This window comes from Gossypium raimondii, chromosome 10 (genome assembly GCF_025698545.1).
Source record: "Gossypium raimondii isolate GPD5lz chromosome 10, ASM2569854v1, whole genome shotgun sequence".
NCBI classification, from domain to species: domain Eukaryota; kingdom Viridiplantae; phylum Streptophyta; class Magnoliopsida; order Malvales; family Malvaceae; genus Gossypium; species Gossypium raimondii.
In genome coordinates this window covers 34,418,768-34,533,163 of record NC_068574.1, presented here as the reverse complement: position 1 = coordinate 34,533,163, position 114,396 = coordinate 34,418,768, and the positions used below count along the sequence as shown (strand labels likewise).

Genomic DNA, 114,396 nt, shown 5'->3' with positions numbered 1-114,396 from the left:
CATCTTTACTCAATCATATGTATGAGTTGTAGTCGTTCAACCACTTCTTATTATTAAAACATGCCACACATACACTAAGGGTATTAAAAACATCAATCAAACCTACAAATGGGCCAAATTGTAAATTTTCCAAAACTATTACATAGCTATCGACACTATCTCAGGGGTATTGATATTTTTTTAAGTGGTATCGATACCACATGGAAAATCGATACCAAACTAGCATTCTGTTTCTCACCAAATACCAAAATGTCAAAAATTATCGGTACCTTTCGTAAGGTATCGATAAACTTACCACAGGTATCGATACTGGAGCTAAAGTATCGATACCAATTCCATAATCTATTTCCCTACACCTTTAAAAATGCAGTGGTACTATTTTAAAAAATCAAATATCGATACCTCCGCTCTAGACTACAAAATCTCAGCATACTCCAACATTAAAACCATTCAAACTTAATCCCAAATAACATGTTTCATTCACCTATTTAAAGAAACATGAAAATATCCTAAAAAAGTAGTCCAAATATCATATTCAAGTCCACATACTTCCAAAAATAAATAGCATGCAAACAACCTAAAAATTGACTTAGCAAAACTGATATAAAATCTACCACATTGCCTTAAACTCCCATATAAAAAATAACCATTAGCACCTACTATAACGACTAAAGATGGCTTGGATCAATCCCTTGAAGGCCACACAGCTCACACTAGGAATACTACTCTGCAAAGGTTAAATGGAGTGGGTGAGCTTAACAAGCTTAGTGAATACTCAGAACAACCACTACGTAAAAAAGTCATTATGCATCAACTAAACAAACATATCTCATATTCATAACATATTTAACTCTAATATCATATTTCACACATTTATCCACATTATCATTTAAACATATATCACAGCATAAATAAACCATATTTAGTCACATTCAATCATAACATAATATAGTTTGACTATTGAGGTTATGAAACATAATGTGGACTCTATCACCGCACATCGGATACACGGATCTCCAACACACCAATAATGATTTCTAGAGTCGTACATGTCCCATAAGTGTAACGTATAGCTAACACTTTTCAACACACCAAACACACATATCCCGATAAATGGAGCTTAGCTCACATTCCCTTATCTCTTTGAAAATTGTCCCTAGGCCTCAACGCCCCAAAATCACATCACAAAGGTGAGTACTCACAATGCTATGGCATGTCAACTATATCCAATGGTCTCATAATAACACAAGGCCAAAATATTCATATTATTATCACATATTTACATATCGATTTTTCGTACATATTCACTATATATTCGCATCATTAGAACATTATAAACACTTTCACATGGCATGAATAATATACCCACATATATACTGTCACATGGGATGAACAACACACCCTCATATTCACTTTCACATCAATCATCATAAGTTTATATCATATGTCATAGGAATCTCATATATGTTCATAATTTCACAAGCATACATATATCACATTTAATCATAGGCATGAGAACACTTACTCTTGGAATTTAGAGTAGGGGTTTAGGCTACCTCTAAATTCCCAATTACACAATGAATCACCTATGAGTAGCAATTCTAAAACACTCACCAAATATCAACTTTCGTCGAAAATCGAGAGCTTGAACTAGCTCCCCCTCTAACTCGTAGAAGGCTTTAATGAATTTGAGGCTTCACACATAACAATCGCACAATACATAGTCAAATGACAGCCAAGGACCCACTTATACTAACTAAGACACAAGCTTAAGCTACATTTTCATGTAACCATACCCTTTAGCATGATGAACTTAAAACGCAAATATCTCGATCTAAACTTAACCTTTTCCCCATGAAACAAGTTTCATTCATCCCCATATTCATCTACAACAAAACCTCAACCTTTAAACCACACAAAACTACACATTTCAAGGTACCGACATTTTTTGAGAAATTTTAGCCATATTAACGAAAATTCATTAAAACACGATAAATCATTAATGAAAATTCGAAGTAATTTTAGAAACCTTTTAATCAAGTTAAAATAAGTTGAAAAACACTTTTAAATCACATTTTGATCCACAATCTTGAATTCCACCTTTAATGACCCAATTTTTGAGTTTTAATTAAAACATGCAATTTCATAATTAAAAACTCAATTTTAAAGTCTAGATAAAATTAAGACTACTAGGAAAATGAATGGTTACCTTTTATGGAAGATTAAATGAGCTTTGATGCAAATTCAGAGAACCCACGATTGAAGATGACGACGATGAAATCTATGGAGTTTTTGAGTGTTTTTCTTGGAGATTTATGAAGGTAATTGACTTGGGAATGATAGAAAATAAAAGTATTATGGTTTGGGAATAAAAAATCAATTGAAAGATCAAGGGAATAGTTAGGGACGGCAATAGCAAACTTTGGAGAGCAACTATCATGAAATAAAATTGGGAATGAGGGTTTATTAGGTTCAATTACAAAAGTTGAAAAAATAGCAACATAAATGTTCACTATTTAGACTTTGTTGCAAATCAGTCATTTTTCTAGAATTAAGGCATTTAAAACTCATTTTCAGAAATTGACTCAATTCCCTAATAGCCATTGTCGAAAACATTATTGAATACCAACCTTATGAAATTCTGAGCACATATAGGCTAAAATTATTAAAATACCCTAAAAAATTCTAGGCCTTATTTTCGGGTGTTACACTTTGCATGAGATTGTCAGAGATTGAGATGATCAGTAAATTGTATGTATAAGAATTGTAATAGTGAATTTAAGTTATTTAAGTTATTGTTGTTGCTGGTTCGAAAAGGATGGATGAATCTAGAGCTTCGAACTATAGTAAGTGAGTACCAAGTGAGACTCTGTCCTGACTTTTGCATGTGCACTGTTCAAATAAAAACTTATTGAATTAAAAATGATATCTCTCATGATCGGTATAGGTAAGGAGTAAAATAAAAATGATTTACATCTTATAATGATATGTATGAAGTTCTGTTTGGAAAAGAATGTTAATGGTTAAGTATGCAGCTATAATTTGGGGTAGAAATGATATGATTCAATCAGAGATATGAATAAACCTGGTAAGTGAATGTAGTGTAAATGTCCCTCTGTGATGTCTCTGGTAGGGCATCTATATTGCTAACTAGATTGGCAGGTCATGATATGGAAATAGTGTAAAACCATGAGGTTAAGACCCATGGCATATTAATATGATTTGGAACACTCATGGTATAGCCTCCAATAAAATGAAGACTGGACTGGAAGGTCACGATACACAAATGTGTGCAAGACCATGTGGTTGAGACCCATGGCAAGAGATGTTTATATGTATGTTCATGGTGTAGCCTTCGATAATGTGTAAATCAAATTGGTAGATCACGATACATGAAACTATGTATAATTCCATTAAGGAGAAACCCATGGCACCCTCTGTGAAAGTTCGTCGGGACAATAAACACACGATTCTGTATGATGCCTTTATGGCGTTTTTTGTTCGGCACTTCTGGCGTGTTCTACCAAGTCTGTTTGATAAAATGTGTTTATCCATCCTTATGGTAAGTTCTGGATAAATCGTGATTGTTTTGTAATAAGTAGTGCTAAGATAAGGTTATGATATGTCTAAGGGTATTTTGGTTGAACTTGATATGTGAAGTAATCAAATAAGTTTTTAAGGAAGTTCTTGAAAAGAAGTTTGTATCTGTACGTTAAAAAGGTCTATCCACCATGATAATCTGTCAGAGTTGAAAATGGACGTATTTGTAGTTAATAAAGACATAACAAATTATTAATGTGAGTTCGTTTGTGTTATGTAATGGTTAAAGTTGAGTTATCTAGAATCTGCCATATATGAGATATTGTTATTCTAAGTATCTAGGGTCTTGAAGTAAAGTGGTGTGGAATTCATTTGAATGACCTGTATGGTACATTATTAGTGCGAGTTGTATAGTATCAAACCAGGGTATGACTTGAGTAGTAAATTGGTGGTATTCAAATCTAAGTAAGTATTCGCCAAGTGTGTATGTATACGCTAGGGATTAGTATTTATGAACAATAATTCTAAAATAAGTGTATATGTGAATAGATGATCTGTATAAGATGGGCTCTGAAGGTATATTCTTTTGAGTGGTTTTTTTTTTTTTTGTTAAGAGGTAGAAGAGATGAATGGAATGTTTGAAAGAATCCTAAGTTAGTCAATTAGAAAAGAATTGGTAAGTTAAGAGTAAGGTAGTTGGCATGAAAGTGTAAGCCGAAATTGCAATAGTATCTGCCCATCACGAAAAAAAGTGGTTCAGAAGGATAGTTAACGCACAGATGTTCTTCAAACATTATAAAGTATCCATAAAGATATTTTGTAATAAGACTCACTAAGTTCCCTTGAACTTACAATGTGTGTTACTGTTTTAAGTGCTATGGTAAGAGATATGCGCCAGGAGGGACGATACCATGAATACGCTAAGAAAGCGGCGGATTGGATTATTATGCATATAGTGGTAATGTGGCATACTGTAATATTACACCTCAGGAGTCAATCTTTAGTAAATGTTTTTGTTGTAATGTACTATATTCGGTCTGATGTAATATTTTCTTTCTAAATACCATCTTTTGTTTATTTAATATTGAGTCTTTATATGAAATAATAAGTGAAACGTTATAAGTAAGAAATGTTTGTCAACTATTCAAAATTTTGTTAAGGTAATAACACTCGAGATTCGGACGAATCAGGCTGGTTTTGAGGCATTATAGGGTTAGAGGAGTATGGTGTTACTTGAACCATTTATAGAGACAATTTAACTTAGAGGCCAAGTATGGGTTAATTAGTGGTCCCCTAACTCTAATCTTCATCGATCAATAGTAAATTGTAAAAAATACAAGGTTATCTTTGTTAGGCATCCATCAACACACTAAAAGTGCTTGTATGTGGTTCTTCCAAGCACAAAAAGCTATAAGAACTTATCTCATGTGTTGCTAATTGCATTTTGTTAAAGGCAAGCTTGGTCTGGGTCGTATTATTTGAGCTTTAAATTGATAATTCTTGACCTGGTATAACAAATAGATAGAAAAGTATACTATCTTGTTTCTTCTTGTTTAACTCTGCATTAATATATTTTTCTTTTATCTATCAAAATTTCAATTAAAATAAAAAATTATTGATTTTTTAAAAAGAAAAGATAATATATCATGCTTAAAAATGTGTTCATCACTAATTGGTAAATACAAATGTCCTACCAATCAATCCGGTTAATCATTATTTTCATCATGGAATAATTCAATGATTTAAGCTAACAAACAAAATATCAAAAAAAAAAAAGAAAGAGAGAGAGAAACATTAGTAATTCTAAAATTAAAAGAATAAGACTTAGTTTGAATAGGTGGTGAGTTAGTTTCAATGATATTGAAAATAGCATGACGGCAAGGCAAGCTTAGTTATAGTAGTAGTAAGATTAAGTATTATAGTGATGGGATTAAAATTAACGGCAAGGTATGCATTTAGATTCAAACGCGGCAATAGCATTGCGGTGATAATAGAAAATAACTATTAATGACATTAGATTAAAATATGTATTTAAATATAATAAAAATTAAAAAATTAAAATCATATTTATATTGATTAATCAAATATATTAAAATATATTAAAATATATATTGAGTAATAAATATATATATTAAAATTATATTTATGTTAAACAAAAATAAGAAAGATTAGTAAAATAAAGATTAGTAAAATAATATTTTTAAAAATATATTTTGCTGAATAATAATTAAAAGTTATTAAAATAATATTTATATTAATAATAAATTAATAATATAAATAATTAAAATGTTAATGAAGTTACAAATTAAAAAATATAATAAATAAAATACAAATAAAACGGGTACATTAAATCTTTTCTCTTCCACTAGGGTTTCAGTTAGCAAATTGCAGCTTCTCCCCCCAATTGATTTTTGGGGCTGCGGTGTGTTCAAAATTTCAAACGGAGTGCTATTCTTAAAGCGAAACACCAGTTGAAAGATTTTTCCTTCATTTTAAGGTAAAAGGTTCTACCACACGAGTTTAAGAAAACTGCCATATTACTTATGAAATTAATGTTAGATTGCTGAGGATAGTGATGAGTAATCAATTTAATCGGTCAATTTTTTTCGAAACCGATTTGAACACATTAAAATTGAATCGATTGATTTTCTTTAATAAAATCAATAAAATCAAACTTACATTAATTTGTTTAGTTTTTCAGTTAAACAACTCAAATTTTAAATAATTAAAATATAAAGATATTTATTATATTTTTTTAAAATAATTAAAAAGTAATATGATATAAAGTCCGTTTCTTTTAGTAAATTCGGTTTTGTGATTTAAAAATTAGAAAACAACTAATAAAACAATAACAGATGACAAATCTAAAAAAAAAATTGCTCCAGTACACTAAATCAAAACCAAAAAAATGGGTATCTTGGATGTACTGATTATTTTATTTGAGAGGGGCTATGAGAGTGTTATAATTCAATCAGATTATCTTGAGACGGTTGTGGCCATTTAGGAGAGGTCTTCAGAAATGTTTAATTCTACTTTGGTTAGAAAGTTGTCGCACTTCAAATATTGGAGCATTAAACACATATTTAGAGAAGAAAATTAAAAAGTTAATCATTTGGTCAAATTAACCCATCATAGTTAGATTGTCTAATTTTTGTAATTTACTTTTTTTTATACTAGTAAAAAAACCGAAAAAATGGATTATGTCAAATTTACCGATTTTTACGGTTAAAACTTACTTCTGCTCTTCCCGGATTCTACACTCATCCTATAATAACTATTAATTTACTCGGTTTTTGGTATTATTTTATTTGATTTCGTGGAAGCTTGGAAATTTGCCACTTCTATCGTTTTTAGTTTGTCCCAATTTGAATAAACTGAAGTAGAAGCTTTGGGCCACGAGTCCCATCTTTTAAACTTGTGTTTTTTTCTCTTTTCCTCTTTAGGAGCTTCGGGTCAAAGTGCCGTATAAATATCTTCGTGTTCTATTTTTATTATTAAAATAAATAGTTGTTAATTACACTTGTCATTTGCTATTAGGCTGTACTAATTAATCACTATTGCTTGAATCATCTCCATTTATAAATTCAAAAGACTAAAGTAAATCTCAATAGTTTAAATTTTATACATGAAAATATTTTAATTTAAAATCTTCATATTCATACTCGTATTTTTAGGAACTTTTAACATTTCTTTTACATTATTAATTAATTTTATATGTTTAAATATTATTGAAACTAAAAAAGTTGTTTCTAAAAATCTTTGCAATCTCTACCTAAGGGACTTTAATTTCATTAAAGGTCTTGATTTTATTATTATTTATACAAAATATTAACTTATAATCGTATTTGGAGATAAAAGAAAAAATTTAACACTTAGTCATTTGGATTAAAATGGAAAACAGGGAAAATAATAAAGAAACATGGCATGTGATTATTTTTTACTTAACTATATATAGCAGTCCAACCTGTCGACTTTTGAGACGCTGATTAAGAATAAAAGTGAAGTAAGTAATGAGATGGTGCCACACTATCATATTTGAAAGACCTAATCTATTTTAGCCGACAGATCCACCCTACTTTGCCAAACAAGAAAAAGGGGTTGCCCATCCACATACCGCTTAACTCCTTGTTATAATGCTAGAATTTTGTGATGTACTAAAGTTGATTAGTGCATATAATAATACTTAAACACTTAGATATTTTCCATAAAAAAACACTCCTAACACTTAGATATTTTTGGAGAACCCCGTACAACATCTTTCCTAAATCCCTAACTGAAGTGTTATTTTGAGGCATCATTATATCAAGCGCGTTGATCGGCCAAAATCTAAATTATGTTAAAATATAATATTATTATAATGAATACTTCAATTAAAATTTATGAAGTTGATACGGATAATAAAGGTTGAATGTTAAATTTATGTTTATGTCTTTACTTTTTTTAAATATATTTAATTGATACCTGAATTTTCTTTAACTAATTAACATTTGAATTTAAAATTTATTACACATATTAATCCAATTTATTAACATTATTAATTTTTTAAAGATAGCATGTAACTTGCCTGTGAATTTTTCCAAATACTTCGAACAAAAATATACTTCTACTAAACCTTAAAAATATGAGTTCTCTCTGTGAAAACACTGACTTTAAAAAATCCATTACTGAGGAGTTGATTCCTAAGAAAGTTTGATTCAGAGGAGGAGATGATGATACAAATAATAATATGTTGATTAACCCATCTCCAGAAAAGCCTATCTCATGGAGGGATATGCTCGTCGGCCAATCGTCAAAGGATACTTTCAATGATTCGGAAGGAAAAGATGATCTTGATATCTTGGATGGGGACATTCAGAAATTAATTGTGAATGGCGTGCCCTCTATTTCTTTCTCGGATAGGATTCACAAAATCCTTATTCAAGGTATGGAGAACACCGTGATTTTAAAAATTCTTAGTCGTAACATTGGTTTTTCATTTTTGCAGAATAAACTGTACAATCTGTGGAGACCATCAGTGCCTTTACATATGATGGATATAGAAAATGGTTACTTCTTGGTAAAATTTCAGAATAAGTTGGACTATGAAAGGGCACTTCCTCAAGGTCCTTGGATCATCTTTGGTCAATATTTGACGGTTCAAACTTGGACGTTAGCCTTTGACCCTACACAAGCTTACCCAAGTGTTGTGATGGCATGGATTAGATTTCTTGGTTTACCTGGCTATTTATACAATCATAAAATCATCACTGAGATAGGGGAAATGGTTGGAAAAGTGGTTAAATTGGATATTAACACGGATAGCAGGACTAGGGGGCGATTTGCTAGAATGGTTATTTACGTTGGCTTGTAAAAGCCGTTGGTGTCCTATATTTTGATTAATGGTCGTAAGCAGAATGTTGAATATGAATCTTTATCTACAATTTGTTTTCACTGTGGGAGATATGGGCATGTGGAAAACTCTTATCCTTTTAGAAATTCTGAAATCTCTAGTGAAAAGGAGAATGCCCCATCGAAAATGTCATCGGAGATTCAAACACGGCCAAGGCTGGCTCGGAGAAGGAAGACGAAAATTTTGGACCATGGATGATCGTTGAAAGGAAATCAAGGCAAAAAATTAGAGAAAATGTACAAATTTCCTTAGATAACTAATAGAATGAAAAAGAAGGATCTCAATTTAGAGTCCTTAATAATAAGGATATGCACAAAGAGGATTTTGAGGGATTTTTGTCGGATACTAGGCGTTATAAAGGAAAAGAATTTTTTCATGGCAATTTTATTGGGAAAGATTCTGCTACTCTTTATAACGGTCAAATAGAATGGAAAAAAAACAATAATTAAAACAATTTAAAGGAGGTACGCTTGATGGAGGATTGTGGCCCTATTATTAAAGAGAAATGTAGGCTAATTTCGGAGCCCAGCATGTCTATTAATAGTCTGAAGGAAAACTTATATAGCATTAAGAAGCCTGGGCTTTGGGGTCATACCAACTGGCCAGGCCTGGGGAGTTTTGGATCGTTCTGATTTGGACATGGCAGCCCAACACTTTCCTGTTGCTGCTGAAAGGGGCAATCGGTCTAATGCAGCAGTTGATTTGCAAACAGTCCTAGGTGATGGTATGGGTCTCTGATTCAAAGGTGAAGGCTCAATAAATCGGCCGGATTTGGAGGATACAAGGCGGGATAGAAGTGTAGTTTCACTGGATGTTGGAAACCTTGATCCGGTAGACACTCGGCGGTTGTCTTCAATGAAAGCACCCAAACCAAGAAAAATAACAATGTTCATTCCCTAAATAATTTTGGTTTTTCTCCGGTGATTTCCTCTGGTTCAGGTAAAGCTATTAAAAACAAAGGGAGAGGATATGCCAAAAAATAGGCCAAATTGCTTCATGGAAGCAATGCCCGCTTCAAAATCTCGGGAGCCCAGCAAATGCCCTTGAAGGAATTGATGGAGTATCTCGCCGAGAGCATTTCAGCTTTTGCAAATTCTAATCTTGAGGCTGAAATAAGTGTCGAAACTGGTGTGCAGAAAGAGGGAGTTTATGTCCCTGGGCAGTAAGGATTTTTCTTATAGTCATTATTTGTTTTGTTATTTTTTGATAATGTTTTTATCTTAAAATTAGGGGTTTTGTTTACTTTATTTTTATATTATATTTATCTTATTATAGCTTTAAATCTAAAATTTTTTTCATGGAATTGTCAAGAGTGTGCTAGCAGGAATTTTTTACGAGCCTTTTAGGAATACAATATGGAGCACAGGCCTGATATTGTTTGTTTGGTGGAACCGAGAGTGGGTGGTAAAAAGGCTAATCTTATTATTGAAAAACTGGGGTTTAATTATTCACATCGAGTTGAAGCCGTTGGTTTTTCAGGAGGTATATGGGTTGGATGGAAGGAGTTTATCCAAATCCGTATTGTTTGAAACCATCCGTAATTTATTTTCTTACGTGTTGATAATCTTATTCCTAATAATACTTTCTTTATTTCCTTTATTTATGACAGTCCAGATATGTCTAAACGAAAGCTTCTTTGAGAAGGCTTAAAACCTGCTAACCCTAACCTTTCTTTTTCTTGGTTAATTATGGGGGATTTTAATGCTATCTTATCTCCTACAGATAAAAAAAGTCCTATTTTCGTTGGTAAGCATTGCAATTTATTTGGTAATTTTGATGACTCTTGTGAGTTGCAGGATTTGGGGTTTAATGGACCTGCTTTCACTTGGCAAAGAGGTGGTACTTTTGTCAGACTTGTTCGGGCCTTAGTTAATGATGCTTGAGTGTCTGTTTTTCCACAGTACTTTGTCCATCATCTCACTTGTATTAAGTCTTATCATAGGCCCTTCTTACTATCTACTAGACCAGACCTTAACATACCTCAAGGCAGACCTTTCAGGTTTTTAGCGGGATGGACGAAGCATAGTGATTTCTCCAACCTTGTTAAAGAAAGGTGGAATTTTGCAGGTAATATGGTTGAATCTTTAAATAATGTTACCTTTTTTGCTAAAGATTGGAACAGGAATATTTATGGCTTTCTGGGTACTCGTAAGAGAAATCTTATGAGATCGCTCAACAATACTCAAAAAGCCTTGGAGCATTCTTCCTCTACGCATTTAATAGGAAAAGAATTAGAAATTCAGGATGAGTTGGAAAATGTTATTGACCATGAATATTTACTTTGGAGACAAAAGGCTCGCTGTGATTGGCTTCAATTGGGAGACCAGAATACAAATTTTTTTCATAGTTGTACGTTGAGGAGAAGGAAATTCAACCGTATCACAACCCTACGTATTGATAATGGGGAATGGTGTTCAGATCATGACATCCTACAAGCTAAGGCGATGGATTTCTTTGAAGGACTTTATGGAGAGGCTCCCCCTATATTGAGGGATATTCCAAATGTTGGTTTCCCTAGCTTTAATTATTTAGAGATAACTTTTTTGGAGGCTACTATCACTAATGAGGAGATTAAAAGGGCATTTTTTAACATGGCTCCTTTGAAAGCTCCTGGAAGTGATGGTTTCCATGCTCATTTTTTTCAAAGTCAGTGGGATATCCTTGGGAATGATGTATGCCAGTGGGTTAAAGATGTTTTTGCTGGACGTCTGATTGAGCCAGAATTGAACAATACGTTGATTGTTTATGTTCTATTCTCTATAAGTTGGTGATGAAAGTAATTGCAAATCGGTTCAAGGTGATCTTTCCTAAGCTTATCTCCTAATAACAACCTGGGTTCATAGTTGGGCGTAACATTTCTGATAACATTATTTTAGCTCAAGAAGTCAACCATTCTATGCGATGCAATTGGAAAGGAAGGAAGTGGATGGCTATTAAGTTAGATTTGGAGAAAGCCTACGACAGAGTTAGTTGGGAATTTATAAGTGCTTCTTTCAATGCGCTGGAATCCCTGTCTTCTTACAGAATGTAATCATGTCAGTTATTTCTTCCTCTTCTATGCAAATTCTATGGAATGGAGTGCCTACTCAAAAGTTCAAACCTAAGAGAGGAATTCGTCAAGGTTGTCCTTTATCACCTTATCTATTTGTGCTTTGCATGGAATGGTTAAGGCATTTTATTCGGAAAGAAATAGGATCTGAAAAATGGGCCCCAATTCATCTTTCTCGCATAGGTCCTTCAGTTTCTCATTTGTTCTTTGCAGATGACTTAGTGATCTTCTGTAAAGCTCAGCTTGACCAAGCTCGATTACTGGATAGCATCCTAACTCAGTTCTGTGAGATTTCGGGTCACCAAATCAGTGTTAGGAAAAGCAACATATTCTTTTCTAAAGATATTAAAGCTGATGTTCGTAATCAAATTAACCAGCTTTTTGGTTTTCAAGAAGTCTGAAATCTTGGCACCTATTTAAGTGTTCCTCTTTTGCAGGATAGGATTATCAAGAGTACTCTAAGCTTTATTGTGGATAAGGTGAGAAAGAAATTGCAGAGTTGGGATGCCAGGAAGTTATCTGTTGCAGGAAAAATCACTTTGGCTCAATCGATACTCCTTTCCATACCTAATTACTTCATGCAGTCCTTGATGATTCGGAAAGGTGTTAGTGCTGACATTGAAAGATTGTTTAGATAGTTTATTTCGGGCAGTACTGATGGGCATCCTAAAATGTCTTTAGTAGGTTGGAATTCCATTTGTCAACCGAGGGCTTGGGGAGGTCTTGGCTTCAGACATTTGGAAGATCAAAATTCATCTTTCCTTATGAAGATTCGCTTTAATCTAGTGTCTAAAAGTAATGCACTTTGGGTTCGTGTTCTTCGTGCCAAGTATGGTTGGAAAGATCAGTTCCTAGATTCTATTAGTAGAAGCCAATGTTCTCATTTATGAAGGGCACTCTCTAAGATATGGCCGCTTCTTAGAGAAAATATTGCATGGTATATTGGAGATAGTGCTAATGCTCGATGTTGGAAAGATCCTTGGATTTCAGGTATAGGCCCTTTAATCTCAAAAATTCCTTCTTTTGCTAACCTTGATTTGGATTGTTGTGCTAGGGAGATGGTCAATTCTAATGGTAGCTGAAAGTTGGACTTGTTTCATGTATGGGTGACTGAATATATAATCAATAGAATCATTAGCATTCCTCCTCCACACCCCAACTCTGGTTCGGATAGAGTTATATGGGCTCGGTCAGCGTCTGGTGTCTTCTCAGTTTGCAGTGTCTCTTGATCTTTGAAAGAGGATTCTTGGAATTCTCAGGAGGAATATTGGAAGATTGTTTGGAAATATCCGGGTCTTCAGAGAGTAAGAGCCTTTCTTTGGCTTGCTTTCAAACAAAGACTTCTTACAAATTCGGAACGAGCTAGACGGGGAATCAGTCATTGCAGCTCCTGTACTATATGTGGTCATGACCTTGAGGATTTGGCGCATGTTTTCAGAGATTGTCCTCCCGCGAAAGATGTGTAAAGGCTTGTGATTCTAGATCAATTAAAACAAAGGTTTTTCTCTGTCTCTTTTCAGGATTGGCTTACTTAACCTTTGTTTTCATGAAAGATTTCAGGATTGTGGTCTTATTTGGTCCTGCCGGTTTAGATTAGTCACTTGGCGTATATGGAAGAATAGGAACCTATTTATCTTCCAACACATATCATGGACAGCATCTGAAGTGGTAAAGGTCTCTAGTTGCTGGGGCCGTCACTACGACTCTCATGTTGGAGATCACATTAATAACAAGCAGGGATCTAATTTGACGGTCAATTCAGATGATACTTGGGTGTATTTATCCACTAATTGGGTTGTGGCCAAAGATTCTGGTTATGCTACAACAAGAGGCGTAGCTCGTGATTGGGATGGAAATTGGATAGTGGGATTTAATCGATTCTTAGGCGTGTGCTCTCCGTTTGAGGCTGAATTCTGGGGCATTCTAGATGGGATCCTGATTTTATTTAATAAGGGCTATAGACGAATCATTATTATGACAGATAATCTTGAAGTTGCCCAGATCTTGATTGATATGGATTTGGAAGACTCAAGGATTACTGTGCTTCAAAGAACTCATCACATCTTGCAATCAAAAGGAGAGTGGAGGATTAAGCATATCCAAGAAATCAGAATTTGGTAGCGGATTGTCTTGCTAAACTCCGTCTAAGTTGGAAATCAAGCTTACAAGTTATTGATGAGGCTATTTTAGATTTACTGCAAGTGGATAAAATGAATGATTGTTTTATGTAATTGATGTTTTTCATTTCACCAATATATATATATATATATATATATATATATATATATATATATATATATATATATATATATATATATTCTACTTCTTCCACCATTTGATGGTGAAATAAATATTTAAGTTCTAATTCAACGAATTTCTTTATCTTCTTTTGAAGAATTCATTAATCCATTTTTAAAACGGTAGTTACCTGCATGTGAGTAGGAAAATATCTCATTATGGCATCTTTTTACATTATCAATATCCTAACTGACAAAGGGAAAGAAATGTCTTACAATGTAGAAGAACTAAAATGAAAATTTTCTATTAAGCCTCTTTATTATATAAACTAATGACACCCATGTCACATGCATATGTGATCTCTTGTTTCTCAATTCCTCCATGTTTTTCCTGCTTATTGGCCGCTTCAGACTTTGGCTCCATTCATAACCTGAATTTAATTTCATTTCTATACTCTCTCTCTCTCTCTCTCTCTGTATATATATATATATATATATCTGCATTTCAGGCCCCGGTTTCGAAGGCTCTTTTCAGCACCCAGCAGAAAAGTTCAATTGCTTCAGGTTGATATAGAAAGAAAAAGGAAACTAAACCAGATCAAGTTTTTATTTTTCCCTGGTAAGGAAAGATGAATCCTTATGGAAGAGTTAAAGAAGAGTTTCCAGGAGCAAGCTCTTCATATCCAGCTGGTATGCCTTCTATGGTTACCGCTCAACCAATGAAAGGACTCCATGATGCAGGTCCTCCTCCTTTCCTCACAAAAACATATGATATTATTGATGATTCAAGCACCAATAACATCATCTCTTGGGGTAGAGCCAACAATAGTTTCATTGTATGGGATCCCCAGGCATTTTCCATGACTCTTTTGCCTAGATTCTTCAAGCACAACAATTTCTCAAGCTTCGTCAGGCAACTCAATACCTACGTAAGTAAATGCTATATCTATTTGCTCTTGGGTTAACCTTTCTATCCAGCTTACGATGTTCCTTTATTGCAAAATAAAATGAAATAAAATTGCTTTGATTAGTTTCTGAAACTGTACATGTTTCTTTAGATGTGACTTAAACCGTATTCATGAAAGAGCTAGATTGTTTATTTTATTTGTATATTTTTTCCCGAGTACTGACTTATCTGTTTGGATGGAGATTTAACTGGTACATTTTTTTTCCTTATTGTTTGATAAGGTTACTAGTTGTGGACATTTTTGTTTGATTACTAGTTAGGAAATGGAAAGTGCAGAAATCATATTATATAAACCATACATTTATTCCACTATATTATGATGCTTTAGCATCTGCAATCTGCCGCATTAGAATAATTATATTTTATGGAAGCTAGATTTGTCAGTTTAAAGTAAATAGATGTCGTGCTCTTTCCTTTTCTTCAGTTTTGGAATTGGTATTTGTCAATTAAGAATAAAGACTTGGTTGATGTAGGGGTTTAGAAAGGTTGATACAGATAGGTGGGAGTTTGGTAATGAAAAGTTTCATAGAGGGCAAAGGCATTTGCTTAAGAATATTAGGAGGAGAAAGACACATCAACCTCAGGCTTCACAGTCTGCTTTAGATCATTGTGTTGAAGTTGGGAGGTTTGGTCTTGATGGAGAGATTGATAGGTTAAGGCGTGACAAGCAGGTTTTAATGGTGGAACTGGTGAAACTTAGACAGCAACAGCAGAACACAAGAACTTGCCTGCTAACAGTGGAAGAAAGACTAAGAAAGACTGAGATGAAACAGCAGCAAATGATGAGTTTCTTGGCCAAAGCCATGCAGAATCCAAGCTTTGTTCAGCAACTAATCCAACAAAATGATAGAAGTAATGAACTTGAGGAAGCAATCACCAAGAAGAGACAGCGGCGGATCGATCAAAGGTCCATGGATGTCGAAACTAGTGAAATTTTAGGAGTCAAAATTGAATCTGAGGGCTACGGTGTTGCTGACTTTGAAGTTACTGAGCTAGATAAACTTGTTATGAACTTGCAGAGACTGACGGGGAGCCAAAACAATATAGAACTTGAGCATGTGGAAGAAAGCAAAGATCATGGAAGTAAAGGTAAAAGCCTTGATGAAGGGTTTTGGGATGATTTAATGGATGGTGATACTCATGATATTGATCAAGAAATATCAGTTTTAGATGTCGAAGAAGAAGATGAGCAATATGTAGATGTTTTAGTTGAGCAACTGCGTTATTTGGGTTCCAGTTCCAAGTAGATAAGATGCTAAGATCACTTGTGAGTTTCGTATCTAACTTTTGATGACTTAAAAACCAGATCCATAGCTACGATCTAACAGTTTCATTACTGGCTTCTTTATCAGGGCTCAAATGATGCCAAACCCAAGTAAAATTTTCTGGTTGGCTTGGCTTGTTGAATTTATCTTTCACATTGACAAAAAGAATGTAATGCTTATAGCTTGATTGAATTGAAGTAATAATGTTTTGACTGATCAAAACAATTACAGGGTTATTCTTGGTGTTCCTGTTGTGTTCTCCATTTATATCCCATTCTCTTTCCTTACGTATATTTTAGCCATTTTATGCAGTTGTTGGAACTTGGTAAGACCTTCATTGAGTATAACAACATTAATGATGTTAAGGTTTATTGCGCTTTTGAAATATATAATTTTGTATATTTTGTTTTAGTTTTGAGAAAAATAAATTAAGTATGAAAATATATTTTGAATGGATAAGTGGAGAAAAAACTTGAAGAAAAGCTAAGTTGTCATTAGTTAAGAACTCTACACATTTATATTTATCGATGGAAATCTTATCTAAATAATATCCTAATTATAATATTTTTGATCGTCTTGATGTATGGTACGAACAAAAGATGCTATTAGTAACTTTCAAGCTTAAATAAAAATTTTAGAAATAATGCTTTAAAATTTTAAAACCATTTAAAAATTTTTTGTCTATGATTGGAGGTGTCTGGGGTCAAGTGCGAGCTTTGGGGTGCTCAGAACGACCAAAGCAATGGAAGTGGCCTTGTCCTGAGGCTAGGTATCAGTACTTGTACCCAAGGTATCGATACCTAAGCTTGTTACTGTCGTAATTTAGTTACTATCCAGCTATGTTATGATAACAATAGGTTTGGTACCGGAATCTAGGTTCCCTAAGGCAAAAAATGGTTCCAAAAACACTTAAAACTATCCCCAACCAACACCATATGGTACCAATAAGTCTCAAATAATTTTGAACACATTAAAATGACTCTTAGACTCATATTCATTCATAAAAACATGTTCAACATTTTCAAGAAAAAAAAAACTATATCTTATCATTCATCGAATTAAAACCAAATCATACAAACTTGTTATTGAATGACACTCAACCTATGTACATGCCATGCTATAGGAGACAATAACTAAGTACTAATATATACTCTTCAACTTTGCAAAGGAGATGGAAACTTCCAAAACGGAGGTGACTTCACAAAATCCACAACGAATCTATGCGCAAGAAACAATGGCACATTAAGCATAAATGCTTAGCAAGCAATCAAAGAAGATACTCATCTTACCTTGAGGGCTCATAAGAGGTTATTTCACATTATAAATAAAATTATAATGAGCATAGTTCAAGTTCTCATATCATAAATTTCATGAATTCAAATTCCTTTTTAATTAGATTGATTTATAAAATTCATTCCTCACTTTTTTTAATTTCATAGCTTCATGGTTCAATATTATCTTATACTTAAAATTGCATTCAATAAAGTCATTTTTAACCCTTGGAATTCATTTCACAATTCATGTTTAAATCAATATTTTTCATATTTTATAATTTGATTCTTGTATAACATGCAACCCTTAATAAACACTTGTAAAAGAAGACTTGTGTACATGGTAATCATCCATAACACTTTAGGAAGCACATGAGTGTTGGCTCGAAGGCATCATACAACATCATTCCTAAAACACCTAAAGGCTTATGAGAGAAAACAATGCACCACACCATGATACGCCTAAATGCAAGGCTTGAAGGCAATATAAAGCACACATAAGTGCGACACCTCCTAAGAAAAAATAGAATTCCATATCTATTCCTTATTAGCATGTCAATCGTATCCTAAATACTTCTCTAATTTTACTATGGAAAGTTTAATTAGCAATTTGATTGGGACACATGTGGAACATGATCACAAGTTTGCTAAAGTCATAGATTTGCCTTAAGGCTCTAGACGAAGGAAATGAAACTTGGAGTTTGTCACAATCTGAAATGCAATAATCCAAGTTAGATCTAATAATCAAAAGGGCATAAACTAAGATAAGCAATTAAGATAGGAAAAAAATAAGGAAATCAAATCAAATTAAAAATCTTAAGAGAAAGTCCAATTCGGCTATGGAGTGACTTGTTCTTGATGAGTTCTAGTTGAATTAGGGCTACTAATATGAGAAAACAAAGAGTTAAGAACATATTTGAACAATAAAGCAAAGAACCGAAAGAAAACACAAGATAATCAGAAAAGAACATTTAGCCAATAAAGAATACATGAAAACTGTCCAAATATTTATATCGGGCTTTCATATTTTTTTAGAGGATTGTCCAAAGATAGCAAAAGAAAGAGAATAATATATGAGAAATGTTTCTTATGCTTCGGTAGTAGGAAGTCTCATGTATGCTATGTTATACACACATCCGGATATTTGTTTTGCAATAGGGTTGGTGAGTCGATAGTAGGCGAATCTTGGTCTAAGACACTGGCAAACAGTTAAGCATATACTTAAGTATTTACGAAGAATGAAGGAGTAACAACCCACCTAGTGAATTCTTGACTATTTAAGTGTCGATATAAAAGTAAGGCTTAAGGGTAAGTTTCAAGTACCCAATGTTAGGACTCGATTAAGTGTAAGGACTTTCATAATGCACCAGTGATGCCTTAGTCTGGCGGACTCTAAACAAAAATAAAGGAACCCATGGTTAACTCTAATGTGTACAACGTATAGGATATTATGAAAGAACAAAGTTTGTGACTAACTCTGAAGAAAGGTAAGTACAACAAATCAAGGAGTGTTGGTAAGAATACATATATGTGTAAGGCACATAGTATAAAGAAGTACTTTGGCGAAGTAGTGTTCACCCAAAAGCCTTTTTTGGCGTATAGAATGGATGGACTCTAACATGAAAACAAATAGATAAGGACTCCCTATCAAGTTACGACGATAAGTGAAATAGAAGTGGTAATACGAAAGGAATGGTTATAAGGTTTGAGTCCACGCCAATGATATATTACATCCAGTGACCAATGGGGTCCCATGGCAACTAAGTTGAGAGGAAAGGTGGTTATGAATTAACCGAACATAAACTAGAAAGGTTAAGGGCTAAAGGAGTAATCGAGTAAGTTCTTAGAGGTGGCAGATTTTGATAAGGCCACTCGGTTTAACAAGTTCCCATGGAGACTTAGGTTGAGTTAAATGGACACTTCGGTTGAGTTAAGAAGAATGTTATCTTCTCCACCCTTCTTCCTCTGAAATTATTTAAGATCTGAACTAAAGAAAGATAGAAACATTATTCTAAGCTGAGTTAGGACTCCTGGATATCTCTAGTGATTTTCTTCACTATAAGGTACATTTCGTGACTTTGTTTGTCAAGGAAACATAGATCTGTAAGTATGATTGAGGAAACATGGCTTTGAGAGATGTCTAGATTTAAAATGATGATAATGGTTACCTGAATGAGTTTTAACGAAGTGTTTCTATTCTACAAGGTAGAGGAGGTTGTAGCATTCTAATGAATAATGGATCTGAAGGATAAGCTGCTCTTTGAGGTCATCAGGTGAGTCCCTAAACTAGCTCATGCATGTATAAAATGCCTACTAAAAACTTTAATGATAAGTAACCAAATCGTGAAATAAAACTGGTGAAATAAGATATGATGACTTTGATGAGGAACATAAGATTTATGAACTTGCATGTATGGAAAACATGAAGTCTCGTGGTCAAAGTATGAAACATGAACCTTGAAGTTAAAGTATGCTTGTGTTTAGATAATGGAAATGTATTAATGTGTTTGAAAGGTCTGGATGTGTCTATCATGAGTAAGTTAAAATATGATGAAGTTCATGAAAGATGGGTCCAAGTATGAAGAGTTTGTGTTTGTTTCCAGATTCGTCAAAGGGGTCCGTTGGGACTAAAAACACGAATCTTTAAAAGGACAAGTCCATGGTCATGGCACTAAAGAAGACTATTTCGTGTAAGACTGTAATTGGTGGGTTGTGACATCATATAGGGAAAATTAAAAAAGGTTATTACCTAATGTGGGTCTCTGTGTGTCCTAGGACGATGAAGGAAAAACCTCACTAATTGTGAGTCTAGGAAAATCCCTATCACCTAAATCACTAGGAGAAGGAAAACCTTTGTGGTGAGTACCTAATATAAAGGATAGCCTTTGTGGAACAACTCTAGATAGGAAAGCCTTTGTGGCAAGTACTGGATATAAATGATAGTCTTTGTGGCCAGTACTGGATATAAAGAATAGCCTTTATGGCACAACTCTGGACAAGAAAGCCTTTGTGGCGAGTACTAAATGTAAAGGCCAACCTTTGTGGAAAAACTCTAGACAAGATAGCCTTTGTGGCAGCCTATGTTTAAGAATGCCTTTGTGGCGATCTCTGTCAAAGGAAAGCCTCTGTGGCTACCTTCGTAAAAGAAGCCTTCGTAGTGCAACCTAAGGGCAGGATGCCTTGGTGGCAACTCTGTAAAGGAAAGCCCTTGTGGTGAGTATAAAGGAAGCCTTTGCATCTATTTAAATGAGGGAATTCTTTCATGGCAAAATTTTAAATGAATGGCGTGTAAGGAATTAAAAAAGAATGGCATGAATGGTCCTTTAAAGGCAAAGTAAAGATAAGACTTTGAGTATAGTAAGTGTAAGAGATGACGTATGAGACAAGTAGAAAGAACTAAGCATCTAATAAACTCTTAAAGAAAGGCATTGTATGTAAATGAATTGGAAAACTCTGTGTAACAGCCCGTTTTTAGTGAAATCAGAATAGTGGTTTTGGGACCACAAATTCGACGTCAAAAAATTTATTTTATTATTATTTTATTTCCTACAGCATGATTGTAGTACCGTATAAAAATTTCGTTAAGAAATTTTACCGTTTACATGCTCAATTTGATAAATAGGACTAAATCGCATAAAGTGCAAATGTTGAGTTCTAGTAGCTAAAGATATTAAATAGCTATAGAACATTTTAAGTCCTTATATGGTAATTAGACCATAAATGGTGATGGTGGAAGTACATGGTTTGGTATAAGTGTAATTAGTGATGTTTTTAAAGGTTATTTAAGTGAATGGTAAATAATGATAAAAACTAATGAAATAAAATAAGCTATCATCTTTTACTCTTCATCATCAACCGAAATTAAAAGATAAAAGAAGCCATTGTTGAAGCTAGGGTTCGGCCATGCTTGTTTTGCTTGATTGGTAAGATATTTTGTCCCGTTTTTAATGATTTCTATGTTTTCAGGATCATTGTAGCTTAATCTAGCTAGCCCAGGGACTAATTTATGGAACTGTTAAACTATTAGGGTTTTTCCAGTAATGAAAGTGCATGATTTTTGATGATTCATGGAAGAAAATGATTATTTGTTGTTAGATAAACAACTTTTGTTAAGTGATTTTTGGTGAAATTGTTAAATAGGGATTAAATTAAAAAATGAAAAAGTTTACATGGTGAAATTGTAAAATAAATGAAATATAGCGCTTTCTAGGGACCTAAGATATTTGGCTATAGTGGTTTGTGGTGAAATTGCATAAATTTTCACTTTTATGAGCTAGGGACTAAATTGCAAGAAATTAAAAGTTAGAGGAAAAATGATAATTTTGCCAAAAATATGGTTTTGGATTAAATTAAATTAAATTAAATACATATTGAATTGAGTTAAATTTATCCGTATAGATCAAGAGAGACCTCGTAGGCTTTATATCGGGGCAAAGAGAAAGTCTTAGATTAATCACCTCTGTGTCTACGTATACTCGTCGAGCTAAGTTCGTGTAATTAAATTGTACATATACGTTTTCAAATGAAATATACTTGTGTTGTAAATTGCTATACATATACACTGGTTGCTTATCCAATGACATACGATGATTACCGAGCCCCGTTTGAACCTTAGGAATTCATAGGATACAAATGAAATGTCATTAGGGTTTACATGATTCGGGTGCTAGTCCTGAACGTCCTACCGATGGTTGAGGTCTAGCATGTGTTACGGATACTCCACAGCTCGCATGAGTAGTATAGTGTAGCTACGTTCCGACCCACAGCTCGTGTAAACATGCCCATATTCACAGCTTGTGTGAGTATTCTGATTTACAGCTCGTGTGAGCATACATGTACAGGATTTGACGGATTACAGTTATATGATTTATCACACTATGTGTGAGCTATCTTGGGTATCCAATGGTATTTTAAATGGTTCAATGGGCATTATTTTGACACGAAATGGTATGAGTTCGATATGAACTAAGACAGGGATCCATGTGAATTACATTGAACTGATGTTACATGATATTGAACATTGAAATGGATGGTATATGAATTTTTTACATGTATAAATGTTGTGTTCATCCATTATTAATTTGTTTATGATGCGTACTTATATGGCTAACATGTTTGGTGTACATGTTTAGGCTTTGGCCAAATGTGTTGGATTATGCCATGTTTATCTTACCTATTATATGATTAAATGGTAAGCCATGTTTTATGTTATATGAACTTACTAAGTTTATATGCATACTCTATGTTATTTTTCATATCTTATAGTGTATCGGAAGCTCGTTCGGGTTGGAAGCTTGTCGGAGCTGTATCACACTATCCATAAGGTCTTTTAGTACTTTCGGTTGTTTTGATTTTGGTTATAATGGCGTGTATAGGTATATTGGCAAATGTGAGCTTATGTGTTTTGGTTGTTGATATGGCCATTTTACTTGGCTTGTGTTTTGGCATTTTGTTATTGAAATGACATATTTTGGTATCTATATAAGTAGCCTTAAAATAGTTGATGTTTGGTTTAATATGTTTGAATGATGGAAGATGAAATGATAGTAATGAATATGCATATTATATATGTCATGTGCCTTGTTTGGAAATGTGGTGAATTGGTACTTTGTTGTGAATGGCATTTATGAATGTTGATGCTAGTAGTTGAATGACATGTTTAGTACCATTTAGTGTGTTTTTGTAAGTAAATTCAATGGTATGTATTGATGCAAATATGCATAGAAGTTGATTGTTTATTTTGGCCAAATTGAATACATGGTTGTACATGTTTTGTTGTAGTTATTTGAAGTGCCTATGAGCATATTGGTTGTATGTTATTATACCTTATGTATATAGCTTGATTATGCATGATTTTGGTGCCTTGTTATGGTTTGTATATATATGCAATTTTGGGTGTCAGTACATGCCAAGATGGGTGACAAAAATGGCTTGTAAAATGGCCAATTTTCGTTCACACAGGTAGAGACACGGGCGTGTGTCTCAGCCGTGTGTAAGACACGGCTAGGCGACACGGCCATGTGTCCCCTGTAGCTTCCAAAGAGTTGCAAGTTAAGCTATTACATGACCTAACACACGACCTGGCACACGAGTGTGTGAGGTTATTTCGAAGGGTACACGGACTAGCATAGGGGCGTGTGGCTTGGCCGTGTGAACCAAGTCAGTGAGTTACACGGGCACGGACATGGGCTAGGACACGGTTGTGTGTCCCTACTTTGAATGCCCACACGGCCTGGCCATACTGCCGTGTGACCCCTGCAGTGTTGAAAATTTTCACTATTTTCTAAAAAATTCTATGAGTTTCTGATTTAGTCCCGACTTGTTTCTAATATATTTTTAGGGCCTCAATGGCTCGTTTAAAGGAGAATATGTATGATTTGTATTGTTTTTTTTAATATGATTATTGTTATGATTTGAAATGTTTAAGAATTGTATTTGTTTGAAGGGAAATTTTCGGTAATGCTCTGTAACCTTATTTCAGCGAAGGATACGGGTTAGGGGTGTTACACTTTGCATAGTAACAAGAAATGAATAGTGAAGCTAGAGTGCGCCAGAATAGGTGGTGAATCCGAGATGTATGTTATAGGCATGTATAGATAGTACCCTTAAGTAAGAAAGATCAGGGCGAACTCTGTGTTAAGTAATGGGTGTAGTCTACCTCGCCCGAAAGTTGTGGAAAAATCAGTAAGTATGAAATGAGGTCTTAAGTCTATTAATAAGGTAAATTACATGGTTAAGGACAATGTAAAGATAAGAATTCAGAAGGGACATAGAAAGTGAAGAATATGTAGTATTCTCAAAGGAAAGAAACGATCATTTGAGTTTGGACTTTGAACCTGAAACTTAATTGAGTGAAGGCTTAATGAATATGAAAGGAAGATAAGTCCTTAAAGGAATAGAAAGGAAGACAATGGTAAAAAATAGAAAGCAGTAGTTATAGTCTGTTAACTGCAATCTCAGTGAAGTAACCACCAGAAGGAATAAGGAAAAGTCACGGGACACATGAAGGCACGCTAAGCAATCATCACATTCTGATATGACGAAATAGGTATTTAAGGATTATCTCACTAAGTTCTTATGAACTTACTAATGTTATTTCCTGTTTTAGGTTATAAGGGAGTATGCGCTGAGGAACGATGCTAGGGCTATGCCAAAAAGAAAGTGGCGTGATGGGTTATTGTGCATACAGAGGAAGCTAAGCAGCATGCTTAAGTCTGAGCATAAGTTGTTTAAGTATCATTCACTGTATTTATAGTAGATTGAGAGATAAAATAGGGAATATTGAAATTTATTAATGTGAATTGTACATGTAAACCATACAATGTACACCCATAAGAGACTATTTTGTATTCATAGATAAAACTCGTACATGAACTAAAAGTTAAGTTACATCTGTAATAGGGTGTAATGTCTAACACTCGGATCCAGTAAATCAGATCGAGTGGTGGGCATTACAGAGGGGTTATATGCTTATGTATTCTGGAGGAGATCTCACTCCTATTGGTTATATCGATTCTTACTTCCAAATGTGTCGAGATTCGAGGAAATCAACATTGGTTTGTGTCTTTATCCTAAACGACAAGTCCATAGTATGGAAAAGTTTTGAGCAAGGTTGTACTGCCGACTCTACTATGGAGGTCGAATATGTGGCTGCTTCAAAAGAAACAAAAGAAGCAATATGGCTTTAGAAGTTCTTTACAGATCTTTAAGTCGTCCCTAGTAAGGAAAAAGCTATCACACTATATTGTGATAACAATGCGACAATAGCTAACACCAAGGAAACTAAAAGCCACAGGAGGACAAAACACATTGATAGAAAGTATCACATCATAAATGAGGTAGTAGCAAACTGAATAGTGGATGTAGTCAAGGTTGTATCAAAGGAAAACCTTGCTGACCCGTTTACCATGTAACACCTTATATCCGAATCGATCACTGGGTCCGGATACTAAGTGTCACAATTAACTCGAATTACTTAACTAAATTTCTAATCTGTGTTACTTCCAAACTTAGACAATACCAAATTATACGCTCGTTTTTCTTACCATTCAAATTTATTCAATCCCTTGAAAAACATCAAATTTCAAAATTTAAACTTCCAACATGGTCCATATCATACTAATAATAAGATCTTACAATCATCCTACCTTATTAAGCATGAATAATTATTTACAATAACTTGAAACTTAAGTCTTTATTACAAATTTACTCAATTAGTCCCCGAGGCATGGCCTCTAAGGGTGCCCCTCTAAATACATGAAACAACTACCACGCCCTTCACGAAATTCTGGCGATATTTGGCTTGGTCCCACCACATGATCCCCAAGTCATTCATTTACCCTGCATACAAGGCAGTAGATTTATAAGTTCAAATGAACTTAGTGAGATCTTGTACATCAAAATTCATAGAAAACTCTTAAATTTTAGGGAAAGTAGGATTTCATGTGCAGAATTAAAACTCCTTGTGTTTCGTAGGAGATTCCATAAATTCACTAGCGTAACCAATGCCTTGCTTTCTCTGAGCTAACCGTTGGTGAACATATCCACTTATCTAGCCATAAATATGCTCTTCCAAATAACAATTTCTTATGGGACTTGACTCAGTCCAGCTTCATCTCAGACTCCCATTTTACCTTTCTTTATTTAAATCCTTAAATATAACTATATATGTGTATATACAGATCGAGAACTACTATTGCTATTGGCAGAATTGCAATTACCTACACCACATCGGTGACTCCTGACCCTGATCCATTCATTCCACGCTGAACTAAACATAAGTTTACCACATTACCCCGATGATTAACTTCTTTTGACTTAGCCCTTGTATAGCCCTTCCGTAAAGAAGACCCAATGCGCCATCCTCATTTGCGGTCTTGAATACGAGATTTGTGTAACATCCCAATTCTGGCGGATTAAAGGTTATGGCATGTAGTTTTAAAATAGTTTGTGTAGTGAAGTAGTATCCGCCCAAGTACTTCTTTTGGCGTATAGGATAGGCGTTTTCCAAGCGATGTTTAAGTTAATTATGGTTCTATGTCATGTTAATTGGAATATGATTACAACTATAACACCCCTATCCCGTATCCGCCCCCGGATTAGGGTTACGAGGTATTACCAAACAAAAAATAGTTCATCACGATCATTTATTAAAATTCATACACGAAACTATAATGACTTCTTTACAATAGTTATCAAAATTCAAACAGCAACCATTCACTCATTCATATATGTCAAATTCATATATATATAGCACATAACCAATTAATTCAAACATGCCTTATTAATCATATCACGAATACGAACCATGCTTCAAATTCCATCAACTCAATATACTCCATTCAATCAAAATTTTTGAACCATATGTACATCACTTTTTGGTATTTGACTACCTAATTTAAACCAATCATATTTTATTCCATATATCAATCACATATATCACCTCATTCTTTAGTATACATCTATTTCAATGACTAATTAATATACGAACCATTTTATATACCTATGCACTTTCACATAACAAGTTAAAACAAATTATATTATACCATTTATTAGTTATCCAAATATTATTCATTAGCAAACATTAACAAATGGATAAATATAATCTTTATACATTACCAAATATCAAAATTTCATGCCTATCAAAATGAACCAAATACCATAGTCGAATAAAACTATGCATCATATATATATATGTATATCATAATTTATCTCACCTAATGATCAAAGCAATTTTCATCATTTACAAAACAACTTACAAGGCAATTTATACATCAAAACATAGGTTATTAACAAGTCACACCAAATATCCAAATTCACATGGCATAGCATAGTCATCACATAGCAAATACAAACATATACCAATATTAACATTTAACCGAACAACTAACCACATAAATATATCCAATTTGCGAATCGGAAGATAGATTATAGACATCATTTATTATTTATCAATGCACAAAATAAGCTAATTTAAATAGTCAAAGTACTTCCAACAATTACATAACATTTGAATACCTAAATCATATACTTTATTTACCATATAAAATCGTACCTAAATAACCGATGCTCAATCAATATATATATGTATTCATCATTTACCTCATTACTCAAACCAAAACATATAACCATGAAACATACTTCCCAAACTGAACTTTTACCATAACTGAATATATATACAAACATTAGCATCATTATCAAGCCATTTTCGCATGGCTACAAATATACAGATCAAAACGAACCATATCGAAACTAGCCTATACATGCCATAAGTCAAAAGTATAAACTTTTAAAATACCGAAATAGTGATTGATAGTGTGACGATGTTCCTGGATGATCCCCGAACTCGAGCTAGCTTTCAAAATCTATAAAACAATGAAAAGACACACAAAGTAAGCTTTGGAATCTTAGTAAGTCATAAGTAAATAAACTTATAACACATGAAGTAAATATAACCAACTCTTCAATGAAAAATCATGGCTAATCACATGTATAAATATCACATTCCTCATCCAACTCACTTGTTAATGATTCATAAGCATCACTTACCTTAACCTTTCAATTTTCATATAACATCATACATATCTGAATTGATTACTCATTCTCATAGTCATCCACTTCTCAATATTTCCTGTTGAACCGTTCGGAATTGATAAGGATACTCGGATAGTACATAAAGCTCGTACAATGCCATATCCTAGATATGGTCTTACATGTTATAATATTTCGATGCCACTGTCCCAGACAGGGTCTTACACTAAATCATATATGATGCAATGTCCCAGACATGGTCTTACATGAAATCACACCTCAGAGTCCTAATGTCACGACATACGTATCCTATACTATTCCTATTGTTCGTACGGGGCTTTCGGATGTCGTAATTCTGTTGATACTTTCTCGTATTCAAATATTCAGCAACCAAAGCAATTCAATAACGAATAAACATATATAAATCAATTTAAAGGTATTTATTTGCATATGAACTTACCTAGTATATATGATGAACAGATCGGATCGACTACTCGCCAACTTTCGATTTCCCCCGATCTAAATCTAATTTCTTTCTTTCTTGATCTACATGAATTCAAATTTAGCTCATTTAATCACCTATTCATTCAATTTCACTCAAAAATATCTATTTGGAAATTTTTGCACTTTAGCCCCTAAAGTTTCACATTTATTCAATTTAGTCTCTATTTCACAAAATCACAAATTACACAAAAGTTCAATACACCCATGCTTAGCTGAATTTATTAGAGGTCCCTAGCAGCGCAAAATTTGCATTTATTTCACATTTCAACCACTCAATTTACACATTTCTCAATTTAATCCTTAATAAGTATTTTTATAAAAAAATCACTTAGTAAAACATGATAATCTAACATCAAATATTTATTTTTCATCATCAAACAACAAAAACATCAAGCTATCATCAATGGCAACTCACAAATTCATCAACCAATCCAAAAATTAAGGCATGGGCTAGTTAGAATACGAAGCAACAATCACAAAAACATAGAAATCATTAAAATCGAGCTCAAAACATACCTTAATCAATAGCAACAATGGCCTTTCTTCTTTTGATTCTTCGTGAGAATGATGAGAAAATAAGCTTAAAAATTGTTTTTGTTTTATTTATTATACATTAATACATAGTTTACCATTTTACCATTGGTTATTAAATCATTTAATCATCAAGTATAAGGCCATTAATGTCCATTAATCTTATCAATGGCATAATAACACCATAAGGACATTTGGTTTAATAAACCATAGCAAATAGACACTCTTAACTTATAACATGCTACTTTTTCATTTTACGCGAGTTAGTCCTTTTCTCAAATTAAGCATCCGAACAATAAATTTATTTCACAAAAAAATCACACATATATAATCGCATGCTGTAAACATCAAAAATAATATTAAAATAATTTTACAACCTCGAATTTGTGCTTCCAAAACCATTGTTCCTATTTAGCTAAAATCGGGTTGTTACAACAACAAAGTAAAAAGGTAGTTATGGTATGAGTTCACGCCAGAAGTAAAGTGCGCTTATATGTCTGAAGTAATGTTCAAGTTACGATACAAGTTAATCTAGTTAGGAGCCAATCGGATTGAGTAATTGGGTATTTAAAACATTTGATTTTCATTTATTTCACCCTCAGATTTTGTAGGCCATTATGAAAGACAAACTCTAAATTTAGGTGACACATGTTAAGCTCTTATAAGTGAAATTTGACTATTTATATATGTGTATGAGCTTAGATTTAGACGGTTGTTCTTTTTCTTCCTTTTTCTAAATTACTACTATCTGGTTCTTTTTGGAACCAAACGCAACGCATTTCTTTCTTTTTTAAGCATGAAGTTGTAATTCTACATGTTAAACTCCAAAAGAGTAATCTGTAAAGAAAATACGAGTAGTAGAATGAATGTATGAGACTCTGCATGGTGGTTGTCAGTGTTTGAGATGTAAAGAATTGTTTTTGAGTGAGTCTTTGACGATGTTCCTATGTTCTATTAGTAGTGGTTGCTGCAGTTTCATGTTGGATGTTGAGTCTAGAGTTCAAGCTGCTGTACGTGAGTGTCAAGTAAGTTTTTATGCTGACTCTTGCATGTATACTGTTCATACCGAAGCATATCTGTAGGAAAATTGATCAAACTATGAATCTGAAATCTAGAAAATTATAGTATGAATAAGATATGTATGTGATTATATGAATGATTACTTTAGAATATTTGTGACATTATGAATGTCTGCTAAGGATAGTACATATAATTTGTATGGAATTTGATAAGTTCAAGTATGTGATGGGTGTTGTATGAGTACTTTGATGTTGAAGTTTGGCTAGATACATATGTTTGGAATGTATGCTATGATATGTGTGTTCTTTGGGGTGTATGTTGAGGAATTAAAGTGTTGGGCTTAGATTGTGTTAGTGCATGAAAAGTTTGTAAATGAATCTGTGTCTGATCACTGCAGGACAGAAAACATGAACTCTGATATTTAACTCTAAAGGAAAAGTCCATTGTCATGACAAACTCTTAAAAATGAACTAATGAATGGAGATTTCCCAATGTAGTACTCTATGTGTCCTAGGACGATGATGGGAAAAACCTCACGTAATGTGAGTTTAGGAAATCCATTGTAACACCCCATACCGCCTGGACGCCAAGCCGAATATCGACATGCCACACCACCGTCTCGCTACTTGTTCATCTAAAATGACATGTTATTTCTCATGCATATTTTTTTCCGATTAATAATACCATAGCTTTATCATTAACTATAAACCATACATTCACTTTTTGTTGATAAACCATGCCAAGAATTCATAAAATAACAGAACATAGGTATTAATCATGCATTAGGACCATTCTTCAAAATTTCCCAAAAATGTTATGTAGGTATCGATACAGCCTCTATGGTATCGATAGCACCAGAAAAATTGATACCAAACTAGCATTTTGTTTCTCGCCAAATTTTGAAACATCAAAAAATATCGGTGCCTTTTGTGAGGTATCGATACTCGAGAAAAGGTATCGATACCAAATTGGTATTTTGACTCTCTGTACTTTCAAAAATATAGGCGTATCGTTTTAAAAACCCTAACATATAAGAGCATTTAAATCATTCAAACTTAAAGTGGACTCTATCACCACTCATCAGATACACGGATCTCTATTACACCACACATAGACTCGTAGAGTCAATCATATCCCGTAAGCGAAGCATATAGCTAACACTCTCCAACACACCACACATGCATATCCCGATGAATAGAGCTTAGCTCACATTGTCTTATCTCTCCAACATTGTCATTAGGCCTCGGCGCCCTATATATCACAACACACATAGGTGAGTACTCACAATCCTATGGCATGCCAACTATATCCAACGGTCTCATTAAGTCACAACGCCAAAGTATCCATATTAATATTACATATTTACGTACTGATTTTCCGCACATATTCGTTGCATGTTCACATTATTAACACAATGTAATCTCTATAATAAGGCATAAGAACATACCCTCGTATTTACCGTCACATGACATGAATAATATACTCTCATATTCACTTCCACAACAGTCAACATAAACTCATAGCACATATCATAGCATCTCATATGTTTATGATTTTACAAATTCACAAACAAACATATCTCACATTTAATCATAGGTGTGAGAACACTTACACTAGGAATTTAGAGGAGGGGTTTAAGCTAGCTCTAAATTCCCAAATACATAACGAATCATCCACGAGCAGCGATTCTAAAACACTCATCGAAATATTCACTTTTGCTGAAAAACTGAAAGCTTAGACAAGTTTCCCTTTGCCCTTATATCTACTCATTGAAGGTCCTACCGACTTTGACACTTCAACAAGACAAGCCACACATATATCTAGTCAACAACCAGTCAATAACTCACCTAAAATAGCCACAAACACAAGCCTAGGCTACACTCTTTTCTAACCAAAACCTTTAGCACGACAAACTTAAAATTCGAATAACTGAGTCTACACTTAATCTTTTTGTATGAAATGAATTCCATTCATCTAGATATTCATCTACAACTAATTCTCAACCTTCAAACTACACAAAACTACATTTTTTAAGGTATCAAAATTCATTACAACAAAAATTCATTAAAACCCGAGAAATCCTTGACGAAACTTCAACGTTGCTTTAGAAAGCTTCTAATTAGATTAAAAATAATTGAAAAACACTTTAAAACCAAGTTTTTATCCACAAAATCAAAATTCACCATTAAAGACCCAATTTTCGGCTTTTACCTAAAACATGCATTTTAATGGCTAAAAATTTAATTTAAAGAATCGACTAACGTTTAAATCTAAGAGGAAAATGATTGATTGCCTTGAGTGCAAGAAAATCGAGCTTTGACTCAAACCTGGAAAAACACACATTTCGGAGAAGATGATGAAGATAGTGGAATTCTTGGGTGATTTTCTTAGTTTTAATGGAGTTTAAGGCTCAAAGGTGTTAGGATTCAAAGAGAATTAGGAATGAATATCAAAAGCAAGTGGGAGGGATATAGGAGAGCAAGAAACGACAAGCAAATGAGAAGAAAAACTTTCATGAAATAAAACTGGGAATGGGATGTTTATTAAGTTGATTTTGAAAAATTGGTTTAATTACTTCATAAAGACTCATAGCTTTGAACTTTTTACAAATCAGTCCCTTTTCTAAAATTAATGACAATGAAAACTCGTTTCCAAAAATTAACTTAACTTTATGAAAACCATTGTCAAAAACATTATCAAGTACCAACCTTACGAAATTCCAAGCTCATATAGGTTAAAATTCCTAAAATACCCCTAAAACTCCTAGGCCTCATTTTGGGGTGTGACAACTCTCCCTCACTAAAAGAATTTCGTCCTCAATATTACCTGAGCTAAACAAGTAAGGATATTGATGTCTCATTGCTTCCTCAGCTTCCCATGTAGCCTCTTTTGTTTTGTGATTGCACCACAAAACATTAACCAACAGAACTCTCTTATTTCACAAAACCTTCTTTTCACGAGCTAGAATGTCAACCGGTTCTTCCTCATAAGTAAGACCAATTCAGACCTCAATCTCTTCAATTGACACAACATGCAACGGATCTAAGCAATACTTCTATAGCATAGATACATGGAAAACATCATGAATTCTCTCAAGTTTTGGTAGTAACTTGAGTCGATAAGCTACTGGTTCAATCCTCTCAACAACTTCATAAGGCATACATTGGACTTTATTTACCCTTTCTTCCAAACCTTAAAACTTTTTTCCATGGGGAAACATTCAAAAACACCTTATCGCCAACTTGAAACTCGATATCTATGTAACACCCCTAACCCGTATCCGTCACCAGATTAGGGTTACAGAGCATTACCGTATAAATGGAACATCAAAACATACATTTCATATATCATTGAAAACATATTACAATACATTAATTCATATACATATCATCCCTTAATCGAGCCCTTGAGGCCCTAGAAACACCTTAGAAACAATTTGAGACCCAATCGAAAACATTTGGAAAGTTTAAGAAAAAGTTAGAAAAATTTCACTACAGGGGTCACTCGGCCATGTGCCTCACACGGCTGAGACACATGTCCGTGTCTCAAGCCATGTAACCTTCGAACTAGGGACACATGGTCGTGTCCCAAATCGTGTCCTCAACCGTGTAACTCTCTGAGTAGGATCACATGGCTGTGTCCTATGCCCGCGTTCCAGCCCGTGTAACTCTCGAAATAGCCCTACACACCCGTGTGCTAAGGTGTGTAACTAACTGACTTGCATGCAATAGAACCTAAAGGGGACACACAACCGTGTCGCCAGGCCATGTGTCACATATGATTGAGTCACACGCCCGTGTCCTAGGCTGTGTGGACATGAATTTACCCAAAATCAAGCCATTTTCAACACCAAATCATGCACAAACCTATAGGTCTTTTGTGCACCTAATCAAGACATCAAAACATTATTAAAACTCACATGAAAGGAAAATTTCAATAGTTCAAAATTAATCAACCAATATGACATACAAGGCACCTCAAATGCAAACATCCAAAACTTACCAAAACATGCATATGTTACCACTTACTATTCATCAACTACTAGTTCCAAGAACTTATTAAACATACAACATAAGGTAGCTCAAAAACACAAACCAGCAAATGATATTAATAAACCATTCTCATTCATTATCAAAAGTGACCAAAAGTACTTTCTAAAGCAAGCATTATACCTATTATGCATACATGACACTAAAACACAAACACATTTAGTTATTATTTACATATTCATCAAACACCACAAATTCAACTCTATAAGTTTATACATGACACTACCCTAGGAGATACAAAAACTACCAATATCGATGGATAGTGTGAGTGGAAGTTTTGATCTGTCCAAAATGTCAGTAGCGATGATCTACAAAAAAAAAATCCACAAGAACAAATAAGCTTATAGAGCTTAGTAAGAACATAATATATCATTTAATCTAACAATAATTGAATACGATTCATATATTATTCAATTTAGAGCTACCAGAGTCTAATTAGGGCACAAAAATAAATTCAGAGGTATCGAATTACAAAATGGGGCACATGTGTGCAATGCAAGGGTACTGAAGTACAAACAGAGGCACTTATCGCAATTCAGGGGTAACAAAGTACAAATAGGGGCACGTATGTGCAATTCAGGAATAATCTGGTAGCTCTGTTTACATATCAAAAACACTACGAACTTACCTCGACGACTAAGGCGTAAGAACGTAATCGACTAATCTAAGGCTTTAGTTTTTCCCTGACCTAGATCCGTACGTGGTCTATCTTGATCTAAATAGACAAATTTAATCCATTTAATATCCCTAGCATTCAATTTAGTCCACATTTCATATTTTGACTTTTCACAATTTACTCATTAAGCTCATAAATTGAAATTTAAACATTTTAATCCTCTTCTTAAGCTAGGCAAGTTCTCAAGGGACTTAAACCAATTCATACAAACCATCATTTCATAAATTTAATATGAACTTTAACCATTTTTACAACCAAGTCCCTAAATACAATTTCCATAAAAAATCACTTTACAAAACTTGTTTATTTATCAACAAGGACTCATAATCTACCATTAAACATTAAGAATCATACAAAAGAATTCATGGCATAACCCTCAATCTTTAACAATTTTACAAATTGATCCCCAGGCTAGCTAGATTAAGCTACAACGATCTCGAAAACATAAAAATCATTAAAAATGGGACTCAAAATCATACCATGCAAGTGAATTACCCTAGCCGAATTCAAAGTTTCCTCTCCCATGGTAATTTCGGTTGAAAAAAAAAAGGAAGATGACATCTTTTATTAGTTTAATTTTAACTTTAATTTACCCTTTAAAAACCATCAAAATTTCAATAAAAATTTTCCATGAATATCCACTAACTATTCAAATGGTCTAATTACCATCTAATTTCATTCACTTTAAAGTTTCATAACCATTTGACCCTTTTAATGAATAGAACTCTACTTTTGTATTTTTTATGATTTAGTCCTTTGCACTTAATTAATCATGCAAACATCAAAATTTCTTAACGAAATTTTAATACGACCTTAATAACATCCCATAGACATTAAAATAATAAATAATAATTTATTCGTCAGATTTGTTGTCCCAAAACCACTATTCTGATTTCACTAACAACGGGCTTTTACAATCTCGACACTTCAAATCCACATAAGATTTCTGCCTATCTGCTTATCTTCTGCTCCTTTCAACCTTTCACATATCAATTTTACTTTCTCTTTGGTCTCACAAACTAATTCTAGTCCAACAAAACACTTTTCCTCCAACTCTATCCAACATAAAGAAGTTCTACACTTCCTACCATACAACGCCTCAAAAGGTGCCATGCGAATACTCACTTGGAAACTATTATTGTAAGCAAACTCTGCAAAGGGTAGATATCGCTTCCAAATACCATTGAACTCAATAACATAGCTTCGCAACATATCTTCTAACACTTGAATTACCTTCTCTGATTGACCATCACTTTGGGGATGATAAGTCGTACTGAAAGTAAGCTTCAATCCCAAAGCCTCTTGCAAACATTTCCAAAACCTTGAGGTAAACCTCGGATCCCTATTAGAAATAATCGAAACTGGAACCACATAACGACGAAAAATCTCAATAATATACAACTTTTCTAACTTCTGTAATGAATAATTGGTACGCACTGCTAGGAAATGCATACTCTTCGAAAATCGATCAATTATAACCCAAACTTAATCCTTCTTCGAAGGAGTCAATGGCAAACATGAAACAAAATCCATAGTAATCCTTTCCCACTTCCATTCAGGAATCATAATAGATTGCAACAACCCTGAAGGAAATTGATGTTCAGCTTTCACCTTTTGACAAACCAAACATTAAGCCACAAAATTTGTAACGTCACGCTTCAACCCAGGCCACCAATAAATTTCATGAAGATCATGATACATCTTCCCACTACCTGGATGCATAACATAAGGGCTACTATGAACCTCAGTAAGGATCACTTGCCTTAATTCCACATCTTGCGACAGACACAATCTACCTCGAAAATTCAAGATACCATCGCCGTCTACATGGAAATCCCCTTTAATTCCTTGCTCAACCTGTCAAATCCTCTTTAGCAAATCCTTATCTAACGATTATTTTTCCTTAATCTGCTGTGAAAAAGTCAGCACACAAACCACCATCACTAGCTAAACTCAAGCGCGCAAACATAGCTCTCAACTCTGTTATCAACTTCCTACTCAAAGTGTCAGCAACAACATTCGCCTTACTAGGATGATACTCAATCACACAGTCATAGTCCTTCAATAGTTTAATCCAATGCCTTTGCCTTAAATGCAACTCCTTTTGGGAGAGGAGATACTTAAGGCTCTTATGATTAGTGTAGATTACACACTTCTCTCCATAAAGATAACGACGCCAAATCTTAAGTGCAAACACCACAGCTGCTAACTCCAAATCATGAGTAGGATAGTTCCGTTCATGCGTCTTCAATTGCCTTAAAGCATAAGCCACAACTGTACCTTCTTACATCAACACAAAATCGAGCCCTATATACGAAGTGTCACTATAAACCATAAATTTTTTTTCATGTTGCAGTTGAATAAACACATGTGCCTTCGTCAACACTGTCTTAAGCTTATCAAAACTCTTCTACCTTTCACCAGCCATTTGAACACCACACTATTTTGAAGTAGTTACGTTAAGGGTGCAGTAATGAGAGAAAATCCTTCAACGAATCTATGATAGTAACCAACTAAACCTAAGAAACTCTGAACTTCAAGAACAATCCTAGGCGGCTTCCACTCTACAATTACTTCAATCTTCTTAGGATCCACTCGAATCACTTCTGCTGAAAGCACATGTCCCAAAAATGTCACTTCCTTAAGCCAAAATTCACACTTAACTTCACATATAGTTTTTATCCCTCAAAATTTGCAAGACAACCCTTAGATGCTCGTCCTGATCCTCCTTAGAATGAGAGTACACCAAAATATCATCTACAAATACGACCACAAACTGATCCAAGTATGAATGAGATACTCAGTTCATAAAATCCATGAATGCAACAGGGGCATTAGTTAAACCAAACGACATCACCAAAAACTCATAATGCCCATATTAGGTCCTAAAAGTAATTTTCAACACATCAGGCTCCTTCACCTTTATTTGATAATACCCACCCAGATCTTAAATCAATCTTTGATAACACCGTTGCACCTCGAAATTGATCAAACAAGTTATCAATCCAAGGAAAAGGATACTTATTCTTAATAGTCAACTTATTAAACTGTCTATAGTCAATATAGATCTGCATCGTACTATCCTTTTTCTTAACAAATAAAATCGATGTACCCCACAGAGATACACTCAGTCGAATGGACCCTCTATCCAACTACTTTTGGAACTGAATCTTTAACTCATTGATCTCTTTTGGTGTCATGCAATAAGGTGCAATGGACATTGGTGTAGTACCAGGATAAAGCTCAATTCCAAACTCCACTTCTCTTTTCAGCGGCAAGCCAAGCAACTCTTTAGAAAACACGTCAAGAAATTTTCTAACGGTTTAAATATCCTTAACTCTCAACTCCTTACTAACCGAATTCATCACATAAGGTAAATAAGCTTTATAAACTTTACCCATCAACTTCTCAACCTTCATAGTCGAAACCACATTAGACATAAAACCCGGTCTTTTGCCAACAACAACAATTTCTAACCCATCACTATTTCTCAAGGTAATTTGCTTAGTCTTAAAATCTACCTTAGCCTTATGCTCAGTTAACCAGTCCATGCCCAAAATAACATCAAATCCATAAAATGGTAGTTTCATGAGATCAATAGAGAAAACGTGCCCTTGAATCAGAAGAGGACACCTACGGTAAACCTTATTCACAACAACACTATCTCTAAAAAAACTAACTGTAGTCATTCCCAAATCAATAGTCTCTACAGGAATCCCTAACTTACAAGCTAATTCACTCAGAATATATGAATGTGTAGAACCAGAATCAACCAAAGAAAATAATAGAAAATATTACAAAGTGAAACTACCTATAATAACATCAGTTGGATCTTATTCTTCAAGTTCCCTAACAGCATAAACTCGAGTTAGACCTCCAGACTCAACCTATGAGGCTATTGTATGAGCAAAATTCTGCTACCTAATCGGTCTCCCATTACCTCTACTGCGACCACAACCCCTAAAAGGCGCAGTGTAGTTGTCGAACTCTGAGTCTATGATACCTCAATTCTATTCGAACAGTCCCTAAGAAAATGTTCTTTCGAACCACACTTATAGCATCCATCTATCAACTTATGACACTCTCCAAGATGACTACGATCACAATGAGCATAAAGCAGCCATCTAGAACCACCAGTAGAACCGCCAGTGCTAGTTACAATATTACTCTATTGTTTAGACTGACTCGGTCGAGACCCACGTCTTGCACCCCTACCAGAGTTGTAATTATCATGCCCTCTTTTGGGCAGACGTTAACAAGCACCATTGGAAACCCTCTTACCAATTTCAGGCACTACAGAATGAGTTGGCTCAGCCAAAGTCTCATCCATAGCCTTGGCTTTTTCCACAAGATTATCAAAGAACTTTGTATTGTGGGCCACTAAATAAACCCGAATCTCTTAGTTAAACCCAAAACAGAACCTCTTAAAATGATCCTTCTCAATCAACACCATCTCAAGAGCATATTGACTAAGGCACACAAACTCTGCCTCATAGTCAACCACAAATAACCCATCTTGTACAAGATCTAAAAATTCCCGCTTACGAGCTTTCATATACTTCTTGCCCATAAACTTCTTCCTAAACACCTCAAAGAAATAATCCCAAGTTAAACAATCAATGGTTGTACCTCTCCTAACAGTATTCCATTGACGATGCGCCTCTCCATCAAGTAGGGACACAGTACAACCCAATTTCTCCTCTGAAAGATTAAATAGATTGGATTATTATCGGTTGATACATGCGAGTATTTGAAAGAATATTTCCAACACTCTAGAAGTAGAAGTTGCGATCTTTACAGTGAAAGGAAGAATAGTCTGGGTATCGCTCTCGAGTTCTGTAGACATGTAAAAACTCAGAATGATAGCTCAAAGTTTGGCTTTTGAAAGAAGCAGACTGTAGTAGTGAATCCCTAAGCAGTAGAATGGTCAATATTTTACCATGGCATTATTATGATATAAAAATAACACCTGAGTAATTCCAAACTTTGAGAATTGCCACAACATTTCATTTTCCCTAGCATATTTTCATTCATAATTGATTTTATTAATCCATTCATTAAGTCTCTTTATCAATTTGTTATCTATTTCTTTTGCACAGTTTAATTAGTAAATTTTATAAGTAATAGTGTAACCAATTATTTTAATCAATTTTGATCCTTGTGGAGACGATACTCACTCAACACTTTATTACTTTATTTGACATGTATACTTGCACATTCGCATTACACTTTCACACGCGACAAGTTTTTGGCGACGTTGCTGGGGATCGATAAAGTAATATTGGTGAAAATTTGGTATGTTATTACCTCTTTAATTTTGTTTGTTTAGCTTAATTTGTTATTTTAATTTTTTTTCAAGATTTTTATTGGTGCATGAGTAGAGATATTTCTATAATTGAATAGTATTCTTTTGATCCAAAGATTGAGAGAACCTTGAAAAGAAGGAGAAAAGAATTGCGAGAAATGGAAAGAATTAGAAATGATCAGGTTAAAGAAGAGCCATTACATCAGTAATAGATGATAAAGACAGACCCATTCGAGAACATGTAGTGCCGGTCTTGGATTATCTGAAGCCAGGAATTTTCAAGCCCCATATTCAAGCTCAAGATTTTGTGTTAAAGTCGGTGAAGTTTCAAATGTTACAAACTAGAGAGCGGTTTAGTGGCTTGCCTACTGCGGATCCACGGTTGCACTTAAGACTCTTTTTGGAAGTTTACAATTCATTCAAGTAGCACGGTGTTCCTGAAGATGCCCTAAGACTGAAGTTATTCCTTTATTCATTGCGACATTGTGTTAGAGCATGGTTAAATACATTGTCATCAGGTACGGTGGCATCTTGGAACGAACTTTGAAAGAGGTTTCTACTATGATATAATCCTTCAAACATGAATGCCAAATTGAGGAATGATATTATGTCCTTTTGGTAATCTGAGGATGAAACATTATATGAAGCATGGGAGCAATTCAAGGAGTTAATTAGAAAATGCCCAATGCATGGTTTTCAACAGTAGATGCAAATAGAAATGTTTTACAATGGATTGAATAGACATAAAAAGGATGGTGGTTGGAGCATCTGCCAATGGGACTTTGCTTGATAAATCATATAATGAGGCATATGAAATTCTGGAAAGGATAGCAAACAATGATTATCAATACCCTACTACAAGAGTAGAGACTGGCAGAAGAGTTACTGGAGTAATGAAACTTGATGCAATTACTTTCCTAACAGCTTAGGTATCATCTTTAACTAATATGATTAAAACACTGAAAATACTAGCTACAATGCAGGAAATGAAAGCAACTGAGTTGGCATGTGCTTATTGCGGAGAAGATCATGTTTTTGATGAATGCCCATCGAATCCAACCTCATTTTATTATATGAGAAATTTTAATGGCAAAAACAACCTATATTCCAACACATATAATTTGGGGTGGAAGCAACATCCTAATTTCAGTTGGAGTAATCAAGGGGTGATAAATTCCAACAATGTTATTCAATAGAATGTTACGAGCGCACTGCCTAGATACAATTAACCCATGCCCCAGTAAAATTCTTAACAAAATTCAGCTTCAAGTTCTTCATCTATGGAAGATCTATTGAAGGAAGACGTGTTGGTAAGTGTTGACAAATTTATTTTTCCCTCAAATTTTATTATTCTGGAATGTGAGGCTGATAAAGAGGTTCCAATCATACTTGGGAGACATTTTCTAGCAATTGGTAGAATATTAATTGATGTACAAAAAGGTGAATTAACTAGGAGAGTTAATGATCAACAGATAACCTTTAATGTTTTCGATGCTATGAAGTGTGTAGATACAAATGAAAAATGTCATGCTATTAAGATTGTTGACACAATAATTCAGGAAGAATTTGCAGAATTTTATCACAATAATTTTGATACTCATTTGATTTAATTGAAGCAGAAACGATTGAAAAGCTTAGTGAATTGATAGAAGCTAAGCAAATTGAGAATGGATCAATGAGAAGTTTTGAATAATTAAATTTATCGGACCTTTCTTTTAAACCTCCTCAACCATCCATAGAAGATCCTCCTACATTGGAATTAAAGTCTTTGTCAGTACATCTGAAGTATGCTTACTTGGGAGATAACAACAAATTGTCAGTAGTTATTTCTACAGCATTGACATTAGATTAAGAGGCTCAATTATTGAAAGTTTTAAAAAAATCTAAGAAGGCATTGGGGTGGACAATTGCAAATATCAAAAATACCATTCCAGCAACCTGCATGCACAAGATATTACTAGAGGATTGCCATGGCAAATCTATCGAGCAACAAAGAAAATTGAATCCCATTATGAAAGAAATTGTCAAAAAGGAGATTATCAAATGCCTGGATGCTGGAATTATATACCCAATTTCTAATAGTTCTTAGGTGAGCCCTGTTCAATATGTACCTAGAAAATAGGTTGTCATCGTGGTAAGCAATGATAACAATAAACTCATTCCTACTTTTACTATCACGGGATGGAGGGTTTGTATGGACTATCAGAAACTCAACAAAGTAACAAGGAATGACCATTTTCCACTGTCATTTATCGACTAGATTTTAGAAAGATTAGCAGGGAAAGCCTTTTATTGTTTTCTATATGGTTATTCGAGGTACAACCAGATTGCCATAGCTCCTACTGATCAAGAGAAAACCACATTCACATGTTCTTACGGAACTTTTGCATTACGATGAATGCCATTTGGATTATGCAATGCCCCTGCAACATTTCCGCGTTGCATAATGGCAATATTTTCAGACATAGTGGAGAAATTGTTAGAAGTTTTTATGGATGACTTCTCAGTGGTTGGCGATACTTTTGAAGATTGTTTAAAGAATTTGGAGTTAGTTCTTTATCAGTGTGAAGAAACCTACCTTGTTCTTAATTGGGAGAAATGTCACTTCATGGTCTGTGAATGCATTGTTCTAGGACATAAGATTTCACAACAAGGGAATGCCATCGAGAAAGTAAAAATTGAAGTTATTGAGAAATTGCCACCACCCTCTACAGTTAAAGATATTCACAGTTTTCTTGGCTATGCAGGATTTTATAGATGATTTATCAAAGATTTTTCGAAAATATCCAAACCCATGTGTACATTGTTAAAGCACAACTAATTTTTCAATTTTGATGAGTCATGCTTACAAGCATTTGAGGAATTGAAAAGGCGGCTAGTCACAGTACCAATAGTCATAACACCAAATTGGACATTACTTTTCGAACTTATGTGTGATGCTAGTGATTTTGCCATAGGAGCAGTACTTGGGCAAGGAAAGGATAAGGTATTTCATGCTATCTACTACGCAAGTCGTACATTGACAGATTCACAGCTAAATTACACCACCACTGAGAAGGAGCTATTGTGTTATTTGCCTTTGAAAAATTTAGAGCTTATTTAGTGGGCACCAAAGTTACGGTTTATACGAACCACTCTGATATTAAGTACTTGGTGACCAAGAAAGATGCCAAGCTTAGATTAATTCAATGGATACTACTATTGTAGGAATTTGATCTGGAAATTATAGATAGGAAAGGCACAAAAAATCAAGTGGTTGATCACTTGTCTCGAATTGAAGCAGGAAATGAAGACGATAATATTTAGTGCATTCAGGGTGATTTCCCAGATGAGCAACTGTTAGTTGCTATGGCATTACCATGGTATGTCGATGTCGTAAATTTTTTGGTTAGTGGTTTGCTGCCACCTGAGCTTACCAATCAAAGATGAAGGATATTTATCCATAATGCCAAGAAGTATTATTGGGATGAGCTATTTTTATTCAAACATTATGCAAACCAGATGATTTAGAGGTGTGTTCTAGATGGCGAGATTTAAAGTATTTTATATCATTGTCATTCAGCATCATATGGAGGACACTTCTGGGGCATGAGAACTACTGGAAAACTTCTCTGATATGATTTTTATTGGCCAACCATGTTTAAAGATGCTCATGAATTTTGCCAAGCTAGCGATCACTGTCAAAGAATTGGAAATCTATCGAGGAGGTATAAAATGCCATTGCAAACTATTTTAAAGCTGGAACTATTTGACGTATAGGGAATTGATTTCATAGGTCCATTCCTACCTTCTTGGGGCAATGTATACATACTTTTAGCTATTGATTATGTCTCCAAGTGGGTTGAGGTTGTTGCTTTACCAAAGAATGATGCCAAATCGGTACTGAAAATTCTACATAAGAATATTTTTACCAGGTTTGGTACCCCTCGTGCTCTAATTAGTGATGAAGGTTCACAATTTGACTGCAAATTAGTTGTTAATGCTCTGAACAAGTATAGAGTTAAGCATAAAATTTCCATGGCATATCATCCCCAGAAGAATGGACAGGCAGAAGTATCTAATAGAGAGATTAAACAAATTCTAGAGAATGTAGTCAATCCCAACCGCAAAGATTGATCATCAAAATTGGATGAAGCTTTGTGGGCATATTGCACTGCATTCAAGACAACCTTGGGGATGTCACCTTTCAAGCTTGTTTATGGGAAACCCTATTATTTTCCCGTTGAACTTGAACATTAGACATATTGGGCAATTAAGAAATTGAATATGGATTAGAGTGTTGTTGGTACTAACCGCCTATTAGAGTTGAATGAGATGGAAGAATTCAAAGCACAAGCTTATGGGAATGCCAAGCTATACAAAGAAAAGACCAAACGATGGCATGACAGCAAGATTTTGCCACGACAATTTGCACCTAGACAACAAGTCTTGTTATTTAATTCCAGGCTTAAATTGTTTCTTGGCAAATTAAAATCTCGTTGGTCTAGCCCATTTGAGATACTGCATGTCTATTGTCATGGATTTGTAGAAGTCAAAAACAGTAAGATTGGTTCTACTTTCAAATTCAATGACCAATTATTAAAGTATTACTTTAGAGCTCCTATAATTCATGATAAGATTCCATCACTTAGTTTATACAATAAGTTTACTTAACTATTATTTTCTTTTGCTGCAGGCACATTCTAGCCCAGGTTTGTAGAAATCAACCCATTTAATATATTAGTTAATTTTCATTTAATAAGTTTTCTATTATTTTTCTTTCTCTTACTTAACTTTTCTTTTTTTGTGTCAAGACACAATATCAGGTTAATCTTATCCCCCACGTCATTCTTATATTTTCTCTCACGTTTTACCCGTGCCGATTCACTTCTTTTCTAACTTCTTTTTTGTTTCATATTCTTGACCTTTCTCTATTTTTACTATATAAAACCGTAAAGGTCTCACCTTTTTCATTTTCCAGTCACTATTTTCTCTCAAATGGCTCGCCAAGCACCATCTTCTTCTACCTCTGTGCATATACGGACATTCTTTAGCAAAATCGTGACAGAAAATTTTATCCAAAATATATCAAATAGGCTATTTTGAATGGAAAAATGTTTCCTTTTCCAGGATGCCTCCTTTATGGGCTACTCTGAAACGATCTGTTCTGCTTTAGAGAAGCATGGGTAGTGAAAGAATTTTTTGCTCATCTCACCCCTCCTGATAATGCTTTTATATATGTGTATGGTGTCTCGATGATGTTCGATGAAGACTCAATCAATGTGCAATATTAGTTATTTGACAGCCTTGATAAACACTCCCAATTTTTCAAGACTATGACAACTGAAGGACTCAACCAAGTTCTGACAGATTTACGTGTAGAGGGAATAAAGTGGATAGTTTTTTTGAAATGATTGCTACACCATTGACCGTGTATCGTTTAAGCCTTACTGTAGGGTTTAGTATCATTTCCTTAAAACTCATTTCATCCCTTCTATTCACAACTCAACTATTTCAAAAGGACGACTATTATTACACTCTATTATGACTGGCAAAAATATCAATGTTAGAAACATCATCTTTATAGAAGTCTACGGCTACTCTCAAAAGAATGCCAGTACCTTAAATTTTTCGTCGCTCATCACGGTTCTTTGTCAGAGGGTGAAGGTTCCTATTCATGTGAATGAAGACACAATCCCCAACAAAGGAGCCATAAGAAAACAAATCACCCTAAGATTTATTGGGGAGGAAATGTCATGGCATCCAAGCTTTACATTTACATCGTTGCCACCTATGAGTACTAATGCTGCTCCATCAACATCTCACAGTAACTTTGAGCAAAAAGTGATTGATGCTCTTGAGATGTTGCAACAATAATTCTAAATGATGGAGAAACACCAACTAAGGCTAACCACTGATCTTGGCCGAGCTCAAGAAGAAATGACTCTATTTTGGGGATAAGTCCGAAGAAGGGATAAGACTATTAAGAAATCTCTTCAAAAGAACTTTACCTGACCTATGCCTACATTCTCTGTTTTTCCTAAAGAATTGTTGTTGGAGCTAGATGATGATGAAAATAGAGAAGAAGCTACTACGGAGAAGAAGACTACAGAAAAAGAAGGAGAAGAGGAGAAAACTGAATCTGTGCATATTGAATCTGATAAGGATGAAGCTGATGTGACTCAAACTGCTACACCTGCTGACACTACCACTACACCGAAATCCACTACACCTATGACCGAGCAAGAGTGTGCATTCATCGAATGATTGATGATTTCACGAAGTCCAATACTGATGATGAAGAATAGATGCCCATTAACTAGCTCAAAAGGAAGTGCTACAAGCGAGCTTTTAGGAAATCTATTCAAGATGATGCTGGTGAAGTGGAAAGGAATTAGTGCTACAAACGCGCTACCAAAAAATCAACCCAACCCAATTAGAGTAACCCTAATTCCTTTCGAGCTTTTGTTTTTGTTTTTATTTTTATTTTTATTTTTATTTTTATTTTTTTTCATTTTATAACATATGTTTCATGCATTTACATTTGGTTGCCATTGCATTTTTATAATTGGAAGTTGTTGTTTTTGTATTTTGAAATGTTTCATTGTTCATGAATTGAGGACAATGCATCCCTTAGGTTTGGGGGTGTGTTGTGTTGTAAATATAGTATGCAATAGATATATGTTTTAATAATCATGCATTTTGCCATTCATTTTTCCATTACATACAAATGCCAGATAACTGCTAGACTATACTGAGTATATTGTTATCGGTGATTTTTATGAGGATACTAACTCTTCGATTAATTTAGAAAATTGTGATAGTTGATTAAGCATGTTTAGCTTAGGATAGTTGTTTTAAAATTGATTCCTAAAAGTAGAATAACTTAAGTATCATTGCAATTAATCGTAGTAAAGTTCTTTTAATGCATTTAGAATTTCTTGAACCTAAATTCAATAATTTGGTTATGAATAATAAGGAATACCATGGCAATAGTTTTACACTCCAATGTTTGAAATTATTGAGTAGATTAGTAATGCTTTGTTTGATCCATCGTATTATTGATCAGAAAAATAAGTTCAAATAAGGGTGAGTAAAAATAATAATAATGATTTAGAGACACTCTACTATTGTTCTAGGCTGATTAGCTAAAGGTAGTTGTTTGCTCCATTCATATTTTTAGTTAAAGCTTTAGCTTCATGAGTGAACTACATTCAAATTGATGCATGATATACTACCTGGCAATCTAGTCTATGCTCCATTGAGATTGTCAAGAAAAGAAACCATGTGACAAGGTGAATTCCCTAGAAAAAATAATATTTGTACTTAAAATTTTGATATGACAGAATAAATGAGAATAAAGAAATTGAGTTTAGAGGATAGATAACCTAAATACATTAAGAGAGGTTTGTTATAGTTAGAATTGCATAATTATTTAGGAATTTTTATTTTTAGGAAATATTTTCTGCACTTCATTTGCTAAACAAGCCTATAAAAATTGAACCAATTTTTTCTTTTTAATAGAAGACTATTGAGAATAAGGGTATAGAATATACAACAAATGGTTTAACGGTATATATGGTAACTGTGTGTTTTGGAAAATTTATGCATTCATGCATACTCATACATATTTTGAAGCAATAATTCAGGTTTGGGGGTGTGATAACTCTTGAAAATAGTTATATTTCAAGCCTCTAGATTGAATTAATTATATATAATTAAGTAAATATGTTTTCATTTTTAGGATATTTGTAGAACATTACATAACAAAACTTGGATTGTGCTATAAATGTTATTATTTGTTACTTTTATTATTGGGGAAGAAGGTGTTGGTTGTGGTTGGCAGCAAGTGCAGGATGAAGAAGAGAAGAGAGAAAATAGTAGGAAAATAAAGGAAGTGAAATATTGCCATGGCAAATTGTTGGTTAGATTGCCAACAAGAATGCCATGTCAATTCCAGAAAGATGACACAACACTCAGTCCACGTCACTCTCAGGTAGCTGTACTTGTACCTGATAAACCACCTTAAAAAAGAGGAAGCAAAAAGGTATGTATTGAGAGGGAGGGACCTACCCTATAAAGGAGGAAAGAGAAAATAAAACAAAGAGGATTTTAGGTGTGAGAGAATTGGAGAACAGTTTTTCTCTCTGCATCAGATTCTCGTGGAAAATCTCAAAGAAAAGAGAGGAGAAGGTAACAACTTAAAAAAGAGAAAAGTCATAGACACAAGGAAGGGGAAGAGAAATCTGCCCTCAGTTTTGCATCAATTCTCATTATTAAAGTGAAAACTAGAGTAGCAAGAGCTTCTTGCAGTTCTGCCTTTATTTTTTTATTTGAACTTTGTTATTCGTAAACTTAAATGATGATGTTAAATGGATTTGTTTTGGATTTGAATTTCCAACCCATGAGCTAAATCACATTGGGTTGGAATTATTTGGGTGAATTTTTGTTATCTTTTAAAGCCCATTTTCTGATTTTGAGTAGATTACTATTTCATTCGATTTGTGATTATTTTAAATGCATGCATGCAACTCTAGACATAGATTATTTTATAGTATGTTATTAGATCTGAATTAATTCTGAAAAGATTAAATAGATTGGATTATTATTGGTTGATACATTCGAGTACTCGAAAGAATATTTGCAGCACTCTAGACATAAAAGTTGCGATCTGTACAAGGAAAGGAAGAACAGTTTGGGTATCATTCTTGAGTTTTGTAGACATACAAAAACTCAGAATGATAGCTCAAAGTTTGGCTTTTGAAAGAAACAAACTGCAGTAGTGAATCCCTGAGCAGTAGAATGGTCAATATTTTGCCATGGCATTATTATGATATAAAAATAACACCTGAGTAATTCCAACCTTTATCATTCAACAGTAAAAGTCCTCCCCACTTAGTCTTTGAGAATTGCTACAACATTTCAATTGCCTTAGCATATTTTCATTCATAATTGATTTTATTAATCTATTCATTAAGTCTCTTTATTAATTTGTTATTTGTTTCTTTTGCACAGTTTAATTAGTAATTTTCATAAGTAATAACGTAACCAATTATTTTAATCAATTCTAATCCTTGTGGAGGTGATACTCACTCAACACTTTATTACTTGATTCGACGTGTATACTTGTACATTCGCATTACACATTCACACGCGATTCAACCCAATTCACATGTAAATATTCCCGACGACGTTCAAGCAACATGTCCCGATTCGCAGGTGCAGGAGCAGGGTTAGCACCAGCAATCCGCTGAAATACTCTAACTTGCTTCCATCAGAGGGCTTACACTCTCATCAAAAATATTTACCCTACGCGGCGGCACAGGAGGTACAAAGGATGTACCATCCTCCTAAGTACTAACTCTCACATTCACACGTTTAGGAGGCATATCTAATTATGTAGCATACACACACAAACAAATAAACGGCGTAAGTGGTAGGGAAATGATCCAAGTCTCATTCCTGCAAGAAAGTTTTGGAATTAAAGGCAATATGTTCTTATTCCTACCCCTTATGCCTTACAAACAAGAGATATCTCATGCAATTCAAACAGAATCATATGAACCACTTCATGAAAGCTAAGAAATTTAAACTCATGAGTTTTGAAACTCCAAACATACAGCAATCACCTACGTCCAAGAGTTATTGAATCAAGGCTCTGATACTACCAAATGTAACACTCTATATCGGCCTGAATGCCAAGCCAAATATCGAGATGCCAGACCACCGTCTCACTACTTGTTCATCTAAAATGACATGTTATTTCTCATGCATCTTTGTTTTCAATTAATAATAACATAGCATTATCATGAATTATAAACCATACATTCATGTTTTGTTGATAAACCATGCTAAAAATTCATAAAATAGCATAACATATGCATTAATCATACATTAGGACCACTTATAAAATTTTCTCAAAAATATTACGTGTGTATCGATACTGCCTCTATGGTATTGATATTTCCTTTAAGTGGTATCGATGCCACCTGGAAAATCGATACCAAACTAGCATTTTGTTTCTTGCCAAATTTTAAAACATCAAAAAATGTTGGTACCTTTCGTAAGGTATCGATAATTACACCCCGAGTATCGATACTCGGGCCAAGGTATCGATACCAATTTGGTATTCTAACTCCTTGCACTTTCAAAAATACAGAGGTATCATTTTAAAAGCCCTAATATCAACACCTTTGCTTCAGGTTATAAAAGTTCAGCATATAAGAGCATTTAAATCATTCAAACTTCATCCTTAAACATCATGCTTCATTTACCTAGTCATGTAAGCATCAAAATGTGCAAAACAATAGTCCAAATACCAAATCCAAGTCCACATGCTTCCAAACATACATAATATGCAAATAATCTCAAATACGTCTTAACAGTCTGATATAAATGTCTACCACATTGCCTTTTTATTCTCTAGAACTAGAATAAGCAAAACACCTACTATAATGAATAAAGAATGACTTGGATCAATCCCTCGACGGCCACACCACTCGCATCGAGAACACAACTACTCTACAAAGGATAAAATGGAGTGGATAAGCTTAACAAGCTTAGTGAATGCCTAGAACAACCACTACGCAATCAAGTCGTCATGCATCAACCAAACCACATACAACATATTCCCAAAACGTCATTAACTAAGTGCCATAATTCATATATGTAGTCATATTCCATGCATTCTTTTACATATTATTTATACAAATGTTTAGGCATATATATATTCCGACACATATCAATCACATATAATCACATATAATTACATATAATCACATTTAGTCACAGTGTATGATAATTTGGCTATTGAGATTATGAAACGTAAAGTGGACTCTATGACCACTCATCGGATACACGGATCTCCATCACACCACACATAGACTCGTAGAGTCAATCATATCCCATAAGCGAAGCGTATAGCTAACACTCTCCAACACACCACACATTCATATCCGGATGAATGGAGCTCGACTCACATTCCCTTATCTCTCCAACACTGTCCCTAGGCCTCAGCACCCCATATATCACAACTCACATAAGTGAGTACTCACAATGGTAGCCAACTATATCGAATGCTCTTATTAAGTTACAAGGCCAAAGTATCCATATTAATATCACATATTTATGTACCAATTTTTCGCACATATTCGCTACATATTCACATTATTAACGCAATGTAATCTCTATCACAAGGCATGAGAACATACCTTCGTATTTACCGTCACATGACATGAATAATATTCTCTCATATTCACTTCCACAATAGTCAACATAAACTCATAGCACATATCATAACATCTCATATGTTCATGATTTCACAATTTCACAAACAAGCATATCCCACATTTAATCATAGGTGCGGGAACACTTACACTCAGAATTTAGAGTAGAGGTTTAGGCTACGTCTAAATTCCCAAATACACAACGAATCATCTATGAGCAGCGATTCTAAAACTTTAAGAAAAATAGTAAAATTGTCATAATTTTTTTAAATTCACTTGTTTGAAATTTTGGGTTTTTTCATTGAAAAATTAGAAATTTATGATTTTTTTAAAAACTTTTCTAGTATTTTATTGGACAATTTAGAAATTATTTTTTGCAATTTGATATTTTTTGAAGAGTTTTAAGTTGTTTTTAAATAAAATAGCGTTTGATCGGATGAGGTGATTTTAACGGAAAATATGGATAAGGTAATCGGGTAGACGGAAGGAAAGTACAAGGACAAATTGATAAAAAATTGTATGGTACCAAATTGCTAATTTAACTATAATATAAGGGTCAAAGAAGCATTAAAAGAATAATGGGTAAAAGTAAAAGCAGATGCGGAACGACGTCGAGGAAACGCCGACGTTTCGTTCATAAATGGAAGTTATATGGTAAGTGCACTACTGACTGGTGGAATGGAAGCTCTGATAAAAGAGACGTACAGATTTTTCAGACCGTAAGCCGTTAGATAGAAATCAATTCAGGAAAAAAAAATCGAAATTCTAAAACAGATGGAGAAGAGATGGGGAAAGAAGTGGGCTTTGATTTGTTTGTTTCTTTTTAATTGGGCGAGAAACGTTTCCTCCCTTTCGGTGACCGTAAGCGACATGGAATGCGTTTATGAATACGTGCTTTACGAAGGCGACACAATTTCGGGCAACTTTGTCGTCGTCGACCACGATATTTTCTGGAGTTCTGATCATCCTGGCATTGATTTCACCGTAAGTTATTTACCCGTTCTCTGACTTTGATGTCTTATGTTTTTTGGCGAAATTTGGTTTGATTTGCTATCTGGGTATTTGATTCCTTGCGGTAATGGTCGACTTTTTATGCCCCATTTTTCAATTGTTTTATGTCTGGGTCTCGAATTCCATTCGGAGAAAGTTGGCTTCTTAGGATAATTTCATATTTAATTCAATTGGCTAAAGGTTGGTTGTTCTTTTATGAAATTTGAGATTTTTGATACGTTGCTTTTCGTGGAACCATGGAGACTATTGTTGAATGTTTCTGGATGGTCTTTTGAATTTGTAAATTTGTGATCTACTGCTTGTGGGTGTTTGATTTTAATGGTTCGTAGATGATATAATACGTTTTCAGGGTGTACGATGGGGGGGGGTCTATTCTTTAGGCTCATTCATTTGAACTGATCTGATTTGACCTGTGGGATATGTACTTGTGTTGAACTTTAGGCTTATGTTTCAGTATTATTTCAGATGTCTAAAATTGGTTTTAGTTTTCCTTGAAGAACAGCTTATTACAACCTGCCTGATATTTTGTTGAATGCAGGTAACTTCGCCTGGGGGTAATACAGTTCACAGTTTGAAGGGGACATCTGGGGACAAGTTTGAATTCAAGGCCCCGCGAAGTGGAATGTACAAGTTTTGTTTTCACAATCCCTACTCAACACCAGAGACCATTGCTTTCTATATTCATGTCGGCCATATTCCCACTGATCATGACCTTGCCAAAGATGGTTTGTTATAAAAAATTTTTGCAGTAGTTTTATGTCTATTTATCTAATTTGTTTGTAGGGAAAGCTGTAAATGGTGGTTATTATTGGTGTTCAACTTTGGCTATTGCATTTAAGTTGCTTTGTTTTTTTGCCCTGTATGTATGTACATCGCTGATATTTTATTTTCCCACATTTGATCATTTTTCCTTCATTTTTTTTTTGTTACAGAACATTTGAACCCAATTAATGTTAAAATTGCTGAGCTGAGAGAGGCTTTGGAGTCTGTTACAGCAGAACAAAAGTACTTGAAAGCTCGTGATACTCGGCATCGTCACAGTAAGTTGCTTCCATTTTCTGCTTTTGCGTTGAGTTGAAAGTTGATAATTAAAGCTTTATTTCCATTTTAATACGCTAGCTAGCTCTAATGCTTTTGGGCTAATGGGATGGTTTTGTCATTTAAATATGTATTTTGTTCATTTCTAATTGGTCTCTTTCTGATGCAATGCCACTGCCAGCCTTGACTTTCACTGACTTAACACCTACAGTATTGTCAATTTGCCATTATCAATATCTAGATTCTTTTCAACCACCTTTGTTGTTAATGACAAATTCCAACTAAATAATATGGATGTTACAAGATGCACTTAGTTCATGCTAAATACCATGAAATGTGTCATTTTAATGCTAAGTGCGGTTGGGTAAAACTAATCTAGATGGCTATGTTATGGAAGTAAATGAAACATAAATACAATTGCAAGAAAAGAAGCAACAAGAAAGAGATTGAAGAAGAAGAAAAGCAGAGAAGAAAAATCAGTGTTGAATTTTCGTAACAACTTTTCCTCTCCAAACATGCTTCTGAGGGAAAAGGAGCAACGGTTTTGGGAATCAGTTAAGGAAGCCGTTACTTGACAGCTGTGCTTTTGAAATGCATTATTTCATTTAGCTGATACAAAGCTTAAAAACGTGCTGTTTTAGTCACTAAACAATCCGACTAAAGCGAACCATTTTACTAAACATCTAAAACATCAAAACGCTGTGTTTAGACCAAGGAAATAAAATGAAACTAATGAACATAATAGATTTTTGAATGCAGCTACCCATTAAGAATTCCTTTCTGTATTAATTACTCCCATCCTTAAAAGGATCCTTATCCTCAAGGATCAAACAGTGGAAATTGTTGCTTAAGATCTTGTAGATTCTCTCAAGTAGCATCTTTTGGGAAAGTGTGGCCCATTTCACTAAGACCTCGGTTGCATCCTGATTCCTTTTCTTTACCATCCTCTTATACACCACTCGGATTGGCTCCTTGAGAAGGGCTTCATCTGTCCTTACTAGTGGCTGACTGGCTTGTGTTAGGGCCTTTCCAGTATGTTTCTTGAGTTAAGAAACATGGAAGGTAGGATGGGTTCGAGACCCTATTGGTAGCTTCAATCGGTAAGCTACCTTCCCTATTCAAGCTTCCACAACATATGGACCAAAAAAAATTGAGAGAGAGCTTTTGATTCATTTGTCTTTTTATTGTATGCTGTATATAAGGTTATAGCTTCAAATATACATAGTCACCAACCTAAACTTCTCTATCACTCTTTTTTTGTGGTTAGTATTTTTTCATTCGATCTTGAGCCCTTCTTAAATGAAATTTTCAAAAGCTGCCTTGCTGCCTCCCTTTGTTGAAAGTTATGATCCATTATGTCCATAGGAGAAATAACAGCTAAATAAGGCAGATGGTGTGAAGGCTCTTGTCCATATAGGGCCTCATATGGTGTAGACCTAATGGCTAAGTGGTAGGTGGTGTTGTACCATCAGTCAGGTAAAGGCAACCATAAGAACCAGTCTTAAGGCCTTTCACCAGTTATGCACCTCAAGTAACCTTCTAAGCTACAATTAATAATCTCTGTCTGGCTGTCTATTTCAGGATGATAGGTTGTGGACATTAGGGGTGTGCAAAATTAGGTTAACTGATCGAATTCGGTTAATCGGTCGGTTAACTGAATTTTTTCAGTCGGGGGTCTGTTAATTATTTATTGATTTTTCGGTTAACGGTTAATTCGGTTTGAAATCGGTCGGTTAACCGAATTTTTTCGGTTTAACCGAAAAAATTAATAAATAAAATTATAATATATAAATAGGCCCACTATTCACGTAAACCCAATCCTAACCCAAGTATTCAACCCAACTCAATTACCCAACCCAACCCAATCATAAAAATTACAAATAATTTAATAAATAAAAATAAAATTCTAAAACTAAAACTAAAGTCTAAAAGTCTAAAAATAATTTAATTATGTAGTGATTCAATTTGGTTAATTCTGTTAATTCTGGTAATTCAGTTAATTCGGGTAATCCGATTAATTCGGTTAATTCGGGTAATTCGGTTAATTTTAACCAAAATAAAAATATATATAATTTTCGTTAATTGATTAATCAATCAATTAATCGAAAAAATTTTGGATCGGTTAAATTTTTTTGAAAAAATTTCAGTTCGGTTAACGGTTAAAAATTTTAAAAGGTCGGTTAATTCGATTAATGTTATTTCAGGTCGGTTAACCGAATGAACCCCTAGTGGACATGTGAAGGCTTGTGCCAAGCCTCTTGAATAGTTCTTGCCAAAATTTGCTGATGAACATTTTGTCTTTATCTAACATAATTGATTCAAGTGTGCCATGCAACTTGTAGATGTGAGTAAGGTATGCTTGAGCCACTGTTAAGGTTGAAAATGGATGAGACAAGGCCACAAAATGGACATACTTGGTCAATCAGTCTACCACCACCAGCATGGTATCCTTCAATTTTGAGTTTGGTAAACCCTTTATGAAATTCATACTGATTGCTACCCAAGCTCGATTAGGTACTAGCAGAGGTTGCAAGAGCCTTGGATGAGCTGTATTGTCACTTTTATAGATCTGACAAGCGACACACTCCTTCACCCACTACTTGATGCCCTTTGATAAACCTTTCCAGTAAAAGAGCCCCGCTGTTTTGTATCAAGTAGCATGGATACTTGAATAACATCCTATTACCCCTCTATGGAAATACTAAAAGAGATCCTTCATGAGAGTGCCACTATTCCTAATCACTACCTTTCTTTTCCTCTTAAGAACCTTGCCATCCCAAGAATATTTGGGATGGAAGTGAGGTTGGTGCTGCACTTCCAAACAAAGTTGTTGGAGTTTAGCATCCGTGAGACAAGAATCTAACACCTTGGTCCACACATCAGGCCAAAGAATGTAGAGTACTGAAGCAGTTTGCCTTGCATTTGTGGCCATCTAGATAAGGCATTAACCATAACATGTTAAATACCCTTTTTGTAGGTGACCATATAATCGTAGCCAAACAACTTTGCCACCTATTTTTACTGGTAAGGAGTGATAGTTTGCCTATTTGACAAAAACCTTAAGCTCTGGTGGTCAATCTTGATCTAAAATCTCCTCATAATCAAATAAGAATACCATTTTTTGAATTCTGAGCGCTCTATTTTTGTGGCATCTATGGCCACTGATCCCTTTGAGATTATATGACCTAAGTATTCGATCTCAATGGTATCAGAGCTACACTTGGTTTTCTTAGCATATAATTGATATTCCCTCGAGAGTTTCAAAACTTCTCTAAGATGTGACGTAAAAAAACCAAAATTGACTTCCTTTGAAGAGGTTTGCCATCAACATTCATTAATTCTTGGAAATTAAGAGCATTGGTTAGGACCAGGAACTCATAGTGGCCTTCATGTGTTCTAAATGCAGTCTTCTGGATGTTCTTCTCCCATATCTTGATTTGGTGATAACCAGACCATAAATCGAGCTTGGAAAACTAAAAAGCATGCCCCAATTCATCAAGTAGCTCCTCTATAACATGTATTGGAAGCTTATCTTTGATAGTGTGTTGGTTAAGTTGTTTGTAGTCTACATAAAGGCGCCAACTGTCATTTTTTTTCTTCACCATGACAATTGTATATGCAAAGGGATTGTAGTTATCTTTAATAATGCCTGCTTGTAGCATTTCTTGGATTAGCCTTTCCATATCACATTTTTGACCTGTGAGGTAATGATATGGTCTGATCTAGACTACCAGACTCTCATCCTTTAAAGGAATTTGATGGTCCTACAGTCTATGAGGAGGAAGTTCTTTAGGAGTTTGAAAACCATCTTCAAACTTGGTCAAAAGTTGTTGAAGATCCTCATTGGAAATGTGAGCAATCATTGTTAAGAGGGACAACTGGATCCTTAAGACAAGTCACACCTCTCAAATGGTAAAATCATGAAATCTGTCACAAACTAGTTCCCTTGTGCCTCCCGGTGAACTGTTCGCCAAGACCCTTAAATGCACAACTCCCCTTCAGCAACTAGATTAAATGATGCAGAAACTTGGAATTGAATTTAAAGTCCAAATAATCAACTAAAAGAGATGATAGAGGGTTGTGCGCGGACCAAGATCGAGTTGCTAAGTCACGGGAAACTCCAACGAAAGCTCTAAACAATCAGATCTGAAACAAAACAGAAAATTAAAATATTAGAACTTTGAATTTTCAGATCTGAAATAAAATCCCCAAATCAGCAAAGAATCAAATTGAGAATAGAAATAAGTGTTAATAAGGGTTCTTGAAATCCTAAAGGAGATTACGATTCTGCCCAATTGAACACCAAGATAGTTTTCCCCAAATTTCGACAATCTAATTTCACCCAAAAGAGAGTATGGAAGAACCCTAGAAATTGGGGATTTTTGGGTTGATTCCTTAAGATAGAAAAAAGGCTGAAAACACAATAAGAACAGAAAATAAATTAGATAAAGATTTAGCACAAGCAAAAATAAAGAAAGAATTGACAGCAAGAAATTAAAAGAAAGTCCTAAGAAGCCTTGAAATCCCGAAAGATCTCACAACTCCCTTCAAACGGCTCTAATCTCCCCTCCAAAGAATATCAATGGCAAGAAGAAGGCTGAAGATGGCTCCCACAATCAAAAGATTATTAAAACAACTTCTAAAGAAAACCCAAGAGAGAAATCTTGGAGAAAAAACTCAAAGAGAATTCTGCACTTAAACAAATCTGAAATTTTTGATATAATTGAGAAGTATCAACACGGTGGCTGGCCAAGCCTTTATATAGGCTTTTCAAATATTTTCCTAATCTAATTAGAAAACTAAAACTAAACAAACTCCTAATTATTTTAATTTTAAATGGAAATTAGGCCAAGGGCTTTTAATTGGGCCTCTTGGACTGAATATTTCCATAAAAATTTAAACTAAGTATTTAAAAAAAATAAAACTTTACAAATTGGGTCACTTTGACAATTTGGCCTGATTTCAAGTAAGCATGGTTTGTCTTCTTGTTTGGGCTTGGGTTGGGCCTTTGAGACTCGTATCAAGAGACCTTGAACAAACAACATGGTGCACTAAAGACCTTGGATTATTCTAAAAATTATTTTAAAAATTCCAAGAAAGAGAATCTAATTAGAATTATGAAAATTCAGTAAAGAATTAATCAAGAATTTCGATTCGAAAGATGAGGAAAGAATTCTTATGAATTTCAAATGAATGAGACTTCTTGAATACAAAACAACTTGTGGAAACACATTTTGGCATTTCTAAACATAAGAATGATTAATTTTTGAACAAGAAACTTGAAATTGAATTCAACAATAATCAATAAGATGGAACTAGAATGATCTCTAGCAATTTTGATGGAACAAAAAGCTTTCTTGGACTAGAAGAAAGCTACGGCAACAAAGCTTTTAGAACCTTTCAAGAATCTGAAAATTTCAATCAAGAAAGTTAGAATTTCAAGAATAACTAAACCAAAGAATTCAAACATAGGATGAAAAAATTGATTAAATGAATAATGATGGTTGATGGTCAAAAGTGTCTTAATTCCTTTTGGTAACCAAATGGATTTTGATAGCAACAAGAACCTTCAAAGACCTCTAATTATCCCTTTCAATTTGCAAAATTAGGTAAGATAAAGTGTGAAGAACTCCCTCAGAGAATTCTTGAAAGAATTGAAGAAGAATTATTATCAAGAACACAATAAGAAACTATTCATGAAGATGAAGAAAACTCTCTTGGTGATATTTTATTAATAAAAATAATCAAAGTTAACAACTAAAGGAGGCGAACCTTGCTCATTTATAAGCAAGTTTAATGAAGAATTAAACTCAAAAGAATTTAACTCAAACTAGAACTAAAGATCCTAGAAGAAGTCGGTATTGTGTAATAAAACTATTGAAATTTTTAGTCGATCTCTTTGACATTAATAAATTTGAATTCAACAATTTAATTCAATTAATATTTTAAAACACCTTGATAAAACTAATAAAGAATGTAACTTACTTGGAGAGGATGACTTATTTGGCAAGTGCAATGTCTATTACTTAAAGGAGTTGCCAAATTTACAAGATATTTCTCTAAAATCCTATTGAAAGCAAGACACTTAAATAAGACTCACAGTAACTAGTCAACTATTTATTTTAAGGTATATGTTCTTTTACAAGGGTATATAAAAGAGTCCTACATGCCATATAACTTCTAAATTAGCTTAATTATATATTTTAGACAACAAATGATATCTTATGATATCCTCTTGTTGTAATAGCAAAACACATAACTAAATTAACTAATCTTATCCAAAAGATGAAATTAAGAAACAATGTAAGAAACAAGATTCCTAATACTAAAATCATCAATTTTGAATGGAACATTTATTTTCAATATTTTAAAAGTTCTTAAGTGAAGGTCTTCCAAACATGCCTCAAATTAAGAAATACAATCTTGGAACATTATTTGATATCTTGATTGCCCAAATCTTGAGTTAAGTTCGAATTAAACTAAAAAATAGATTCTTGATTTTCTTGTTGGCTTTTCAAGACAAAATCTTGCACGTAGATGTTCAATTTTGCCTTGAATTACTTAGATTTTGATATCGTGATTGGACCTTGTGGAAAAGTATACTTGAATCTTTATTTTTGTTACTTGTGTATGCATAATTCTCTTTTTCCTTGAAAAAAAAATCATTTTCGAATCTAAAACATCTAATGTAGTTAGGTAAGGAACATTAAACATTGCATTAACAGTTTTCTCAATTGGGAAATCAATCTTATCTGCATTGTCAGTGATTTTTTGGTAACTTGGAAAGGACCATCTCCTCTTAGTGCCAACTTGTTATATCATTTGGGAGGAAAATGTTTTAGCACATTGTATCCTAAACCTAATCACCGGGTTCAAAACATTCTATTGGCCTTGGTTGACTCTAGTGGCTTTCAACTAATTCCTCTTTTTAATTTGTAATTTAGCTTTCTCATTAATTTATTTAAGTTTGTATTTTTTCTCACCATTGAAAGTAGTTAATTTATTAAAAAACAAACACAAGATCTAAAATAATTAGTAGATCAAAACCATAAACAATTTCAAAAGGTGAAAGTCCTATTAACGATTGGATAAAATGATCATACGAAAATTTAAAAAAAAGCAAAATATTTTCTTTTCCAATTCTTTAAGGTTTTATCCATAACAACTCCAAGTAAAGAACTTAAGATTTGATTAACGACTTAAGTTTGTCCATTGGCTTGTGGAAGACAAGTTGTAGAATAAACAAGTTTAGTACCTAATTAACCCCCTAAAATACCTTTTATAAGTGACTTAAGAGCTTTAACTCTCTATCGGGAACAATGTATTTAGGGATGTCATGTAGGCACACAGTTTCCCTAAGGAATTAATTAGCCACGTGTTGTATTAGTGATATTATGTCATGGAATGAAGAGTACCATCTCAATAAATCTTCGAATAACGATAAAAATATTATCTCTCCCCCTTTTTAATCCTTGGTAAACCTAAAACTAAGTCTATAGATGAATCAGTCTAAAGGGCATTAGGAATAGGCAAATGAGTAACCATATGCGATAACTTTGGATTTAGTTTGTTTGCATGCAGTACGTTTAACACAAATTCATTCAACATCTTTTTTTAGATGTGGCTAAAAGAAATGTTCTTGAAACATATCTAAAATTTTATTCACATCAGTGTCCCATTAATTCACCTCTATTTGCTTTTGTAACAAGCAATTGTCTATATGAATATTTGAGAATACACAACCTATTGTTTTGAAACAAATAACCATCGAGTCTATAAAAGTTATCAATTGAACTACGTTCACGTTCATTAAAGATATAAGCAAAGTTGGAATAATGTGCATATAATTCTTTAATATGTTCAAATTCTTGTAACTTAGCATTCAAAGTAGTAATTAAAGATTATCATCTGAATAAAGCATCAACAATCACATTATTTTTACTTATATTTTATTATATATGGAAAGGTTTCCTCAACCTTCTTTGTTCTTGTAAGTGTTTAAGATATTCATGTCGGTATGAATGACATACTCTTCATGAAGTAAGTAGTGTTGCCATACTCATAAAGCTTTTTACCAAGGCATAATATTCTTTGTTGTAAGTGGAGTAATTAAGTTGAACACCATTAAGCTTTTCACTAGTAAGCAATCGATTTTCCCTCTTACATTAAACCAACACCAATACCAACACTTAGAGCATCAAACTCTAGTTCAAACGTGTTAGAAAAATTAGAAGCTTCAAAATTGGTGCACTACATAAATTTTCTTTAAATAATAAAAAGTTTGTTTTTACTTTTCCCCTATTCAATTCTAACATTCTTAACTATATTAGTTAGAAGGGCAACAAGTGTGAGAAAACCTTTCACAAATCTACGATAAAAACTTACTAGTTTACTGAAAGATCTCATCTCAAAAATGAATATAGGAGTAGGCTACTCCCAATTAGCTCTAACCTTTTCTTTATCCACTTCAGTTCCTTTTGCACTCACAATAAAACTTAAAAGATCAATTTATCTATGCAAAAGGTGCACTTTTAGCTACTAACTTAGCAAGTATCAATACCTTTGTATTTGGTACTAATACCTTGGATAATGTAGCCTGAGATAACCACTGTAGGTCTCTTTTTATGCATGAAAACTAAACCAAAACTTGTGTAACACTATAATATACTTATTTTCTAAACATACCTACAACATAATCATAACTATATTCTTATGTCACGAGGCTAGAACTTTCTTCTCGCAATTCGTGTAGTTTTAGGCGATTTTTTCACTTTAAATACGCCTAAATTAGTATAACTCTAGCAAAGTGAGAATTCTCTTAAAATTTTTCCAAGGCATCAAATTATGAAGTAGAAGCAATTCAGACAAAAGAAAGCTCGAAGTAATAAAATAATCATAGAAAAATAATGCCCCTAATGTGTTTAAGTAAATGCTCTCAATTAGTATTCACCTTAGAATACAATGGATACAATGCTTGATTACAAATGAGGGAGAGGCCATATATTTATAGCTGTGCTCCCCTAAATACAACGGTATAATTAGCTTTACATCGATGGATGACATTGAAGCCTATCTACAATTAAGGAATTTGCATAATCCCCAAATTATAAAATCAAATCTTATCAAGTTACAATCTTCTAAGATTAATTTTCTTATTTACCAAGGTAACCTTAATTTTCCAGAGGTGTTTCACTAGGCTATAAGGTTTTAAGTAGATAGGCTTTGTTACTTATTTTTCGAATCAGACTAGTTTAAGTGGGTCAAATGAGCCACATTTAATAGATTGACTTTCATGGGACGCTCTTTGTGTAATGGTCATGGGCTTTGAACCGTGGTCTATGACATTCTCTCCCACTTATTCTCTTAATGCCCTCGTTGTGTCCTTTAAATGACACTAGTTTGATTCGCCTCGGAACTTTCTTGACGCCTTTTTCCTTTCTCGACTAGTCTCTCCATTGGGTAATCTTGCCCCTCGGAACCTTTTCCTCGACTTTCGTTGTCGACTAGATCAAATTGTTTCACTATTGGTACATCTCTTTCGCAAGAGCCGATCGCTCTTACTCTCCCCATTGTGACTTGTCTCAATCGAGATTTGCTTGACCTACACAACTAGGTTTTGGTGTGCCCACATTGAACTTTGGGTTAACCTTGAGTTTTCCCGTCAACTTCGGTTTGTAAGTCCCTCGGTTTCCTTGTTTTAGCACTCTGAAAGGGCCCCTGTGTCTTTGTTAAGCTAACAAGTCAGAATGAAAAACATTACCAAAGTGTTTGAGATGTACGTCACTTGTTGCATTTATTTGTCTCAACTGTCCACTTTGCATCACTAATTTACCCCTAAAGTTTGATGCACAACTCATCTTTTTGTTATGTGGTAGCTTCACTGATAGCTCAACATGCTTCATATCGGGTTTCCCTACTTCTAACATTCCTAAGGGGGTTTCCTTAGCACTCTGATCATGACTCATTTGCGTCACACATTATTGTTGATGAGTGTCCAAGATATATATGCAATTGGAAAAAGGAACCAACAAAGCATTAATCTGGTAAAAAAAATAATTCAAGACAAGTATGAAATCGTAATCATCTAAGTGAATTATCTTGAAATCTTTCTTGTCTTTCCACTCTCGGATCGTAGCTTCATTCTTTGTGTTATTCCTATAGTTGAGACCTCTTTGACATTTTCCATATTGATCCTTTTAATTGATTTTCTATCTTTGAGACCAAGTTTGTCCACTACCTTCTCCAATACAAACAAGTCTGGTGCTCTTGTATCAATGAGAGCACTCATTCGCTTTGCCATCCCTCTTCGTTTTAGCAGAATTGAGCATCATTTATCCAAGCTCCAATAGCCTTTTCTCCCTAGGCTCTACTTTTTTTCTTTATTGATCGCGAATAACTTAGATTGCTTTGAACAATTCTTCAATTTATGTAGACCACAACACAAGAAGCATTCCATTGACTTCTTGTTCTCCTTGTTCCTCTTGGCTTCGACACCACTCACGATTGAACTAAGCTTCATGGATATTTATTTCAACTCATCATCCCTTTAAATGACAGAAAACACAAATCTCTTTTGGCAGTTCCTTACCATATGCAAGCCATTGTAAATGAAGTATTGTATCTTACTCATCTTTTCTTTCAGGTGGTTGTTTGTTTTTCACTTCCCATTTTGTGGTTTCCTATTGTCACTGTTGCCACTATTACCATTGACATACTTGCCATGTCTTTCATCTTCCCATTAGACTTGAAAGACTTGAACTTGTCTTTCCTCGAAATAATTTCAATTAAGGACTACGCTATCGTTATGGCTTTGGTAAGTTCCTAAACTCCTTGGCATTCCAACTCTTTCTTCGCCAATAGTTTCAACCCATCCACAAGGAGAAATGTCTCCTCGTTCAAATTGAAAATTTGGAGCAGGAGTTCGTTGAACTCACACATACTTTAATTGTGACTCGTTTTGTAAGGTGACACTACTTTGCCTAAGCTTTGTCCTCGACATACTTCGAGTAAAATTGTGCCTTGAAATCCTTTTGGAATTCCTTCCAAGTCCTAATTGTGGTTCCACCATGTTTCTCATCTACGGACCTATGGTGCCACTATAAAAGAGCGATAGTAGTGAAATACATGGTAGTAGTGTTTACCTTAGTAGCATCATCTGTGATACCTTTGGCACAAAAGTATTGCTCCATTCCTCACAAGAAGTCCTCATCTTTTATGGATTTTGCCATCGCATCTTTCGACTTTGGGACATCCATATATCATTATTGAGTGTTGCACCCAACACTTTTTTCCAGGATAGCTCGACACAAGACAAGATCTCCTTCAAGTTCCTCGATTCTCGTGTTTAACGCTCTCATTGTGGCAACTTTTTCCTCTTTCAAAGCCATTACAATGGATCAAGAGCATCGTTTCTCACTGTTAACTTATGCTCGGTGGAATTGATCCCTTATTGCATCGCTTTCACATTGGAATTGAGAGACTCCACAGATTCTATGAGCTGCACCTTCAATGAGTGTAGCTTTTTGGCAATGCGTTCCTTACTTTCTCAAGTGTCTCTATCATGTCATATATGGACTTCTTGAGAATAACAACTCATCCTTTTAAAGTCAACAGCATGTCCTTGGATTGGCTTGTTCTCCTAGCTCTTTGTTTTTCTAACCCTCTTACGGGTCTTTATTGGCTCAGTTTGATTGGCTATTTTTTTCGACATCTCGAATGGTGTCTTCACAACCTTAGCTCTGATACCAACTGTTACAGGACTAAGACTTTTATCCGGCAATCCGTGCAATCTTAGACGATTTTTTCGCTCAAAAGAGGCCTAAGTTAGCCTAACTCTCGGAAAGTAAGAATTATCGTAGAATTTCTCTAATGCACCAAAATATAAAGCGGAAGCAACTCAAAGACAAAATAAAGCTTAAAAGAATAGAAAATCCAACGGTACAACTAGCTTTTTCATCGACTGATAAGATTGAAGCCCATCTACAATTAAGGGGTTTACATAATCCCCTAGATTACAAAATCAAATCTTATTATATTACAATCTTCTAAGATTAATTTCTTTATTTACCAAAGTAGCCCTAATTTTTCGTAAGTTCTTCATTGGGCCACCAAGACTTCAAGTGGATGAGTTTGGTCATTTTATCTTTGTATCAGACCAGTTCAAATGGGTCAAATTAGCCCTATTAAATAGATTGACCTTCATTGGACGCTCTTTTTGCAATGGTCATGGGCTTTGAACCGCAGCCTGTGACACTTACCTTTCAATTCTTTAATGAACCATCAACTATCTAATATTTGAATTTAAGACTGCCATAATCATATTTCATTCATAAAACATTTCTCGTAGCTACTCATACCCTAACAAAGTGCTAAGTAACCATTAATACCTTTGTGCCATTCGACTCTAATAGGCTTAATATATTGGGTAAACTACCTAGTTGATCACTCAATTTTTAAGGCGCTTTCATTTTGGTCACTCAAAATGAAATCCTTGCAATTTTATCACTCATATTTTAGGGTGCTTTCATTTTAGTCCTTCAAACGTTAAATCTATGTTTTGTTCACACTTTCATTTTGGTCATCCAATTTTTGGGTCGCTTTCATTTTGTCATCAAAAAATATATCCTTTTTAAGTATTAATCGAGGTAAAAAAAACCAAGGATTAAAGTGGAAAAACAGTAGAAACTAAAATAATGTATTAGAAAAGTGTAAATCATACTTGTTTATACCATTGCCAAAAATTTTAAATTTCCTTTTCTTTTAATATTGAAATTTCAAATTTCAAGACATCAAAATTAATTAAATAAATTGTTCTTGATAATGTTAATCAATTTGTTAATATAATATTTTAATTAATTAAATTAATTGATTTAATCTCCTAAATTTTAAAATTTTATTTTATGTTTCTAGATTATCCTTAATGAAATCAACTCAATTAATTCATATTTAATAATTGTTTATGAAATTTAAATTTCTTTTGTTATATGACATCTAATCTTTAATGCTAAGTCGAAAGCAAAAAAAAAAAAATCTTATTAATTGTTTGTTCATCGTTTGAGTAAATAAGTAATAAAGAAATGGTAAGTTTTATTTGGCATAGAAGATAAAATTAATTAATTCAATTAACTGCAAGGATTTTTGTTTCATTTAAGTGCATGCTCTTTATATACTATCATTATTCACATTCAATTTCATAAATTAGTTAAATCATAAAACTTTGTTTTCTATTCACTTTAGTCCAAGCCTCGATATTCGCTTCCACTCTTAGCATTTTCACTCAATATCTATTAATGACTTACCTTAATAATATATAGTGTAATATATCATAAATATGCATTAACTAAAATTAGTTTCAGGTTATTGAAATACAAACCAAAAGCTTGCATCACCCGTCATTGACTCTCGCCTTTTCTTTCCCTTTCGACAATTCTACGTCGTTTTTAGCTACTAATAATAATTCAGTAATGATATAATATCAAATTATATTCAAATCATACTCAATTTCAAGGTCATATATATTTTGCAAATTATTCAATTTAATCTTCTATCTCGATACTCAATTAAATTCATACCAATCTTATTTGGTTAATAATAATCAAATATCAATTCATTATATATCTCGAATTGCAATTCATCATAATTAATTTATCAATCATTTTATCATTTCTATATGATTTAGTTTGTATCACACTTTTTTGTACTAAGTTATAAACAATTCAAATTACAACCACACAAAAACAATTTTATAATTCAAAAATATGTTACAATTATATATAACCATACTCTATGAACTTACTTGGTGAAAATAGTAAATAAGTTAAACTTTAAGGACTATTCAACAATTTTGTCTTTTCCTCGATTATTTTTTATTTGGTCCAAGTTTCGATCTACACAATTCTTTCATTCAATTTATCAATTCCACGCACATATCATCCTATTATGTGCATGTATCGAGTTCAATTTCATTATTCGAATGCCTCTTAAAGTTTTACATTTTATTCAATTTAGTCCCTAAAATTGAAATAGTTATTACTTTCAAATTGAGCCTCGATTTTGAAATCGATCTCAATTTCATCATTCTACAGCCCACTACTATCCATAATTACAGAAATTTCATACAAATTTTGAAATATTTACACTTTAATACATATGTTTACAAACTAGTCACTTTTCATATATAGACTTTAAATTTAAACATTTAACACCAAAAGCTTAAAGTTCAACAATGACAATACTTATAAACTTTAATAGTTTTTAAAATTAATACACGGGTCAACTAGATTAAGCTCTTGGAATTTTAAAAACATAAAAATTACTAGAAAAGGATTAAATTGAACTCACCAATTTGTTGCTTAAAAACCAAAGTCTCTAGGCTGATTCTTTCTCCCTTTTCTCATATGGAATTTCGGTGTTTGGGGCAGATGAATAGAAATGTTCTTTCTGCCAACTAAACTAACATATACATTTTATTTTATTTTATGTTTTAATTTAATTTTAATTTACTTAAAAGTTTCATACAAATTCTTGGAAAAGCATGTCACCACCAGCCACTAGAAAGTTAAAAGGTATAATTGCCTTATTAATCCCTGTTCCTTATTCCTAATTAAAAATCTCTAATAATTGAACTTTTACTACTTATACAATGTAGTCCTTATACATTAATTAGTCACTAATTCGATAAAATTACTTATCCAAATTTCAATTAAATTATCATATAATTTCATAAATATTTAATAAAAATATTTACGATCTCGATTTATGAAAATCGGTTCTTGAAATTGCATTTTCGATACCACTAACTTTATGATCGTTTCATTTGTACCTTAATTAACTATCAATTAAACAAAATTATTAGATCAAAATTTAATATATTTTTATTCTAGCCTCATAAATATTAAATTTACAAACATAGTTTACGAAAATGGCATTTTAGAACTGGAGTTTCTAACACCACTAAAAATCAGGTCGTTACTTCCTACTACTTGCTGTTGGTAATTCTTCCCCGGTATTGGTTAGGATAGCTTCAACATGTCTGGCAAGTAGATACCCCTTAACCAAATATTTAGGTTTGAATAGCCTTAGATATTGCCATATATCAACCTTAAGGTTACTCACAAAGATGTTTAGTGCATAAGCTTTCGGTAAGTGTAACTAGTTTAACAGATTCACATATTCATCATGAAATTAGTCAATTGAGTTCAACTGTTTGAGGGAAACCAAGTCTGTCACGGGGTCTTTGAATGAATTGGACCCAAATTGATCTTTCAAGTTGCGAAGTAGCCATCCCAAGTCGGTAAATAGAAGATTTCTTGTCTCTGAGTGTAGAAATGGTATTAGTCGAGCACCTTTCCCTCAAAGTGAAGCACCACAGTGTGTACTTTGGCACTACCAGCTAACCCTTCAACCTCAAAATACTACTCAAGTTTGGACCATCAGCCTCGATAGTCAGTTTCATCAAATTTTGCGCAATCCAACTTGTGAGAATGAACTTGGTGGTCCGAGTAGCCACCATGCAATGTTGGAGTAGCACTGTTTAGTTCAACCATTGGAGAAACCATATGAGTACTTCTCGAGGAAAATTCTAAAGGTGGACTTCCCAAAATTCCTTTTCCTTTATCTTGAGATGAGATTGTAACTGATGCAAGACGTAAGTGTGCAAGGAATTGCTTGAACAAACCTTGCATTTTAGACCTAAAACTCTCACATACGCCTTTTCAGAACTCCTTGAGACGACTGTCAAACTTGGTGTCCAGCTGTGTCAATTCAACCTAAAGTTGAGCCTGAAGTTGGGCTAACTCCTGTTGTAGATGCCTTACATCCTTTTGCAGTTTGCTGGAGATCCCATTGCTAGCCATGGAGGAATGATGAGCTCTAATACCCTTGTTACGGTCGATCCGAGAATGATGAAATCAAAAAAGGGGAAGGAAGAGACGTGAGAAATGAGGGAGAAACATATTCAATAACAACCTAAATTTTGGCATGCTTTTCTTGTTGTATAATCCAACTTAAAAAGGAATTAGCTACCAGCTATTTTGGCTGTTACAACAATTGGCAGTCTAGCTTAACAGAACCAAGACATATCGTTTCAATTATTCAACTGAAATGCCCCATATAACTAAAATGAAACTCATTGTTTTGACCCCTTTTAATTCCCCCAACTAAATGCAGCATGATAGTAACATAAATATATGACAACAAATATAACTGAATTACAAAAACAAACAGAAATAAAAGGGTTCCATAATAGAAAGTTAAATTGTCTAGGATAATTAAACCAAAGAATTTAAACAAGATAGGATGAAAATTGGATGGAAAATTCTATGGAATGAATGATGATGTCTAATGGTCGAAAGTGTCTCAATTCCCTTTGGTAATCATATGGATTTTGACACCAACAAGAACTTTCAAATTCCTCTAATTATCGCTTCTAATTTTGGAAAATTAGGTAAGATAGAGTGTGAAAAACTCCTAAAACAATTCTTGAAAGAATTGAATCCAACAAGAAACTATTAATTAAGATAAAGAAAACTCTCTTAGAGATCTTTTGTTAGAAAAAAAGAAACAATCAAAGTTACCAATTAGCAAGTCAAATGAATAATTTATCTTAAACTAGAACTAAAATCCTAGAAGAAGTTGACATTGTACAATGGTTCTATTAAACTTTCCATTCAATTTGTTTTATACCAAGAAGCTAGAATTCAATAATTTAATTTAATCGAACTTTTAAAGAAGCTAACAAAACCAATACAGATTGCTCCTTAGAGAAGATGTATTTGGCAATTACAATCTCTTTTACCTCAATGAGTAGTCAAATTTTCAAGATACTTCTCTAAGAATCGTAATCAAAGCTAGACCCTTATAAGAGTCTTTCTTGCCATATAAATTCTACATTATTAATTATAAGTTATGATGACAAATGGGATATCTTAATTAACTTAAGGGTAAATTACACTCAATGTCACTAAACTATTAGTAAGTTTATGTTTGTCATTGAACTATTTGAAAGTTTTCATTTAGGTCATTGACCTGTTAATCTGTTTTTTAAAGCCCAACTAATGAGTTCCAAGTATCGAATTCATGATCCGTACGGTGGGTCAGTATTTATAGACAAGTAGAGAAACATACCTTAGATTCAAGTCAATCTGATAGGCAGTGTCAAAGATTGAGAAGAACAGTGTTTTGATTTTGGTTCACAGAGTCGTTACGTTGAAAGTTATTTTATGAAAAATAACTGAATTGTAGAAGAGAAGGGGAAAACGAGCTTTCAATTGGTGTAAGTGGTGCAGCAAATAGAAAAAACCATACAACAACGATTTTAAAAATCTAGCAACTTAAATGAAAACTTTCGAATAATTTGGTAACCATCTTGTAACTTTTCGAAGTTGAATGACTAAAACATAAACTTAGTAATAGTTTAGAGACTTTAGGTGTAGTTTACCATCAACGTAATTATTAATATTATTATTTAAGCACCTAATTGAATTTGTGTCAATAGTCAAACGAGTACCAACTCAATGAGGAAAATTACAAAATGTCCTCGTAGTTCAAGAAGTTATATTATTTGAGGAATTTTACTATTTTAGTTTTCTTTAAAAATCCAATAAAAATTATCAAAGAATTTGAACCCATGAAATTTGCAATAATAAAACATTAATTTTCACACTCAACTAAAACTTTACTTTAATTTCTTTAATACATTTTAATATTATTTTACTTACTTTATTACCTCCATCAACAGTATATTTATACTATTATTTAAGCTCCTAAGCGAGTTGGTGTCACGAGTCAATTAGGCATCAACTTAGAAAAATTACAAAAATTTCCTTGCGTATTTACAATAACTTATACTATTCAAGTGCATTTTAATCTTTTTATTTAAAAATAATAAAAATGTATATGATGATATTTAAACTTATGCCAATTGTATTAGTAGAATATTAAATTTACCACTCAACATTCATTTTAATTTTATTACTCACACTTTATTGTCTTCATTAATTGTTTATTTATATTATTATTTAAACCCTTACTAAGTTAGTGTCATGAGTCAATTAAGTACCAACTCGATTAAGAACATTACAAAAATGTACATTCGTTTTGAAATAAGATATACTATTCGAGGTACTTTATTTTTTAAAAAAGCCAATAAAAACTTTGCAAATATTATATTTGAAATTATACCAATTGCATTAATAAAATCTTAATTATACCTCTTAACCAAAGCTTTATTGTAATTTGTTCACTACATTTTAATTCTATTATCGTCCTTTATTACATTCATCAATTATATATATGCTTTACTATTATTTAAGCCCCGACTAACTTGGTTTCACGAGTCAATCGAGTACAAATTCAATTAGAAAAATTATTAAAATGTCCTTTCATATTTACAATAAGTTATATTATTTGATGGTACTTTAATATTTTTATTTTAAAATAATAAAATTACGCATATGTTGAAATTTGAACCCATGCTAATTGTATTAGTAAAACTATAAATTTATCACTTTACTAAAATTTTATTTTAATATTTTTTATACATTTTAATTTTATTATGCCCGCTTTATTTCCTTCGTTAATTGTATATCTGTCTATATTATTTTTAAATCCTAAGTGAGTTAATGTTATAAGTTAATTGAACACCAACTCAATTAGGAAAATTACAAAAATTTTTAAAATAATGTCTTATGTATTGAAGATAAATAATATTATTCGAGGGTATTTTATTATATTTAATTAAAACCAATAAACATTGTATATAATAGGGTTTGAACCTATACCATTCGTGTTAACAAATATTTCACTTAACCAAGGTTTTATTTTGTTTAATAAATTTTAATTTTGTTATACATCTTGTATTACCTCTATCATGACACGAGTCAATCAAGTACCAACTTGGTTGGGAAAATGACAAAGTTGCATTTAAAATAAGTTGCATTATTTAAGGTTAATTTAGTCTTTTAATTTTTAAAAAGAAATAAAAAATTTCATTAAAACCTTGATTTTATTACTCAATCAAATCTTAATTTTAATTGTATATCTATACTATTCTTTAAGTTTTTGATCGAATTAATGCCAAGAATCAACTAGAAATAGGCTTGGTTTGGAAAATTATGAAAATGTTCTTCTATATTTAATGCATTTAGTATCATACCATATCATAATTTGGTTAAGGTTTTATTATTGCATTTAGTATTTTTATTTTAATGTATTTGTGCTTAAATTTCATTTTACTTGCAATTTAATTTAATTTTTATTTCAATATCATACGTACTTCATTTGTTATTATATGTTATTTTTAAATAAATTGTTGTGTCTTACCTATGTAGTTTCCACACACATACATTTGTGATAAAATTTCTAGTATGTTTAAGTTCTGATGGCAAATGTGATATTAAGACACTTCCTTATTGTTGTTAGGGATAAACCCGGTTAAGCAACGAACAAGTAAAATAACGAAGAAATTAAAAAGATCAAACACAAATATATTACCTGGAAAAATCCCTTCGAAAAGGATAAAAAATCACAGGTAAAGATAATTTGACAAAAACGACAAAAATAAATAGTACAAATATGGAGAAAAAACTAAACTTCGAAACCAGAAAGAAGAACCCTCAAAATGTAAATATAAATTTTTCTGAAAGCTTTTTAAAATCTAACACCTAAATGTGTAATGGGTTTAATCTTTCTAGGGTAGAAAGTGCCTATTTATAAGGTAAATTTGTAGATCAAATAATATTAAAATAACCTACACTAGTTAGAGTTTAAGTGAGAAACTAAAAACACAATTTAGCTACGAGAAGAAAAGCTGAAAAATGCAAGGCATAACTCCACAAATTTTCAGCTTGATTCGTATTTTTGCAATACCTTCTTTGACAAAGCCCGCTATGGGCTTTTCTCGAACTATGCAGGATATTAACTGAGTGAAAGTTGTGCTTAGAAGCTAGAAAATATCTAATTTTCGGCTTGTGGACTACCAAATCAAAACTGACTTGGGTCTGATTTTCACGAATGTAGTGCCCTATCTTTTCAAAACCTGCATCCAAAAGAGAACCTCTCTTATACGAAACGGTCATACATTTTCCCCTCTTATAATCAAGTTTTGCTTCAAATGAATCGACTTCGACTCCTGAATAGACGAGGGATGTCCTGTTTCACTGATCACCGTTGATCTTTCTAGAATATAAAGAATGTCAATCTTTTTACCATTCAGCAAAAAGAGTCCCACAAGATACCTTAATGTCATTTGACTCGATGTTAATTTCACAACCCTTCGAATCTAAAATTCCTAATGAGATGAGACTTTTCTTCAAGTCAGGTACATGTTTGACATCTGACAGTATCCTAATTGTCCTTTTGTGCATCCTGATCTGAACAGTACCAATACCGGTTACCTTACTGGGTGAACCATTTTCCATGCGCACAACTCCACCTTCTACTGAATTATATGTGGTGAATTAGTCTTTGTTGGGACACATGGAAAGAACACCCCAAATTCAAGATCCACTTAGATGTAAGCTTAGAGTTTTCACCTGTTAATACCAATAAGAAATAATTACCCTTGTCATTGGCCAAATTAGCCCCAGCTAAGTCTTCTTTGTTACTTTCAACAGCTCTTTTATTTCGCAGATTGTAACAATACGTATTGACGTGACCTAACTTCTTGCATAGTGACATCTATTGTCTCGCTTAATTGATGCTACCAAAATCGAGACTTTCCTATCTGACTTGTTATCCGAATTAAACTTATTTTCGAGTTTGTCTTTACTTAACCGATTACCTTTCACATTCTCAAATGAGAGATTATCTATGTCATAAATCAGGATATTCCTAAAATAATTGTATGAAGGGGGTAAATAGCACAATAATAGTATAGTATGATCTCCATCGTTAATCTGAACCTCAAAATTTTTAAATTATTTAATATTGAATGATGTGACTTCTAAGGTACTTAGTTTTTTCCATGTCGAACGTGTATATATGTTATTTCAACACCAATCGATTAGCTAGAGACTTTGTTGTGTGTAGGGTTTCTAACATTTTCCATAACGTGAATGTCATTTTCTACATCAAAATCTCCTTCAACACATTATTTGTTAGATATAATTAAATCATAGATAGAATTTTTTTTATCTAACATATCCCGTTTTGATTTATCCATATCTTTAGGCTTTTTCTATGTAAGAACCTCAAGATCACTCTAAATTAGAATTGTCGTCATCCGAACTTGCCACAGATTGAAATTTGTGATGCCATCGAACTTATCAATATCAAACCTTGTAGCTGCAATCTTCGAACGGTTGATTGTAAAAATATAACTAGCTCTGATACCAGTTTGTTGGGGATAAACCTGATTAAATAACAGACAAGTAAAATAATAAAGAAACTGAAAATATTGAACACAAAGATTTTACGTGAAAAAACCCCTTTGAAAAGAATAAAAAATCATAGGAAAAAATAATTTGACTAAAATAGTAGAAACAAATGGTACAAAGATAGAGATAAAACTAAACCCCAAAACCCGAAATAAGAACCCTTGGAACGTAAATACAAAATTCCCTGAAAGCTTCTAAAAGCTAAAACCTAAATGTGTAATGGGTTTAGTCTTTCTAGGGCAGAAAAGTGTCTATTTATAGGCTAAATTCATAGATCAAATAATATTAAAATAATCTACACTAATCAAAATTTAAGTGAGAAACTAAAAATATAGTTTAACTAAAAGAAGAGAAGTTGAAAAATGCGAGGTAGAACTCCACAGTTGTAATAACAAAACATATAACTAAGTTAATTAACATTCTCCTAAAAACACAAAATAGGAAACTAACCTAAGAAACATGATTTATGATAAAGAACTCATTATTTGAAAATGGAACTTAATTTTTTCCTTTAAGTTTTTGAAAGTTTCACTTGAGTGAGGGTCTTCAAACGCGTATGGATCAAGAAACACAATCTATTTGCTTGATTGCTCAAATGATAAGTCTAAATTGAATCAAGGGACAGATTCTTGATTTTCTTGAAGTCTCATCTAGACAAAAGCTTGCACATGGATGTTCAATTTGGCCTTGAGTTGTTTTGATTTTGATTTCATGATTGGATTTTGCAGAAAAGATAGGCTAGAATACTTATCTTTGCCACTTGCACGTCCATGAAAAAATAGTGAATGAAGTTCTCAAGTTTTAAAAACACATGATAATTGAAGTGATAATATGTATTTATTTCTAGTGGAATGTTATTATGCCTTTTAATGATGCTATTTTTTATCTTTGTAGAAACCATGATAAAGAATAACGTTGAGCTCGATAACCACGTTAGCTTGAAGAGACTACCTGTTGTTTCTTCCTTCGTTATTATTTTAATAATTTCACCTTACATTATATTCATGGAAGACTAAGCTTGAAGAGACCTTAGTACTGAAGTAAATTGTTCTGCTTGGTTATGAAGTGCATCATTAAGTAATGTTTAGCATCCAATGTATCACTGCATGATTGATGGTTTCTCTTGATTGATTCATTGACATCAATATTGCATTTGCTGCATACTATAAATGTATTGTCTGATAACATTGTATAACTATCTAATCGTTATTTATGTACACCTTTATGATTGGTATATGCCTGCAGCGAATGAGAGCACCAGAAAGCGTGTTATAGGTTACACAGTTGGAGAATACCTTCTGCTTGTTGCTGCAAGTGTACTTCAAGTTATCTATATTCGGCGTCTCTTCAGTAAATCAGTTGCATACAATCGAGTTTGAACAATTTCATCACAAATAGAATACTAAGATGAGTTAACAAAAAAATGATTCATGTAATGTTACATTTTGGTATTTTATATGTTATTCAAGTATCATATTTCAACATACTGTAACTTTACATGAATGTTTTTTACTCACTTTTTATAAGCTACTATTTTACCTGTTTTTTTTTTTATGCTAATGCAATGCCTACACCACTTTATAATTTAGGGGATGTAGGACTTAGATTAAGGGCTACTTAGTATTTCTTTTGATAAGTGATTTTGAGAAGAATGTTTCTTAAAAGTTAGTGCTTACACCACTTTATAATTTAGTGGATGGATGACTTAGATTAAGGTTAGTTAGCATTGCTTTTGATAGGTGATTTTGAGAAGAATGTTTTTGTAAAGTTCGGTTTGATTTAAGATTTTAAGTGTTCAATATTATTGTCAAAAAGTGTTTTTGATAAAGAAATATCTATTTTAGAAATAATATAGATGGTATGTACCTGGTTAAAAGTATTGCGTGCCTTAGAATCTTGAAATTGTTTATAAGTTTGTAATTGAGTTATTTTGGCTAGAAATGAATATGACAAAGTGTTGACATTAGACAAACAAATTGGAAGTAGTAGTAAATAAGTTATTTATTCGATGTTCGTAAGAGAGACTATGGAATCAAAACTTGTAATGATCAACCATTAATGATCGTTGATGCTCTAACATTGAAGGTAACATTCCAAATTTGAGCTAATCTTTGAACCGAGTAAGGGGCATTACAATGTGGATATTGCTTAAAAGGTAAAATTATTAAGAGACCTTTTAGTTTAAAAAGTAGGAGTAAACAATGTATCATACCTCACCCGTTTTGACGTACGATACGGATGAGAGATGCTACCGAAGTATATATGAAATGGAAATCTTGGAGTTACTTAAAAATTCGAGCTTTAAATAATTTAATAAAATTAGAGAAGTTTAATTGAAAACAATTTGAAATCATATAGAATCGTTTTGTGGGTAATTGGAAGTGTCTAGGGTAAAAAAAGAGCTCTCAAACACAAAAAAATAAATTTAAATAATGTAGTGAGGTAAAGTTGTGCACAATGTTGGAACAACACGCGAGGTAGTGACGTCAGTTATTTGATGTTGCGACATTACCTTTAACACCCCTAAAATCGTTATGCTATAAAAGTAGTATAAAGTGAAATTTGTGCATAATGGATTCTTCGATAAAGTAAAATAAAAATATAATTGATGAAAGAGAAGGTTGATGGATGCCAGGGGAGTTTAATTAATAAGTCATAATATATATTAATTTAACACAAGGATTAAATCGTAAAGATGTGAAAAGTTTTAAGACTCAAGTATAACTATTTAAAATTTGAAGGGTTAAAATGTAATTATGAGAAAGTTGAAGGACCAAATTTTAATATAACAAATTTCTTGTGACACAAAATTGGTAAGTAGGGAGCAAATTGAATAAATGAAGAAATATAAGGGATTAAATTACAATTTTACCAAATTAAATGATAGTTGAAGGAAGGAATTGTAGAGAATGTTGGAGGAAAAATAGTCATTTCTAGATTAGGACAACTATCATGAAACATCATTATGATTATGAATATTGGTGCTAGATTTTGATTGGTTAAGATTATTTATTATTATGTTATTATTATTTGAATATAAGATATTTTATTATTTAGTTAATGGTTAAGAAAATAAAAAGAAAAGATGATGGAAATTCTCCATCTTTCTTTTAAGCTCATGTCTACCATTCTTGAAGAAAAGAAAGTTTTACTTTCATTGCAATTTGGTCCTTTCTATCAAAATTAACTATTTTCACCTAGAAATCAAAAGAATTTTCATAGCCACCAGGAGGGAAAAATGATAAGATGACTATGGTGAACATGAATATCAATTTAGATTCAACATAGATAGAATTGGAGTAGAGAGAAAATCAAGCTAAGGCTTGAAATCAAGAGAACAAGAGAGAGAGAGAGAAGAAGTGATTCAAGTGGCAAAGAAAAGAGAAAAATAAGTGATTAAGGTTGAGAGAGGTAAGTACCCTAAATTTTCTTATTACCTAAGGACTAAAATGTAAAATTTATGGAATTTGTGATAAAGTAGTAAAATAAAATGTAAAATAATTTGATATGTGTAATAAAATATTATGATAGAAAGATTAATTGCAGAGAGATATAATGGTAAATTGAACATAAAGTGATGTTCAAGTTAAATTATAATAAACATGGGATTTCCATGATGCTAAGGATTAAATTGTGAATTTTGTGAAATTAATAATTGAAACAAGAGAAGTGAAGTGCATAAAATTTGATTTGTGAAATAATATATTAAAATGAATTATTTGATTAAAGTGTTATGTGATAGTGAATTTGGATGAAAGGTGAAGTTAGAAGGATATTATAAGAATTATTGAATTTTCATAAAATTAAGAACTAGATTGCAAAATACTTAGAAATGACAAGAAGTGCTAAAAATATTAGAAAGAATTATTCAAGTGAATTGTTACATGGAAGAGAATTGATTTAAAGTGCTTATGTAGTGAAAAATAAGTTTTATGCTAATAAGGACTAAACTGAAAAGTGTACGAATACGAAAGTGTTACCAAGAAACATTACAGATCCCACTTCCTTTTTATTTGAAGCCATCGTAAATCGTTGATACTTTGTGTGCTCAATTTGTTTGGAAAACGTGCTAATATATTTATTTAACTTAAAGTTGTTTTCAGAAAAATTGTCCCTTTCATAAAAATTGTTTAATCAATCGTTATGCTAAAAAAACCAAAATAAAAGTTCAAAATCAAAAACAGTTCCAAAATTCTGGAGAGTCCAAATTATATAAAACTCCCAAAATTGAAATATAAGTAAGCCAAACTAACGTAAAAATAGTTTTACGGTAATGTGGACCCAACCGAGCTCCCGTCATACCGACCCACCTATGTCTAAGGGTTACCTGAAATGATCAGACAGATAGAGAGTGAGTTTTGATAACTCAGTGTGTAACACATACATAAACATAAATTCAAATTCAATCTCATGGCAGAACTGATATAGATGTAAACCTTTGCAGAATCAGAATTATAACAGAATCGCATAGATACAGATATGCAAAATCCTACCCTTATCCTTTATACACCAACACCGACTATCCCATCACACCATGTGGAGTATTAAACACCCACCCAACCCTACAAACGTATAGTGTTCAGATGACACTTTTCAGAATAATCACAGCATTGCTGCCAGTATATTGGTGAAATATCGCCTACATAGAATACTTCCTCCTCATAAAATATAACCCGCCCCATAGCCAGATACAGACAGAACATCAGATAAAATAGAATAACAGATACCAGAATGTATACTACATGCATGCTCATATAACAAATACTAAACATGCTCATACATAACAGAATAGATCATACATATCATATTACACAATACTCATGTAGATGTCATTTACGTCAAGTTCAATCTAATAGAGTGACAGATTTCATGTTTTAAGCCATAAACCACACATACTAACCCTACAAAAGGCCCACAGTTGATCGGGATGATAAATGCGACCCTAGGGAAAAATTCTGAAATTTGGGCCCACACGCCCATGTGGCCTACAAGGCCTAAAATGGCCTAGCTCGTGTGTCACACACGGCCTCGCACACAACCTGTCACACACCCGTGTGTCGCACACGGCCAAGCACATGACCGTGTAGCATCGAAAGGCCCCGATTTTAGCTTTTACTGATCGCTATTTTTTGGGTTCCTCATTACACAGTTGGTTCGATTTTTCTACGAATGCAACCACTAGATTCCCAACACCTAAAATCAACATTCCAACGCCCAATTTCAGTAAAAATTTAGGAAACTCAAACAAAAATTATCCAGGAACATAGCCTCACAATAACATCCAACGCATTCGCACACTTACTGTCAACGACTAAGAACCGCGCAACGTCTAACCCGCTGAAGGAACACCACCTGGCACATGGTTCTCCCCTAATCAAGCATTAAAACGAATAACACAGTTAATACACCTTTCCATTCTAGAGAAAACCAAAACCCCCAATTTACTACAATTCCTAAAACAAAAAAATACCTGACGAAAGATGACGACTACTCCCAATGCCCAACCCAAAACGAATCAAAAAAGAATCAAAGCAACGAAGTGTAAATGGATGGTAATATTTTAACCAGAAATGAACAGAATGGCAGCGGAAAAATAGAGAAGAAAAATAAAGAATAAAGAGAAAGAACGAAAAAAAAAGAAACGTGAATAAGACTTGCTGATTTAAAAATAATAATAATAATAACCACCCACACTCTTTCCCCTTGAAGAGAGGCACTAACCTCACCCCACAACGAACCAGATAACTACTGAATAGTTCAAATTAAATTTAAACTCCTCCACAAACTTAATAAAACAAAACAAAATACCCCTTACACCTAAGGAGACTAAAACCCCGGACCTAAAGCAAATCTACCAAGCCCTTATCCACCCAAACTAAACACATTTAATGACAAAACCCAAGACATTCAACACTTAAAATTCTAGGTGTTACACAAAAGTTTAAGTGTGAAATAAAATATTATGAGAAAGAGTTGAAATGAAGTTTTAAGTGAATTAATTCCGAAGTGATATTTAAGTGAATTTCTAATGATACTTGAATTTCATATTGAAAAGAACCAAATCGCAAAATACACAAAAGTGACTAAGTGTATTAAGATTTTGAAATAACATATTCAAGTGTAATGATATATAGAAATAAAGTGTATAATAAGTGAGAGGATGATGATTAATCAAAATATATGCTAGTAAAAACTAAATCCAAAAAATGTAAAGTAAGTGAAGTGAAGTAAATTGTATGCAAATAGGACTAGATAGCAAAGTGACCAAAATTTGATATGTATAATAAATTATTTATGGAGATTTTTAGTGAAGTGCTTATGATAGTGAATTTAATTCTAAGTGATATTAAAATGTTAATTTAATGAATATTTATTTTATGAAAATAAGGACTAAATTGTACGTGTGTAAAGTTTTATATACCATTAAATAATAAGTGATAGTGATGAAAATGTCAATATAAAGCCGAAGTGGACAAGATATTAACATGTTGGATATAGATCACATGCCATTAGGAAATTATCCTGTGTGCAGATGATTGTGGCACTTTGATTCAAATGAAAGTGCACTTTGGTGCAAGTGATAATGGCTCTTCAGAGCATTTCAATGGTTTTGCATGTTGGTGCATTATAATGTTATTTCCGCATATCTTACTTTTTCAATTGAGTCTACTATGGGCTATTGACTAATGAGAAAGATAACTAGTAAGTGATTAAAGAATTTTGAGAAAGAGAGTTTTGTGATTAATGAAATTAGTGTTAAAGAAAGATAAATGGTAAGTGAATTCTAATAACTATCTATGTTAAAGCATGAACTGATAATCTAGTAAATTAAAGTATTAGTAAATTTGGTAAATATATTGAATAATCTCTTGATTTAAATGATATGTTTATGAAATTATATTAGTAATATTGTTACTATTAATTAAATTAAAGAAACGGTAAAATTGAAATTCATGGGTACTTTCTAAGTTTTCACAACCTTAGCGTTATTTTTCAATGCATAGGTGACATATGGAATTGAAGTTTTCCTATGAAGTGGCAATCTCGACACATCTCATCATATTATCAAAACCTGGGAAAAAAGGGGTGTGAAATAGATTTCATGGTATAGAGTATGTCATGTACATAGGTTAGTTAATGAAGTAATAAAGAAAGTGTTTAGCTATTTAATATTTGAGTTTGATGTATTTGAACACATAATTCACGTCATTATGTCGGATCATTCAAATTGCGATGAGAACCGAACAGTGATTGATGTCATGATCTAGAATTCCTAAAGTCATCATGTCAATCCTAAAGTTTTAGAACTTTACAAATTAAACTTTATTCGATTTTTGATTAGTAAAAGAGCTTTTTAAGCTCTTAATATCACGAGCAAAAGATTAAATTGAATGGTAATTGTTTGTAGTTGCTCCGACAACGAATGTGATATCCCGGAGCTCAAATTCGGCGTTTGGGTCGGGTATGAGATATTCCATTTAGTGGTATCGTAGTCTAAGATTTTTTATTCTAGGATCTAGAATGAATCTAGAAATACATGCCATAAAAGATTTATTGATGTGATGATATGTGACACCAAATTTAAAAAGTATTGATAAGTGTGAAGATGTAAATCATTACTAATAAGAAAATGATTTTAAACTAGTTAGTTTTGATAAGTATTGATAAGTATAGGTAAGTGATATATATAGATAACTATTGAAACTTGATAGTGAATATCTGATGAAAACTTATTCTCTATTATAGATATTGGAAGAAATGATAGTAAGTTTGATATTACCTGATGAGATAATGACCCCGGAACAGAGAGAAGAAGTTGATAGGAAGATGAAAGAAGTGCAAGATTATAGAATGAAACTTAAAGAAGACATTATTCAACACCTTATTACTATAAATCGAAAGATGTAGAAAGTAATATGGGAGGGTCATGAATTGATTAGAAATAACAAAGTGCAATACTTGACCTTTAGAGGGACATTAGTAGAACATGAACAACAAATGATTTTGGACCAACTTTAGAACACATTGATACCACGAACCTATTGGAATTTAGTTATGTGCTATGTAAATCATATAATCTTTTATGGAACAAAGAAAATGGTAAAACTAAGTATCGGTTCGGGAAAAAAAGTTTAGGAAATAAAATACTTTTGACTTGCCATGGATGGATAACTTACATATTAGGAAATTACCGAGGAATTTATAGATTCTATACCTATTATAAAGGTGGAAGAGGAAGAAGACCCTGAAGAATTTTTTAATTGGATTGCAGGAGATTAATTTGAAGAGAATTTGGAATTGAATATAGAGAAATTTCCTAAAGAAGATATAAAATCTGAAATAGAAGAAAACCCAAAAATGGATTCAAGTGAGTAAAAGTGAAGACAAGGTAAAAAGTTAGAGACTAGATAATGTAAAAGAGAATGAGTACATAGAGTTGTACATATATGAAATGAAAATTTAGAAAATTTGAGCCTATGAATGAAAAGTTTGACATATTGTAATGTTAGTCTTTTGAGAATAGAAGAGATGGTAGAAGTATAAGAAGTAGAATAAAATAGTATGATGATTTGATTATAAAAATTAGAGAATGAGTTTTAAAGATAAATGCATAGAAAGAAATAAAGATGTATTCAACATCAATAAGAAAATAAAAGTCCTTGAATGAATAAATTGAGAATAGAATAAGTCTAGGAGATTGACAATGTTTGAAGACTAGTGAATCCTTATGTAATAAAGGAAACAATTGAAGTGAAAGTTGGAAGCAATAAAAATAAAAATAATAAGATGAAAGAGGACAACTGTGACAAATAGAATTATCTCGGGGAGTTTATTGGCAGTTACCGAGCCAGTGGATTCTAGAGGATAATTGTAGCGTTCCAAAGTTTTTCTAAGTTATTCTGAGCTTAGATATCTTTGGTCGGTTGATATTTGCTTCTAGAGAAGGAAAGACAAAAGGGAATTGTTCAAGGGAATGACTAAAAAGAACATAAGTAATGATAATGTGCAGTCGAGGAAAAATAACAAATAAGAGAAAGAGAGTTTATGATAAAAAAGAAGAATTTAAATGATTTATAATATGGTTGCATAAAAGAAGAGTTAAAAGAGAAATATTATGGTTAGTAAAGTTTAAAGTCGTACGAGCACTGGAAAATTATGATAAGGCAAGTGATAACTATTAATTGAAAAGTTGAAAAGATTTAAATGATCAGGAATGGAAGAACAAAAAAATTGAAGAGAAATTTGAAAGTTCAAGGATATACAGTGAAAGAATGCAAGTGGTATGGAAGGCATAAAAACTAAGAGAATCACGAGTAAAGGAAAAAACACCCCCAAAGTTAAGTCATTGTTCATCCCAAGTAATGCACAAATTGTAAAAGAAGTTGCTTGAAATTATATTTGAAAAGTTTCTTCAAAAATCATTTCTCCCCACAATTATAAGTTTAGTGTAATTATGCTCAAGAACAAAAATTTTCAGATTATGCAGCTTAAGTATACACATTGCTCTAATTATCCTTAACCCTAGCATGATAGCAAAATTATAACCTAATGCTTTCCTAATAAATATATGCTAAATTCGTACCAATTAACTTTTATTTCCCTATCTAAGACTAAGTTGCAATCTTCAAGTTTAATTATGCCTTCATGTGTTCTATTCAGTAATTTCTCTCAACTAATGTAGTCAACACAAAAATCTGAATCAATAGGTCTTTTAAATAGGTTGTACCTTGGCTTGGTTAGGGGTAGGGAAAAGATAGATAATTTTAAGCTGAAAAACCTAGACTCAGCTTGCATCAGACCTTCGGAATAAATATCTTCAAATTCACCAACTAATTTTGTAGTTGAGTACACATACTGCTTGTACATCTATTTTCTTTTTGTATACATATGCTCTCTCTTTTCCTTTTTTTTCACATTCGAGCATATTACTGCATGTACTACAATTTTTTTGAGCATTTGGTACATCTTCTCAACTCCCCCAAACTTATTTTTATAGAGTTTTATGGATCGACTGAGTCTAGTGTTTGGGACAATTTAGAGATAGTTATGAGAAAAGGGATGAGTTACTTTTGTAAGGATCCAATGAATTCAGGTCATATAGTCTCAAAGTTGGGTTTCTAAGGATAAATATTCATTAAGGTTGGCTTGAAAGACTCAAACGGTCCAAACAAAGTTTTCCTAAATCATTTACAAAATTCCATGACTCTTAGGATTTCGCCTCAGGAAATTACTAAGTCAATTCTAGAGACTTAAACTTTCATACATGCTTAGCTTTTCTAAGGAATTAAAAGTTTCATGGTTTGATTTACATACTTTATTAAGACTAAAATTTATGTCATAATTTAGCTAACATAAACATTATTGAGATACTAAAACTCTATTTATACTAGAGTTTAGCATAATCAACAAAAAAATTCAATTTTTCGAGCAAAATATAATTTGATCATAATTTGATAGGAAAAATAAATTCTAAAAGAAACAATTCAATTTTTTGGTCCCCTTACTTAAGATGAACAATGTCCCCATTGTTAAAAACAATAGAGAGAACAAAAATATAGAAGTAAATAGATACTGTAAATCAGGTAGGATCCCAGGAAAAGGAGGTGAGTCAAGTTTAACTGCTTACATACCAAGCTTTTCCTAGACATATACATATCTATTGTCACACTTCATATTTTGTAAATTTTTCAATTTTTATTTATGATTTCAACCTCTTGTTTTATTATGCGAGAAATAGAAATATCCTAAAAGAATTTAAAACTAAAAACTTAAAATATCTTAAAAAGAAAAATAAAGTAAAGACAAGATCCCCATTTTTTATTTATTTGTAGACCCTTCTGAATTCGACCCATCTTTTTCTTCATCGTCCTTGTTTTTACTTGACTCACCTAATTCCTTCCTTGACATTGGAGTCCATGGCTCAAATATAAAGTCTGGAAATTCAAGCACAAAGACAAATGGGTTATGAAATATTTTCTTAAAAGCATCTCTAATTGAGTCATCTCGTATTTTTGAGTATCTCCAATAACCTTATTGCTGCCATTGCATATGTTGTATCATATCCATTATGGAAATGATTATTCATACTCTTGATTCATTCGATGAGAAAAAATTCCCCAACGGGTCAATCTTCTCGAGGTGCTTGTTGAGCCGATCTTCACCCTTTGTGCAAAAATGTTGAAAACAAACCAAATTTGTGTAAATTTATGATAAAAATAATTAAAATTCAATATGTTACTAATTTGAGTGAAAATTAATTATTTTATAATTAAAATATAAATTTTGACAAAATTACTAAGAAACTGCCTGAATTAGAGCTAAAAAATGGTTAAAAAGTCTATATATTTTTGTGTTTCTAGTGGTCGTTTGTTAATGTTGCATTGAACTTTTGCATGCTTAAGGGATAAGAAAACTCCAAAAGTCACATTCAGCTCCTATGATGGATGGTGGCATTAAATGGTGCATAGGAATGATTAATAGCCATATTTTCTTCCCAAAACAGAACAAGCATTTGGTGTGAAAGCTTTTGATTCTGTTTGAAAAATGAACAACCCTTTTGAAGCTTTAATTAGGTGGTTGGCCATTTGATTCTCCTAGGACACAATTAAACACACAATTAAATTACTTAAGACATATTAAACACGTCTAGAACTAAAACAAGCATTAAAGATGTAATAAAAGAGACAAATTAAATAACTAGCTTTAAGAAATATTAAAATGTAATAAAACTAATTATATAAACTGCCAACCAACTTCACTATAACTACCAGAATTAAATATGATTAAGGCATATTAAAATTCTGTAATAATAGGACATGAAATAAATTAAAAGTTGTGTAATTTAACACAAACTAGCGTGCACCATTAGGTCTCAATGTCACATGCAGAATTTTGCAGGAATTAAATGATCTCATCTTACATTTAGACCCTTCAAGCTTGGCCCAATTGAGTCACATGACGTGACCGATATCACATCATTTTAGGCGATTTATCCTCAAATTAAGCCTTTTGCTTGCGAAAAAATTTCGTTTACCGTGGTCCCTTAATTTGTATCTTCCTTTCATCGAGTTAGTGACAAGTTTTCCAGGAACCTAAAAATAAAAAACACCTCCACTAACAAAATTAGAATAAATGCTTTCTTTCAATCCATCACTTATATGAACTTGGAAAAATTCAAAGATGTTATAATTCGTATAAACATAACGAATATCAAGTGCTCCTTTCAAATGTTGTAAACTCAAGTTAAGTCCGAGATCAAAGACAAAGTGTTGCCAAACAAATTTAATATGATTCAAAGACTTTGTTTTCAACAACACAGGAGATACATAGAACAATTAGAAGTCATTCATAAAAGCATGCAACATGAAAATTCGATGCCCACATCCCTTTAGTTAACAATGAAATAAAAGAACAAGCTCCAAAATTGAACACATGATTTTATCACTCATTTTAGAATAAAGCAATTGTTTTTCCTTGAAAAACGATTCATCTATGCTAAACACAACAAATTCAGATATATGCACATTCAAACAAGAAAGCCTCTCAAACTTCCTTTGAGTAGGCATGAATTCACAAGAAAATTTCACACAAAAATTTAAAGAACTCACATCATACTCAGAATAAAAAAGATTAGGCATCTTATGTGGAAATTCTTTATCAATCACAACAATTGAATTGTATAGGCATTTAGTTAAACCAAAATTATCAATGGATGTTTCAATTTGTGAGCTAAGGTCGCAGAAATTAGCACAAGGCATGTCATGAGGAAAATGTTTTGAGACAAATGCTTCAACAATATTCAAAAAATAACGGTAAGAAAAAATATTGTTAAGAGGTCATTTAAGAGAAAAATCATCGACAGACTTATTATCAACATTTAAAGAATTTCAACTTGCTTGAATCTTAAGCAGATCCTTACCTTGCTTACCTTTCACAACTTGAAGAATTTTTCTACTTTCCAACTTACCTTTTTCCTACACGCGAAATCTACCTTTATTGGGAAGGTAATGGAGTTGGAACTCGACCATTTGATTTTTAGAAACTTGAAATGAAGAGATATCACAAAGCAAACTTGAACCGGGATTAGTTAAAATAATCCTCACTTTTGTTTGATCATTCACACTCTCTTGTTTTTCTTCCTTCTCAATTTATTCTTCCCCTTTCTCACACTCATTTTCATTTTTTTCAATTCCATTTTGTTTTTGTTTTTGTTTTTGTTTTTCGCTCTTGTTTTACTTTATTTTTCTCTCGCTCTCATCATCTTTACTTATCCTCTCGAATCTGATCCGGAATCAATGATGCCAAGGTGAATTTTTGGCTTTGACAGTCAAACATGTATCGATTAGCATGACCATCATAATAGGCTTGTCGATCGAACTGCCATAGACGCCCAAGGAGGATATGGCAATTTTGCATCGGTACAACATCACAGAGCACCTCATCTTTGTATTTTTCGATTGCGATGTATACCATCACTTGTTTGGTGACCTTCACTTCACCACTTTTTGTAACACCCCTAACTTATATCCATCGTCGGAATAGGATTATGGAGTATTACCGAAGTTTTCAGACCAAATACAGTTAACTCATATATTTTACTATTCATATCTGAAATCATACATAATCAATCATATTGTCCATTAAATGGGCCCTCGAGGCCCAAAATACACATTAGAATCAAGCCTAGGTGCAGGGGTCACACACTTGTGTGGCCAGACCGTGTGGCTCACACGGCCAAGTGACACGCCCATGTCTCAGGTGTGTGGGTATTGGATGTGAGACACACGGTCCTATCCCAACCCATGTTCATACCCGTGTAACTCTCTGACTTGGGTAACACAGTCGAGCCACACGCTAATATGCTAGGCCGTGTGAACAATTTAATTTTCAGTAATTAGGTGCAGGGGACACACATCCGTGCTAGGCCGTGTGTCACACACGGCTGAGACACACACCCATGTCTCTACCGGAGTGAAACTACCTGAGCATTTTGTTTCTCAATTTTAAAGGTATAGGGGACACACGACCAAACCAGATGCCTGTGTACATGGCCATGTGTCAAACACGACTGAGACATGCCCGTGTCTCCACCCACGTGGACAAAAATAGGCCATTTTCTAGAAGAATTTTCTCACCCAATTTACTTTCCACCTACAGCAACAGTTTAATACATTCACAAGCTAATTCATAACCGTTAAACCAAGTCAAGAACTAAGTCTTATGGATATTATATCATCATAATAATTCAAGTATTTAACCTACCAAATTGATCATAAGTTCATTTAAGCATGCTTATACCTATTATACCCATCCAACCAATTCAAGCACACACATTCCAAACATAGTATAATTTTGTATATATGTACATCAAACATATCATCACTAACCATTCCAATGGCTAATTACAACCAAAACATCTCATCATTTGGCCTAACTTAGCCTATACTTGCCATTATATCAAAAGTTATTTTACTAATTATACCAAGGTGAGCTAAAGGATAGTGTGATCTTGCTCCGACCCGCTTCCAACCTTTACGAGCTTCCGAGTACTATAAAACAGAGGAAAGAAAAAACGAGTAAACATTTAATGCTTAATGAGTTTGTATAACAGAAATCAACTTACCATTCATACCGAGTAAGCATTATACCAAAAGTAATTTTACTAATTATACCAAGGTGAGCTGAAGGATAGTGTGATCTTGCTCCAACCCGCTTTTAACCTTTACGAGCTTCTGAGTACTATAAAATAAAGGAAAGAAAAATTGAGTAAGCATTTAATGCTTAGTAAGTTCGTATATTGAAAATTAACTTACCATTCATATTCATCTAAAATAACGTACATAGTACATCCAAATCAATGTAATCAAAACCTAAACACACATACATTCTCATCAAACAAGTTAGTTACGTAATTCATATAAATACCAAGAAATATAGATGAGCTCATCAATATTTCATTTCCATACAAATGTATTTATCATTCCAAGTATCCAATGAACATATACATATACATATCATATCTTTGTATTTTAAGTATTCCTTATAATATTTCATCTTGAATTTATATCATCTCATACAGAAACTTTACCTAATGAATTATTTAAAATATTGATGGATACATGGGCAGTACACACGAAGTGTACAATACGGTAAATTCATCACCTCATATTGGAGAGTGCTTATAAAAGCACATAACGGGAAGCTTATCAGGGATAAAATAGGAAGCTCATAAGAGCCATATTCAAGAAGCTCATGTAAGCCTATAACGAGTAGCTCCGAAGAGCCATTAATCGGGAAGCTTTGGATAGTCATATATTGGAAAGTTCAAGAGAGCCATATCGGGATGCTCACAAAGAGTCAATTAACAGGAAGCTCATGAAGAGCCATATAACGGGACGTTCATAAGACTGTGGTGTGTCTACAACACATGCAGAATCACAACCAATCGGGATGCTCCGAAGAGCTATAATGGGAAGCTCACAAGAACCATAAAACAGGAAGCTCATGAGAGCTAATAATGGGACACTTTTTCAAGCTATAGTGTGTCTGCAACATTTGCAAGATCACAACCAATATGGGAGCCCTATATCCAATCGACTTTCATGTATTCAAACGAGATTTAATATTTTTATCGAGCATTTTTTTATATATGATTAATTTCATAAACATAACAATTATAAAATTCAATATTCACATATATAACATTTAATTTAAACATATAAATGTGCACAATTTAGTTACACAAACTTACCTCGACACTTGTTCGTATACGAGAATTTATCAATCTGATACTTTTTGTTTTCCTCGATCCAATTCTGCACTAGGTCTATCCGGATCTATACGAGTAAATTTAACTCAATTTAATATAGTTCGTATTCAATTCAATCAAATTCAAATTTTAGACAAAAGTACTATTTTGCCCCCATACTTTTTTTAATTTCGATTTCGTCCCTAGGCTCGAAAAATGAAATTAATGCAATTTAACCTTTATTCCAAGCCTAGCCGAATTTTTCATATAACCATAACAGTCCATGTATTTTACAAAAATAAAAAATTTTCCATGAATTTTACATCTTTTCAATTTAGTCCCTAAATCACAATTTCATGAAAATTTCCTTTACAAAAGTTGTTTATCTATCAACAACCTTTCATTTTCTACCATAAATTTCAAAATTTTAACATACTCATCCATTGCAAAATTTTAAAATACTTTGATAACTTTGCTAATTGATCCCTAAAATAACTAGACTAGGTTATTACGATCTCGAAAATATAACAATTACTAAAAACAAGAAAAGAATTCATACCTAATTAAGTCAAAAAACTTGCTTGAATTCAATATCCAAAAACTAGGGTTTCCATGTTTTCAATTGGGAAAGATGATATAAAATGATGATATTAGATAGTTATTTTAATTATCATCTTTTATTTATTTACTTTCAATTTAGTCCTTTTCTTTTCTTGAATTTCCATGAATGAGCCGTTATAATTATCTACTAACTCCTCTTAATGGTCTAATTGCCATATAAGGGCCTCAAATTTTGAATTTCATAGTTATTTGATACCTCTAGCTACTAGAATTCAACTTTTACATTTCATGCAATTTGGTCCTTACTAACAATTAAACATGAAATTGGTAAAATTTTCATAATGAAATTTTCATACTTCATTCCTATCATAATGCAAACCATGTAATAATATTAAAAAAAGATTTCTTTCTGACTCAGATTTGTAGTCCCGAAACCACTATTCAAAATTCACTGAAAATGGGCTGTTACACTTTTGTTCAACCATTGCAAGTTTTACAGCTGAGGATGTTTCAACGTAGGCAATTGAAGTTTCTCCACCATAGTTGTACTCACAATTTTACTACAACTCCCACCATCAATTATCATACTGCATACTTTGTTTTGTACATAACAACGAGTTTGAAATAAGTTCTCCTGTTGTATTCTGTTTCCATTGGTTTGAACATTTAAGGACTTTCTTGAAACAAAGCTTTCTCGCTTCATGATTTTAAGCAGTAAAAGAATGCCTTAACAAAATAAACCTCATATTCACTCGAAAGGAAAAAATCGCTCCACTCGTGTTTGCTAACAGATTAGGCTTTTTTTCACTCTAATAATCTCATTCACTCGCACATTCTACATCTCACGAGTTGTACTCTCGGTTCTAATAGAACTATTGCAACACAATAAATAATTTCAAATACGTTGTGGAAAAGGGTAGAAACAGGCTTAAAAAGGTGTTTGCGGGTATTTTGGGTATATATATTTTCAAAAAGAACTTTGATGTCACAAAAGATGTAGAATGGGTTAAAATGGTGTTTTAGTTGTAAGATTAAAATGGGAATTTTAGGGTTCAAATTTTTTTTATTATTTCCAAATTTCACGAACAGGCATAAAATATGCTCCAAAGTATGACACAGTTAAATTTTCTATAGAAGGGTTCCCAGACTCTTTTTTTCGAGTCTCTACTCGCTCTTTTCCTTTTCCTTTATTTTTTTCTTTTTTTCTTCACGAATGATACGAGTAGCTCGTTCCAATTCAAAAGCCATAATAGAGATGGGCCTTTCCAAGTACTCATGCGGATCAATGACAATGCCTATCAAATAGATTTGCCCGGTGAGTACAATATAGGTCTTACTTTTAGTATTGCTAACTTACCTACATTTGATGTTTCGGATTTAAGAACGAATCTTTTTTAGGAAGAGGGGAATTATATGAGTCGCAAGGCCCAAAATCGGGCTCATGAATGTGATCGGCTCAAATTTCCTCAAGGTCCAATAACGAGGTCGAAAGCTAAGCAAATCTAAGCAAGATTGAATGGGACTATCCAAGACTTCGTTACCAAAGCCTTAGATGCACACACGACCTTAAAAGAAAATCAAGATTCACTTTCTTGTTTTCAAGAAAATCATGAAATCAACTCTTGGTCCAATTTTTTTATTTTAGACAATTTCAAAAATTAAGAAAATAAAGATCTCAAATGTTGCAAAATCTTGGTCCAAGAAACCGAATCTTATAGCCAATGTGCATTGGATTTCATGTACGAGCTTGAACGAGCCAATTTGGAGAGAAAACAGATCACAAGACAAAGTTCTTGAAAAAAATAGCACATTAAGATGTCTACAAGCCCATCCTAAAGTTTGGAAAGTAATTTAATTGAATATCAAGCCAAACTATCAAAGTGGCCCAAATTGTAAAGTATTTAAACTATAGGTCTAGTTTTATTTTAATAGGTGGATTATCATGTAAGAATTCAGCCCAAAAAGCCCATTTAATTCCCTTGGCTGAATTCCCATTAAAAGTCTAGACTTAGAATTATTTTGTTTTTTTTTATTTGATGAGTTGTCATGTTAGTAATTCTATTAGGGTTAGGAAGAGTTATTTTTGGAGCCTATAAGTAGCATGGGTGTTCACTCTTATACACATACAATTGATTTTTTTTTTTTGAGTTAATAATAACTCTCTTTGAGTTTTTCTTCAAAAATTGCTCTTGAGTTTCTTTTAGAACCTATTTTAACAATCTTTTAGGTTGTGGGAATCATCTTTAAGCTTTTTCTTTCCAAGATCTCTTTCTTGGAGGGGGAATTAGAGCCATTGAAAGGAGTTTTAGATTCTTAATGTTTCTAAGGCTTCTTAGGACATGATATTCTCTTTTCTATCCTTAATTTATCATTTCTTGCTTATTTAAGTTAGTTCTTGCTTTTTGGCTTGCTAATTTTATTGATTTTCGTTTTAGGTTAAAGTTGCTTCAAGAAAGACGTTCTCCTATCTTGTTCTATCAAGAAACACATCCAAATTTGGAGTTTTAATATTTTATTGTTGTTTCAAACATTCTTGCAAAGAACAGTTACTTTTTTCTTTAAAATCACTTCTAACAAATCTGTTTGTGTTTTGTTTTTCATGATCTAGTTGAGGCATTTTCTTGAGGTCCAATGATGGTTTCTTTCCATCCAAGAAACCCTAATTCATTCTCTATTGGACTCTCTACCAGCTGGTTCATCTTTCTTTTGTTTTAATTTTGTTTGGCTCTCCTTTGTGACAACTAATCTCTTTTCGTTGTTTCACGTTTCAGTTTACGTTCGTTTAGAGATCTAGGATAAATCTGCGACTTTGAAAAACATTACGATTCGCTTCCACATTCATCCACATCATTCTTTATCATTTGGTATCAGAGTTGGGCATTTTGGGTGTTCATGGTTGATTTCTAAGCTGATTTCCATTGCAAAACAGCCTATAAGTATTTTTTTACCCAGAATTTTTTTAGAAAAAAATATTTTTGAGTGGGTAAAAATTTTTCAATTGATATGAAATTTCATATACTAATTCTTGGAACTGTATTACAATATAAAAACATATTTCCCACGGAAAGAAAAGAAAAAATAAAAAGATATTCTGTGGGTTGAATTTTTTTCTAAAATTTTCTATATTAGATCTACATTATTTGAAAAGGCTCGAGTTTAAATTTCATGATTTTTGGAAATTGAGAACACCTCGAACGATGTTTGTCAAATTGCTTTGCAATTTTTTAGGTTTTCGAGTTTTAGTAATTTTTATTGATTCTTAGCCTTAGGTTTTCATTTTGTTTTTGTTTTTTATTGTTTCTTTACAAATTCTAAAACTTTCTTGTTTATTCTGTTAGTACGTTAACGAACATTGCACATTCCTTCCTCCGTGCAACACAAACTATTGGTGTCTAGCCACTTTTGGACTCCTAGTGTCATTAGGATGTTTTGTAGCTAGATTCTTTAACATTCTGATTGATTGTTATAAATAGTCCTAAATGACTTATAAGATTCATTCTTATCTCATTGAGAATTTGAATTTTATTTCTGAGTGCATAACAGTGAGGTTTGTTTAATTTTTCTTTTCTTGAGTGTTATGTTCTTTTCAGGCTTTCATAATGATTCGCGATAATATGATTGGGAAGTTGCAAAGGAAAATAGAGTAACTATTAGACAAGGGGAGATGGTCAAACGAAAAGAGGAGTACGATTGATCTTTCACCTGTTGTGAAATGTTATCGGTGTAGTTCAAAAGATCATGAGGGTTTCTGATGTCCAATTAAATATCCAAAGAGAGAGATAAGATTGAGCTATCACCTTTCATGAAATGTTATTAGTGTAGTTCAAAAGATCATAAAGGTTTCCAACGTCCAATTAAACATCCAATAAGAGAAGAAAGTAAGTATGAATTTGCAAATTTTGTTCATTCTTACTTTAGTGGAAAAGAGATATTTGATGGCGAACTTTGTGAACCGAAAAAAGATGATAGTGAGAATTTTTTTCCTCGAATATGTGGAGTTAGATGAGATAGAAACATCATCTTCTCCTATTGAGATGTGTTGTACTAAATTGAATATTCATAATACTTGTGAGGGGGATATGGGAAGTGAGGAAAAATCATGTGAAAAGACTAAAAGAAAAGAGACCTTGAGTGATAAAAGTCTACTTGATGGTCCAAATTTGGTGAGTGAAAATCCATATGAGTTAAAATTGGAGAGTTCTCAAGCGGAAAAAGAAAATAAAATGTAAGAAAATACCCATACAAAAGTGAGGAGTGATTATGTTTTAACTAACCCTAACTCAAATTTGTTTAGTAGTGTCTCTTTATTACAGGACTTCGAGGATTCATTGACGAATTTTCAATTATATTACTCTACAAGATTTTACTTGTGGGAAATAGGTAAGTTGAACATTGACAATTTTCCACAAGTGCTACAAGGTAACAAAGGTAAGGAAACAATAGAAATTAATTTAAGAAGGCATACCATACCTTGAATGTTTTTATAAGTATGCTACTAATTTTGTTTGTAAAATATTTCCTTACAACATGTTTTTTCGTTGGTCAAATTTCATTAAACCTTGGTCTAAAAATTTAAGCGATTTTATGTGTTTATCTAAATTTGTAAAGGTTAAAATAGTAATTTTGTTGCATTAAATAAGTTTTTTAAAGCATTTTATGTATTTTATCTTACAACAAAATTTTCTATCTTGACCTTTAATGAGGAATTTTTACATAATAATATTAAATGTCATGATTTTTATAATTATGTGAAATTCTTGACTCATCAATGGAAATTTAAATGGATGGCCATGCATATTAAAAGAAAGTTACAGGTTATTTTTTACTTGAAGACCCATGTACCTAACACTTCTTTGTTTAGTGTTGATACCTTGTTTTTAAAGGAGACATAAATGATGAAAGTTGATTTGAAGGATCAAACTAATGTTTTTGATCCTGGAGATAGTTTTTTGTGCACAAGAAAGCATAGGTAAGTATTTTTTTCATTTTATTGTTATATATTCTAGTCTTTTTTTTCTTTTTGTGCATCTAAAGATTCAAGGACGAATCTTCATGAGGAAGGGGGGAATGATACAAGTAGCTTGGTCCAATTCAAAGGCCATAATAAAGATGGGCCTTTCCAAGTACTCAAGTGGATCAATGACAACGCCTATCAAATAGATCTGTTTGGTGAGTACAATATAAGTTCTACTTTTAATATTGCTGACTTATCTACCTTTGATGTTTCAGATTCGAAGAAGAATCTTTTTGAAGAAGAAGGAATGATACGAGTTGCAAGGCCCAAAATCAAGCTCATGAACGTGATGGGATCAAATTTCCTCAAGGACCAATAATGAGGTCGAAAGCTAAGCAAATCTAAGCAAGATTGAATGGGACCATCCAAGACTTTGTTACCAAGGCCCTAGATGCGCACACGAATGAAAAAGAAAATCAATATTTACTTTCTTATTTTCAAGAAAATCAAGAAATCAAATATTAGTCCAATTTTGTTGTTTTAGACAATTTCAAGAATCAAGAAAATAAAGATCTCAAATCTTGCAAAATCTTGGTCCAAGAAGCCAAATCTTGTAGACAAGGCACATTGGATTTCATGTAGGAGCTTGAACGAGCCAATTTGGAGAGCAAACAAATCACAAGACCAAGTTTTTGAAAAAAAAAATAGCCCATTAAGATGTCTACTAGCCTATTTTGAGGTTTGGAAAGTAATTTAATTGAATATCAGGCCAAATTATCAAAGTGACCCAAATTATAAAGTATTTAAGCTATAGGTCTAATTTTATTTTAATAGGTGGATCATCATGTAAGAATTCAACCTAAAGAGCCCATTTAATTCCTTTGGCTCAATTCCCATTAAATGTATACACTTAGAAATATTTTTTCTTTTTTTATTTGATGAGTTTGCATGTTAGTTATTCTATTAGGGTTAGGAAAACTTATTTTGGGTTCCTATAAGTAGCATGGACGTTCACCCTTATACATACAATTGATTTATGTTTTTTTGAGTTAATAATAATTCTCTTTGAATTTTTCTTCAAGAATTGCTCTTGAGTTTCTTGTAGAAGTTGTTTTAACAATGTTTTAGGTGTGGGAATCATCTTCAAGCTTTTCTTGCCAAGATCTCTTTCTTTGAAGGGGAATTAGAGTCATTGAAAGGAGTTGTGAATTATTAATGTTTCCAAGGCTTCTTAGGACATCATCTTTTATTTTCTATCTTTAATTTATCATTTCTTACTGTTTTGGCTTACTGATTTTATTGATTTTTGTTCTAGGTTAAAGTTGCTTCAAGAAAGACGTTCTCGTATCTTATTGCATCAAGAAACACATCAAAATTAGGAGTTTTAATCTTTTCTTGTTGTTTCAAACATTCTTGCAAAAAAAAAGTTTACTTTTATCCTTAAAATCACTTCTGACAAATCTATTTGTGTTTTGTTTTTCCAGATCTGGTTGGGGCATTTTCTTAAGGTCCAAGGACGATTTCTTTCCATCCAAGAAACCCTAATTCATTCTCTATTGGACTCTTTACCAGCCAGTTCATCTTTCTTTTTTTTTTAATTTCGTTTGACTCCCCTTTGTGACAACTAATCTGTTTTTATTGTTTCATGTTTCAGTTTACGTTCGTCTAGAGATCTAGGATAAATCTGCGATTTTGACAAACTTTACAATCCGCTTCCACATTCATCCAAATCATTCTTTATCAATGAATTTCTTTCAGGATACTCGGGATAGCATATGTACTTGATTTAGAATTTCGAAGCTCTGATACCAACTAACATGAATCTGATTATGATTTGATTCATGATTTTATGTGTCTGATCGTCTACATAGGTACTTAGTCAAAAGATGGGTGAATTATGAAAAGAAAATATAAAAAAAGAGTTAGATAATGGATATAACTTACGAATAATAAACGAACCAATAAAGAACTGACGTTAAATGACAACGCAGCCCGAATTCTATAAGGTTGTTTAATACTCGCAAAGTTTGGGGATAGATGGAACCTTGACCCGTTATCTATAATGAGATAGGAACAAAAGGTATAAGGTTGATCGCCACACCTTGGGATGGTGAACAAAGTGATAAGATCGGTTTTGGTGAACACCATAAGAAAGGACTCTTGATAAGTTCGAAAGTTCTTGAAGAACAAAGAGAATTAACTCAAATATAAGTTTTATAACAAAATGGTTGAACCTTCTACAATGCTTAAAACTGCAAATTTATAGGCAAACACAAAGGTAAATGAATGACCATAAATCAACCATTAATATTGTTTCTAGAACTTTACAAAGACATTAAAATGTTCTCTTCAACTGAACAACCAAGGAAGGTTCATAAATTCGTTCATTACGTCCATGACCGTTCATGCACTTGACATCAATGTGGGTAGCTGCTTGTTAACGTGTTGCACCAAATTTTTGCATGCTTAAGGGCTAAGTAAACTCCAAAAGTCACATTTAGCTCCTATGATGGATAGTGGCATTAAATGGTGCATAGGAATGATCAATAGACATCTTTTCCTTCCAAAATCAAACAACCACTTGGTGTGAAAGCTTTTGATTCCCTTTGAGAAACGAACAACCCTTTTGAAGCTTTAATTAGGTGGTTGGCCATTAGATTCTCCTAGGACACAATTAAACATACAATTAAATTACTTAAGACACATTAAACATGCTTAGAAGTAAAACAAGCATGAAAGATGTAATAAAAGAGGCAAATTAAATAGCCAGCTTTAAGACATATTAAAATTCAATAAAACTAACAATATAAACTACCAACCAACTTAACTATAAATACCAGAATTAAATATGATTAAGACATATTAAAATTCTGTAATAATAGGACATGAAATAAATTAAAAGTTGTGTAATTTAACACAAATTAACATGCATCATTAGGTCTCAATATCCACATGTTGAATTTTACATGAAATTAAATGCCCGTGAGCCAGGACTTGTAAGTCTCGAAGTTGCCCCACACGCCTGTGTTTCAAGCCGTGTGGTAGGTCATGTAACTCACTGACTTGTCTACAAAAGACCATCAAGTGATACACGGCCATGTCATAAGGTCTTCTGCCACACACAATCGAGTCACATGCTCGTGCCTCGGACCATGTGAGCCTAAATGCACCCATTTCTTGCTCAATTTCACTCCCTTATTGCATAGGTACCTACACACTTTCAATTACACATATGGGAAACGCAATTCAACTTCAAACATACTTTAACATAATCACATATTCACTCTATGCATCAAACATTTATCAACCTAGACACCTCAATGTATTCCATCACAATTCATTCCCAACCTGTAGCTACAGACACATCTAACACTATAAACATATATTCATTTCATTATAGGCTCAAGTTGACTCATAGCATACAATTTTACACTATGACTTTTCAAACACATTTAAGTAATAAGTAATAGTTCACAGGTTGTTCAAATGCATAACATATCACAACATGCTTCTCAAAAGCTAGGGATTTCACAAGACAATACATAAGGTCCTAGTACATGCCATATACCAAAATCTAGAAGTTAAGTCTACCAAGGTTCCTAGATAGTGTGATTCTTAGCGTCGACCTGATCTTCCTAGCCTTCAAAATGTGATATTCAAAATGAACAATTTAAAGGTAAGCTTAAATATAGCTTAGTAAGTTTATTTAGAAATTCATAACCTTTTCAATCCAACATAGCTTCACTCATTTGAGCGAGCATTGCTCGATTGAAATTTTCATCAGTATAACATAGTTTTCTACTTATTTGAGCTTCACTCAGTATAATAGTAGAATTTGATCAATTTAAACACCAGTTAGTAAAACAATAAGATTTACTCAGTTAAGCTCCACTCAGTATAATGGTATTATTTGCTCGATAGAACGTACTTTCGGTATATGAAACAATGTTCGTTAAAAACATGTTAACAAGAATGTAAGCATTTAAAAGTATGATTAAGCATACTAACTTACCAAAATAATTTGCAAAAGATTCAAAAGTACAAGGGCTATTCTATAATTTTTCCTTTTTCCACGATCATCAGCACGTTCTTTATCTAACAATAATAATTTCATTCCATCAATTAGAATAACAACACAATTTGATCCTTTCATGCAACTAAATCTTTTTTGGCAAATTTCCTATTTTCCCCTTAATTTTCCATCTTATTCAATTCAATCATTAAGCCCTAATCATGCAATTTACTCAATTTTTTCTAAACACCCATGATACCCAAATATTCTATAATTTCATATCAGTCCCTATTTGCAATAATTTCACTTCTAATACAAACAATTTGTCATTTAATCAATTTAGTCCCTAAACATTAAAATCATCAAAATCTCTTCTCAAAATATTCTAATCTATCAACAAAGCTCTATATTTCATCATAAACTTTAAGAAATAGTCTCATTCATCAATGATAACTTTTATAACATTTAACAGTTTCACAAATTAGTCATTGGTTTAGCTAGAACAAGCTATTACAAACCCAAAATGTAAAAATTACTAAAACGAGCATCAAAACACTTAACAACTGAAGCTTCAAAGTAAAAACATGAAAACCCTAATTTTTCTTTTCTATTATCATGAAGAAGATGGCCAAATTGAAATAGAATTTTTACCTTTGTTTTATTTGGTTGAATAATATATAAACTTTGGCTTTTTGTAATTATTTAGACTTTCATAATTAACACTTAATAAATCACCATTAAACTTAGTTAAACTTAATCATTTATACGTAACATTATATAAGCCCACTAACTAATTCCCTTGGGTTAAATTATTTAATTTAACTACTCAACCTTTGTAGTTTTTACTATTCACTCATTTTACTTATTAAACTATCTAAACGATAAAATTTTTCAAGAAATTTAATATGACTCTAAAGACCCCGTAAATATTTTAATTAAATAATATCTACGAATTATTACGTCAGAATTATGGTCTTGAAGCCATTGTTTCCAATACCACTGAAAATCGGGCTGTTACAGCTCTCCCCCCTTAGGAAATTTTGTCCTCGAAATTCCTGACCAGTAAATAGATGTGGGTATTGTGATCTCATTGAGTCTTCAGTTTCCCATGTAGATTCTTCTACCCCGTGACGATTCCATAAGACATTAACTAGTGGTACTTTCTTATTTCGAAGTTCATTTACCTTACATGCCAAAACCCTGATTGGTTTTTCAGAATACGATAAGTCCGGCTGTATCTTAATCTCACAGGGAGGGATTACATTTGAAGGGTTTCACCGGTATCATCTCAACATCGAAACATGAAAGACATTATGAATTTTATCGAGTTCCGAAGGCAAAGCTACTTTATATGCCACAAGTTCAACTCTCTCAGTAATCTCATATGGTCTGATAAATCTCAGACTCAATTTTTCTTTTTTCCCAAAACATAACACTTTTCTCTAGGGTGAGACTCTTAGAAATACTTGGTCTCCAACGGTAAATACTATATCCTTCCATTTTAAATCTGCATATGAATTTTGATGATTAGACGCCACTTTTAAACAACTACAAATTATCTATACCTTATTCTTCGTTTCCCGTATCAGATCGGTACCAACGAGCTTAGACTCACTCAACTTTGACCAGTACAGTGGCATTCTACATTTTCTTCCATATAAAGCCTCAAACGGCACCATTTTAATGTTGGATTGGTAACTGTTGTTATAAGCAAATTTCACCAATGAAAAATATCTTTCCCAGCTACCTGTAAACTCGAGGATGCAATATCGTAACATATCTTCCAAAATTTGAATTACCTGCTCTGACTGCCTATCTGTCTGCGGGTGATATGTTGTACTGAAATTAAGCTTGGTTCCTAAAGCCTCGTGAAGCTTACCCTAAAATCTCAACTTAAATCTCGAATCTCTATCAGAGATAATGGATAAAGGCACTTCGTGCAATCTAACAATCTTTGATACATATAATTCCACTAAATTCTCAAGTAGGTAATCAGTACGAATTGGAATGAAATGAGCTGACTTAGTCAGTCGATCAACAATAACCTAGATTGATTCTTTCTTCCTCGGTGTCACTGGAAGTCCCGTTACTAAATCCATCATAATTCGTTCCCATTTCCATTCAGGGATAGTAATGGCTGTAACAACCTAGAAGACACCTAATGTTCAACTTTTACCTGCTGTTGACAAACCAGAAATTTAGCCACGAACTCTGAAATCTCACATTTTATTCCTGGCCACTAGTACATTTTCCTTAGATTGTTATACATTTTTGTACTACCCGAATGTATAGAGTACATACAACTGTGAGCCTCTAATAAAATATCTTGTTTCAGCTTTGGATTATTCGATACACATATTATGTTACGAAAATACATCATACTATCATCCCCAATAGTGAATCTTATAGTCGAGTCATTCTGGATTTGTTCCATTTGGCGGATAACTTTGGATCTTCCATTTGTAACTCTCGGATCTGTTGAAGGAATAACGGTTTAGTCCTGAGTTCAGCTACAACAGAATCATCACCTTCCAGTGTTAAATGTGTATTTGTAGCTCTCAAAACAAATAGATATTTTTGACTTAAAGCATCTGCAACCACATTAGCTTTCTCGGGATGAGAATCAATTACGAGATCATAATCTTTCAGTTCCTTTTGAGTCATCAGATACTTCAGCCTTTTATGATCTGTAAAAATCTGGCACTTTTCATTGTAAAGGTAATGACGCCAGATCTTCAAGGAAAAGACAATAGCAGCTAACTCCAAGTCATGTGTCGGTAGTTTCTTTCGTAAGTCTTTAAATGTCGAGAAATATATGCAATTACCTTTCCATTCTGCATTAACACACATCCCAATCCACCAAGTGATGCCTCACTATAAATAAAAAATTCATTCCCAGATTCAGGTAATGTTAATACAGGAGCTTCTGTCAACATCTTCTTCAATCAGTCAAAACTCTGCTGGCATTCATCTGACCAAACAAATTGAACATTCTTCTATAATAACTTGGTCATTGATAAAGCTATTATGGAGAAGTTTTTAACAAAATGTCAGTACTATCCTGCTAACCCCAGAAAACTTCTTACCTTCACGACATTTTTCGGTGCTTTCCAGTTGGTAATAGTCGAGATCTTACTTGGGTCAACACGCATCCCATCTGTAGAAACCACTTGTCCCAAAAATCCAACTTTCCTAAGCCAGAATTCACATTTTTTGAATTTTGCATACAATTTTTTTCACGCAAAATCTGCAGTACAATCCTTAAGTGCTGAGCATGTTTAGATTCCAACTTAGAGTATATCAGTATATCATCTATAAATACCACCATGAATATATCCAACTGAGGTTGGAACACTCAATTCATCAGATCCATAAATGCACTTGGAGCATTAGTCAATCTAAATGGCATTCCTAAAAATTCATAATGACCATATCAGGTTCTGAATGCAATCTTCATCACATCACAATCTTTCACTCACATCTGATAATATCCTGATCTGAGATCTATTTTAGAAAACATGGTTGCCCCCTTCAACTAATCAAATAGCTCATCAATATGAGGCAATGGACATTTATTCTTCACTGTCACTTTGTTCAGTTGTCAGTAGTCTATACACAATCTCAATGTACCATCTTTCTTTTTCACAAATAGCACTGGCACACCCCAAGGAGACACACTCGGATGAATAAAACCTCTGTCTAATAATTCTTTCAACTGTGCTTTAAGTTCATTCAACTCAGTTGGCGCCATTCTATACGATGGAATTGATATCGGCATAGTTCCCAGTATCAAATCATTAACAAATTCAACTTCACGTTCTAGTGGTAAACTTGGTAATTCTTCAGGAAATACATCTTCAAATTTATTGACAACAGATACTTGATCCAACTTCAACCCAAATTCCCAAGTATCCAGTATGTAGGCCAGAAATGCTTCACAACCCTTAGAAATCATCTTCCATAAAGTAATTGTCAATATGAATCTGGTAACACTGTTTAATCTGTCGATTCAACAATGACTAATTCACCTATAGGGCATTTCAAACTAACTCTTTTCTATCTAAAGTTAACCACTGCATCATGTAACGATAGCCAGTCCATACCCAATATTATATCAAACTCATAAAAAGGCAATAACATCAGATCAGCAGAGAACTCATAGCCCTGGACTTTCAGTGGACATTTGAAACAAATTAAATTAACTATTACACTGTGACCCAGTGGATTTTTTACTTGAATATCAAATTTAGTTAACTCAACTAGTAAATTTTTATCAGTGACTAATGCAGTGAAAATATATGAATGGGTTGATGCAAAATTCCATTCGAGAAAATCTCGATGAAAAATAAAAACAAAGTGAGTTGAAAAAAGTGTACGCTCACATTTGTTCAAAAAAAGTATTACGAGCTCAAATGATTATACTCACGAATACTATACTATGCCTTAGTAAATGGAGAGATAATGAAGGTGAGAGAAATAGATATAAGGTGGTGAGCTATATGTATACTCGAGTGAGTATTGGGGGCAATATCATGTGCCAAACTACTTTCGTGCTTAATTTTTTTGTCTAGCCCATTCTTTGAATTCCAAAATAACCTAAGCTGCAAAACATTACTAGTCAAAAAGTCCTATGTGACTTAGGTAGTACTTTATATAGATGAAATTGTGTCGAGTTTTGATGCTTTTACCACTTATATTCATTTGAGCATACGTGTATATTTGTATATATGTTTTGATGGAAACATATACTTAACATTCTTTTATTTGTTTGCTTTGTAATTTATTGAACTAACCCATCTAATTTTAAAAATTGTGAGTCAATTGTATCTCACTCCAGAGTTATATATTTATTTACACTGTCTTGTTAATATATTTTTATCTAATTGCCTATATCAAGCTAGCTCAAGTACATTTTCTCTTTTTTCATGTTTATTTATTGTTTTCAGTTTAGTTTTTTTTTAGTATTTATTTTATTTTGTTCAGTTTGCTTGAGGACAATCAAAGACTTAAGTGTGGGGGTTTTTGACCTCCCGTCAAATGTATTAGTTATTTTGGGTTATTTTCGCACTTAAAGACCTTGTTTTCTATGCAATTTAGTATTTTATTTTGCATTTTCGGTATTTAGCTTGTCTATTGCGACCCATTAGGCCAACATGGGCCTTAGGTAGTTCTAATATGTTTAATTAAGTGCGTAGGATGAAGATTTATAGGCCCAATTGACGTGGAAGCAAGGGATGAGTGATGCACAAGCTTACCGGGATGTTAAAGCATGGAATGAACCAAGAAATAGGTCGACTTGTCACCCAATGATGCCAAGGCTATTTTCATCTGCACAATCAACTTTATTCGAAGACCTTGGACGTGCCAAAGACCTAATTTGGGCTGCCAAGACTCCTATAAATAAGTAATTATGGTTTTGATGTAACTAAGTCATCCTAGACGCAATTAAAAACCCTAGTAGTTTAAAAGTAGGATTAGATTATTTTTCTTTCGGCTTTTCATAAACTATTTGATTTTCCTCTTGGAACCAATTTTGATCCAAAAGTTATTTTATTTTATTAAAGTATTCAATTTATTTCTTTATTGCAAACGATATATTTCATTATTCCAATCAAGATATTTTCTACTCTATTCTCCTTTCGATATCAGTCCATGATTATTCTAATTTCGTTTCTCTTTCGATTCAGTCGTGTTCTTTACATGAGTTGTTCAATTGGGATAAAGATTATGAATAACATGAGTGGCCAAATCCCTTAAGGGAGATTAACAAGTGGATGTTTAACACCCTTAACCCGTATTCGTCACTAGAATAGGGTTATGGAGTATTATCGTATAAACGTAACTTAAAAACATACATTTCCAAATATTAATATAAACATAGCATAACCCAATCATTTAAAGTAAAAACACTTCAGAAACTATTCGGGACTAAATTGGAAACATTTGGAACATATAAGAAAAAATTAGAAAATTTGAATTGTACGGGTCACACGGCCGTGTGACTCACATGGCTGAGACACACACCCGTGTCTCAAGCTGTGTAACAATCAAAATAGGGACACACAACTGTGTCCCAGCTCGTGTCTGTGCTCGTGTAACTCTCTGAATTCGGTCACACGTCTAAGCCACACGCTCGTGTTCCAAGCCGTGTAACTCTCGAAATGGCCACACACGCCTGTGTGCCAGGCCGTGTAACAACTTGACTTGTAGACCTTAAAACTTACAGGGGACACACGGCTGTGTTGCATGGTTGTGTGTCACACACGGCTGAGTCACACGCCCGTGTCTCAGGTCGTGTGGACATGAAATTGGCCAAAATCAAGCCATTTCCATTACAAAATCAAACATGTACCTAAAACCATTTTGGGCACATGACCAAAGCATCAAAATCATACCAAAACATGCATGAAATAACCAATTCAAAAGACTAATTCCATTCAACCAATATGTCATACACCTCAAATGCATTCATTCAAATCTTACCTAAACATGTATACATACCACATTTCAATCATGCACATCAAGTCTAATACCTTTCCAAAACTTACCCTATCTTGACCATTTTGAAACTATTCCATCACATACCATATTGGACATTGAAACATGCATCAAAACTTAGTCATATTAACACATACCAACAAGGCACCAAAAAATCAAAAGTACATTAATCCAAAATAACATATACATGCCAAAATTGTCAACTGACATTCAACTAACATCAAACACAAGTCCACCTATACATGCTATTATAACCTTGGTCAAAACATCTAAAACTACTGATCAAAAACTACTGATCTTCGACGAGCTTCCAAGTCGATTGAGCTTTTGATTATCTATAAAACATAGGGAAGAAACTACGTAAGCATATCATGCTTAGTAAGTTCGTAAAACATGAACGTAACTTACCATTTCAATGCATAACATTAAAACAAAGCATAATCTAACCCAACCATAAGCTTGACACAAGCTTAAGTACCATAAACAACACATGTTAGTGCATTAACACATAATTCACTTGAATTATCATAAGGTAAGCTAGGTGTACATGAACATACTACTTTTAAATTCATCCTTTTCATGAACATAGATATACTTTCATTGAACATTTCCATTTCAAACCTTTTCATAGATTCATGACATAGTTCATTTGAACACTTACTATTCCATCAGATACGCGGGATAGCTCACACGAAGTATGCTAAACATATAACTGTAACCTTTCATTTTCCTTTACACCGTTGCTCACACGAGCTGTGGGTCAGAATGTAAGCTACACGATGCTGCTGATATGTGTTGTTGAGTATCCACAACAAATGCAGGACCTCAGCCATTGGTAGGACATTCAAGACCAGCACCAAAAACATGAAAACCCTAATGACATGTCATTTGTATCCTACGAATTCCTAAGGTTCAAACGGGGCTCGATAATTGTCTTGACATCATTGGATATACATCATATGGTTACATGACAAATAATACATTAACATATAGATCATTATAACATTAAAACACTATTTAATCACATGAACTTACTTAGACAAACAAAGCGTAAAAATGTAGTCAATCAATCCAAGGCTTTCGTTTTTCCTCGATTTAAATCCATACAATGCCTATCTTGATCTAAATATATAAATTCAATTCACTAAATACTTCTATTATTCAATTCAGTCAATATTTCATATTTTTGCAAAATTACTATTTTTCGCTAAGATTTTAACTTTTTACAATTTAGTCTTTAAGCTCATAAATTGAAATCTAAGCAGTTTTGTCCTTATTTCATGCTAGCTGAATTCATTAGGGACATCTACCAACTCATACAAATCACCATTTCATCAATTTAACTTAAACTTTTATCATTTTTACAAATAAGTTCCTAAATGACATTTTCATCAAAAATCACTTTACAAAACCTATTTATTTATCAACAATGACTCATAATATTTCATCAAACATCAAAAATCATGCAAGAACATTCATGGTAAAATCTTAAATCTTTAACAGTTTTGCGAATTAATCCCTAGGCTAGCTAAATTAAGCTACAATGATCTTGAAAACATAAAAATCATTAAAAAGGGACAAAATGACACTTACATGCTAGCAATTGTTGTAGCCGAATGAAAGAACCCTAAAATGGCTTTCTATCCTTCAATATTCGGTGAAGAGAACATTTGGAGAAGATGAATGATTTATTGTTTTAATTAATTTAACCTTTATTTACCAAATTACCAAAATAACCTTTAAAAACTTTAATAATTTCAATAAAACCATGCCATGTATGTCCACTAACCACATAAATGGTCTAATTACCATCTAAGTCCACTCGTATTTAAATTTCATAAATAATTAATATCTTTAACTAATAGAACTCCACTTTTACACCTTTAACCACAATCCAAGGCTTCTATGACTGCCCAGGAATGTGCGGTTTGTCAACTAATTGATAAAATCACAAAGTTTGATTCTGATGATGATGAGGAAGAGGTGTCCATCAATTAGCTTTGAGAAAAAGATTTAAGAAGGTTGCTAGTAAAACCATTCAAGCTGACAATGATGACCAGGATAGGCCACAACGTTACAAGAAAGCTACAAAGAAATCCACCCAACCCAAGTGAAGTAATCTCTTTCCCCTCTAAGCTTTGATTTTTATATTTTCATGATCCATCATTCTAGTTTTTATCTGTTTGCATTCATATAACTTTTATTAATTTTAATTTGTCATTTCATGTATTGAGGACAATGCATCCCTTTGGTTTGGGGTGTGTAGTACATATATACTGCATTCTCATAACGTTCAATTGCCATTTAACTGTCATATTACATGAGTATATGGTTATCAATGATGTTCAATGAGGATAATAACTCTTTTTTGTAAACTTAGAAAATAGGGTGGCAGTTGTTTAGGCATATTTAGCATAGGATAGTTGTTGAAAATGACTTTCTAAAAGTAGAATAATTGAAATATAAATGCAATTAGGTTATAGTAGCATTATTTGAATAAAATTATGACTTTGGGGGTGTGATAACTCTTGAAAAGAGTTATTTTTAAGGCCTCTAAATAGAATTAATTTGTTGTAATTAAGTGAATACATTTTCATTTTTAGGATATTTTTAGAACATTGCATAACAAAGCTTGGATTGTGATATAATGGTCATTATTTGTTGCTTATATATCTGAAAAATAAAAATAAAGACTGGATTGAAATATTATACTCGTAGGTAGGCAGGAAAAATGGACTGGTAGTTGAGGCATGTTTTCACAGTTTCCTTAAGAAAGATTTAGCCACTCCTTTGGTCTGGAGAAATGTTGGTCGACTATCTTCCAAGATACAACAACAAGATGAGCATAGAGCAACGAAGCCAAATTGATTTCGACCATATAACAACTTCGATACTAGTCTAGAAACGTGATTAAAACCAAAAACTTACTGCTACTCTCTCTTTTTTTTCAGAATTTTAGAATTATGAGAAATTTGGGCTTTGATTTCGACATCTCAAAATCAATTTGGTTATGTTAGAATCACTCTAAAACTGAAGAAAATGTGTTCCCCACTTCTGATTTGATGCTAAATAAAAAAATTGATTAAAAATTAAAAAAGAAAAAAATGGTTTTCTGCTTGTGTTTTCCAACAATGTGCATAAAGAAAAAAAAATTGAAGGTTGCGCTCCATCAAATTGAGACAAATTGATTGAAAATTTTTTGAGTTGTCGAGTCTTATTTTATCATCTTAATTTAATTTAATTTTTTTCAAATTGAATAGGGTGAAATGGAATTCGAATTGACTCAAATTGAATCAAATCAAGTGAAATTATTCGAGTTAAATTTAAAAAATTAAACATGTCAAATTAAAATATTGTTACAATATAATTAAATCAATGTTAAAAGGCATAACTTTGAAACCATATATATTTGAAAACTATTACTAAGAAAAATAAGAGGAAAATTAAGATACTTGAGTATGATAAACTTAAATTAGTAATTTACTTGTTTAGGTCTTCAAAATTATTATTTTAGATTTTTTATATATTCTTTAAAAATTTTTAAGAATTTTTAATTTTGTTTTTAATCTTTATAATTTTAATATATATATATATGAAAATTTAGAATTTTTATAAATATTTAGAATTTTTGAAAATTATTTTGATTATTTTTTGTTGAGATGGATCAATTTGCTCATTTTCGAAATTGAGAAGGACCAAAGGGATATTTACACCAATTTGTTGTTTGAATTATTTAATTTATTTGAATTGTAAAATTCAACTCAACTCAAACTCAAAAAATCGGATTACTTATTTGAGTTGACTCAAAGAAACCAAAAAACTCAATTCGATTAATTCAAAATTTAAATTTTTTTTATTTTTTCAAATCAAAACGAGTTTTACTCACCCCTAACTTTTTCAACAGTGGAATATAAGGAAAATGCAAATTTTACTCTTTTGTAAAATGCCCACATAAATGCTTCTAAGTTTCTCCATTTTCCAAATCAATCTTTAAATCTAAGTTAACTCAATCTCACCTCTCTTTACAATTTAATCCAAGCTCAATCAAGACCCATTAGCTAAAATAAAAATAAAATAAACCAATAATAAGTTCTCGACTCTAGAATTAGAATTTCAGATATTAAATTCACCACCCAAAAAAGTATTTCTCGTTAAACCTTACATTATATTATCAAATTTTCATGAAATTCAATATTAGAAATTTCAAGTCGTTAAACAACTCACTCAAGTCTCCGTGTTGTACTGTAATATCAATGATCATTATTGACATGGGCCGCCACATCAGATTTACAATGGTTGACTAAACGACAGTTAATGGCCATGTTAGCAAGACCATTAGAATTTAATGGTCACTCATTAAATCTAACGGACAAAAGGTTTAATTGATGAACTTTGTAGATTGAAAGACTTAATTGGGTGTAAAAGATTCAGATGAATTTAATTGATGTTTTGAAAATATTTGGAGTGCTTTTATTTGTATTAAACTAAAATGAAAAGCTAAAATTACGATTTGACTTCTAAAGTATTTTTTTTTCCTTCTATCATACTTAAATTTTTTTTTGGATCTAATTTAGTATCGTTATGTTATAGTGTTTAGTCCATTTTACTAACATAAGTTAAAAAATGGTGACCAATCAAATCCCACCACATCTTTCTTTTATAAAAATATATAATTTTTTATTAAATATATATATAAACCAATGTTTTTTAAATCGGATCATTGGTCAAACCGGTTAGGCCATCAGTTTGCTGGTTTGACCGATCCAATCGGTCAGATTAAAAAATTATTAAAAAATTAAAAAATTTTAAAAATCCTGATTCAATCGATTTTTAGTTGGTTCAACCAGTTTGCACCGGTTCTCGATTTAACTGATTCAAAGTCATTTTCCTGACCAATTCTCAGTCTGACCAACTAGTTTGGTCTGGTTCAAACAACAGGGATATAAAATTTTAAAAATATAAAAATAAATATATATATATATAAATCTTGAAAATCTAAAAATGATAAAATAATAATTAAATATTTTTAACAAAATTTCAAGAATCATTTGGGTATTTCTTGATCTTTTATCTTGTCCTCCTTCATCAAAACTCATCTCATTTGATAATTCTTCATCTTCATTTGGGTAATTCTTCACCATCAAATCTTTCTTCTTCTTCAGCATCCTAACATCAAAAAGATAAAATCCACTAATTCCATTAAATAATTTAATGTTTTTAATTCTTAAAATAAAAAAATTTCTGGGTTACACTTTGAAGAAGAAGAAGAGACCATAATCTTGTTTTCTATATGCTTTATTTTTGTCAAGTCCTCAATTGCTAACACTAGCTAATAAGTGCTTGTTACTGAAACAAGAAAACCAAAAAGGGAAAAATCAACACAAAGAAGAAAACTCATCTTATTTGGTTTTAGGGTTCAATGAGCTCCAAGCCTTCGTTTGGAATCCGAACGATGAAAAGAAAGACGCACCGTGCGAAAAATTACCTTGCTCGATGTTTGAGAAAAAATATAGACTATAGTTTAGGGAAAATTCAATATTTTTAGGAAAGTTAATAATTAAGAAAACCAATAAATAATATAATATTTATTTTTAATAAAAAGAATTATATTATAAAATGAAAAATGACAAGTTACACGATTTAATTAGTCAAATTTATTTTAGCGTCTGTTAAAAAATGAACTAAAAACTATAATAGAATAATATTTTAGATACTAAATTGGACTAAAAAAAATTAAATACCAAAATAAAAAAGTGAATATACTTCATGAGTCAAATAGTGAAAGATGTTCTGGAATTGAAAAATAGTCCAAAGAATCGGCCTGATTGGAAGCTTTGGGCTTTAACAGTAGGTCCCTTTACCTTAACCCAAAACCCATGCTTGAAAATTCCCAAAGTAACCCAACGACAATGGAAACCTCTTTCGATTTTCTCGTCTACCTTGTCGATCGGATCTCAACTAAACCAAAATCCTTCTTTCATGTTTCGTAGACTCCCTCCTTTCTTTCACCCTAAACCTCTTTCACTTCTCCTCCCCAACAAACCTACTTTTTCAACATCCCAGGCCATTCTTTTACACTTCAACCATCAAAATGGCTGATACCCAAAAGTTCTATTCCTTTCCTTCCCTTGACAAAGTCTCTAAACCAGAGTTACTTCGTGCTTTGGAGTCTTCTCTAGGCTCTTCTTTTAGCTCTGACCGAATTTGCCGCGCCCCCAACCCTTTAATCATTGTTATAAGTGGTCCAAGTGGGGTAGGCAAAGATGCAGTCATCAAAAGACTCAGAGAAGTTAGAGAAAATCTTCATTTCGTTGTTACTGCTACGAGTAGAGGAATTAGGCCTGGTGAAGTTGATGGCAAAGATTACTATTTTGTGTCAAAGGAAGAGTTTTTATCGATGGTTGAAAAAGATGAGCTTGTGGAGTATGCTGTAGTTTATGGTGATTACAAAGGAATACCTAAGAAGCAGATAAGAGAGTTTATGGCAAAAGGGTGTGATATTGTGTTGAGAGTAGACATTCAAGGGGCAGAAACATTAAGGAAGACACTTGGAGATTCTGGGGTGTTCATATTTTTGGTGGCTGAGAGTGAGCTGGCGCTCGTTGAGAGGCTGATTGAGAGGAAGACTGAGAGTAAGGAGGAATTGCTAGTCAGGATTGCTACCGCCAGAGAGGAGGTGAAGTTTGTTAAGAGATTCGATTATGTTGTTGTGAATGCACATGGGAAGCTTGAGGAGGCTGTTAATTTGGTGGGATCTATTATCGATGCTGAGAAGGCTAAGGTTAGGCAGAGGACGCCATTCATTTGAGATTTTGACTTCTTCACTTTGGTTTCTTTTACTTCTTGTTGAATTCTGTGTTATTGGGAATGGTTAATCTGAATGAAAGAGCAGTACAATGTTTCATTATGATATCATACCAAGATTTATTACACTTTTTCAAACTGCATGCTGAAATAGAAATTTGTCGAGGTTTCATGTATGTAAGCAGGTCTCGGCTCTTGAGCCCTGAGTTCATTATATTGTAAAGATCTTCATTTTAGGCCAAGTAGTAACTGGGAGTTCCTTTGCTCCATATTCTTGTTTTAATGGCATTGTTAAATCTGGTTGGACGCACTGGCACTCTGCCTAACACGTACCCTTTGAAACTAAGTAGATGTAATACAGCAGTTAACGTGTTATGCTGTAAATTAGTTTACAGAATGATGCTTGCTCATTTTAACAACACTGATAGAAAAGTTCAATTTCAGTTGTTAGAGAGATTTATTTTCCCGGAAAAGTTGGCTCTACATTGCTGTTTCTGAATGTGTCTGTATAAAGTTTTGATTGTTTGGGGCATCAGAAAATCACCAAAATGAAAGGATGACAAGTAGAAAACAATAGTAGGAAGATGCCAAGTTGAGATGATGTGACAGTGTCCTATCAGCAAGGACAAGAAGATCCTTCTTCATTCTTTACACTTTCAACTTGACTGTTCTCTTGTGAGAAGTGCCAGCAGCACAATGACACGATTGAACCCAGTACACATCTTGATTTCATTTAGTCTAACTGTGCCATTATTTGCTTGGATTTTGGTTTCCTTTTCTCCGAATGAATTGCTTGCTTTGGTCGTCTTGTAATCTTTTTCCTTATTAATGATTGTTCTTGCACTGGCTTAAGTAACAA

General features: G+C 33.0%; 6 protein-coding genes and 1 non-coding gene across 8 annotated transcripts; 5 read left to right on the top strand and 2 right to left on the bottom strand.

Moving 5' to 3' along the window:
- Positions 1 to 8,266: 8,266 nt before the first annotated feature.
- Positions 8,267 to 8,890, top strand: LOC105775449 (uncharacterized). Its single transcript, XM_012597961.1, has one exon. It carries the CDS (start codon positions 8,267 to 8,269, stop codon positions 8,888 to 8,890), a length of 624 nt encoding a protein of 207 aa, XP_012453415.1.
- Positions 8,891 to 12,935: 4,045 nt separating this feature from the next.
- On the top strand, positions 12,936 to 14,099 carry LOC128033952 (uncharacterized). Its single transcript, XM_052622452.1, has 3 exons — positions 12,936 to 12,968; positions 13,238 to 13,440; positions 13,532 to 14,099. The coding sequence occupies exons 1-3, from the start codon at positions 12,936 to 12,938 to the stop codon at positions 14,097 to 14,099; spliced, it is 804 nt and encodes a 267-aa protein (XP_052478412.1).
- Positions 14,100 to 14,324: 225 nt separating this feature from the next.
- LOC105774934 (heat stress transcription factor A-6b) lies at positions 14,325 to 16,683 on the top strand. Of its 2 annotated transcripts, none has more exons than XM_052621892.1 (2): positions 14,325 to 15,144; positions 15,854 to 16,683. In XM_052621892.1, the coding sequence occupies exons 1-2, from the start codon at positions 14,845 to 14,847 to the stop codon at positions 16,427 to 16,429; spliced, it is 876 nt and encodes a 291-aa protein (XP_052477852.1). In that variant the 5' UTR covers positions 14,325 to 14,844; the 3' UTR covers positions 16,430 to 16,683. The 2 variants fall into 2 exon arrangements, with proteins under 2 accessions (XP_052477852.1, XP_012452954.1); XM_012597500.2 differs by having other exon boundaries at positions 15,656 to 16,683.
- A 24,239-nt stretch (positions 16,684 to 40,922) lies between these two features.
- LOC128034228 (small nucleolar RNA R71) lies at positions 40,923 to 41,029 on the bottom strand. The gene has a single exon (XR_008190358.1). It is a non-coding gene; the product is annotated as a small nucleolar RNA R71 (small nucleolar RNA).
- An 11,159-nt stretch (positions 41,030 to 52,188) lies between these two features.
- On the top strand, positions 52,189 to 76,444 carry LOC105778040 (transmembrane emp24 domain-containing protein p24beta3). The gene is made up of 4 exons (XM_012601603.2): positions 52,189 to 52,521; positions 53,087 to 53,273; positions 53,481 to 53,588; positions 76,206 to 76,444. Exons 1-4 carry the CDS (start codon positions 52,312 to 52,314, stop codon positions 76,337 to 76,339), a joined length of 639 nt encoding a protein of 212 aa, XP_012457057.1. The 5' UTR covers positions 52,189 to 52,311; the 3' UTR covers positions 76,340 to 76,444.
- Positions 76,445 to 102,638: 26,194 nt separating this feature from the next.
- Positions 102,639 to 104,190, bottom strand: LOC128033951 (uncharacterized). The gene is made up of 4 exons (XM_052622451.1): positions 103,866 to 104,190; positions 103,322 to 103,392; positions 103,061 to 103,174; positions 102,639 to 102,968 (listed from the first exon to the last, which is right to left on the bottom strand). Exons 1-4 carry the CDS (start codon positions 104,188 to 104,190, stop codon positions 102,639 to 102,641), a joined length of 840 nt encoding a protein of 279 aa, XP_052478411.1.
- Positions 104,191 to 112,648: 8,458 nt separating this feature from the next.
- On the top strand, positions 112,649 to 113,782 carry LOC105777873 (guanylate kinase 3, chloroplastic). The gene has a single exon (XM_012601367.2). The coding sequence runs from the start codon at positions 112,825 to 112,827 to the stop codon at positions 113,539 to 113,541; it is 717 nt and encodes a 238-aa protein (XP_012456821.1). The 5' UTR covers positions 112,649 to 112,824; the 3' UTR covers positions 113,542 to 113,782.
- Positions 113,783 to 114,396: the final 614 nt, after the last annotated feature.

Coding starts and splice junctions, on each gene's coding strand:
- LOC105775449 (XM_012597961.1), top strand. CDS start 8,267: ATGTTGATTAACCCATCTCCAGAAAAGCCTATCTCATGGAGGGATATG.
- LOC128033952 (XM_052622452.1), top strand. CDS start 12,936: ATGCTCGATGTTGGAAAGATCCTTGGATTTCAG. Junction 12,969..13,237: donor GAAAGATCCTTGGATTTCAG/GTATAGGCCCTT, acceptor TGGAATTCTCAG/GAGGAATATTGGAAGATTGT. Junction 13,441..13,531: donor TGTCCTCCCGCGAAAGATGT/GTAAAGGCTTGT, acceptor TTTTCATGAAAG/ATTTCAGGATTGTGGTCTTA.
- LOC105774934 (XM_012597500.2), top strand. CDS start 14,845: ATGAATCCTTATGGAAGAGTTAAAGAAGAGTTTCCAGGAGCAAGCTCT. Junction 15,145..15,655: donor TCAGGCAACTCAATACCTAC/GTAAGTAAATGC, acceptor TGGTTGATGTAG/GGGTTTAGAAAGGTTGATAC.
- LOC105778040 (XM_012601603.2), top strand. CDS start 52,312: ATGGAGAAGAGATGGGGAAAGAAGTGGGCTTTGATTTGTTTGTTTCTT. Junction 52,522..53,086: donor ATCCTGGCATTGATTTCACC/GTAAGTTATTTA, acceptor TGTTGAATGCAG/GTAACTTCGCCTGGGGGTAA. Junction 53,274..53,480: donor TCATGACCTTGCCAAAGATG/GTTTGTTATAAA, acceptor TTTTTGTTACAG/AACATTTGAACCCAATTAAT.
- LOC128033951 (XM_052622451.1), bottom strand. CDS start 104,190: ATGATTTCTAAGGGTTGTGAAGCATTTCTGGCCTACATACTGGATACT. Junction 103,175..103,321: donor CACCGAAAAATGTCGTGAAG/GTAAGAAGTTTT, acceptor GACTGATTGAAG/AAGATGTTGACAGAAGCTCC. Junction 102,969..103,060: donor TGTTAATGCAGAATGGAAAG/GTAATTGCATAT, acceptor TTTTCCTTGAAG/ATCTGGCGTCATTACCTTTA.
- LOC105777873 (XM_012601367.2), top strand. CDS start 112,825: ATGGCTGATACCCAAAAGTTCTATTCCTTTCCTTCCCTTGACAAAGTC.